Raw genomic sequence first — 133,704 nt, 5'->3', positions numbered from 1 at the left:
ACATAATGTCAAAGTTGGTCTTTTACACACTTATTCTTTGAGCTTCATTTTCTTCTATGCAGCACTGCATTTGACAGGTTATATGTACTGTATTTGAAGGGAGCCTGGGCCTCTTCTCTGCCTGTCTACTTGTGGCCCTCTGTGTTGTCAGTCCTGCTGTGTATTCCCTGCACTGCCTGCTAGTTATCTGACCACATGCAGCACAGCGCCTCCTACAGGCCAAGACCACAGGTTGTTGGTGAGGGGAAATGAGGCAGATATTGCACTCAAGGCAGGGATCACCAGAGCGACAGTGAAAAATAAACCTAGTAAAAAAATAAAACTTTCTCCACCACCCAAGCCATATAATTACTGCAATTAAAGTACACCCACTCAAAACAGGAGAGCTTCTTGGGAGCAGACAGGCAGAGAGAGAAAAAGCAATACAGGGCGCAGAAGAGAGAGGGTGATCGCAAAGAGAGAGAGAGAGAGGAAAGAGGGGGATGAAATATCCCACCCACATCCTGGAACCTGTCACGGAACTTTCAATTGGAGAGTGAGCACGGAGTAAAGCCATAGACACGCCTAGACGTGCATGTGTCTTGCATTAGAGACAACCGTTTCTGCTGTGGGTCGTCTCATATTACAACGAGAGCTCGACCAGGCCAAGTCCAAGCTTCAGGAAAAGGGACAGGTGCCCATTAGAGAAATCCGGAGCGCGAGAGTAAGAGGGAGAGTCAAGGAATGTGAGAGATAAAAAAAGATGGAGGGAGGCCATTTGGAGAGCATCACTCTGCAGTGTGCTGTAAGCGGCCCCTGAGGCTGGTTGTTTCTCCTCTCTCTCATCAGCACCATTGATGTGCTGCCACGTCCATGTTAAAGCCATCCTCCTGTGCCCTGGCAGAGCCCATGTGCCGGGGGACGGATGGGGGAGAGCACGCAGGAAGCACAGGAGCGTATGCTAGTGACACACTTCCTGGTGCTGTGCCTGGCTCTGCAGACAGTCTGTTATCACATGGAATAGTTCTGTCATCTTCCGTGTTGCGAAAAGGAGGGGGGGGTCTCTGGTCTGTTGTCAATCTAAAGTCCTCCTCCTCTGCTTCTCTTTTTCTTTCTCCTCTCTCTCTCTCTCTCTCTCTCTCTCTCTCTCTCTCTCTCTCTCTCTCTCTTTCAATGCGGGAGCTGTGCACGAGGGACCCTAGAGCATTTGACATTTTGCCTCCTCCATGTGGGAATAGCTGCCAGCCCACTCCAATGAAGTCATGTGGTTAGCTAAGGAGCGGAAGAGACGGAGGGCTGGGGAGGGGAGGGGGGTTGTTCAATGGTGTTCTGTCCTGAAAGCCTTTGGAAAGAAAAGAAGAGATGTGAGAGGAAGGGACTGAGTAAGAGGGGGTAAGATAGTCAGAGGGAGGGTGGTATGTGTGTGTGTGTGTGTGTGTGTGTGTGTGTGTGTGCTATGTCCTCCTCTGTCCCTGAGCCGTGAGCACCACCCCACAGCTGCTGCTACCACCACCACCACTGCAGTACACACAGACACAGACACACACACACACTCCCCTCTCCTCGATTGGCTGAGTGTCTGCTCACACTGCACGGAGGGGCGGGACTTTGGCATACTAGAATGAAGGGAGGACTGGAGGGAACAAAGCATCCGCGCTCCTCCATGAGATCAGCTTCTGGGATTGGCTGGCAGAGAGAGTGAATGAGGGGCAGCTGATTTGAATGGGAGCCAGCTGTTGCGGCTCATCTGGGGCTGGCACTGCCCGGAGTCCTCGCTGTGTATGTGTGTGTGTGTGTGTGTGTGTGTGTGTGTGTGTGTGTGTGAGAAACCCACGTACACAAACACACACACACACACAAAGACAGGGAGAGGGAAAGAGAGAGAGAGACCGACATAAAGACAGAGAGAGCAATGCAGTACATACACACATGCACAATGAATCAGTGCAGGCATGGGGCAGATGGAGGCAGCTCCCGCTAATCCTGTGTGTCTAATGTGCTATCAGGTCCAGCAGCATACACATACACATACACATACACATACTTGCACGCATATACATGCCGACCTGTCTCTACACTTAGCACTTCCTCAATTAAGATTCTAGTGCCTCTATACAGTAGAATGTGACAGATGAAAAGACAGAGCTATAAATAACAGGTGATAATGTGACCAAGGGCATTTAAGGGATAAATTAGGAGGAAAATGGGGGTGTCTGTCTGTCCGAGAGCACAGGCCTCTATGCTATCAATCAGCTGAGGAGTGGGAGCAGATAGGGTGTGGTGAATGAGAGAGGTGATTAAGTTATGTAAGGCATGTCTGATGACTCATTCGGCTCGTCTCGCACATAGATACATTCAGACACACGCATATACCATTCAGTCATATTTTTAACATGGCCATATTGAGTAATCTGTGTCTCAGGGACAACTTGTCATTCGTGACCGGTGGTTGATACTGCACCTTTTCCTGTCAAATGCTAAATACTAAAGCTTGTAAAGGCTTGTTTTATAACAGTTTCTTGTCTTAAAATTCATATATTTTAAAGGTACGCTACGCTACATTTTCACCTTTACGTAGCCAATTTGCTGGTAAATGAACGTAATAGGCAAATCGTTCACTTATAGCTATGCAGCATAAATGTAGCGAGTCATTACTGTGAAAACCAGCCATGCAACTTCAAGAACGGCGGCCTGACAAATCTCCCGAGAATAATAAAACATTACCTGGCCAGTAGATACAGTATACTGTAGCTCTTTGGAGATTTGTGTACTGTACCTTTAATATAGCAACTTGTAGGCAGGGGTAGGGATGGATCATTCATTACTATTATTACTATACCCTGTTGCCAAAGGGCCATATCACCGAAACCTCCTCATTTATCCCTCCCTCATTAGAGAAGGCCTCTTGCATATGATGGTGCTGAGTACTATTGTGGGAGTTCATTTCACTGCAGTGGATGTAAGTGCACATTGTGCTGTAAAGGAACATTAACTAACTAAATGAATGGCTGCGTCGCAAATGACACTGTGGGAACTGAACTGTTGTTGAAGGTGCCTGGAATGTTGCCAGTCCACCAACTCAAGAGTTTGATGAGTGAGAGTGGGAGGGTGACAGGCAGAAAAGAACACAGGAGAGATGGGAAGAGGAAGGAAGAGAGGACTGAGAGAAAGAAAGAAACAGAGAAAGGTGGTGACTAAAAACAAACAACAAATGTAGGCACTAAAACTATTCAGGAAATGCAGGTGAAGTCATACTTACCCAAACACAACTGTGTGTGTGTGTATGTGTTTATGTGTGTGTGTGTGTGTGTGTGTGTGTGTGTGTGTGTGTGTGTGTGTGTGTGTGCGCTTCCAATGCTTGATGGTCATTTGGGCCACAACTATCAACTTCAAGACAGCGCTGCCACTGTTGACTTCAAGGCACCTAACCCTAACCCTGACCCTAACCCTTGCCTAGCCCCAGGCCGCCCTGCCTTGAAGTCAACGTGGGGCCTAACAGATTATATAACACTTCCAATATGAAAGTGTAACAGCTTTCATAGCAGAGCATGAACATATTTCCCTGGTGTTCCTCTCCATAGTTACCTCGGTCAGGTTGTTGCCTGAGGCTTCTCTCTGTTGTTTTGGCAACTGTCTCCTCCCTTCATGTCAACCTCAGGGAACTATACATTTTTTGCAAAGTAGCCATTGTAGCTGTTTTCTGATGAGTGGTACATTGTGCTGTCCATAGAATAAGTTCAGGCCTGTGGTGTCTGTGTCTGGTGCCACTATACCTCACCATAACCAGACAGTATATTGTAGCGATCACACCCGGAGTCAATGATCACTATCGGCCAAGCTGGCCATTTATTGGAATAAACAGCCAAGCATAGGCAACATACACAGGGCAACACATGGATAGTCACAGCCGCTCATGTAACACACAATAAGGGTTCACCACACACATTCACACGGGGATAAACACATGAAGTGCAGCCTGAGACAAGCACGCTGTAGGCCTAATACACAACATGATAACCGTAAATACAGCTACAATAACGGGCATTACACATCATAACACTCGCTAGCATTGCATTATGGGAGACACTCATACAACATTTACAGCCACCGACGCTACAATATGGTATAAGAAGGAGACTTCACAAAATCAAGAAAGGACCTGCACACCTTGATAGGGTTTTTTTTGCAGGTGCAGCTTTTTAAGGGTTCAATATTATAAGAGGTAGGAAGAAGGAGACTTGTCATTAGTAATCTGTCATGTGCACTGCCATGGCACAGCAATCTAGAAACCTACATAAACAAATCTCAAAAGCGATAAATCCCTGCATATTGTTGCTTTAGTATATGTATTTTCCTTGAGTTCATTAATATCAAAATAAAAAATGTGAAAATCGCCGGCTATATCCACACACACACCAGCTCAAAAATCTAGAGGAAGTTTTAAGTTTCAAGCTAGCCATGGGAAAGGTGGGAATAATAATGCTTAAACAGCACTCACTTAAATCTTCTGTATAATTGGTAATGTGCAATACAACCAGTCAAGGCCCCCTCCTTCCACCAGTTTTAATAAAAGCTCATTACAAATAACCCAAATCATCAGCCACAAAAATCTTGGATTATCTCAAGGAATGCAATTACTGCGTTAATGCCTCAAAGGCTGCTTTAGTTCTTGGTGTATTGCTCAACAAATTGTTTTGGTTTATAATGGAATTGAGTCCTCTCTTCCAAGGCTTGTAAGAGAACTGAGCCGGCTTATCAGAACAGAGCACTACAGTTGAGATGAAACGTGTACAGTAAGAGCACTGTGTGTTTCCATGTCAGAGTTGATGTTGCAGTTTGGATCTCAGGAGTGGACACTGACAAAAGTGCTTTTGTGATTGAGCGTATTTGTGATGATTGTAAATGTGGATAATTACTCACGGCAGCTCCATGAAAGGAATACTGTGCTCCACCAACCCTGTGGGGTTAAGGTCATCAAGGATCACATACATTTGACCTCACTGAGCTTAGCAACAAGCTGATGGAAAATACCCCTTGTTCCACATTATAATGCTCCAATTGACAAGCAACACAAACCAGGCAACAATCAGGTCAGTATGCATTCAAGTTTACATTGAAGACCAAAGATTATTTTGCCTCCTATGGCTAAATGAGGATCCAATCTCACAGATGAATGATGCCACTTACTAAAGCCTGCTGGTATCTCTCTGAGTCACTTCTCTAAGAGCACAGGCAGAGTGGTGAGCAGGGTCTGGTGCTGGTGACGGGGCCGGGAGCTGGAGGCCCAGGCCAGGAAGAGGGGAGCAGGCTCTGGCGTCCCTCCACTCCTCAGCTCCCCATCCGTCAGCAGGAGGGATGAGTCAGAGGCAGACTGCTGACGGCCACTCCAGATTACAGAGCTCAGGCCACCACTTCCCTTCCCATGAGCCTCCTGCCTCGCCCACATGGGTGTGTGTGGGCCCTGGCAGCACTCAAATTGGCCTCTGTTTCCGGTTCAGTGAGGGAAAAAAGCGTCCCTCTCCGGAGCCCAAGTGTAGTAGTGACAGCAGCTCAAGGTAGAGATGCCACATGATTTACAGCGTTTCCTCCGCGTGTCCGCTGTTCCACAGTGGCGTGCCAGACTTGTTTGCATATGGGATGTCATTTTAAATGTGAGGTAATGTTTGCTTAGACTTTGTTCCCTGCCCAGTGGTTCAAATGGCGCATACAAATGACGTAGTCCTTTACTACTTGCTGTCTGACATGCCAGGTTGAACCAAGTTTCACCAGCTATAGGCAATATGTCATATTACTTCTCATTATGTCCATTATGTCAATGTAAACAATTTTGTTTCAATATATGCTAACAAAAATTCACAACAAATACCATATTAGACAACTGTTCACATCTCTTTTATTTCCAAAATAGAGGGTGGTATAGTCACACTAAGGTCATTTTAAGTTTCTTTACTAATAAGCCAAGTTGATCATGTTCTCTGTCCCTTGGTTTTAAGAGCAAGCGCACAGCAAGCAAGTCAGTGGCACTATGTGTGAATAGAGCAACTGACTGACTGGATCCTCACTCATCCATTCATTCAGAGTGACTAGTCCCTGGCTCATCTCCTGTAAGCCTCACCTCATTCATGGATGTGTAGGAGAGGGATTATGGAAACAACAAGCTAACAGTTTCTTTCAAAAATCCCCAGTAAAACAAGTCAAGACAGAGTCACCGTGCTTCACATGCAAGCTGCTTCAGGCATCACATGCCCTTGATTAGTTACTTAGGTGATGAAAGGTCATTGACATAATGCTTCCTTTCCCAACCCTTTCTAAGCACACATACTGTATGAGCCATAGATCTTCAGCAGGCTCCATTTCCATCCGAGTCTGCCTCCGCACCACGGCTTACGAGTGAGTCACCAGCTCTCCATTATTGACTGAGCCCCTGCTCACTCCGAGTGCTTACGGCAATAGTCAATGACTTTTAAATAACATATCTTGCCAGTCCTTGATGAGCCCAAGTTGAAATGGGGGAGTGGGCTGGAGAATGTTGGAAGTCAAACATAGAGAGTATCTTTGAAACACCCACACTGATGCATTTATAAACCGTGTTCTCGGTTTGAGAATCCAGTAAATTCACCACCTGTCAAGGATTTGCTCAAAAACTGCAGCTGAAAAGAGGAGACATCCAAGGCAAAGAACTGAGCTGAGGTTTAGACCTGACCCAGTTACTGGAAGCTTCCCTGCATTCTTTTTCACACAGGAAATGATCTTCTGTCATCCATAGCAAATGTGTGCAATTACCAAGTGAGAACGCTGGCAGAAAGGAGAATGGTGCAAGACTGTAGCTCCTACACAGGAAACGGAGAAGCGCACTCCACTAGGTTAGCACCAAAGTCATTCTCACCATATTATCAGCATAGTATGGCATGAAGATGTCTTCAGTATCAGATCAGCTGCTGTCCAGTCATCAGCCATACATGGACTACTGAGCAAAAAGAAATCAATGTTAGCTAAATTCACTGTTTGGACACCCAGCCTGCAGCTCACTTCACTCTTTTTTATCTCTCACACCTTTTCTGTATCGGTCTCTCTCTCTGAAGTCTGCCCATAACTAAATGCATCATGCACAGTGAACAGTTGCACTTGATTTACGACGTGGGAAACACTTCACCTGTATGCTGCGGGGCCTGTATCTGAGGAGTGGCAGGTAACTAAAGTATGAATTTGCACCAAGGCTTTGAAACAGGAAACAGATTTTTGATGACATGGTCTGTTGTTATTATGCCAACAGGAAGCCACTTAGCATGTGAGATGGAGATGTCCACTGGTAATGCTCAAAGAAGCACAAAGACCCCCTAATGTGCATCCAGACAGCCAGCAGCCAGACCCTGACGCTCCCCACACAGTAGCTAGTGGATCTCCATGGAGGTAACACTAAGCATTACTACATACCACAGAACATGAATCAGCGTTACCCACAGTATTTGTCTCTCAGCTAATTACTGGAGGAAATATGATGTGTTTCTCTGGTATAGCATACCTGCGCCCCCATGTGTAAACACAACAACCAAAACATAGCAGTGAATGTGTGGTGAATGAGTGTGTGAGGGAGGGTGTGTGGGGAGCTGGGCAGGAGGGGAGCTCTTCCAATGCAGCTCCTGCTGTGTGCTGCGGCACCGCCGACTTCTCCATCAGTACAGCAGAGCGCCGCGCTGCATCACAGGGGACGGCAGGGGAGGGGCTGCCTGCTCCCATTCAGATGGCCACACCGCCGCTCATCATTCAGCTGAAGAGAAAAGGTCTGGGGAGAGAGAGAGAGAGAGAAGGAGAGAGAGAGGGAGAGAGAGAGAGAGAGAGAGAGAGGGAGAGAGAGAGGAAGAATCGGAGAAAAGAAGACATGGAGAGTGAAAAGCTATGAAAGAGAGGAGGGGGGGGAAGAAAAGGTACACGCTAAATAATTAGTGCTGAGAGACAGGGAGAGAAAGAGAGAGAGACAGAGCCCGCCACAGGGAGCATGCGAGTCAGTTGTAGTCGAACACACACATTCACACACACACACACACACACACACAAATTTCCGCCCCATTGATCGAGCTGCTATGAATGGAGCTGTGCGGCGTGTCGCAGTGGCACTAGGTCACATGACTGGGCTACGCCACAGCAGCGCCAACACAGGCTTGGAGCCCAGCCCAGTGCCATTATGTAGCAATCAAGCCGCTGGATTTCTGACAGGAAGCCTGCTCGACTAGAGATAAGATGGCTTAACAGGAACTAGATCTAACCGGTTTGTGCCTGTGAGGCATTCCGCAGTGTTGGTAGTGGCGGTGTGAAGGAGGGATGTGCTCAGAGAAGCTCGCACTACTTGGGGTGAAGGGACAGAGAGGTGGTGAGAGTGTGTAAAGCACTGTGCAACTCTCCAGCAGTGAGGAAGTCAGCCACACATCGTGGTGCTGAATGATGAATGAATGCGGCCTCATCCAATGAATATGTCTGTAACATAAATATGATATTGCTTATTTCTACTCTGGTGTCTTCGTGATTTGCACATGCACTGTTGTGCATAGTAGCTTTAGTCTTTTAGCACTAATCTTTACGCGGTCGCAGAAAACAGGAAATGGACCCTCAGCATCAGCAGATTGCCTGCTGAAATGCATAAAAGGAAGAGTCGTCAGTAGACTGAAATGTGATTATCATGAGGGACTGGGCACAAGACTCCAGTCAGGGGCACAGGGAGGCCTTTTGCCATCTCACTAATGGAACCTGGACATGTGGGTGGTCCCAGGGCCTCGTTATGATTGAAGGCATTAGGAGGGAAGGAAGGAGGAAAGCACCTGTTCCTTTCAGCACTCCTCCGAGACAGCTCAGGCCCCAGCAGCCCATTCCAGTGCACAATGAGAGGCTAATTGGATGTGTGTGTGTGTGTGTGTGTGTGTGTGTGTGTGTGTGTGTGTGTGTGTGTGTGTGTGTGTGTGTGTGTGTGTGTGTGTGTGTGTGTGTGTGTGTGTGTGTGTGTGTGTGTGTGTGTGCGTGTGCGTCTGTATGCACGTGCATGCATCAAGCAGAGTTGGTACTTAATTATGTGTGTATTATATGTGTGCACAATTGTCTAGGGATGTTTGTGTGTGTGTGTGTGTGTGTGTGTGTGTGTGTGTGTGTGTGTGTGTGTGTGTGTGTGTGTGTGTGTGTGTGTGTGTGTGTGTGTGTGTGTGTAAAACATGCACAACTTGTCTTTCATTTGATTGGTGTCTTTAATCCTTTGATCTGGGCAAACACAGGATGTAGGCTGGTAAGAGGCTGCTGGTAGGACTCCTTCTGCTGCCAAGACCTCTGTTTTCTGACCTCCCAAATGCCTCCGCATTCACACCGAGGGGGGAAATGCCTCTAAAAGGGTTACACTCACTTCCATTCAAACCATTACAAGATGAATATTTCATGGGTGTATTCACTGTCAGAGAGAGAGAGAGAGAGAGAGAGAGAGTGTGAGAGAGAACCTACCATTCCACACCTGTTTTGCTAGAAGGTAGAGTAGCAATGGTAAAGAGCCTAATGTGTGTGTGTGTGTGTGTGTGTGTGTGTGTGTGTGTGTGTGTGTGTGTGTGTCTGTGTGTGTGTGTGTGTGTGTGTGTGTGTGTGTGTGTGTGTGTGTGTGTGTGTGTGTGTGTGTGTGTGTGTGTGTGTGTGTGTGTGTGTGTGCACGTGCTCCTGTAGGGGGGTATAAAATCCACCTGCTGACCATGCAACGAAGAATAATTCAAAACAGAATGTTGCTATAAGGATCACTGTGTACATTTTGTCACTCGTCAAAACAGCAAAACTGAAAAATGGAGTAGAGTAGAGTGTGGCTTTGTGGAGATATTTCCACTATAGTGTAGCTCTCTATCCACATCCTCTGCTGAAAATACTTTACAAGGGGAAAAGTTGATCAAATGGAATGAGCATTCCTTTCATCAAAAGTTCACAAAATATAACTGCCAGCCATAAGCTACTGGTCCCAAAGAGGTGTGGAACGTTGCTGTAAAAATGAACCACAGCAAGGAAATAGAATCATAGCCACAATGAAAGAAAGAAAGAAAGAAAGAAAGAAAGAATGAATGAATGAATGAATGAATGAATGAATGAATGAGTGAATGAAGGGCAAAGAAGAATCTTGCAGATTGAATGACTCTTTTCTTTGCTGGGCGGATGTGAAATCAGCTTGCAATAAACTGTAAGAGCTTTTTCTTATGAATGAGGTCCATAATCAGCCTAATCTGGAATTTGTGACCAGCTAACGAGTGTTAAATCTCAAACGCAGACTTCCTCCGTTGTGCTGTGTGCAGATAATCAGCGAATCCACCTTGAGCTTCCTGGGAACCGGGGGCAGGAGCACTGACCACAGAGCAGCTCGTGTGTGGCCCCACTCGTCTCAACCACTCCACATGCTGCAGGAGCCACACAGCCAATCTCATTAGCCTACACTTTCCCTCTTTCCCTCTCTCTCTCTCTCTCTCTCTCTCTCTCCCTCTTTCCCTCTCCCTCTCCCTCTCTCACACACACACACACAGACACACAGACACACAGACACACACACACACACACACACACACACACACATATTTGTGCCTCTCAAAAATCCCTCTCTCGTGGTATTTTCCTCTCTCTGTCCAGTGACCTTACTCCCTCTGTCTCACTCCTTTTCTTTCAGACGGAGTCTGTACTGAGCAAGTTTCTGTGCTCTGGTGGTGATTGGAAACAAGTATGGATCAATTAATACGATTCTACTCTCGAGATTGGCTGAAAGAAAGAAATCAGCTGAGTTGACTATCACTAGCAAGGTTGTACAGCAATTCCTGTAACTAGTTGGAGGAGACTGTTAAATCAAACCAATTTGTCATTTAGTTCTTTGAGGAAATGTGGAAAGCTTTTTTGTGGAAAGACTGTGGTAAGTTCATTAGTCTTTGCTTGAGAAAGAGGAAGGAAGGATGAATGGACATACCAGACATACTTTCCACTTCCTGAAATAATGTAACCTTTGACCCCAAGGCCACCTAATTCTGTCTGACAGGAAAAGTAATCAATGGGCCAGATACAAAATAGAGAGTAAGTTGTAGTGTTCAGAATGTTAGCGGTGAAGCCCCATTCAGATTGCAAGTAGCAAAAACAGACCATGGAAAGTTAATTAAGTAACAGGCTAAATAACCTCAGCTATCGGCAAAGTGAAATGTTGTGCGACAAAGTTAGAAAGGTTTTTTTGAATAAAATATTTTGTTCAGGTGGTGTGGAAATCACCATGCAATGCATTTTTCTCCCTTCAAATTCAGCCATCTTGTAGGCTTAGCTTGTATGGACTGTGGCCAACTGGCCAGTGGAAAACACAAGTTATATTTTTTTTCACCTGCTTACTGTACAGGGCCCTTGGTGGGGTGTCATGGAGCGGTTCAGAAACATTGTCTCACTCTCATGTTATTCATTGGCTTAGGGGGGCTGAGTTCCCGTCTAGAGCCTGCTGTTCTCTCCAGCACTGTGTGGGCGAAGAGGACATTCCAGAGGGAGGCTCTGGCCTCTGAATGAGACCCACCCCCCCCCCCCCCTCTCCAACCCACCACCTCCCCATCCCTATCCCCAGAAAACAATCAACAACAAACCCATTTGGCTAGAAAGAGCTATTCTGTGAGTGGTGGTTTTCTCTCTATTGTAGGGACTAGGGAGGGGACAAAGAGTATGTGAATGATGTTGAGAGAGGTTTGTTTACTTCACTCTTTCGAGGCCGTCTTTCTTTTCTAGAGTGAAAAATCTTCATAATTGGGGTATTCGGATATAGTTTTGATAGCTTGAATTGAGTAGGATTCCTGTATTTTCCCACCCACCCATTGGGGACCCATGCCCACCCAATATCCCAATATTTCAGTTAATTTTCATCTCACTTAGATTACATTATTCTATCAACACAGATATTTGCATCGATAGTCTGATGTTATTATTTATTTGCCTTGGGTGTACTGTGGAGTGGGTAAGATTGTTTTAGAGGCAGGCTAGCACATATCGTTGACTGGTGCTAGTAGCACCAGAGATCTCTGCAACCAGAAGGATAGGTGCAATTAGCTGAAAACAGTTTCCACTGATTAATATCACTAGCTTATTTCACCTTTGTAATTGTAAAGAAAAGGCATAAAATTACTATTTGTGCAGTCAGTGCATTGCAGACAATCTGTAAACATTTGAGCCATGATACCCGTGGCTTGCTTGATCCCTCCTTGCTTGACCCACTAAATGCTTCATTTAGCTGCAGTATTTGTTTTACATTATGAGTAAGTCCACCATTACCTATAACCCATTAGTAGTGCACCTAACCAAAAGTGATCCCTATCATGGGTTTCACCCTCTCAAGTTCTCTGCCTGCTGACCTGAGTTTTTTGGATGAGATGAACCAAACTCAGGGGACTCAGCCTTGATGGGATGCCAGCACCTTAAGCACCCTTTGTATTGATTTCAATATGCACTTTAGTGGCAACCACACTCCCTAGGCTTCCCTGTCAGGCCTTAATGCCTTTTAGCAACCCAGAGCACCCCAGATAGATCGATTTCTTTGGATATTATCTAGTTATGATGTAGTTTATTGCACCCACTTATTAGCAGAATTGTTTTTAAAGGCAGCTTGTCTTTCTTTGTCGCCCATGAGCTGGATAAAAATGTGATTGTGTGGCTTGCTCTCTTGTTGCAATGGGGATTACATCATCACTTTGTTGCTGTAATTCAATGTGATGCCTGGCTTTCTGACAGTAAGTGTTAGAAACCAGAGACCGCTTAAATCATTGATGTCTGCTGTACTCCGGTTACAAGAGACAACTCCCAGGCATGGACAAGCGTATGCGATTGAAATTTGCTCTCTGTTTTTATGTGATAAAGGAACATTTAAAGCTTATCGAATAAATGCAGTCATCTCAAAGTCCTTTTTGAAAGATTCTTGAAAATACAGCCATTATGACTATGAGAGCCATGCTGTCAAAGACATGTCCTGGGCTCTTAGGGGAAGCACCATCCATATCTGTATAACTTAAAATCTATTTATGATTCAATATTCAGTTTGCTCTGGCAGTGGTTAGGCTTAACATTTGATTTCTTGATTTCTGCTAAAAGAGAGGTTGTTGTAGCCTAAAACTATTGTTTAATTTATTCTTACCCTTTTTGTCTCCTGCATTTTGTTGTGGACAGTGTTCTTAGTGATAGGAGTGAAATGACATTACCTTTTGTTGCCAAGAAGCTTTTAAAAGAGACTGATACATAATACATGCTAATGTTGAACTTCTCAAGAGAGTGGTGGTACTGGAAAGCAAAACATCATCACCACTATTGGAAATCACCACTACACAAACCACACACACATACATACACACACATATATACATTGTATTCATACATACTAGCTGTCCCAAAAAAACTAATTCATGAGCAGAATTATTCAAATATATTAGCTATTTCTGATCCAGGATTGGAAGTATCCACAAAATACACATTCTTTAATGTATAACTAATGTGAGCTCTTTCCTTAGTTGTACTCCAATGACTTACAGCTATGGCAGTGATCACTTCACAGACATGCAGACATTTACACATAGACACGCACGCACGCACGCACGCACGCACTCACACACACACAATTTATTGCGGAAGAAGGTCTAGCTCTTACATCCACTCTATGGCTGGAGACAGCTGGTAAGAGGGATATTTATACCACACTGTCTACCCCGCACAAGTTCACTGAGAGTGGAGGGAGGAAGACAAGGAGATTAAGCAGAAGAACAGAGAGAGAGAGAGACACACACACACACACTGCAAATGTCCTACGGTAATTCAGAAAAAAGGCTGCACAGCATATGCCACCTGCCAATGGGAGGAAGCATTATAGTCCCAGAGAACATGTGCTTCATTTAGAGGCAGTGTATTGAAATACATACTGTAGACTTCCTCACTGTGTTGAATACTGGAAGATGTGAACGCAAAGAGTGAATCAACTCAAATGTACGTATAGGTCTATACATGCGCCCAACATCAGCCCAGTGATGTGCGCGGCAGCTGAATTATTGATCTGAAGGGTAAGTGGACTCTCATTAAGGGCAGACTCACCTGGGTCATGTGAAACAACTCTCCCCAGACATGGGAGCGCGGGCACAGAGGCATGCGGTGGATATAGCAGCAGACAGGGGAGCCGGGGGAGCTGCAGGCACGTGGCCTGGAAGTGCAGCAGTAGCACAAATGTGTCTCAGCACAGCACAGCACACAGCACACAGCACCTCACAGCACTGGGCTGCTCCCTCCAAACAGCCTCAGCTCATACATAAACAAAGGGCTCCCGGCCACATTCACAAACTGCTGCTCCCACTGATCCCACTGAACTGCTAGTTCAAAATGAATGGGCCCTGGAGCTGGAGCTGGAGCAGGAGCTGGAGCTGGAGCTGGAGCTGGAGCGGCCCTGTCCTTTATTCATGTGCCGAGGAGAGCCCAGTGAAAACCCGACACCCTGGCCTCTATTAACTTTAATGGCGTGTAGAATTCCTGCCACTGTATTTCCTGCCCAGTAACCTCACCCTGGTGTGGAGAATATGCCCTTGTGCCTCCTGTTATGCCAGACATGCCACGGCATCCCTACTGAGGTTTTGGGGCTAAACACCAACCTCGCTTCCTGTGTATTGCCTGTGTGGTTAATGGCTAAGATACAGATACGACACACAGGACATCCTGTTTGGGTTAAACTTATCTAGGTTACTGATCTGTAAAAATGAGACAGCAAAAGCTTGTTGAGAATGCTTATTCAGGAGGATAGCGTGGCCCTAAATAACTTATCATTAAGCCTCTCCTGGAGAGGTCATTTCAACCTCAGCAAAAATGTTTCCCTACTGGATGACAAAGTGTTTCCTCTCCAGGATTACAGCATGCAGATTTTAAGGTGTGAGAACCAACTGTTCTGGCCAGCAACAAATATATGCACGTTTTTTTATGTGCATAAATGTGTCAGTCTGGCTGCCACCACTCTTTACTTTTTTACTCTTTTATGTGATTTATGTGATGTGGACATTAATCTACACATTCATATTCTATACCGTCCATAAACGTTCATCTCACAATCACCAACAGCACCACCGTACTTCAGAAGAGGATATCCCAGAACGGTGTGATCGTGGTATGCGCTCTCTGTAATCGCTCTGATAGAGCATCTTTGATGTTGCATTACCACATTTTTCACACCTCTCTCACTCGTGTTCTTTTTTTTCCACACATTTGATTCTAAATGATATCATGAAAGGATGAGCATTTAGGGGAGAAAGTTGAGCAAATGGTTCTGTTTGACCTCCCGCCTGTTGCCCCTCACAGTCCAGCTAACAGACTGTGACAGAGAATGTGATACTTTGGCTCTAATTGGTTCCAGCTATCCTATGGCTTACGCCAAGGCCTCGGTGTCCTTGGTGTCAAGGAATCTGAGACATGTGACCCAGAGCTGGCTCCCTGGGCCCCGAGAGGTTGCTTCCGCTCTGTGACATCACCGCGGGTCCAAAGTTTGGGCTCCCACGGTCTTTAGTTTAGATCATCAGTGGCATCCTCAGTGTCCACTTATAGTCTCTGACCCCTGCTAGTTCCAGCCATGGGCTCGTGTTTCATCTCGCCGTAAAACAGAGCAACACTCATAACTATGCCCACAGTAAACACCATCATGGGCCATATGGTGAAACAATGCAGGGAGGTTTAATGCTAAAGAATAAAATGTTAACATGAGATTTAACCTTGTTGTTATTCATCATCTGAAAACTTCTAATAGAAATATCTTTGTATCTATTAACAAATGTAATAAAAATGTAGTAACACAAATCACACACTTAAGTCGTTTAATTTGTAATATTTTAATAGAGTACCAAGAATACTAAACCATTGCCTTGAAAAAGAGACTCTGAAGCTCTTAGCATACTATTAAAACATGAGAAGATGGAGAGCCATGGATTTTTGGGGGCAGCTCAACAGACAGATTTAGAACACAAACCTCACCCCCTACTTGTCTGGGAGAATCTGTGGCGGACAGACAATTCTCCACAGACAGCAACATGCACACTCAACTCCTGGCTATCCACCTCTGTGTAGAGCATGTGGCATTCATCAGAGTTAACAGCATAATGATGCTGTCTGGGCAGCCCATTTATGAGCAATGGCTCAACACAAATAAGCAAGGGAAAAAAGCCTGGCTTTCCTCAGAGAGGAGAAGAGCTTTGGCCTCCTCTGTGAAGGAGCTTGTTACATGCATGACAGCCAGCCAGTCCCCAACCTGCTGCAAAGTGTCACAGTCTCCCACACGTGACAGCACACTGACATGCGGTCCTCATTAGACATCTCCACTACAAAAGGAAAGGAAACACAGCGGGGAAAAAATGGAAAAACAGGATGTCAGAGAGGGTGCCAGGCAGGAGAAGGAAGATTCAGCTTACAGAGATAGATTCCGGATAGGAATCAGGAACATGCATATCAGGTGGTGTCCAATTTCCTCTACAGTGCGGGTCAATTAAATCCAGGAAGCAGAAAAGAAACAAAAACACATAGATGTTTCTGTCATTTCAAACCCCTTCCCTCTCTCTCTCTCTCTCTCTCTCTCTCTCTCTCTCTCTCTCTCTTTCTCGGATTCTCTCTTACAGAGACAGACACAAGAGGATACTGGTGTGTTTATTTCTAGGTTAGCCCATGCTGTACATGTTCAGTGAGCCCTTGTTTTGCTTCCACAGTGTAAACTGATGAGATTTGATGGCTTTGCAACAGAGGCTCCATGGCAACAGATTTTTTTTCTTGTCTTCCATCACGTGAAATTCCACCAGACAACTGACAGAGATTACCTGTAAGTGTGATGATGAATGTGCTGTGTGTGTGTGTATGTATGTGTGTGTGTGTGTGTGTGTGTGTGTGTGTGTGTGTGTGTGACAGACGGTGCCTCAGAGACATGTGATAGATGCCGTCGCTCTGATGCACAGCACAACAATAAATAAACAATCAGCAGCTCCCTTTTAATACACTGTTGAGGACGCCTCACAATATTTATCCCTCAAATAATCAAATAGTGAACTGAATCGGCTATTTTTAGTCACAGTGTGATTCAGGCTGAATGTGCTCAGCAGATGTTCAACAAATAGAACCCAGGAATACTATTTTGAAAGGGTGTAAAATCTGTAGTATTGCAACATTACAGTATGTTTGCGTAATGTTCTAAGAGGGGTTCACTAAATGAATCGTAACCTAACCACAAAACCGACAGACCACTGGATTCAGCCCTAGCCAGTCTAATCACAAACCCAAAAATGATTTAAATTCCATGGTTCTTGGCGATGAACTCTTTTTTTTGTCTCATTGTTTGAAATGGCTATAATCTAACCAGCATGTAAGACTTACTTACTGAACAAAACTAAAAGAGTAATGGAATGTGTCTGTCAAATGTTCTTTTCCTTCCTGAAAGAGACGCTGAAAAGACACTCATGTGACAAGTCGAGACGAGGAAGAGGCAGATGTGAGCAGAGGGGAAGTCAGGCCTCAAGTTTCAGCTTGTCCACAGTAGCCATCCACTCAGCACTGACTAACACTCCAGATTTAACCCAAAGGGAACAGCACACCACATTCTCACCTACAGGATCACCCTCCACACACAGACGCAGACACACACACACACACACACACACACACACACACACACACACACACACACACACACACACACAGATACACAGACACATCTCCCTGTTTCTCCTGGTGTGTGTGTGTGTGTGTGTGTGTGTGTGTGTGTGTGTGTGTGTGTGTGTGTGTGTGTGTCTGTCTGTCTGTGTCTTGCTAGCTCACCACGCACTCACTTCCACACATACACACACACATCCCAACTCATATCCTCTGTGCTCCCACGAAGCATTACTAATATGATATGCTCCACGGGAACCCATCCCACCAGCTCAGTAGGAGCTCATTTTGAAGAAGAGAAATCCTACCCACAGACCTTTCCCCCCATTTTGTAATGCCAGCCTTGAGTCATTCCTGCTTGGTTTCATGACATGTACAATGTATGAACTACTCGCCATATTATATGTGTGCTAGCTTTTGTAGAAATATAATCTATATAGCCATATATCAACACAATGACTGCATCTCAGTGTCAGTATGCTTTGAGAAGCATAATAATTTTGTGTATCACCATAAAGGCACATGAAAGAAGCTGCAGTCAGTACAAAGGAATGCATTATAAATTGATGATTCAGTGTTTCCCAAATCAATTAAACATCCTGTCTTACTACAGATGTGGTAACATCTGCTTCAGGTGGTCTGTTTTCAGTTATCACCGCTCAGAAGTACTGCCTCAGTGGACACAAAGCACGACTGCCTTAGTGGACATCAACAAGGAGGCTAAACCCCAGGGGTGCAGGCATCTGTTGCTGGCACATGTCCCAAGCCAGTACATAAATACCTTTACATTGAGCTCTAGACTCTATCTGACTCTCTAGCTGCCATTGCTGTCAAAAGTGAGTGGAGTTTTTGTTATCAAGTGCTGTTTTAATGGTTATGTGCTTGGCTCTCAATGGGGATATGCTTTTAATGCTCTGCTGCTTTCGCCATTTCTTTTCAGCAATGGAACACTTCCTCCAAGGCCAACATTGCTGCGTGGTGCCAGCATCAGCATCCCACTCCACATTTGGGTCACTTGCCCCTGAGGCTCAAGCCCGGCAAACTGGAATCCCACACAGTGAAAAATGTTAGAATGAGAAATCTGTCGCATAAGAGTATTGCATGCATGTGTGTTCACAGCATTTTTAAGAACAGCAAGTTAGGTCAATAGATAGCTATTAGTCTACTGATGATATCCATAATGTGTCAAGTGAGTTACTATACCTATGATGTTTGTTGATGTAAATTTACTAGCTCAGTGGAACATGCTATTATGTGTGTTTGCACATTTAGATTCATGTTTTCTTTGTGCAATGAATCTGTTTTGGCTATGTATTGAGTTATCATGGAACCAAATATAAATGGCTGTGTCTTTCAGCTTGCTTTACCAAAAGGGCAACATACAGGTGACTGATGTTAAAGTGTAACAATCCCTCCCAATCTTTATCAAATCTCATCACATTTAGGATCAGTCAACACAACAACCAAAAAAAGTTGTCATGGAGCATGTAAACCATTTTGAAGTGGAGGTGTGTGACCAGGATCAGATGGTTGCTTGAGACTGGTGCTGATGAGTCTGCCTAGTCTATGTAGAGCATCACTGGTTTGCAGACAGACTGCTGGTGAAGATGAGTCATCCCTCTCAGCTACTGTGAGCCCAAAGCTTCAAGGTGCTGTTCTCACACAACTCACACTCTTAGCACACACTCATCCTGAAACTGATAATTAAGTCCAGCTCCTTTCTCTCTCACACACACACACACACCACACATACACACACACACACACACACACACACACACACACACACACACACACACACACACACACACACACACACACACACACACACACACACACACACACACACACACACACACACACACACACACACACACACACACACACACACACACACACACACACACACACACACACACACACACACACACACACACACACACACACACACACACACACACACACACACACACACACACACACACACACACACACACACACACACACACACACGGTTCGGTCACGGTTTCACCAGTGAGCCCTCTCAGACTGTGGTATATCAAAACTAATAACAACTGAGGTGCCATGAGTCAGTCTGACTAAATTTGTTAACATGGTAGTACTTGTATAAAATCAGAGATAGTCATATGAATGTTTTCTAACCTTGAATTTTCCTTAACAGTATTATAGGCAGTAGTCCTATGTAAGGTTCACTGTCTAAAATAGCCTTTATGTAAACCTCAAGAATACCCGCCAAATTCCATATTTACATAGAGTATTTTACAAAAGCAAGCCAGTCATCTGAGCCTTGCTAATGCTTGTACTTGTATTTAAATATCCATTAGACTATATGCGCTATTCATCATATTGATGTGCTCTGTTAGCAGGGAGAACATTTTAGGCTGAAAATAGCTATCTGCCTTTTATGTTCAGAGCCTTGAGAAAAGGCTTGTGTGAAAGCAGAACGGGTGAATGGCGAAAACTTTACAAAACAGGATAATAGGACAAAATGTATCTTTTTTCTTGCCGTTGATCATCTTTCAAAAAGTAGCATTTTTTCCTTCTTAAGACAGCTTCACATACGGTATTCTGACAAATGTTCCCAATATTTTGTATCATTCTATTTTTATGTAGTATTTATAATCCATTGAATCACTACACCCTAACAAACCTATGCTTAAACATTGAATATCAGCAGCATTTCACTAAGAACTAATGTAATGGATTAGTCAACACATGGCAAAGAATATTAGACATTTGTGTCACAAGGTCCAAGTGTCAGTGAGATGGTCAGATTTCACTTTTACTTTTTGTTAATCAGAGCCCATATAAATGAATTCTGTATATATTTGAAGTAAGGTCTTATGGAACTCCACCCACACATCTTGCAGCTAAAAGCATTTCAGCATCTGAAGTGTTGAGACATTATTACTCCACTTCCTCTTTGGCGATGTTTTCTTGGTGATGGAACCACCCACACACACTCATCTGTTAGGTAATGGATCCATGCTAGGATTTCATAATGCAGAAATAGGATGAAAAAGGTACATTCAAAGGTTTTGGCATCTGATATGCTCACATATGCTCTGAAAGGGTTTTTTTTATGAGTGTGTGTGTGTGTGTGTGTGTGTGTGTGTGTGTGTGTGTGTGTGTGTGTGTGTGTGTGTGTGTGTGTGTGTGTGCCTGTGTCCGTACGTGTGTGCTGCGTGTGCCCTTAGTGACTGTTCCTGTTTTTTTTCAATAGGACTCAGCTGGAACATTTTTTTTAAAAATCTGGTTTTGTTAGAAAGGGTCTTTTAAACCAAAATACCAGTTGTATTCTTAATTGTAGGAGATAATTTTGATAGGGGTAAAACTGCTGCATTAGGCCAACTTTACAACAGGCACATTTTCTCAGGCTGATATACTGTAGCCTATGTGGGTACCAAGACCTCAACAAACATATTTGGAGCAGGATACCTCCAAACCAGTTGTTTGGGATTATTGGGTGGGGCGTCTCACCTCACCAGAGACAGTTAGACAACAATAGCATCCCAAATGGACAGAGACTTAATGTGGCTTGTCCTGAACTGGCATTTTGTGTCAGTAACCCTAGCCTCGGAGTTTCACAGGCAGGAAGTGGCTCATTGACATGCTGAATTGTAATGCTAGCGGAGAGCTATTTTGGGCTACGGCGCTGCAACACGACCCCTCGGCAGCTCCGCACTCAGGAAGCACGGGCGCTAATCCGATCCCTCCGATATCTGAAGAATCTGTCACCGCGGCGACTTACACGCCAGGCCTGGCCAAAGACACTTCCCGCCTGATCATGCCACCGTTGGCACCAGGGTCAGAATGTATGTGTGTGTGTGGGGGTGTGTTGGGGGTGGGGGTGTTGTAGCCAGGTTCTAAAAATACTGCTGTCCTCTTCACTAAGGAGACCTTGCTCTGTCTCTACTTAGGTGCCTGCTGTTGAGATGCAGGCCTCTGGATGAAGGGGTAGTAGCAAATAATTGGCACGGCCAAGGACACACACATCTTTTTGTTTTGAACTGTTGTCGGAAATACCACTGAAAGAAAAGAAAGTATTAGATGTAAAAAAAATATGTTTTGAGAAGTGTTCAAGGGAGCTGCTCTTAGTCAGTGGGTAGCAGCTCTACAAAAGGACTGACCCACATCTATAGTAGCTGGATTGCTCAGACATTGATTAAGCATTAATAACATGATGTCCGAGCAATGGGTTGAGCCTACCTCATCCAAAATTTCTGCTGCAAAAAACCTATTGAAAGACAAAGCCCTTCGGCCTTGTGGCAGTGGCAATCAATGCGGAAAATATAGACAGGGGTTTTTGAACATAGAACACTCAAAGAACACAAACGCACACAGAGGTGTGTACATACTGTACTAGAAAAGCACTCTGAGAGCACAGACCTCCGCCAAGCGAAAACATAACCGCTTCCTGACGGTAATACGGATCACTCTTCCTTGGGTCATTTCAGACCCCCCCTGAACATTTTGTCGAAATCCATCCATAACTTTTTCAGTTATCTTGCGAACAAACAGACAAACAAACAAACAGACAGACTAACAAACAAACCCCGATGAAAACATAACCTACTTGGGGGAGGTAATAATATAGATAAGCAAGACACATGACCACTTACTGTACACAGGAAGGTAGTGAAAAGTGTTGGGTAGTCAGTATGCTCATTACCTGCTGTAACACGCAAGAGGTTATGACCCTCAATTAGAAACAGTGGAAAGGCTGGCTGGCACAGCATCATGCCCTTCCCTTGGGTTCTCCTCTGCTGCCTCTAATCATGGGAACAAAACAACACAGCGCCAGGCCCTGAGACCACAGGGTCACCTCTGGCACTGCAGCCCAACTTGCCCATTCACTTGGTGGGGAACTGTGGCCTGGTGGAGCAGGACATCACTGCTTTCATTGAGCACATCAGAAACTAGACCAACACTGCAATCAATGAGCTCGGTCATCAAGCCTGATGAAGTCCAGAATAGTGCTGTAAGTGGACTTTGTAGCTCATTACCACAGCGGGAGCAGGACCTCTTGCACTCGTCATGTTGCCCGTTGTAACTCAAGAACGGAAGGTCGGAAATGGGCGAGGGGAAGTGATGGCAGAAAATAACCTGTTGACGTCTTGATTCTGAATGATATAGTTATGTGGCCAGTCTCATCCTGAGCAAGTAAATGATACTGTGCAAGGCACACAGAGAGAGCCATAATGATGGAGGGTGCCAGACAGTCTACTTGGGAAGCACGAAAGATACAACATTGTTCGAAGGTAAAGATGTACTTGCCATAGCTTTTGTGCTGGGCAAAACAAGGAAGTCATACTCAGGGATAACAAAAACGAGAACATTTTACAATTAAAAAGGCATTATGCTGTTCTTTACTAACTGTTTACGTGACATGATACTGCTATTATAATAAAGTTTCTGCAAAGTTGTGCTGTATAATAATTGCATGTATATTTGGTTCTAGACAGCAGTGCATCAACAAAAAGAGAAAAGTTACCTTACACTAACAAAGTCAGTGAAATATAAACAAGCTCAAACCTCAGTGCAGTCCAACTACTTACAGTGAGAGATAGGCTAGTGTAACCCGGAGAGATGCTTGTCCAAAGCAGGTGCTTCTAGCCCTCTCTTTTGGGGTCTTGCTGACTTCCTTGGCAGGGTGGCCTGTTTCAGCCCATTCTTTTCCTTAAATGGATGGTATATGACTGCATTTAGTTCTCCTTAAAATTGTGTAAAATCAGTGTATATTATCTATTGACTATTTTGATGATAGGGTTTTTGTTTTTAAGAAGTGGGCCTGATCACTAGTGTGTGTGTGTGTGTGTGTGTGTGTGTGAGAGAGAGAGAGAGAGAGAGAGTGTGTGTGTGTCATGACTTCCTCAGGCCACGAGATGAACGTAGGTATTAGCTGACTATACCCTCACCTGCTCATGAGATTCTATCAATTATTCACCTCAGCTGGCCAGTACCTGTGAATGAGCCACAGCCCGCATTCATAACTCATTCCAGACACCGTTCCTGAGAGAACAGGGGAGGGAGGCCTGGAGAGCATGGCAGAGTCTGAGACGTTGGGAAGGCTGAGGCTACAGAGAGACTTGAAGACATATAGTCAAAGACAGTGGGAAGAAACACATTAAAATGGTTCAAACAGGATTACCATATGTCAAAAGCATGTCTTTGATGCAGATACATCTTTAACTTAATTTTAGAGACAAATGTAATGATGCACCAGAATCACATTGAACTAATACCCAACAGCCACCAGCTCATGGAAGTGGAGCACACATAAAACATGATGCAACTACATCATAGTATGAAGATCCAATACTATCACTGCAAAATGAATGATATGAGTGTCCATTTGTTGCTCTCATTTCCATATGTACTGATCAGAAAGCAGGGGAGATTACTTCATCTTATTAAGATCCCTCTGTCTTTCAATAGAGCGGAGTTAGCATAAACATGCACTACCAAGGTAATAATGCAAAATACCAGTGTTCTTGGAGCAGTTTACAGTTAACTTTATTTTTGATCGCATTAAAAGTACAAAACAATTTCTCTGTATATGTTTTATGTATAAGAATGAATGAGGAGCATTTGATTTGATATGATGACATATGATATAGGACAATTCTCCTATTATATGAAAATACATTGCAATTAGGTCTAGTGTAAACACACTTTATAGTCTTCATTAATGATTCAAGACATATCTTAAGTTTTGGTGGTATCATTGCTTTTATAATATGCTAATAGAAACACACTATTCATTATTTTATTCAAAGACAGTTATGCATCTGGCAAATTCTATTCTAAACACAAGAGACACGTAGAATAATTCAATTCAATTTGATCCTATTCATATGGCAAAAAATAACAATTGAAATGGCACCGAGCCCCTTAACATGGCCCGAAGCCTCTAGATTCTAGAGTCTAGAACAATCACTAAGCTATTACCAGTGTTGGGAGTAAGAGTAACGCATTACAAAGTAACGCATTACTGTAATTCCGCTACTTTTAGCGGTAACGAGCATGTAACTAAGTATTTCTTTAAATCAAGTAACGCAAATACAATTACTAAAATTGAAATGAGTTAGTTACTTTACATTACTCTCTTTTATGAAAAATGAACGCTTGCAGACAAGAAGTCAAGATAGGCTTACTTAAGCTGCTTCTGATCTGACGTCGCAGGGTGGTGCATGATACACAGTAACTGGTCAAGTAATTCAATTACTTTTGAAAGAAGTAACTAATAACTGTAACTGATTACCAATTTTCAGTAACTTGCCCAACACTGGCTATTACGCAAAGGAACATGAGCATTCTACAAATCTATGAGCAGAACCCAGCTCATAAGTCTAAGTCCAGGATCCATCTGCTTGGGGCTGACCGGTGCAAGAGAAAGCCAGCAGGAAACAAACCAAATTCACGTTCTTAGAATTATAGTTGAACCAAACCCAATCGCTTACCTTGACTCTTATCCAATCCAACTGAAATTGTTGTTAAATTGTATCAAGAGTTTTTATGATATGAGAATGTAAGAATCCAATGACTCATGTCCTCATGCGGTTACTATTATATCGACAGGCAGAGCAATGAAATAGAAACCTATGTCAACATTGACATTCCTTTATATTCGGCCTACGGGTAAACAGACTGGCACACAAGATACAGTACACAGTATATGGTGTAATGTAAATACATTACACATCAATTATGTCAACAAAGGTAGCCTACCTACGTTCACTCCCAATTCACGAATATCCATCATAGGACAACTATAAATAATTTCAAAGTAAAAAAATATATAATTTAATATTCTCCCTTATTGAATCAGCCTGTGATGTAAGCAGCCAGATGTGACTATAAATAATTGCCTAGACACAGAAGGGCTTGTTTATTGTTGCTCTTGCTCTCTCTGAAATTGGCTTACAGTAATTAACTTCTTTCAAAAATTTAACTCTCCCTCCTCCAAGTTTTTTGTGTTGAGCTGAACCTTCCATGATTCAGATTTGACATGGCTGTGCTGTGTGAGGACAGCTATGGATCTTTCTCCCCTGCAGGAGCCTGGCAGTCGTCCTCTCCCAGCTGTGGAGGGGAATTAATGCTAATCCGGCATTATCATCCACAGCCCCTCCATTACTAAGATGGGTGGTAGCTCTAATGGCAGTAGATCTGACTTAGAGCGCCAGACCATAATCCCAACACACACACACAGAGAGAGAGAGAGAGAGAGAGAGAGAGAGAGAGAGAAAACACACACACACACACACACACACAGACACACACACACAGGAAATGAAGTAGAAGAGCAAAAATTAAAAAATGTTTTATGCTCAAGCGTGCACATGCACTGACCATAAAAGCCTCTTTATCAATGGGTTGTATTTCTACTGCCAAGGGTAGGGTCACTCATTGTTTTTCAGGCCAAATAAGATATCAAATGCTGCTTTTCACGTGTGGCATTAGCACACAATCCCATCTTTGTGTTTTCACAACTGAAGATAAATTCACTCCACAGAAAAAAAGAAAATAATTTGAGTCGTGGCACATGTAGACTTTCACAAAAAGATCAGGATTACTGTAGAGCTCAGAACACTAAATAAGCAATGCACAGAGCAACTCTCTGTGCTGCTACAAACAGTTGATATGTGATTTAATTGTCAGGAACGTGCTAGGAACTTTCATAGCAAGAGTGTACAATTGGGGGCCAACAGCGAAGCCACGTATAGGCACCAACTGTGTTTTCTGATTACAGCAGTGCATACACTGTAATGTTATCCATCTGCTTCTCAGTGTACAAAATGTTGTTCTTACACTTCTATGCACTTATAACACTTATTTGTGTTATTCTAACCAAAATGTCACTGTTTATTTCTGCTTGAACCGTTTAACATACTGTAGAAACATTCAAACTTTGTAATGTAGGTCTTCTAATCAAGATGGCTATGTATTTTTCAATTTTGTAAACTTTATGCTTTTTGAGATATTAACAGCTTAATTTCCCTCATAGACTTCATTGGCGGTTATGACAATATAATGAACACTGATTTGCAGCAGTTCGAACTGCCATCTGCTCAACTATCTCTTTCTCTTAACTCTTAACAATTATCTCTTTCTCCTTCCATTAAACAAGAATACAAGGCACCTTCCATCCAATTGTCTCTCATCCATTCACTTAATACTACATTTTATTCATAAAGCGCCTTTCAAGACATTCAAGATAGCTTCATGAAATGAAATAAAAAAAAATACAATTCCAAACACAAAATAGACAGGTGCCAGTGATGTACTAACATTCCTGTAGGCACAGACATCAAAACGTAGACAAGCACAACAAACATGTCAAGTCAAGTCCATGGATGATGGTGACTTCAAACTACTGATTAATCCATTAAACTATCTGTTTATCAACATCCATTAAACTATTTGTCTAACATTCATTAAACTATCTGTCTAGCAACATCTAATAAACCATGTCAACCTAGCAAGCACCAAAGCAACCAACATGATTACCCTATAACCAGCATAGAAACCACTTTATTTGTCATAGCAACCACCATATGTACCCTAACAACCATCCTAATTACCCTAGCAATCATATGTCCTACCCTAGCAACAACCTAGCAACCACCAATAAATTGTGACTCTAGCAACCACTATAGCAACCAGCATGATTACCCTAGCAACCAGCATAGCAAACGCTTTATTTATGCGCTTTAACTTTCGACCGAATGTTGTGTTAATGCAGATAACTTGATCCGTGTGCCTGATTCTCAAAAATGAGGTACTGTTGCAATCCTATCGGCGAACTGCATATGACCAAGTCTTGCAGTTCCTTGGTGATGCAATTCTAGTTCATTTTCTTCTTCTGAACAGTGTTTCACCAGATGTAGTTCCAAAGCTATTTCCGCTGAGGGAATTCAGTTGTAAAGTCTGATGTCACAGACCCAACAGCTTTTTTGCCAAATTGTTTTTACTAGCGCAGCCAACCAGTTTTCGCAACTTGTAAACCACCAAAATTACTTAACTTTAACAGAGTAATTACTGTAGCTGATCCGTCTTTCACGAAAAATAGGATTTAAGTGAATAGTAGGCTGACTGATGGTTTTCTTAAAGGTTTCTCTGAATTAAAAAAAAGTTTATTTCATTGTTTATGTAGGAAAACGAGAGACTCTGAAAGCCGTTGGACCCAGAAGGAGAATTATCAGCCTATTATTGCTTCATGATTTAACGACCGGAGAAGAAAGAAGTGATCTCGGCACAAGACTTCGACAACATGTGACCTGAGCAGACAAGAGGGGAAGGAGGGGTGGGGCGGTCAAGAACTGCTGCGTCCCCCTCCACCCCCTCCGTCCCTTGCCGTGACAAATGCTGTGGTCAGCGTTTCTGCTGAGGCAGGAAGAAGCTTGTCTCTACTTCCTTCCCTGTGATTACCAAGGCTACATAAACATGCAGACTCGGGCTCAGAGGTCGCAATGCGTTGTTTCTCACCCAAAAAGAGGGAGTCAAAGAAATCAAATGTGTCCTCTATATGGTCTTGAGTGCATGCTTGCTCACTTCCAGCCACATGGACGTTTGCATAACTTCTCCACTTTTGATTGCAGTATCCAGAAATTAGTATTGCACGAATATAGTTCATTGACTAGTTTCAACATTTGTCTCACAATAGAGAAAATGCATGTAATTTCAAATACACACAGGATAAGATGTGTTTTTTCATATGTTTTTCATATGTTAACTTTTCAACATCATCAACCTAACTTTATACCAAAACAAAGTAAATAACACCCCAAAGCGTAGTCTACACCCCAACCACCACCACACAATGTGTAAGTAAACAACAACAATCTAAAAGAGCTGCCTTCAGGAGCCCTTCACAGAATATGTCAAGTGGGGGCTCATCAGTATTTCACCAAATAAACCCAAAATCAGGAAGGCCTAACACTGTTGTGTGGTGTCCCAGATCCACTTCCATACCCATGACAGGTTAAGGCAGTTCTTCAAGTAACCACCATGACTCTTTTAGCAGCCTCTGACAACTCCCATAATGTTACTAATGTCTTTCCTGGAAAATCTAAATTCATGAAAATTGTTGTAAAACAAAACATAATCCCCGTAAAGTTCCCCAGACATACACATATGTTGCCAAGATGTCAGTGACAGATCGAAATGTCTGAAAAAAATTATGCTCCAATGCTCTAAGTCTTTGATATGAAGAATTGGGAGCCCTTTCAGCTCTGAACTAGAAAATGACATGGTACAGTCTATTTAGCACCTCCACTAGTCTTGCAAACTGTGTTTTCCTTTCAAAAGGCTTGATCAATCATGTTAGAAATCATTTACTTAGTGAAGAAAAACTATTAATTAGGATGTCCTTTAGGAGTTGAAGGTTAGTTGATGCATTTATAGCAGGACAGGGGTGATACACACTGACCTATACTAAACTTGCATTGATATTGGACAAGGGTAAAAAGTTTTTTTTTTTAAATACATTACCAGGGATATTAACTTGATTTCATTGTCTGTAACTTTAACATTTCAATGTCTCGTCCTTATGAAGTGGCATAATCCTGGAGAGTGAATCTTGTAATGAAGAGAGTACAATATTCTTTTCCACGCTCTGAATGTGTTACGATAACTGTGCAATTGCCTTGTGTGTTGTCTCTGCCTTATGTTTGTATCCCTGCTGTAAGTCAGCCCCCTGAACAATGAGGACAATAAGGTCACATCTGTGGTGGATGCCTCACCTTAATCATTTAGAATGCACCAAGAGGAACCTCAGCATAAATGGGTCAATGCTACAGTAGCCCTCGTATTCATTACTGTGGTGGGGCAAGGGCTTTCACAGACCCTATCACCTGTCCCCTTTCCTGCAGTAGTTCACACTGAACATCATTTTCATTTCTATAAGCACTGATAAATGTAATTAGTTTAGTTTCTTTGGGGAATACAGGATGAGTGTTTGCTGATGACGTCTGCATTGACTGCACATCTGATGACATTCATGGCTCTGTGTGTGTGTGTGTGTGTGTGTGTGTGTGGGTGTGGGTGTGTGTCCGCGCACGCTCGCGTGAGCATGCGTGCATGTGTGAGATTGCTCCCCTGTTTTGACCCATGGCGTAATCTGCCTCCTCCCTCCAGCTTAGAGCGGCAGGCCGGATGTAGTGCCATGCACACGTTATGAAAATAGCCTCATAAATGAGGATTACAGCACAGCAGCCAGGGGAAATGAATTGATTCAATGAGGGTAGAGAGGCCTCCGGAAGTAGAGCCATGACATCATCCATCTGCCATGCTGGTGCGCTATCTTCTCCCATTCAGAGCTGTGATTTTCCAGCCCTTTTGCAAATCATGGTCACTGCCCTGATGATTAGCCCATTGGATATAGATATGATGATCAGTTAAAAAGTGATTTAAGAAATGTCAGACTTATTGTGGGATTCTCACCAGCCAACGATGTGTGTGTTCTTATATACATGTACCTAGGTGGCTATTTATTATTGAATAATAATTTGAACATATTTATGTAATGACTATGCATGCAGTGGCTGATATCCATGAGCTCTCTCAGTCAGTAACGACTGGGCTTATTGTTGTACCGGTATTGGTAGGAAGATATCAACGATAGTGGCACAAACTGTGTCAACAGACTTCTCCAGCGTGATATTTACCCAGTCGTATCAGCTCTGCACGTAGGCACTGCAGCTCTGTCTGGGGTCTAAAAGTCAGCCATAAAATCTGATAGGACACAGCTATCTCTTTTTCAGCCATTACCATCACTGTGTATGTGTGTGGGACTGTTCTTTCTGTGTCTGTATCACCTATATGCAAGTAATAGATTCATATTTTTAGGAGAGCTTCAGTGTGCGTATATGGATGTTGGATGGATGATATTTTGCGTGCGCACGCGCGTGTGTGTGTGTGTGTGTGTGTGTGTGTGTGTGTGTGTGTGTACACTAGACACTGGAGCCAGACCAAAGCACAATAGCTCCTGTTTTGTCAAGGGAAAGACTGAGAGGGTTCAAACACCAGACGGTTAGCCAGTGCCGAGTGCACTTGCATCATCTTTGAGTGAGCATGTGTGAATCCAGTGACTGAGACATCTGTGTGTGTGTGTGTGTGTGTGTGTGTGTGTGTGTGTGTGTTGTTCATTCAGAGGCCTGCCTGTGGCGCACTTCTCTAATCATCTGTTACTCTTTAACTGATCACTAGGTGCACCAGGTGTCTTATCAACTTGGCAGCTACACAGCAAACTCTTTTTCCATGTAATAGACGCCAGTGTGTTCAACTTCCAAACTTGAGGTTAGAGATTAAGATAGTGCCAGACAATACAGGTTAGACTACAGTAGCTACATTTCATGTGTGAACTATTCTAAACAAAATCATTTCGGTTTTGTTGTTCACACAGGTTCTGATATCACCAAATGTGCAGCCCCAAAGCTTAATTATCACAAAAATATAGGGCTCGGGATCGTGACATGAAAACTTTGCAGGCAGCCATATTGGCAGCCTCACTCCTTAGTTTACTATGCGCCTTGTAAGGATTTACTCCCGCCTGTTAGTGTGTTCCTGTTGGTCGTATGTTGCTGTGTAGTGGGGTGTAACAGCCCAACCCACGATCGCAAGAGGAAAAGAATCGCTAATACTATACATTTTCTGCTTCTTGTCTTCTGCATCTGAATGAATGGATTATTACGTTCGGTGCACTACCAACACAGCAATATTCCTAGAATGCAACGCGTGTGCCTGAGCCCTATTGGAAACTGACCTACTTATAATATAATTATCTGTCAATCAAGTGTAGCCAAACTAGTCTGGCTATCACCATATAAGCTCAATCTTTTAAGACTGAACATTAGTCTGGGGAGTCTGGCATAGTTCAAATGACTCTGAACGCTGAATTGCTTTCTTTTATTATTATTATTATTGTTATTATTATTATTATTATTACTCTTTGCCCATCTATGCTTTTATCTGCTATTACTGTTTGGTTTTTGTTTATGTAAAGCACATTGAATGACCTCTGTGTATGAAATGCGCTATATAAATAAACTTGACTTGACTTGACTTGACTTTTGGATAGTCCTTCAACACCAAGGATCCGAGTGCGCCTTTTGGATAAGCTAGTTTGTAATTGGACCCAGAAGATATGGACAGAAAGCATGATAGATGTGCAGGTTTCTAGCCTGAGCTGCAGGGCGAAATCCAAATCGCCGGCAGATCAGGCCCAGATCAGGCCCAGCCTAGCCAAACTGCACAACTGTATAAAATACAAATGGGATTCAATGCAACTAATGTTACTAGCATTTTGTTCCACCATGAGGTCTAAAAGTCCAGCTTCAGAACGTAAAAGTCCTTCAATTTATTGGTTCTACCTGTGCACTGGGCACAGGTGATTTGACTAATTAGCTCATCTACTGTAGCAGGCTGAGGAGTTGTGCCAATCAGAATCAGTCGGTTTAGTGAACCGTTGGAGCAGGCAGGACCTTTACTTTCTGAAGTAAGACTTTTTCTCCACTGATTGTATGTACAGTACATAAAAGTATTTCATATCAAGATGCTGAACTGTTTTGAGTTCCTTCAAAATGTCTCATACACAGGCTCTGTTTGTTTACTGATGTTTACCACTAATGTCTTTAAGTTTCTGAAAAAGTACAATTATAAAACATTGTCCACAAGTTACAGTATTTGTAATATTGCAATCGTTCCTTTAAGGTTCATTATCTGACATGACAAAAAATGAATAGTGAATGACAAGTGTAGAATAGTGAATGAATAGTGTAATTTGCTGACTTTGACAAAGAAATAAAGTCTTTCTTTGTCCTACTGCATGTATAGGCTATTTTAATGTGTGTGTGTGTGTGTGTGTGTGTGTGTGTGTGTGTGTGTGTGTGTGTGTGTGTGTGTGTGTGTGTGTGTGTGTGTGTGTGTATGTGTGTGTGTGTGTGTGTGTGTGTGTATGTGTGTGTGTGTGTGTGTGTGTGTGTGTGTGTGTGTGTGTGTGTGTGTGTGTGTGTGTGTGTGTGTGTGTGTGTGTGTGATGATAACCTAACAAGCGTTACTGATTTTCTTTTCCATAGTATGTGCCAACTCACACTTCAGAAAGGGCAAAGAGTAAGTGATAAGCAAATTTAGTTGTGTATACAAGAATAGGGAGACACAAAGTCCAAAGTAATACAGTACAGTTCTACGTATGCTAGTTCCGCCATTACAAAACAGACAAATTTCATCACAAATATATTCACTAATATTACAGATTCCTGTGAATCTGCTACAATAAACACTTTCCTCACTATGAATCAGTTCTCACTGCCCTCAGGGACTTACCTATCCCTCTTATTTGATAGCTCAGTTCTGGTTCCTTCTCCAGTCTGAAGTCTAGGGAGACATCAAGGTTACAAAAAAACAACATAGTCACACTCAAAATATCAAATATGAACAAAGACATACACACAAACACCAGTCCTGTACTACAACCACTTTCAGATTCTGTTCTATTAAAATGGTTTGTTCAGGATCACATCTGCTATATGTTGCTCCTTGGCACTGAAAGCATCTGGTGATGGAGAAGAATGAAGCATGGCATTCAGATTTGATGTGAGTATGAATCACATCCTTAACTAAACTAAGATGACAAAGCTTCCCTCATTTGCAAAGGCTTATTGATTTGATTAGGTTGGCTCAGTTGGCTTAAATATGGCAGGTGTCAAACTACTCTGCGGAAGCTGAGGGAGGACGTTTGCAGATAATTAGGCTGCAAGACTCCACAACGATGTCATCGGTTACACTTCCTCAGTGGCGGTTCCTAAAACCGCCACTGCACTTCCTAACGTGATGAGGGGGCAGGGGATAACATGTTCTCTTTCCTCTATCACAGGCTGCTTGGAGGCAAACTGGAAGGAAACTATACAAAAAAACCTGCAGCAAAATCAGAGAGAAAGCTTTCTTGTAGTTATCCGATGTAAGACCTTTATTGATATCCATTCTGCAATATCCTCTGAATTCCAGCGTTTAATCTCCGGTTTGTCTATGCCGGCCTCTGCCAGGAGCACACCTGTCCTTCCTCTGCCGCTCTCACCTTTTCACCGGTCCCGAGTGCCAGTGCTGCAGCATGCCAGGCCCTCAGGGCTGTGGGGGAGGCAGGGGGACTACCAAGGCAGCTGTTGCTGCAAACCGCAGCCACTAAAAGCATAGCAGTCATGGTCTGTCTTCGAGGTATGTGCTGGCAGCAAATGTTTAAACTTGTCTTACCTTGCTCTTGGTGTTCGCAGGGTGGGTGTTGCCACTTACTGCTATGCAGTTCTTTCCATCACTCTGAGCAAAGGAATGCCTCTCCCTAGAAGAGAAGAAAGACAGAACATGGAGAAAGAAAGAATACTGACAGAAATAAATGGAAAAGAAAAAAAGGGCCTATACAGTTTGCCTACATCAGAGGCAAACACAACTCGCCATTTTTAAAATATTTTTGATGCAGTTGAGGAAGCAAAGAGAGAATAACAAATATGTTTTTACGATCAATATGGCAGAAACAGAACATATAAAGATACCACCAAATACATGCATGGGACCAGGGCTTTGTCTCAATTCTCTTTGAATGCAATGATATGTGCCTTTCTTTCCCAAAACATGATGAAATTGTGGTTGCCTTCCTTCAGGTTGTACCAGTGACATTGATGGTAGTGCTGGGCGGTATGGGCAAAAATGTATATCACGGTATTTTTCAAAATTCTGACGGTTTCACGGTATATGACGTATTTTTCCCCCCATGCATAATCAGGTGTTCACAACATTTTCTACTGGTTGAGAGAGGAATTACTGCAGTAGATTGACTTAGGATGGTCTACTTCACTGTCATAAGGGAATATTGTAGAATAATTACACACTAGTAGGCCTAGTAATACAGGTTTGCATGGCCCCAATGATGCTGTTTACAAAGAGGCACATGATTCTAATGGGCAATTGCAGTCAACAGAACTTGTATTATGCAAATTTCACAAACGTACTCTAAACCTACACAAAAAGTAGTAAAATTTGCAATAATTATACTTTTGATTCAAGTTCAAGCCCAGGTACATTATACAGTTTTCAAGTATATAAAAAGGAAATAGGCTATAAAACAAGTGTGACTTAGTGAAGAGACTACTGCGCTAATATGCTTCCTCTGGCCCGTCAGAATCATGCCGTATTGTTATTGTGTGGTTTACACATATACAACGTTAGTGGTAAATAATGTCAACAGAATTCACGTGGATGTCTGGTTATCCTACCAAGCTACGCAAAACGTTAGCAAAAAAGTTCGTTTCAGTGCACTGATGACAGTCAAGATCATGACTAACTAGCCAGCTAGTACTGTTCAGTTCATGTCTGTAACATGTTACTTGGATAATTTCAGCGAATATTATTAAGGTAAGATGAATGATAAGATTAAGCTCCCTGTGTTCGGTGGGTTCGCCTACTAGCCAGCCATAGATATTATCTATGCTAGCCAGCTCGCTAGCTACAGCTGTTGAACAATCTTTTTTAGCCTACTGGAAAATCCCTTCCAATGTAGCCTGTAGCGACTAGGCCCTAAGCAGTCGCTGAGAGGCTAAGGTATGGGTGTAGCTGCTTGTATGACGCGCCGTGCAAAACATAATCTGCTGAGTTCCAGGATGCGTTTGACCGGTTTATTGAAAAAGGTAATCCAACTTATAACGTGTTCAAAGCAAAATATGTTCTCAGCAGTCCAACGTAAAGAGCAAAACAGTGATAAAAGCAAAAACAGCGATAAGCGGCGGTCAACAAAAAATACGGCCCCCCAGTAGCTCACCCTCTCACTGTGTCTAGCTACTTCCTCCCGTGCACCTGTTGATAAGCTAATTGAATGTCACCGCCCCCAATTACCGTGTCATGAAAATAAACCACAAAAGACTAACAAAATACAAAACCCAATTAACCCAAATATAAACCATGAAATTATATTACTTACTAATTCACCAATAATCAAAATGTATATATTTATAATAATAAACATAATCCTGGCTCCTACATACCAGCCCCTAATTATTAAGCTATTACATAATAATTACTCGATAGGAGTCATGCAATAATTAAACTAAACAGAATACTGTACATCACATTTCTCTTTGTCTTCTTCTTCTTCATCCTGTAGAAAAGTCAGTCGTAGGGCCAGAGGTTGCTAGCACATAGCCCTGTGATCTGTGTTCACCACAGTCACCATTAGTCATATGTCAAAGTCAGATGTCTAGTCAGATATCTAGGTCTTGTCATCTGGAATGGTGTTGCCCCCCCTCCAGGATCAGCCTCCTGCAGCAGACATGCTTTGGTGATAACTGCCTGAGCAGGCCACTTTGTTTTGATGCGCACCTGATGCACATAGCCCCTTCGGTCCGGAAAGGTTTGAAGGACTTGTCCTACGACCCAGGAGTTACGAGGTGGTGTGCTGTCCACTTTAAGCACCAGGTCTCCAGGAGCAAGGTTTCGCTTTGCACCCACTTTAACCAGTCTCTTCCAGAACAGGTCGGACATGTAGTGGACCTGCTTCCATCGCCTGCATGCGTACATGTCGGCTTGTTGGAAGATTCCTGGTGGCAAAGATGGTAATGTCTTTAAAAGCAGTAGGTGATCAGGTATCACTCTCATCCGTCTGGGAAATGAGGATTCCCTCTGAAGCCTCTTCCTCAGATGTAAGGCACGCTGCTCAATGATCTTCCCATTGTTTGGCATCCTACAGTCCTTATTCCTCGATGGCACATTGACCCGTTTTGCAGAACTTGTAATCGGCTCCATGAACCTTAGTTCCTCTCTTGCCATGCCAGGCTGTTCCTCCATGCTGCATTCAGGGAGGTCTGTCTTTGGCTGCTGCCACAGTCCGTCCAAAGTCACAACTGACACTCTGTTGACCGTTACCTCTGGCTGCTCACCTCCACTGTCTTCATTCAGCGGCCCATTGACCGTCCAGCCCAACATTGTCCTGATTGCATAGGGTCCTTCTCCAACACTGTGAATCACTTGCAAGGATTCCAAGGCTTTGGAGACATTAGTCCCAATCAACAGCTCAATCCCTGCATCAATCTCAGGCAAGTGAACATGCTTCAGGTAATGCCATTTCTGAATATCACTCTGCTTCGGAATGTTTCTCTTGTAAACTGGCATGTGTGTTTGCGTGTAGGCCTTGGGCACCTCACAGAACTGTTCCCCAGTCAAGCCAGCCACTTCCAGTCCTGACACCACATGGCTGCTCACCACTTTTTCTTGGCCCATTGTCCGTAGGAGAATGTGGACCTTCTCTCCTGGAACGTTGAGTTTCTCCCTCAGAGCCTCTGTGCAGAACACTACCGTACTTCCTGGGTCCAAGAAATCGTAGGTGGCGACAATCGTATTGCCCTCCTTGGACTTAACTTGCACCGGAACTATTGGTAGCTTACAGTCATGATCACCAGCCCCTGTAAGCCCACTTGACATCAGGGCACTGTCGACAGACACCTCTGATTTTCTCTCAGCTTGGTCTGGATCTTCGTCCTTCTCTTTTTGTGGAATGTGAAGAACAGTTAAATGTTTGTGGCTTTCATGTGACCTCTGTGGCACAAATGTCTTTGCTTCAGCACGGAGGGTTTGTCCTTTCATTCCATCTGCGCGCTTTGATGCAGAAGTTCTCTCTCTCAAGATGCTCCGAGATTTGAGCACATCCAGTTTTGCCATGTTTGCTGCAATTTCCTCGTCCAATTGAAGTTGTTCTTTCCTTTTGCGCAGCCGTTCCTCCTCCTCTTCCAGTTCATGCTTATCCTTTAATAATTGTTGTCTCGTTCTTAAAGCTGCCAAGTCAGCCTCTGCTTTGAGACATGCTTTCATTTTATTCACACTCATTTTTCTTTCATTTTGAAGCCTTTCAATATTGTTTGCCAGAGCCTTTGCTGTAGGCTTAGATTGCCTTTCCTCACTCTCCATTTCAGAGCTTGAAACTTGACCGTTTTGACTCATTTTCTTCTTTCCAGTTACTTCTCAAATAAATGTGCATCCAAACAATTTCAAGAAGTACAAAACTTCATACACATTAGCGAAGCAGTGGCAATTTCAAAGAGCCAACGCTGAGATTCAACATAGCATAGAGGTAGCTAGGCTTCAATGCATCCAAACATTTCCACGGATCCACAATCGCCACACACATTAGCAGAGCAGCGGCAATTTCAAAGAAACAAAGCGGAGAATCAACGTAGCATGGAGGCAGGCTATAGTGCATCCAAACACTTCCACAGATCCACAAACGTCACGCACATTAGCAGAGCAGCGGTAATTTCAAAGAGTCAAAGCGGAGAATCAACGTAGCATGGAGATATAACAGCACCAGATCCACAGAGTCAATGCCAGCGTTCGGTATGACCAACTCAAACGGTGTTCAATCCAATAATGTCCCCAATGGACAGACAGTTCATGCGTGCTACATTCAATATGTACAGCACCCTACGCATTTAAACACCAGCAAGCCTACCTTGCTTTTGAGTGCGTCTTCCGAAGCTGTGGCCTAATGAGCGAGAGTCCGTGCAGTCTTCCTTCCTTTATCTCCGGTGATCCTTTCTCCCATTGATCCTTGAGACGTCCGCATTTGCTTTCCTAATGCCGTTTTTTGTTGACAAAATGTAGCGACTAGGCCCTAAGCAGTCGCTGAGAGGCTAAGGTATGGGTGTAGCTGCTTGTATGACGCGCCGTGCAAAACATAATCTGCTGAGTTCCAGGATGCGTTTGACCGGTTTATTGAAAAAGGTAATCCAACTTATAACGTGTTCAAAGCAAAATATGTTCTCAGCAGTCCAACGTAAAGAGCAAAACAGTGATAAAAGCAAAAACAGCGATAAGCGGCGGTCAACAAAAAATACGGCCCCCCAGTAGCTCACCCTCTCACTGTGTCTAGCTACTTCCTCCCGTGCACCTGTTGATAAGCTAATTGAATGTCACCGCCCCCAATTACCGTGTCATGAAAATAAACCACAAAAGACTAACAAAATACAAAACCCAATTAACCCAAATATAAACCATGAAATTATATTACTTACTAATTCACCAATAATCAAAATGTATATATTTATAATAATAAACATAATCCTGGCTCCTACATAGCCTATTAAGTCCTAACGCTTTTCTTTAACTAGGGAAACAATTTAAGGTATTCTGTGTAACACCCGTAAATAAATCTCTTATAAAAGGAAAAAATGAAGCCTTAAGCGTCGTATTTAAAGGGAAAAACGTGAGGTGTCTTGTGCCACAGCCTCCACTGTTTACTTTTTCCATGCGTGTTCAGAGGCGCAACATTGAAAAGGATCCCGTCTGAAACAATGTCTCGCGACGCAGCATTCCACCGACAGTGCAATCAAATACACCGGTATGGCGGTATATTAAAAATTCATATCATAACGAAAATATACACCGGTATTCGGTGTGAACCGGTATACCGCCCAGCACTAATTGATGGCCAATTCCAAATGGCATTATTAGGGGTGTAGTGTGCGATTCAGAAGTCCCACAGATTAAATTTGCTATTGGTTGCCTGGGACTGTTTTCACACATTCACCAAAACAAAATGTGCTATTCTCCAGTGCATTTTGGAGAGGGGACATTGTGCACAGACTACACACACAACGCAAAACTGAACCAACCATGGACACAATGTTTATAGCTGGGCTCCACGTCTACATTAAGGTGGCTAAACATAAATCTGCATATTTGAAGTTAAACCAAAGATCATAGAGCACTACTCCCTAGAATCTTTGGTAAAACCAATATCTCTCCACAATGTCATTTTTGAATCGTCTTTTGCTTCCACACTTGAAGACTGAAACATCACAGAAGTCCTTGTTGGTGATGGTGTTTGGAACTTTCATCAGTGCACGGCAGCCACACATCATCGTATAAAACCAAAGATTTGAATGCTTTAGTGCTTTAGAGTGAGTGAAAGTCTCTCGCCTGTACACTCTACAATGTGAAATCAGTGTTGTCAAAGTATCCACCTAAAGTTGATTGAAAAACAGCATTTTAATGTGCATACAGTCCAAACAGAGATAATTGTGCATATTTAGATGTACCTAGCTTAATGTGGACAGGACCTTTATGTGTTACTGGTATTTACAGTTACAGTTCATTTAGCATTAGAGAAGACTAGGGATGTTTGCAGATAGTGATTCATTTCCATAAATTGGGTGTGGTTAAACATTTTGTTGAAGAAAGTTTTGGGACCACTATAACCTACACTTCAGTTAGGAGATGTAGCACTTCAGTGCCCCTCTGGTAATTTGCTTTCACATGTTCTGACAGGCCTATGTTATGAAACTCATCATGTCATAGTAACCTAACCAGTATAGTTGTCAATGTATCTGTGGAAAAAAGCCTAGTTTGAAAAGGCATACAACCCTATTTCCCAAAACGTTGAGACGCTGTGTAAAATGTGAAAAGCCATAAGTGGCTGTGGCCCCAAAGATCATGGCTAGCCAATATTACTTTTCATCCCTGTAAGGTGTGTGTGAGTCCAAAAAAGTGCATAACTATGCGCATTTCACTCTGCGCGAATTCTGCCGGCCACTTAAATCTGTAATTTACGCATGATAGAGTTACGAGTTTTGGGCAACCACCAAATCTGGGCGTTTTTTATAAATACAACTCTTGCGCGTATTCTGCCATGGCGCGAAGGGGAGAATTCCCCCCTATGTGTATAGATGATTAAATCCCCAAATTCTTTACAATATAACATTGATGAGCATTATTCTGAAATTATTGGATTAATTGTCTAAACAGGTTTTCACAGAGTGATGAATACCTCTGCATCTTTACTTATGCTGTCTCTCTGAGATGCTCTATTTATACCCAATCACTGAGCCAGTTACTTCAGCAGCAATGTGAAGTGGGATGCCACGTCAGGGCAGGGACTCTGGAAACCTCTCAGCTGAAGTGAAATTGAATAAATCATCTGACCAGAATTAACTATCTACCTTTTATTCATTGATTTTGACTGCTCCCCCAACTTTGTGCGTCTGACTTTGCTCTGAACAAAATGAACGCTGTCAAACTCACACCCCTTGTGTTTTTTTAGTTATGTTGCTGGCATCAAATTCAAGATGAGAAGATAAACTGATGATGTCCTTTCAAATAAATATGCCTTTACATGATTTGATCATGTACACAGCGATAGCGTATTGACATTTTTGAAAACAGGGTGCCTTTGCCTTGCGAAGATTATCTCACAATATCTAAGCTCAGACGATGGCTCCCCTTTCGTCAGTTCTCTACCCAATGGATCATTATTCTAAGAAAGAGAGATTGCACATCACTGCAGAACCTCACTTCCAGTATAAACAGTTTTACTTCTGAACAAACACAAAAGGATCTCATCATTGCTACTGGTATTGCCTTTTCAGTTCTTCTTCAAGACCAACTGACTGATTGTGAACTCTTTGTTTGCATTTCTTGAAATACAAAGCTTTCACATCCTCACACTGTAGATAAGTGCTGGGAGAAATTCATTCAGGCTCGTCCACAGAGATGAGTCACTGGAGAACATTTGTCACAATGCCAGTACACAACATACAGTACAACAAAGGCAGCAGCAGAAGAAATGGCTGCTTCGACAGAAGACATTTTATAACTAATAACTATGGCTTGTGACTTGCAATATTGGTATCTTTCCAGAATGTTTTATTTGTTTTGTATTAGACACACATAGGCGAGTTAGAATTGTTCTCTTGGGTGAGTAATAATAAATAATTGCTTATAATAAACAAATCATTATTTCCATTCTAATAAATCATGTATGCATGTTATAGTAAAGCGGAAATGGCCTCTGAAAACATGAACACTTTGCTAGAATAGTTTTAATGTATAGGTGCTAGGCCTATGTAGCTAAAAACAAATGGTTATTTTTAACATACATACCTTCTTATTCTAGATTACAGTCCCAGTGAAAGGTGTAAAAAAACATGGGTCTGCATCTATCAGCAAGGTTATGTCAGTGCCTGAAAAGCCCATCTCGTATCACTATTACTATCCTGCATCTGGATTTTACTGTTGGCAGAATTAAAATATTGAACTACCTTTTAAAAATATTCGAACTACACACACAATGAAAAACAGATGGAAGAGCAGAAGAGGGGTTTGTTAGCACAGCAACAGGAGACCATGGAGCCTGAGAAGGCAGATATGTTTACATTTGGGGTTATGTGTTCCATTGCTATATTTATCTTCTTGCCCCATGGCAAACCTGCCAGCCACAGCTATATTTGATTAATATTTCACTTGAGACTTCAGGACAGCAGAGAAAAGATGGTTTCCTATCAACTCCCAGAAATGTCTCACTCTGGCTCAAGCCCACAACCACCCACTTATATGACATAAATATTTCTAGGCAAGACCAAGGCAGCGATATTTCATATTAAGAACACAGAGAAAAGGGATAACCTGTTTACATTTGTTTAGGATTTCAGACAGGAGGGCATGGTGGCAAACACTTTATGATATGCTGCCTGTCTGTAAAGCATGCACAATCAAAAATGCAAAAATGAGTGCTGACACACTGGAGCGGATGGCCAAACAGCAATGGCCATGTGCTTGGAGAGGGCTAAGCACACTTTGGATATTTGAGAACGTAGTACTTTCACATGCCAGTCTTGCCTTTGACCATTACATTAAGATTAAGAATCACAGATTAGGGCAGTTGTTAGCAGCAAAGATATCTCTGCTTCTCGACTGACGACTGACAGAATTAACATGCATCTTGGCTTATTCAACAGATCCACAGTAGAGCATGAAAACATCTTATGCTTTCTGGTTTTCTGGTGCTAAGTGGTCCAGGTGTAAATGTGACTAAGAGATGCTACAATATCAATTTCAGTCATAACATGTTCTCATTGCTCCCATAGCTGCTGTTAGTTGCATCTTGGGTGCACACAGCTTAGGTACTGGATCCTGGCAGAGTCACGAGTCTGTGTGGTGGTCTGGAATGGCCTCTGCTCCTCCTAAAGTGAATCATTCAGGAGCTGACACACTGCCATACAGGCCCTGGACAAAAATCCTTCATATTGGCCAATTAATGTACGGGTGCCCAGGGCAACTATGCCAAAGCTGACTGAAGGCCTGATGCCAGAGCCAAGTTGTGAGCCATGCTGGGCAGAGGGAACAAGGGAGAGAGAGCAGAAAAGGATTGATACAAGTCAAGAAAAAGAAAGGCTGTGGGATACAGTATGTGTAGATAATGTCAAAATACAAACATGGTTAGAACAGATGAAATAAAAAGAACATTTGCGACAAAAGGAGAGAGGTTTGTCACAGTATTCAGGGAAGACAGTAGTGCTATTTATAGGCCTCCTGCCAACAGTGCAGAGCAGAATCTCAGTCTTTCAGATGGTCTGCTCTCCATCTCCCATCCCATCCCTGTTGGTCTAAATTACCTCTTCTTTTCTCTTCCTCCACTTTTCACCTTGGTCTTTTTGACACTTGACGCTACCCCAAAAACACATGCAAGATTATTTCACAAGAAGGCTGTCTTGTTATTTAGACAACACAGGTAGGAAAGGACTCACAAGGATCAACGGAGGGCCAGGATTTTGTTTAAGTGTCACCTGTCTTGCCATGTGCATGTGCTGAATGAGTGTGGCAGAAGAGCTGAAATAATTTATTTCCCATGCCATTCCAATAAATGTAAAACTGCCAGAATGTTGTTTAGCTGTAATGATAATAATAATTACATGCCACAACAACCTCACAATATTTAGCATGGCTATGGAGATATTTTCAGATAAGGTCAGCTCATTGGTGTGTGAACCAAAAGGAACATACAGTACACTGCATTCCTCTTTAGCTTCTGAGGGCACCAGAGAACCCCCCCCCCCCCCCCCCCCTCATCAAAGTTCTCTCTGTCTGTAACGTCACTGCTGAAGCGCTTTCCAGCTTTACCTATTATGACTCACATGCTGTGCAGCATCTATGCTCCCATTCCATCTACCATCCTCTGGCGCACCTCCAGTGTGAGCAGATTTGCTTGTGGGTGGGAGCTGTTGAGCAAGTACAGTGCAAAAGACATCCAATCATTTCCTCTGCAGGAAGCACTTTTGTGGGCTCTCCCCTCTTGCCTGAGTTAACGTACAGTATATGGAGAAAGGCATACACAGGCACCAGCTTTATCAATAACAAGACAGAGACAGGAAGGTCAGGAAATGTCTAGTGCTACATCACTGTGTATCTCATATTGTTCATCACTGTGTGTAATGTCTGGTTCTTTCTCATTTTCTTATGGGAACCTTCCCTACACTCACACAGTGGTACTGTATGTCATTCAGTTCTGGGATATGTTTATATTTGTCAAATCCCACTGATGGCATTAAAACATCAAAGACATAAAGTCCAAATAACACTGGATACCTATGCAGCAAAAACATGTAATTCATCATAATGGGTTACAATTTTTTGAAGTATTTACTACTTTAATTGAAAACAAGTGATACTTCTTGTTTGCTCATTCCTAAACTTCTGTCAACAAAAGGGTAGATAGGCAAGACCCTTATAGAACTCGCATACTGATACCAGCCTCTATCTGGCCCACACAATCTCATCTCTTTCCTTCTCAACCTGGCTAACTCAAGAGTAGGTGTGCATGTGTGCATGTCACCTTGAGTCCCTGCGGTGGCATCTACAAAACATGCTTCCATTAGCTGTCCTAAAGGCAAACACATAGTCCCTGACCCTGGCTTTGTCTTGGGCCTCCCCTGCCCCCCATCTTAAATGTATCTTTTCCACCCAGAAGCCATCAGGTGATCATTCACAATGAACATCAGATTCAGCAAGGTGTAAAGAACCAATACATTGCATTGCTCACAAAACAACAAGAGGTAGCAAATTCAAACTTTTCTAAATTCACAGAAAAAATGAACAGGATCCAGATGTTAAACAAAAAATATTTCATTATTTATTTGCAGTATAAACATGTCTTGTTGTGTTGGTTTCCATATACTATACAATACATAGGGTCAATTTATATCCTTCATAAATCAGAAAAATGAACTGCCCGGTTACCAAGCCGTTTTATACACATATATAGATTGCATCTTTAAAAAATGTATACAGCACATATAAAACAGCTATTTGACATGTATTTGAAGCTGTAACACGATGTAGATGCATTGTCAAAAAATCCCTGAAAAATTCCTCAGTGAGGTAAGATAAACATTTTTTGTCATTCACGTATCGTTCTCTTTCCTTGCTCTCTTTCTCTCTCTCTCGCACTACTCTCACGCTCAACATCACTCTCTAACCATGATGTAGCTACAAGAAATTTCACAGAAAACCTCATTCCTGTGTTCTGGCAATATACAAATAAAGAAAAACATTAATAGTTTCTCTTTCTCATTGTTACAGACACTCAAACATTCCTCCACGAGAAGCAGCGTGAAATCAAAGATTTACTTTTTTAAATTAAAAAAGCTCTGTACTGAAATACACTTCAATCCAAGGGTGCGAGTAAGTATTTCTTGTCAACATTTCCTTATTGTGACGGGGTGCAGTCTTAACACCTACCATTTCCCACGTGGGCTACAGTCACTATTTTTGATGCTATATTTAGGAGATGACTCTTTGCATATCTGCTCAAAATACATATTCATGTATGTATGCATGTATGTGTGTGTATATATGTGTGTGTATGTGTGTGTATGTGTGTATATATACTGTATATATAGACTATATATATACATATATAGAAAGGCCACAGGAATAGCATAGAGCACATACTGGAGTTGTATTAAAACTCAATTAAACGATGGCATTGTCTTATATGACAGAACAAAAATTTCTGTAAAGCGTACAGCTAAGTCTACATGTTGTGTAGCTACCCAGTTCTTGGGCACATGAATGTGATGCCAAGCCCTGTACTTTGAACAACCCAGGTGAAAAGACACCTTAGTGTCAAAGCAATTTACGATGTATTTCTTGGAATTCTAGTACAAAAGGAGAGGAATTTAAAAACCCGAGGCCATTATTATTTTAAAAAAAAGAAAGAAAAAAAAACACTGCAAAAGTTTCTTGATATATTGCAGAGTAACAAATACAACCTCGACTGACCCGTTAAAGACCATTAGTCACTCATTATTACTACAAGTTGATTTTTTTCTCTTATGAACAAACCTTTTCAACAATGTGTTTTTTCTGAAGTGAGATACAAAGAGTATTGAACAGTCAGCATTAGAGAGAATTAAAAAGGTTATGTAAGGCCTGCTTAAAGCAACCCTGCCAACTCCCAAACTGACCATTTGCATGTTTCTGTCTTCAGAAACCCCTCTTGCTACACACTCTATGCTGCCCTGTCCAGTAGACGTAATTGGTCAGCAGAACAGCAGCAGCTAAAGCAGTTAAAAAAACAGTTCCTAGCATTCAGTTTCCATCTGCCATGAGTCAAATCTCCCAACCTGTTTATGCCCCAATACTAGAGAGCATAGCATGCTCATATACAACAAATAATAATTTTGTTTTTTGATTCTTATAATTAATTGTTGTATACTGTAATTGTAATAATCATAGTTATAAAGGCCTGAGGGTGATCCAACCCTGCACAAAACAAACACTCTCTCTTAAGGAAGTGGGGCTTGTTGTTGCTGTGACAGAAAAGGTCCCATCTTTTGTATGCGGCAAAGGAACAATAAGCTTTAAGTAAGTGCATCCCCCCTCCACCAGTTCAGACCCATGCACCAGGCCAGCTGCATGGGCACGTCACAGCCTAGGACTGGCTGCCCCTCTGAATGTCTCTTTATCTCTGTGTGGAGTACCAGTTTTAAGTGCCAAGAAGTGAAAGGCTTCACCACTGTGCAAAATGCATTAGGTCATTACCAACATAGAAAAAAAAGAATCCTAAAAAAAGAGGAAAAAAGAAACAACTGAAAATTACAAATTTCAATTCTGTCTGTTGGTCTGTTGTCTTCTTCAAAATACAATCTAGAATTCGCCCAGGCCATACTGTCTTTGAATTATTTATATTTGGGACAAAAGAGCTTTTTTATTTCATATATGTGTATAGGTTTGTGAAGTGAAAATGTATACAAATATACAAATGTGTATGACACATACTAAGTATATGTACCAACACATTATATACGCATGTGCACGTTTGTGTTTGCTTTGTTGAAAAAACAAATCAGACCCTACATTCAGTAGAGTGAGATCACCTCATCTGAAGAAAGAAAAGCATAAATCCCAGACACTACATTGGCACCATTCATGTCAGGAGGTTGAGGGCACCCTCCCAACAATAGACGACAATAAGTTTAGCACTGCAGTTCCGTTCCCCTTTCTTTGTATGAAGCTCTCTGTGGTACTCAGTCTCTCACTTCTTTTTTTCTTTTCTGATTTAAGAACAAAAAGAACAGTCTATTCCAAAAGGCAAAAACGCTGCATCTCAAATCACAGAGGTGGCAGCAAGACAGGGCTTCAAGAGGGGTCGGTGATCCCCTCCAACAAGAGCTACTCAGAGCAACAGTCCCAAGGCCCCTTTGCCACCGTCCCTCTCCTTTTCCTCTTCCTCCTCATACTCCTATCAGCTTTGCACCTTTCATTTGAACTCTTTAGCATTTTAACATTTTAGCTGTTAGCTCAAAACGCTTCCCATGCGGGTAATGGGAAAGAATAAACATTCATATGAGTGGCTGCTGATGCCACCTCGCCACGTCATCGTCTTCTCTCTTCTGGTGACCCTTGACAGGGCATCTCATGTGGACTCCAGAGTGTCAAGCTGGAACACGTTGTGATTAGTGGGTGTGGTGAAGAAGAGCTGGTCATTGGGGGAGCGGTTGTCACAAGGGCTGTTGAGACCCAGTGTCCTCTCAAAGTCAAGGAGCTGCCCCATGAAGTTGAAGTTTGGTGAGATATTGGACTTTTTGCGCTTGACAAAGTCATAGGCGTCATTGAGTGACAAGTTGAGCTTCTGCATCAGGTAGGCCACAGTGACCGTCACTGATCGGCTAATACCTGCCAGGCAGTGCACCAGGATGCCACACTTTTTGGAACGAGCTTCATCTATAAGAGCAGAAAGAGAGGAAGAGGCAAATTAACACACTGAGAGAGAATTAAGTAAATGCAGCACTGTGAATAGTGGAAGTCTGACAAAGAACAAAGCTAAAAGCACACACACACACAATACACTGAGGGTGATAAATATGGTTCAAAGCAATAATGACAAAAGGGAAACTGCTGTAATTGAAGCAGTAAACGCAGACCTAGATTCAAATCGAAAAATGAAATCTCGAATCTGAAAAGGAATGAATTCTGAGCAGGGGAGCACTGTGTGCTAAAGGATAGAGGCAGACATATTTTGAAGAGGAGGGTTAATCTTTTTGTGCTGTCCCTGGGCTCAATTCTGAATGAAGTCTGAATGTCAGATATGAATGAAAGGATTTCTGAGAGGTGAAAAGGTAGTGAAGCCACAACCACATTGAGAAATGTCCCCCTCTGGTAAACTATGTTCTTAACACTCTGTGCTGGAACACTAGACATTATGTATTACTGTCTAGTTAAAATGATGCTTCATTCAGCAGCATTGCAACATGGCATACTAGTAAGACATTAGCAATAAGCATAACAAACACTCCTTCTAGTACATAGATGGACACACTCACAGCACATTTCAGCTAAATTGAAACCGACCACCTCAAAATCAATGGCTGGGGACAGTAACAAAATTCATTACACAACTACAAATAACTCAGTTTCTCACAATCTATTATTTACTCCAAAATTACTGTGTTTTAATAGTGGGCGTGGGGATGCAGAGGACATCTAGATTCTAGACACTTTCAGCACATCACTATGCAAAAACCAAAAGGGAAGCTAGTGGCATAACATCTACATTTCCTACTATCTGCAATGGTATACTAATATTTACCTTCATTAGACACTATGTTCTTGTCATAAAGCTGATCAGAAACACTGGCAAAAAGTAAAAGTGAAATTAAGGAGGAAAACATACAACTCCAAGCCACAGAACAGGATGTTATGACACATTCTGGCACACACTGCATTTCCTCCCCTTGTTCAAGAATTTGTTTTGGAAGCAGGTCAGACTTAACTGTGACCAAAGGAAATAATGTGTGGTGTTGGTAGCTGAAACAGGTCTCCATTTCCTGTTGTTTGCTCTTTACAAGTCAATGCACCATGTCCTCTACATCAACATTTTTAATAGTGAAAACAACAACAAATGGCACTTGGGGTGCATGACACATTTACTATTCAACTGATGGATCTGAATACCGGTATGTGCATAAGCTTTTAAAATATCCACAACTTTGCTTCATATGGTGAGAAATAAACTATAAAACCATTTTCTTCATATGATCACCTCCTGACATTATAGCCATTCACATTCCACTGCCACACAAGCTGAAAGCCCAAAGCCTGATACTGATTCGATCTTTTAAAAAGTCATTATTTCTCAACAGTACCACTTAGTCTAAAACATGCTGTGCTCCGGACTTTCTGGATGCCCTCCCAAGTATGTGAATTAAACACAACTATTCTAGAAGCAAAATGTAAGGTTTAATAGTAAAACACATTCTTTTTGCAAAAATGTTTTGTTAAACAACTAAAAATAAAGCAGTGAGCAGTTTTTGAAACCTGAAACAAGGCAGAGAGCACAGATGCTAACATGTGCTGAGCACTTCCCCAAAACCTTAGTTTTCTCAAAATGGCTTCCCCATTCAACAGCTATGTGAACAAGAAGGAACAGGCCATTGAATGTAAACTACTTCCAGATGCACTAAAGTGGTTGTAGACCTGCTCTAGAGAGTGAAAAAACAGATTAATTGGCCTTTTGTTTGATGAGCGAGCTTGCACAGATAAAAAGGCCTGTCATTTACTTGTTGTTGATCTAGATCTCTCTGTTGTTGATCTCTCTAATCCCATAATAGTAGATGATTAATTGACTTTGTAATTAAAATGTGACCATCAGTATCATAGGTTGAGGAAACTGCAATAGCACATTTTAACCCACAGATGCCATAGGCTACAAGGCTGACTCTTCCTGAAAATCACCACACTGTAATGTGTCACACTTAAACACCCCTCAAAATCTGGGAGACAAGGGAACTCTGGAACGATTCCTGTGTCTTATTTTCTTTTGCCCCTTTAGTGAGGCATTGTAAGCTGAAATATTTCTCATTCCAACAATTACTGGAAGAGAAGAAATCAATCACCACTTCTTCAAAAAAGTGGCAGTCCTTAAACATGTGGGAAGCTATGTGAGTAATCCTACAGTAAAACATGTTGGAGGTTCTTTTCACACTCTGAACAAATGTGTGAACAATAGAGTTCTCTAGTGTTGTGCTTAAGGACATTAACTGATCCATGCAGCATATTCTTTTATAAAAGATGATAATATCCCTCTCACCTTGTATTAACACTTAATTGTTTCTCTAAGGCTAATAGAACATCGCTTCATTACCTCACTTTATCTTTCCCTGTTTCTTCAAACTGTCTGAACCCCTGAGCAGTTGACACATGACCGTCTCTTCCTGAGATAATTCAGTTGGGTAATCTGGTGCTGAGCACTAGTCAATCAATAACTCAGCTTCCTGTGTGCTATTCATTCAGCTTGCAGATGGCTATCTGTGCTCACAGTTCAGTGAGTGCCGCATTTTCAGATAAGGTCTATTACACAACCTGTTATATGGTTATCATAAACTGTGCTAACACAATTTCCTTTGGTGGCCTTAATTCCTGAAAATACTTGTAAATTGCAATAGCATGTGCAAATTGATACAAGTAACACAGTTGCATCAAGTCAACAAGCATTTCTCTGTTCTATTACTATAGATGGCAAATAACTCTTTCCTTAATGGGAAAAATAATGAATGAGCCACAAAAAAACAGAGATAATCAGCCTGCATTACAGACACTCAGGCTACAAGTGGATTCACCATGAGGTAATCTCTCAATGCCAGACACCAACACACATATGCATCTCTCAAAAATTCCACTCAAACCAAAGGGCTGAAACACCAACCACTGACTGTTCAGGTAATGATAAGTACTAGAGAGAATGGAAGTAAAGAAATGCATGAGGCTGACTACTTACCAATAAAAGAAATAGCTTCAGGGAAAAACTGTGACAGGTTTTGGCTCCAATGATCCGAAATGGGGATTTGTTTGTACTTGAATTCTCCATCGTGTTCAAACATGTTGGGCAGGTTGGGCGTTACGTTCAGGATGTACTTAATGTTGTACTTGCCCAGCACGTCCAAATTTGTGGAGTCCTTGGCACAGCCTAGGTAAAGGTATGGGAGGATCTGGACTGGAAAGGCTGGTTGGTTGTTGGGTAAAGGGCTACCTTCAGATTCTGTGGCACTGCCAGGTTCACGGTCAGACTCCCCATCAGAGCAATCAGAGCTGATTCTCAAGCCCCCCAGGCCAAGCACAGAGGCAGGGGGTGAACTACTGGGGCAGGAGCAGTCTAGGTTAGTCTCGCAGTGTTCAGGGTATTCGGTCTGAAACTTATTGAATCCCCCTGTGAAAAATATCCAAAAGAAATGACAATAAGATGCTGGCTTGTGAACCAAGAGAAATTCATGCAACTTGGTATGTGATTTATCAAAACAAATATAAAATGATCACGAAATTCTTTGCATTCCAAAGCAAGAAGCCAGTAAATAAACAAATAGCCTAGACATAGGCCTAACAAACAAACTAACCAAATAAACAAACGCGTCAAATGTTGGGCTAGGCTATGTTAAGTAGCCTAGGCCTAGAATCAAAATTCAGTGGCAGCCTATTCAAGTTCAGATTGTCATGAAATAAAATGCCTAACCTTTTGTGAATGGCAGCTAAGTTAACCAACACAACTTGGGGAAGACGTTAAGCCTATAGACCTTGACATAGGCTACTTTGACAGAATAATTGTTGTCTCGAGCTGGTATGTCTACAGAAATAAAATTTTAAAAAAGAGAAACAAATATCTATTTAAGTTTATCTTGCACCCACGGCGCGTAGGCTACAGGCTACTAAGCGGTTCTTCCTGTTCATTCATGAAATACTTGCCTTGTCCTGAAGGAAGACAACATGGCGGAGCCATTTTAGCTATTAATTGAAAACATGTTTCTTTTCTTATTGTTACTCCACAGTGTTGTTCCTGATAACCACCTTTTAGGTCTTTCTATATCCCAAATTGCAAATATATTCCAAAGTAAGCTAATTTAGGACTAGAGCCTATTTCATTAAATCTAGAAAATTACACCGTGCCAATTTGATTTCACGCGTGTTTGAGTAAACATTACAATCAAACAATATTTAGCCAACACAAACCATGTAGGTCTGCCTAAAGCCTATGTCGACTAAACCTTTAAAACCATTCCAGTTTCTTACATTTTAAAAGCTTTCTCGTCATGGGGGGGCATTGCTTAGGCTTCAACAACCATAGACAAGTAGCCTAAACGTGTCCCTGAAGTTAGTTTCACTGCGAAGACACACAATGTTGCAGCGATGGGCTAATCGGCTACATTGTAGCCTCACAGAAATGACAACTTTCAGAATCTATGGCAGATGACCAATAACACTTAAACAATGCCCAACACAAATCCATGCCAGAACTACAGTAAGGCATGAATTGTTAAGGAGGGGTATGATCACAAAAAACTGTGTCTCGCCAAGCTAAGTTACATAAACACCCGTATAAAACATCTCCTGAAGTTTCACAGTAGCCTGGGTTACGAGTTCATAATGCTAGTTACATGTGCATGTATACACTGTCTACCTTAACACGGACATGGTGCGCGTCAGTACGGGGCATCTTACCCTCAAGATAGTAAGCCTTGCACCCGTCATCTCGCAGTTTCTGCAGGAGAAGTCCCAAAACCGAGGTCGCTGCTCCGTTCTCTTGCCAATCCGAAGTGGCCTCATCATATAACACCACCGTATCCGTCTTGCAGCGTTTGACAAACTTCTCTTTATCCTCGTTGTTGGGGATGATGGATCGGATGGGTAAATTTCCCTTTTTCAGCCTCCGGAGCATAAGACCCGGAATCGCTAAATTTATTGCAGATTCGATGTGTGATGATTCGAAGAGCTCGTGCGATCGGCAATCCAACAGGAGCAACGAGCTCACTCCGGATTCCAGTTCATCTTGCAGCCATTCCACACTTTTGCTCGACATCATAATAGGCACGTCCCGGGAGCTGCTCCAAAGATTATTTTTCATTAGGGAAATATAAAGAGGCTGATATACTTAGGTGAAATGAGGGGATTTTTTCGCCACGAAGAAATAGTACTTCCCCTTATGAACAGAGCCACATGCGCGGCAAGCCTAGTCCTCTTTCAACCAAAAAAGTAGGCTATGGTTGCGAAGAGGTCAAGCGATTTGCAGTACACATTAGGACTATTTGTCGTCAGTCCTCCTCAATTAGGAAATAAACCGTAGTATTACGTAGACGTCCATGAGATAGCTGATGTAGCCTACTGTATGGAGGCCAGCGATTCTAGTTTAAGAAAATCGCAAATTCAGACGGATAGTGTAGGCTAGTTCATTATTTAACATGTTCAATGGTCCTACTGCCTCAATCTCGTTTGTCATTTCCAGCGAGCCGTCTGACAGTCAGTAATAAAGGGCTTTTGCTGAAGAGTGGTGTCACTGAGAGAGGAGGAGTCGACGGTGTAAGCTTTTAAAGACGCAGACGACTATTATGTTTGGTAGCCTCCTCTTTAAAGGGTTTGTAAGAAATGCAGAACATCTCATTCATATAACCAACTTTGAAGACTTTTGAGCATTACTACGGAACTAAAATTTAAGAGGCATTGATTAACATGCATGCAAAATATTATGACCACTAAGGTTGCTTTCAGGTAGCCTATTCACGGTCTCCCATCATTTCCTTTTCTCTAAACGCATGTTGTTGTGATAGTCTATAGCGATAAAGTTTCTTTTCAACCATTTTCAATCTTCCCATTTTTGTTCTTGGCCTTTTCATTAAGAGATTGCACTTGGTCCATTATGCACAAAGCCACACAAAAAATGTGTGTAGGCCTAGCCTACATAAAGCCACATGAAGATCAGTGTTGTGATTTAAGTCTAGGCTACTTGAAAATTCAAGATGATTAACTAAAAGAAGAAGAAGAACTGAGATTAATGAGCAAATAATGCAAAAAGTAAAGGATAAAATGGTAGAAACCAGAATATCTCAAATGTGTAAGTTCACTTTAAATGCAACTCTGCTCATCTGCGCAACTGCATTGGCGACATAACAGCAATGATTGTGAATGGAACGTCCTCGGGAAGAAGTATGCAGCAAAAAATAAGTCCTGGTCTGGTCTGCCAAACAGGCCTATATCATAGAGAAAACGAAATTGAAAGACTTGAACATAAATCAGTTCAAACAGTTTAGATGCATAGGCTTTCAGGTTAAGCCCAGATGGATATAAATGAAGAAGGATTTAATTTGGAAGTAGTCTACAGAGATAGAGAATAATAACCTGGCTGATCAGGCTAAGAGAATAAGCCTAATTATCACAAAACAGAGGTATAGGCTAAACTCGTGCGAAATTCAGTTTCCTTTCCAATCAGGGTCTGGTTGTAGCCTACTGGTCTACCTATGAAAAAGGATAGGCCTATCACTCATTTCTTAACTTCCCCTAGAGGTATCTTACATTCAGTAGGCCCTACAATGATAGGCTACCAAATCTCCATTTTATTAGTGCTACCTGGACAAATAAAAGAGGAGGGGGAATAGCCACAGTATTCCAAAAATATTTTCAGTATAAGCAGTCATCATTTGGTGACGTTGTGTCATTTGAATACTGATGTAGGCTACTCATTAAGTCTTATCAGTCTTATCAACTGGCTGGGGCTGGGGCACCTGCACCGTACGCCGGTGACCGGGGTTCGATTCCCGCCCCGTGGTCCTTTCCGGATCCCACCCCTGCTCTTTTTCCCATTCACTTCCTGTCATTCTCCACAAAAAAAAGTATTTCACTACTGACTATTTATAGGCCTCTAGGCTACAGCATTATTTACTGATGAGTTAGGTGACTTATTATGTCAGGATATCTAAACATACATCAGAAAACAATTATGCCAAGGAGCCAATTGCACCATACACCTAATGTAGTGGTCAACACACTCTCTTGGCCATACCTCGACCTTATCATCACCCAAAGGGTCTCAGTGTCTTTACAACGATTAAATATCCAATTATCCAATAATTTCTACACGTTCTTTGATTGGTCTATGTCCCCACACATCGTGCACAGATCTATGACGGTAAGAAGGTGAATAATAATTGATCACACAAGCACTTTCTCAGACCTCAAGTCAACTGTCAGACTCAGAAGATGATTAGGCCTACTGAATCATTTAAATAACACTAACAAAGGCAAACATAATGCATGAGCCATCAAATTCCAAGACAGTCACTGACAACCAGATCAAATTCCAGTAGTGAAAATCACAAAAAGAGACTGAAGGAAGACTGAAGAAAAATGGGGCTAATTCTAAATTCAAATTCACTATGAAATCCATAAAGAGAAGCTACTCTTACTCATATAACTCTGAGGACACTGTGATATATGTGTTTCCATTGGTTAATGTCAAGTGTTTCATACCTCATTGCACTCTGGACTTGGATTTCTTCAGAATGATTACTGAGGACGATTTTCTCGCTTTCTGTTGGCCTGTGAAAAAAAAATCCCTTAAAAGGGTGGTGGAGGATTGGTTCAGATCAATGACGTCATCCGAGAACGACTTTGATTGACATCTTGTAATGTGTTGGATTCAAGTATAGTTATCACTGGCTTATATTATGAGAAAGGAGCTTCTCTGTGGCTATCAGCAACTCCAGGCCTACCTTAAAATCAATGTCCTTGACATGTTTTGTTCCCCAGGGGTTGATCTTTTTCTTGAATTGATCTTCTCATGAAAACAAGGAGATCTGACCAATTCAAGTCCCGACGCTGGCTTTCAGTATGTCACAGAATTTACTTCAAACTCAAAGCACTAATTGTTTATAAATCACTGCATGGGACAGAACCATATTTATCAGATATGCTTCAGTAATTCATACCTTCTAGACCTCTCAGGTCACAGGAGAAATGTTCGGTCAGAACTACAGTAAATAGTGAAGCAGCCTCAAATCTAGAATTAAGACCGAACTTCTCAGCGTTCTGCTAACTGATCAAATACATTACTCTTAAATAGATGCACTATGTATTGTATATTCATGTATTTTAATTATTTGAAATACTGTATTTGTTATATTATGGCCCCTCTATATTTGTATGTACTATCATGTACTATTCTTTGCTTTTGTTTTTGTTAATTGAAAGAAATTACCCCTGTGAATGAAATGTGTTACAAAAAATAGATTTGCCTTGCCTTGTCAAGCATGTCTACCACCAATGATTTCAAATGGTGCAATATCAAAACTGTCTCATGATAAACCAAATAAAAGCATTCAGGCCAACTTCCACCATGATACATAACAAGTGTCAGATGTGTACTTGGGCTCAGATGAGCCGACTGTGAAAGAAACTGGAGAATAAAAGAGGGAACTTTTCACTTCAACCCAGCTGTGTGGTGTGGGTGCACTGGGGCCGTGCACAATGGCCCTTTATACACGCGGATGACTTACAGTCTCTCCAAACTGTCAGCTCTTGTGTTTTCATCCTCTCATCTCCAATCCATCCTCAAAGTGTCTCCAGCTCCTTTTAACTGACTGAGCCTAAGTTAAGCTTGTTCAGTATTCTGTATTGAATAGCATAAATCCATATAGTCTTTAACAGTACAACGGTGTTGAGTCATAGCCTACTGTTAATATTGTTCGGTCAAAATTATTTGTTGAATTGATAGACTTCTTAGTTTATTTTCAAACTATGATTTAACTTGAATTAATTTATTGCCTAAAATTGTTAACTGTCTATATATTTTTAGGGCATTGTCTGGATGTTTATATTCAGACACACAACCACACACACACTGACAGTGCATTCTGTTTTCTGTTTGTGTGTCTCTGTTCATAGCTCCTCTCTCCGGATTTAGAGGTGATCCCCGGAAGCAACACTTTAAGTTTAATTTCCTGCTGGCCTCAAGTCACTGCCAAGTGCCAGGGATAGTGAGGACTGTCTCCACAAACACACAGCCGTTAAGTCACCCTCATGCACAATCATCTGACCACAGGCAATTTGATACGACCCAGGGCATGCGCCCTCCTGCGTTTTACAGGACAAACTGTCCTCCAAGGTGTATCAGCCAACATTTTACCAAGCAACTTCCGATGACGCTCACTCCATGAGAATATGATATGATTCTTCCCTGACAAAATAGCATGACATGGACTGAATGTAGAATCCTTCAGATACAAACATTAGTACCTCATCTGCCATTTTCTGTGGAAAGCAATTTTAGTACAGATTATTTTGTATAGTGTTATAGATTTTGTACAGACATAGCATTAGATAAATGTTCGATTATAGATTCCATGGCTCTAGAAAGGCATTTCTGACCCCCCCCCCCCCCCCCCCATGATAACATTTAAGCATTTTAACAATTAAGCTACAGTGCTGCAGCAACAACAATATAATAACATTTAAGCTATTATCAATGAAGTATTTAATCTTTTAAGCTACAGAGCACTGCTACAGCTATAGAATAATATTTAAGCTACAGTGCAGAACAGACTAAAGCTAAAGGAATTACCATTGTATCTGTCAATGCTAGTACTAGAGGATAGGAGTACTTACATATTAAGTACCAGTCAAGGTAGGAGAAGTGGTAGAGGAGGGAAGCGTGTGGAAGAGAGAGGAAGAGTGTGTAAGTGCATATCAGGTGTGTGAGGTGTGACTCTGCTTCACTTTTATTCCATTTAGAAGATAACGTGTATCCATCAGGCCAAGACTGACTATCTCAACATTACACATAACTAAAATGAATGTAGGCCTATCTGTCCTTTGACCCAATAAAACGTAACACATGAGTAAGCCATGCTTGGTCGTAACTTCATTTGATTACATCTGTTTGGCACTACATGGGTGCTGTCCAGGATACCACATACTGTACATAATGAGGAAGGTGTGTTCAAATTCTTCATGAACTTTGAGCTTCATTTTATCAGGCATGTGCTCTAAAGAGAGGGTTTAACTCTGAAAAAATTAGGTCACTTTTCAAGGGCGTTGCAAGGTGATCATTTATTTGCTTTCAAACAAGCCTCACCCTTACAAATGCATACGGTCCTGGAGTCTTGCTTGTGTAGAAAAAGTGTGCTTAATGAGTCAGTTTAGAATGTCACTGATGTGCTTGTGAATGTTCTATTTAGGTCACAGATATTGGAATGCTTTTCAATACATGAGTGAACAATCAATGGTTACGAATTAGGTGTCGATTAAATTAAATGACTTAAATGACTAATGTTCAACGTATTGACTACAAATGGATTCAGCAACAACCATAATAACCATATAATACAGTGAGACCTGGATCTGTAGTACACGTCAATACAATTGACAACTGACGATATTTCCAGTCAAGAGAAATCCACAAACTCCTTAATCCTGACCTACAAATAGAAGACTTATTTGGAGTTTGCAGAAACTGAAGGAGAGTGGAAAGCTGGTTGTGCAGCACAAGCGTGGGCTGTTTTGTGTGGAAGGGCCCACATGGGGCAGGCATGGCCCCATTTCCCAGACAAACATAAACCCAATACTCACTGTGGGAGGGGAAACAGGAAATGAAGCAATGTGCTCCTGTGCCAGAAAAGCCCCAGATATACAAGTGGTCAAAGTAGGGGCAGCATGTTGCAGGAGCTCTCTCTCTCGAACAATTCAGCCTTTCATCTCCTAGCCCTGAATCTTAACCAACCAGGGGACTTCATGGTCTGTCATGAAGTAATGACCACTTCATTTTTATAAAGCGTATGGATGAATGTACTGTTATACATTTAGCTAACACCAGAGATAAAATAAACTGGCCATCCTTCTCTTTGGCAAATGCAGAACATCAACACCTGCTAGCTCAAGACAGGGTGCCACTCTACTGAGTGGAGTCCCCCGGAACAAGCTGGATGAGAGGATCTGGTTTCAATTTCAAGCCCCTTAAATCTTTTGAAAATAAATAATGAGTGGGCAAATTAGAGACTAAGAAAAACAGAGAGAACAAAGCTGAGGGATCATTACAGCACTGGGTGAACTCTGGCACACTGCTCTTCTGAAACAAAGCCAGTAGCGTGGAGAGATGAAAAATGTATCCAGATGTTATCTCTGTAAGAGGCCAACAAAAGAAAGAGGGGAAGCACAGGAGAGGGAAAAGACTGACAGATGAGGGAAAGGGAGAGAGAAAATCCCAACGTGTCGAGTAAGTGCTACCTCAACCCTCATAGCCCACACATGTGCTTCATGAAGTAGAGAATTACTCTGATTTTCCCCCTCAATTTTCTTTCTTCAGGAAGCACACAAACTCAGTAAAGGGGGATGGGAGGGTTCTATAACATGCCTCTAATTAAACCCAGACCCTCATCTCCTTTCGAGCCCCAACCTTCGCAATCGAATTAGCCTGATGCTTTTGACTGTAATTACACTCTATAAATGTTATCCAGGAAAAAAAGAAAACCAAACAAAACAACAAATGGTGGATAATCAATTGTGATTGGATCCTGGATTTTTGGTGATTCAGAAATGGGCATCAGTGGGACCCTCTCCAGGTAGACCAGCAGAACAAACAACAGGTACAGGCTAACTGGTACTGTACATCTGGGTTCACCCAGGCTGGAAATCTTCCCTTTGAGAAGAAAAAACTATTTACATCTAGCAAAGTCAAGGACACTCTTGAGGAGGTAGGTGTATCATTATCAAAGTCAACAATCAGGATGGGTTTATAACAAGGTGCAAACCACTTGTATCACTCAAGAACAGAGCACACTCCAAGGTCAGATTAGACCTTGCTAGAAAAAAAGAACAATATTCTTTAGACAGATGAAACCAAGCTTGATCTACACCAGAACAGTGGGAATAGAAATAGTATGGAAAAGTATGGACAACAAAAGGAATCACTTGTGAGCAAAGCATGCCACATCATCTCTCAAACACAGTGGAGGTACTATATGGCATGGGCCTGTAACTGGTTCACTGGTGTTTATTGATGATGTGAGTAGCAGGATTAATTCTGAGGTGTAAAGGGTTATACTCTGCTCAGCCAAATATTGTACACTTCACAGTACAGATGGTTAATGATCAAAAACTGGACAACACAGGCAAACTGACACTTGCACTGGCCGTAGCGAGTGTTTGGTTATAGCGCCACCAGGCCAGGGGAGCCACGTGTAAGTGACCTCTCACTGGGCTTTGCCAAGCTAGACACACATGCATCCACACAGTATGTGGGTCATTCTATGAAACGGGTGCCATTTACGTCCACATTTGATGAGATGCATAAAGCACAAAGTACAAACTACAGTACAGTGCCTGTTCATCCCCCTTGGATATTTCCCCTTTGTCAAGTTAATTGGTTTAATTTTTGGTTTAATTATTTAGAAAATGTACAAAAATCTTCTCTTTAATATCAAAGTGAGAGCAAATGTCTACAAAGTAATGTTAATTAATCAAAAATATATATTGCAAAACAAGTGATTGCATAAATCTTCAGTGGCCCAGTCAATTGGTGCCAAGTCTCACAGTCAGTGAAATAGCGATCATCTGAGTGCAGTGAATGTGGTTAGTATAGTAATATAGAAACACCTGTGTCTGGAGGGGCCAGTCACTGGTCAGTCAGTATTCCATTCCACCATCAACTACAATAACAACTAAAAATGGATACAAATAACATTTCAAGTCACTGAACATCCCCTGGAGTTCCATGCATAGCAACTTTCTCTCAAGTTCTTCACCAGTCAAAGCTCTATGGGTGAGTGACAAAGTTCTCAAATCTCAACTTCAGTTTGCAAGCCTAACTGAGACCTATCTCCATGCTCCATATTTCAATTGCCACCAAAGGTGCATGCTCTGCTTGTGTGCCGGGGCCATTTCTCCATTATATTTCAATGTGAAAAACCAAAAAGTATGCCTGAAGTGGGCACATTTTTGGAGGGTATCATGTCTTTAATACTGTGGATAATTGAAAAGAAGTTTCCTTTTGATGAAAAATAGCAAATTTTGAAATTGAAAATTGTATAGTGGAAAAGGCACCCGTTTTGTAGAATGACCCAGGGCCTACTTTCATGCATTACCATCATCTAGGGCTAGTGGATAGGATAAGTGGTTTTAGCAGTAACATCCTAGACACAAAGAGCCAGCCTCCCTGCTTCTTAACACCTGACAATGTATAAATATGGTTGTAATTCCAAATGGCTACTGCAATATATTTGTTCAACCCCTTGAAATAAAGTTGAAACTACACTTGGCACAAATTGACTGTTTCATTTCAAATGAATTGCGTTGTGTACAGAGAAACATAACAAAGAATGTGTCACTGTCCACATACTTAATGGACCTGATTGTAAGTCTGTCCTTGGGAATAACACACAGGCTAAAGGACACAAAATGGAATCGATTTTTTTGGTTTTATTAAACATTGAACATATTAAAATAGATTTTGTCTAACAACTTTTAACAGTATAACACTTTGATACATAAAGTATGTCCACATTTAAAGTCTTAAATAATTTCAGTTAAGTTCAGAGAAGAACTTCAAGTCAAGTGACACACCTCAAACACAAAAAATCGCACACTACAGTAGACAGTTGCAAAGCTTCAAAGGAGACTTACATTTTGTGTCAATATTATCAATATCAATACTAAGGCACCCAAAGAGTCTGCTTCCTTCATGGTTATCTATCGTGATATTCACTTTTATTAAATTGCTTGAAAATGAGTGTTTTGTTACATTTTGTGTGATACTGCATTGCAGGGGTGTAGACCGTTCACTTTCAGCAAATGTCCCTTACCTGACAAGACTGAAAGCTATGTCCTCAAGGGCATTAATGCTACAACTCGGACTTTTATCAGGAGAAAAACAAATACACCTGATCACCAAGCACAACACCACACCTACAACCCAGTAACAACTGTCTTCTCTGAAGTGGTTTTCCAAATGAATATCCCACATGTCCATAGCGTGTGGGTCAGCTTTGATTGGCACACTTTTGTGCTGCTGACTGAGTTGAACGTTTTTCGGGAAGGGGTCAGAGGTGGGGGTGGACCGGAGCAAAACTGTGAAAAAAGAGGGAGTAAGTAGACCAGGAGCACTCTCTTCCTTTATGGAAGAATAAAGCGTTCACTCCCCAGGCTGTTGTTGCAGTACGATCTTCTGCTGGTTGTCAATACACTCCTTCAGCTTGTCCTCGGTTAGAGTGAGCCTCTGTTCCAGGATTGCCACCGTCTGTGAGAGAGAAGGGGGTAGGACAAGAGGAGGGGAGTGAGGAGAGGAGAAGGGGTGGGTAATAATACAGCGTCACAAAAATGCATGAATGCACCCATTTCAGCTCGCCAACAGATGTGCTGTTATTCCAGACCCGGGACAATCCCACCGATTATGAAGGGCGGAATGCACTTTGCTCACGCTCGCTTGTCAGGACAAAGTCAGTGAACACAGCGTCCTCTCTCTGCCATGGGAGACTTGTCAAAGTCACTGATTTCTTGTAGTCTTGTGAGGATGGACATTGGTAGCATACACTATAATTCAAAAGACAACTCATTTTCACCGAAAATTTAATTCTTGAAATAACATTTTGTGCTTGAATTCATGATTAAATTAGATAATTTGTATCAGATATCAATAATCAATATCAATCCATAAAACCAATAGCTTTTGAGACTCTTGGTGTTGAAGCTTTTGATTTGTTAAAAATGACATTGAATAGATGAACATAGTATTTTATCTTGTTCTCTGATGTTAATATAGAAGGTAAGCAACTTTGGTTTGTCAACATGCTCAGATGCTATTTTGCAAGACAATATACAACCATATAATTAGGCTGGGAACAAAAGGGCACATTTTAGCAGTAAGCTAGAGCTAATGCTTTATCTGGCACCCACATGAATCATGAATTAAGTAATCTTTATGTCGCAGCCTTAAAGCAGCTGCAAAACCTCCATGGTGACTTCAGAATACATTGGATATCAGTTGCCTTTTGAAATACATCAGACATCTGTTGCCTAGCTTATGTTTATGACTCGCAAACACACCATCATCATAGTTTAATCTGAAAAAAGCGAACTTGCACCTATGTGCAAGGTACCTTATGTGCTTCTCACTAACATTTTCAGTAGTCCAGGTGACACTGCGAACACTGAGTTGAGAAGAGTGCACCCGACTTTCTTATTAAGCATAGCAACACTCTATTACACCATCTTAATTACTCAAGCAACAACCTAGCAACCTCTACTATAATGCCAACTTAGCAACCACCATAGGAACCAACATGATTACCCTAGCAACCAACATAGCAACCACTTTATTTAGCATAGCAACCACCATATTTACCCTAGCAAAACCCTAGCAACCAATTCAATTAGCCTAGTAACAATGTAACAACTACTAAAGTATTGTCAACCCACATGATGACCCCAGCAACCAGCACAGCAACCACCATATCTATCCAAGCAACCATCTCAATTACCCTACCAACAATATAGCAACCACCACGATGTCAACTTAGCAACCAACCAACACGATTATTCTAGCAGCCAACTTAAAAAAACGCTTTAAATTTGCATAGTAGCCACCATATGTACCCTAGCAACAACCTGTTTTAATTATGATATTTTACATACATATTTGTATCTTTGTTATAATGAATCTCACTTTAATCAAAATAGAATATTTCCAGCAATTTGAGCATAAGCGGGATAATGAGCTTTGAATTGTCCCAGTAAAGAAAATATTGGCCTTGGTTGAGGGCTTGAAAGTTGTTTACGTCTAATTTGTCCAATATTTTTTAATATCAGGATACCTTGGCAGCTGTTATACCAGCAATAGGTAATAACAATAGGCAATCCCATGCTGGTCTTGTTGACAGCAATACCACAGCAAAATTACTGAGCCCCTACAACTATCTCTTTTAGGAGGAGCAGCACAAAATCAATTTACAGCAACAAGAAATAAGAATACTATTTATGGCAAAATGCTGTCTGACCTTGCTGTAATATCTTGTCTCACAAGACCGGTGTTCTTCCAAAATAGACCCATTCCTACTCATCTTATTGAGTTGAGAGAGAGGGAGTGACAGAAGGCAAAAGGGAAATGGAGAGCAAGAAAGAGGAAAGGAGAAAGAGCGGGGGGGAAGCAGGAGATTGAAGTTGAGGGGGGGTAGGGGGGGGGGGAAACAACCATTCAAAGAGTGCCTGGATGAACCCCCACTCTGAGGCTCTGGGTTACTTTGACCCTGAGGTGACCCTTGCACACATGTGGACACGTGGATTCAGTGTGTAGGCGAGACGGAGACATGGCAAGGCCAGCATGCAGTAAACAGGCTTCCGGAGAGTCTCCCCTCCCCCTCCCCAACTGGGGCCCAGGCCTGGACTCGATAACATCTGCTGGTATTTCACGCTGCAGGGAAAAGGGTTTTACATTTCCTTCCTCTGTGAGTGTGCTTTTCCAATCAATACGCTGTGCCTGTCACGCTCATCTTTGAAAGCTGAAAACAGCCCCATTCTTGATTAACTTACTAAACGATAACACTGTTAACATTGTTAGTAGGGAGAGTTTAAAGTTCAATATAAAGGAAATATAAAGGACTTTAAAGAAGGCATGAAGAAATTAAAAACAACAAATTCAATTTGGTCAATCACCAGGATTCTGGATTGATTAGGTGGCAACACCTTTCACCTCATAAGGTTGAAACACCTCATGTATCGAAATAACTATACTTGCCCATGTAGTCCTTTGCAATACTCTCCAGTTATTGCTTGATTTATACAATTATTCTTCTTTCTGTTAAATCAAGTATCAATTGCATGATGAACAATGCTGGATGAAGGAATCAACTATGATAGTGTACTGTAGTTAATGTTGTCCTGTAGTTCTATTACTTTTTAGTCACAGGGACCACAAACTCTGTGCAGGTCCAGTTTTTTTAAAATACTGGCCTCACTTGCCCTTCAGAGTAGAGCACTTTAAGTTTTCCTAGTTGCCAGACTGTGTTGATGGCTTTGTCAACCTCATGTGCATTCAGCACTAGGTTTAATATTTGATATTGTTTTCATACATCATATTTCTAAAGTTTCCACTACTTGGCATATCCAGAGGGGAACATTACTTCTATGGGTGATTATCAATGTGGAGTGGAGAACAGAAAAGAAGACGAGCAGCAGAATCTTGTGTTTCAGGTTCAAATTATTCATCTCTGCCTTCAAGCAACTTCATACAATCCTCAACCCAAAGGAAGGGGAGGAAGGGAGAACTGAATTTCTGGAGATTGGAATATTCATTAAAACAGACATATTACTGTAGGTTTAACATGTGCTTCTGTATCAGAGGAAAAGTAAGGAAGTAAGGGTGTCACCACAGTAAATAAAAGAGTGTTTTATCCTATAATAATGCCACTTCAAACTCATAAAAAAAAAACACAGTTGAGAGAAACTAGAAATGTGTCAATTGCAATGCCTAGACGGAATTTCGACGAATTTCAAACATTCGGTGGGCATCCCAGGAGTGGTGTAGTAATACATCACATTACATTTGACTAAACTTTAATCTTTAACATCACAAGTTATTGGCACAAGTATGTATTCAGATAATGAAATATGCCAGTTACAGTGCCTCCTATGGATGTTATATCATAAAATGTGCAGTGCACCTAAAGAATGCGGTAACTATGCAACATGTCAAATTCCAACTTCACCTTCACATCATAAAATATAGACGCAAAAGTATTTTGCTGACTGGACTTTGGCTCTTGTACACTTGACCGAGTGAGCCAAATAAAACTTTAGGAGATGTGATCAAATGTGGGCAAGTGTACGCATAGCAAATTCCAAATCATAAATTGAACAGTTCTTAAGATAAAGAAATGCTTAAGTTGTGGTGCCCCCTATGGACTGAATTTCATTAAACTAAGTTTGCCATCTAGTTATAATTGTGGTTACCACCTCCAAAACGGTTGCATCTATCACCAAATTTGCTCAAACAGGAAGGGGTCATCCCTGAGCTGGGCTTGGTCCCTTAGTTCCAGTGAAAGGAACTCTGAATGCTTCAGCATTTACCAAGAGATTTTGTACAATTCCATTCTCCCAACTTAGTGGGAAATTTGGGAATGGCCACCCCCTGTTCCAACATGACTGTGCACCAGTGCACAAAGCAAGGTTCATAAAGGCAAGGATGACAGAGTTTGGTGTGCATGAACTTGATGGGCCAGCACAGAGTCCTGACCTCAACCCAATAGAACACCTTTGGGATGCATTAGTGTGGATCCAGAGAGCCAGTGTCCTCGTCCAATATCAGTGTGTGACATTACAAATTCGCTTCTGAAAGAATGGTAAAAAAAATCCCATAAACACACTCCTAAAACTTGTGGAAAGTCTTCTCAGAGGAGTTGAAGTTGCTATAGCTGCAAAGAGTGGACCGACGTCATAATAAACCCAATGGATTAAGGATGGGATGAGACTGAAGTTCATATGTGAGTCAAGACAGGTGAGCGAATACTTTTTGTAATATAGTGTATATTGAGTTACACCATCACAAATCTTTCATTACAGGTAAACAAGTCCTTTTCTGCACATCACTCAAGTCAAAACAGTCATACACTTACAGTTTTGCTAGCATCGATGCAGTATATTTGGTGAAAAACACATTTGCACACCTGTACTTAGGTGTTAATGCAATTAATGCAACACCATTTGTACATCAGTAGAATATTTTCTTCCAAATACATTTATTTAAGTATCTAACGCAGCGTTTCCCAAACAATTTCCCCATGTACCACCTTCTACGTTCTGACCTGGCTCACGTAGCCCCACCAACCAACACATTAAAAAGTAACATTCTATTGACGCATTCCAGGCATCATGTTAGCCGCCTTTTTTAATGAAAACGTAGCCTTATAGAGTTTACAAATTATTTCCTTCAATATCATATTTCCATTAGCCTAGAAATCTAGACGCACCCTAGCGGCCGAAAATATTTTTGCCTAGCGGGATGGTCTAGGGTCGCACCACTGAGGCCAAGCCTGCGCTAGGCTCCAGGCCTGCCTAGCCAATCAGAACGCTCTATCTGTGTACGGAGTCCTTGAGCCCGCCTTAGCTCACCTTCGGCTTCCGATATTGACGCCAGGGGGCTGGACCATGCGTCCTCGTTCGATGAGTTGGGTGTGAGACCTTGTTGCACAACCATAGAGAAAAACAAAAGATGGATGAGGCTAACGAAGCGCGCTCGTTTGAATCGGCTTTGGGAGAGTTAGACTTGGGCTTTTCTTTGAAGGTTGAGCAGAAAGAAGCACTCAAGTCATTCGTTTTAAAGAAGGATGTATTTGCCGTTTTGCCGACCGGCTACGATTGGTCACAAATGCTGGCCTATTACGTGCAGAGGCAGTTTGAAAGACAACTGTTCATCCCACCCACAGGCATCAGCTCTGTGAATGGTCCGACCCCAGACTATACATTTCTGTATAGTTTGGCTTGCCAGGCTATATTTCCATATCATTATAACCCGATTAAAACAATTTTTTTTATTCATGAATTAATTACAGAACATTTTAAAAGTTAATTTTTAACACCTTTCATCTCGGTTACCCCCATAAGCAGCTTGCAAACCATCAGTGGTATGCGTACAGATGGTACGGGTTGAGAATGCTCCTTTCTTTGCCGCACATCGGGAATGCCGCAGGTGCGGGATTTGTAATTAAAACTGCAACCGCAAGGGGGCAACATAAGACTGCCCTAATAACATGCTGGTTCGGCTCATGCCGGAAAAACACGAAAAAACCCGGAGACACCGCGCTGGTGACAAGCGCTAATAAAAAGCTAACAGCCAATCAGAACCCATAATATTCTAGCCATCACATTCATCAACATGAGGAGAGACTTTTCTTATCGTTGGCCAGTGTGGACGCTTTTATCGTTATGGTTATAGTTATCTTTATCGTTCTTGGTGTGAACGGCCCTTTACGCTAAAATTGTGATACGAAAGTTTGATGAATCACACGTGAGCCCCGTCGTGAAATTATTTCTGCGCTCAGATATACGCTGGTTTCTACGCACTGTTGATAAATGAGGGCCAGTGTCTAGAAAAATATGTATTTAGAGGCTACTTTTAAGTTGAGATGTGACCTCTTATCATACAACATTTCATTTCAAGCTAAAAAACTAACAGAAAAAAGAGACTCTAATAATGGCAAGGCTTAATAGCAGACAAGATTAGGCTAAAACAAGGTCTTGGGTGTAAACGTCAAGCAATCTAAACTTTATTTCAAGACTGGCCATATCCTTTGCATTCTGTGTGATCTCGATACATCTCCAACACAAGCTACTGTTCATGTTTACTGTACTGTACATCTATCATGAGTAGACTATGCTACATGCCACACACGTCAGCATCCAATTTAAGTATAGTGCCTCCCTAGTATTCATTATTGGCCTCTCATAAGCTACAGCTAATTTAGCAGGGGCTAGATAGTTGCATCACTGGAATTCCCATATATATACAGTGTCCTCCAAAAGTATTGATTTTATTTCAGTTTTCAGCTGTTAGCCAATTAGCTAGTTTGAACTGCATTGAGCTCAATGAGAATGAAACCAGCTAATTAGCTAACAGCTAAGAAGAACATTTATTTCATTTAAAGCATTAAGATCAATTTCCAAAAGGTGATTTTATATTGTCAACTTTAGCATGTGCTCCAATACTTTTGGAGGGCACTGTATACGCACACACACACACACACAGTGGAGCACATGTATTTGATACCATGCTAAAGTTGCCTAAAAAGAGGAACATAAAATCATCATTTGACAATTGATCTTAATGCCTTAATTAAAAAAATGAGTAAAAATCAAACCGTTAAGGACACCAATTTCCCAATTCCTTTGGAATGGTGTTTTTTCCAGTTTGCCTATTAGCACTGAGCTCAATGAGCATCAAACAGGCTAATAGGCAAACTGGAAAAAACACCATGCCACTCTCTAGCTATGGTGAAGGATATGTGATGATGTGGGGCTATTTTAATTCCAAAGGCCAAGGGAACTTTATCAGGATGCATACTATCCTGGATCCATGAAATAGCTGGCCTTTAAAAATAAAAACATATTAAACATCCTCCTGCTCCTATGGGAATTTAATATAGGGGTCAAATACTTCCTTCTTCCTAGCATTTAAAGGTATACTATGCAGGATTGGCGATTTCATCGCCGGTTTTGCTTTTCATTTTCGCTCGTTTTATGCTTGCATATTTCTCTGCAGAGCTTCCCCTACAGCTTTAGCGTGTATATTTGACAAAACTCCTCAATCGGTCAGTCTGCCGTGCCTTTTCATGACACTTCCTGGAGTAGAGCATGGGTGCGTGCTCGGTGTCTCCTGAAGTTGCAAGCGTGGTTTTACCGCTACAGACCACTAGAGCGGCCAAAAAAACCCACAGTGCAACCGGTAATGACCCATTTAATCATATATAACAGTATGGAACGAATTGATTAACTGAAAAACGTTTCATAGTATACCTTTAAGGAAGAACATTTATTCATTTACGATACATTCTTCAATTACAAAGGAAATTTGTGTCCTTAGCGGATTGATTTTTACTCATTTTTTTAATTAAGGCATTAAGATCAATTGTCAAATAATGATTTCATATTCTTCTTTTTAGGCAACTTTAGCATGGTATCAAATACATGTTCTCCCCACTGTAAGCTTTGCTAACAAAGGCCTGCATAGTAATTCAGCACTGTTGATTGGCAAAAAGGGTTGTCTGTCAAGCCCCTCCCACGTCCTGTGAGGACGGGGGGCTAAACCTACAAAATGAACAAATCTATTGTGTCCACAGTGTCCCTCAGAGATCAAAAACTTCTATTTATCATGTCATCTAGTACAACAAAATAACCACACTGGCACTGTGGCAGTCATATTGACATAAAATAACAAATGAAGATCATTAAAAAACACAAGCAGTACTGACTAATGAGAAAGAAACAAGTTGAGACTGCTCTATAAAAGACTGTAAAATTGCAAGAGAGCCAATGGGTAGTTGCATTGGAGTGCTACAGTAAGAACCACCCATGGACAGTTGAAGACACTCACTTGAGTCCTAAAAGACTGTGTAGACTGACAGTGGAAAACAGTCTGGACTTACTGGCAGCAAACTGTACAACACAGTATATTTGTTGGAGCAGTTTACAGTGGAAGACTTTTTATTTCCACTACTCTGTCCAGAAGTGGAAATGCTGGAGCCTAGTGGTAAATGGCTGCACAGAATACTCTATAAACGTGGTTCACTCTGACAGCTAATAGGATGAGCCTGGTACTGGGTGAAGGCAATACTTTTTGGATGTGGGTTCCCTTAAGGCCTAAGCACTATACAGTCAAATGGCAAGCACATGTGAGATGCAAGTGGTGTTATACTAAGGAGGACACCCATTCACAATTTGAAAAACAGGAGAGAATGAGGTGTGGTAAGGTAGCATGAGTAACAATTTCCAATCTGAGAAATAGCCGGAATATGATAATGCTGCTAGGTATTACTTATCACTGAGTAAGAGTCTCCACGAAAGACTGTAGACCTGGAATGTCAATAAACAGTCTCATGTGGTCTGAAAGAAACCATACTAAAGCCAAGCACCATCAAGGTTGAGCTGTTTACTGCATGCCAAAGAGGTAGCACAAGCACCTGAGGACTTCCTTTACAATGAAAACCATCTGCTGCACAACTCTAACCCCTGGGATGAGCGTGAACCCCACCATCTCAGTGACCCGAGAGAATGTTTTTTTCATTTTCTTAGATACTTTGAATAATATATTCATGAGAAAATGTGTCCCTTGTTACAGTTAGTTTGACTTTTCTCACATTCATGTTCACACAAATAGCAAGCCAACAAATGGAAATAGATGAAATAACCTTTTCATCATGTTCTCGATCCCTCTTATTTGATTTCGTCAAAGACAAAATGGAAAAAGGTGCAAGATGCACGTGACGTCATGTTTTTTATGCACCACAGTAAAATAGCCTAGTGGACAGCAAGAGGAGGAGAGGGACACAACTCGCAGCTGGATTATTGTAGTGATATTTAACCTTAGTAAAGCCCTTCCAAGACCTCTTGACTTATCGCTTGGAATAAAATAACAAACATTTGTGTTTTGTTTTCTTTGTGTTTCAGTATTTCTACCATTGGTTGTTATCTCATCAATTTATCAAGCATAGCAATTGTTGCTATAGACTACCGGGCACATAAGTTAATGATGTTTTTATCTATGCAGAACGTCTATCTTTTTGTCGTCCACTTAAGGTGCCGTCACGTGACCAGTCACAGGTCCACAAAAGGTTTTGCAGATTGATCAGATCAGTCAAAAATTGGTTCAAACTTGGCTTGACTAGGGCATACAACCCTGTTTCCAAAAAAGTTGGGTTGATGCAATAATAAAAACACAAAGTGATGAACAGCAAATCACATAAACTCATACATAGTTGCAAAAAGAACATAGACAAAATGTCAGATGTTGAAACTGACAAGTTGTGCTACAAATGAGCTAATTCTTAATTAATTGCCAGCAACACGTCTAAAAAAGGTTGGGACGGGAGCAACAAATGTCTGGAAAAGTTGCGCTATGTACAACACACAGAGAAACATGTCACAACCAATTAGGGTAACTGGCAACATGACTGGGTGTCAAAACTGAGCATTACAGAGAGGCCAAGATGTGGAGGTATTCATCACTCTGTGTGGGAAAATAATGCAACTATATAAGAATAATGCTCCTGAATGTAAAATTGTGTAGATTGTTGGGATTTCATTATCTATGGTAATACCATTAAAATGTTGAGATAATTCAAAGAGATCTCAAGAGACAGGGCTGACACCTCTGGGTCTCAGATGGCACTGCATGAGACCTAATGCTATAATGAAAATCACATCCTAAAGTGGAGAGGGACCATCCAACCTGTAATCAGCACGTACAGTACACAGTTCAAAAGCCAACATCTATGATAGCATAGGGGTGCATTAGTATTTTTCAGGGAAGGACTTGAATATTTCAGGAAAACAAAGCCAAACATATGACAGTAGAATGGCTCCAAAGTAGAAGAACCCAAGTGCTAAAAAAGCCTGCCTGGGGTTGTATAACAGAAGCTGCCCATATCCACTCAGAGTATGCCTGTGCAGAGGTGCATTGCCCTCTGCAGCAGGATCCAAAGCATTACCTCCTCTCTATCAGACACAGGAGCCTCCTGAACATGAGCCTGCACTAAGGGGAAAAAATAGACTGACATTTCAGACAGGAGGGCCAACAGACTGGCAAGTCCTATACTTAGAGGACACTAGTACAATGAGGGTGTTAGCCTTAGCAACAAAAAAAGGAGTCTAAAGGATCACTACTTGGGCAATTCTCTCAGGTTTGCATTTAGGATTTAGGATGTCTCACCATACTTGGTCGTGTGACTACTCATGTAACTGTATTTTAATAGGGAAAACATGGAGGTGTTTGGTTGCTTCTAACTTCATCTCTGTTTGGATCCTAATGAATGCATTGGGCTAGCTAAATGCTATCAAAGTTGCGCTGCGCGCCAGAGCCAGTGAGTGCACGCATTGAAACGTGAGAGGTGTGTATCAACTCGTCTTAATTAAGGGAATAACATAGTTTAATATGAAAAAACGGTGAAGTGTTCCTTTAATCTGAAAGATTTTCCAGACTAATTTTGATTTTATATATAAAAAAACTAAATGTGTTAACCGCACATGTGCATTAACAGCAATTGTGCTTCAATCATAAAGAAGAGTGAATAAAATAAATGCACTCCCATGTATAGCCTGCCTCCATGTATTACAGGGGTTTTTTTTATCGCTAACAAGCGCTTACCCATACTTTTTCAAAACTCTTAACAACACAGACTCTCACCTACAAAACACAAGTGGCCAAATGGATCATTTCCCACTCAAAAACACATTCTATTCCACATTTTGTTACATATACACTAACTCGTCATTTCTCTGAACACACTAACTTTACCAAAACACTGGAAACCTGACTCAAAATGAAGTTATTTTGTCAAAGAACGAAGCTTGTTTTCACTTCACAAGATACATGCAGTCAATCAGAGTACACTAGGTTTCAAAATACTGGCTACTGTTGACATTACAAAAACTGCATAGACTTTTATGTTTCAGTTTTACAGGTATTTTGCATGCAAAACATGCAATCCAGCATTTTTACACTAAATTTCTTGGTTGGGAACTGTATGTCCAGATGTAAGGTTCACATTCAAATGCATACCAGTAAAAAGCAAATCTTTTTTTTTTACAGTTCACTAGGCCTACAGGAGGTGCAGTATAAATACTGTTTACAGTAGACTATGATAGAACAGAAAAAGTTTTACAGCATTGCATTGAACAAAATATAGATAATTAGCTCACTTTGAAATCAGCCTAAGCACAAGCAGTGTAAATAAGGCACAGGTAAGATATCCATGTGGAGTACAATGGAGGGAGCAGGAAGAGTGAGAATTAGAGGAGGCCTAGGGAGAGGACGTGGAGGTGAAGAAGTAGGAGGAAGAGGACAAGGAGGTGAAGGAGCGAGAGGGAGAGGACGACAAGGACAAGGAGCCCGGTGCCTTGGACAGGAGGACATTGCATGCGATGTAGATGAAATTTTGTGGCCGTACCAAGAGAGACGTCATGATGTAGATGATGTGATGACAGATTTTATTTTTAACTTTTTGTCTCAGTGAAATTACTATTTTGTGTTTTGACTTTGTATTTGTTTTGATGAGTGTGAATAAACACCAATACTTGTATGTTTACAGAACTATGACAAATGTATGACCTCAAACTGACATACTGTAATACCTTGTGCACAGAGAAAGCAAAAGCCAGATGTGTCTTGTATTAATACCATCAGTGTGTAGTTGACACAATGTGTGCTTAGTAGATGATGGCTTGTGTTTACTGTTTGATGCAAAAACACAATTTTTACGAAGGTGTGAAGAGTTAATCAAGCTGTGTTCGCTTTTGCAAGAGAACTACAATGTTTTGATAATTTGGTGAAAGGTTTTGTTATTTGTGTGCAGTGATTTGCAAAAATAGCCAATTGTTACAAAAATGTGCTTAAGCAATCAGAAAAAAACTGTAACATTCAAAAATAATACAAAAACGATCCATTATTTTGTTGGGAGGTATCGTTTGTCTGTTAAGAAAATGTAAGCATTAGGAAAATGTATTCACTGACTGCATACTGTGTGAAAACAACATGAAATGTGTGAATGGTACTGTATGGCCACAAAAGACTGATGCTGTGCTAACTGTGTTTAGAGTTTTGAAAATGTGTCAACTGAATGGACAAACGCTTGTTAGCGATTGAAGAAAACTGTAACCTCATAGCTCAATAAATGTTGCAAAATCAATGTAGAAGGCTTTAAGCCAGGAGAATGTTTGTGCCTGAACTTATCAGAGACTTTTGAATCTGTTACATATAATAATTTATCTTTACATTTAAAGGGATAATCCGGAGTGAAATGCATTTTAGATCAATTTTTCGGACTATTGGGAGTGCATACGTTGAGTTGACACCAAAATCATGTCATTCGGATGTATTTTGAGAAAGTTCGAGTTCACCGTTTTTAGCCAAAACTCGTTAGCCTGTAAGTGACCGGGGCAGGTCCTTTCGCCACTACAAAACGCTATTTTTATACCTCTTCTACTGTTCCAAACAACACTACACTTACGTGGTAGTGAGTAGAGGGTCCCTAAAGCCAAACCGAAGTATCCTCACGTCTTTATGTGGTCGGATAGAGAGTCCAGAATGAATTTAATCGAGTCAGTACCTTTCAACGTATGTACTCCCAATAGTCCGAAAAATTGATCTAAAGTGCATTTCACTCCGGATTATCCCTTTAACATTTGCCCCCTGCCTGAATTCAGGCACAGAGTCCGAGAACTTTAGGCTCTTAATGTATAAACCATGGTTAATAGTCAGAACATTATGGAAATGATGTCTCCCCGCTTTTTAAAAACTTGCCCTGAAAGTGGCTGTGATGATTTTACCTGAATAATATCAAAATCACCTTAATATCTACTATTCCAAATGTATTTGATTAAATACAATACACACATCTGCCCAAATATTACATTTCTTCTTTTTATGGAAAACCATATAAGGCTCGTAGCATGACCTAGTGCTATCAGCTAGTTACTGTATGTAGCAGCTTAGCTCAGCTACATCCATGGTAATGGCATATCAAAATAGTTGTGCCTTCAGGTGTAATACTAATTTGAAAGAAAATCCCAGTGTTCGATCTTCATTTGTGTAAAAAATATCACCAAAACAGGTCGGTGACTGTCAGGAACTTACCTGCTGTCTAAGTTAAATGCGATTTTGAAGGGGAAACATTTAGTCATGTTGCTGGAAATATATATATATGCAAAGGTACAGTTGTGCTCAAGTTTATAAACCTGTGCTGAAATTGACGAAAAGAGGGATTAAAAAAAATCATATTTTGGAAATTGATCTTAATGCCTTAATTTAAAGAATGAAGAAAAACCCTATCTTTAAGGACATATATTTTAATTCCAAAGGCCAAGGGAACTTTATCAGGATGCGTTGTATCCTGGATCCATGAAAAAAAAAAAAAATCTGCCTGCCTCTGTGGGAATTTTAACATAGGGCTGTGTATACTTATGCCCCCAGTAGGGGTGGCACGGTTTTTGAAAAATGCTCCGAACCGTGCGGTTCGCATGTCACGGTTCGGAGTGTGTGTTCGTCGTACGGTCCTACGGTTCAGGCTAGTTATGGCATGCGCAATTGATTCCCATATGTGACGACGTGTTTCCCTTACGTGCGAGAGTAGGAGTATGGAGTTTTGAGTGCTGCGCGCAAGGTTTTAGAAATGGCAAGTGCGAGAGATCATCCATTGCGTGGTCAAACTGATGCACCTGACCCTGCTCGGGTGGAAGCATGTTCTTCCGCAACTGTAGACTATGCGTGCAACTTTACCAAACAGTAGAAGTAAACTAATTTTCCTTGGCCCGCTCTCGTGCGCGCTCAATGGACACCCGCCCTCGACATGCACATTAATCCAAATAGAACATTCACAATCGCGAACGCAATGACGCACAGAAGACGATTAGCTAAATTACTGTCAAAAACGGTTAGCATCAGACATTTGATAAAATCTCTTGCATTCAAGTTGACTGACCATCTCAATACCAATGTTTTCAACTCCAAGGCTTAAAAGGGCCTGTCCCAAGGAGAAAAAGTATTAGCTTACCTTGAAGCTAAAACAGAAACTGAACAGTCCAACCAGTAGGCTAGAGTATGATGAGCTTAGCCTGCTACTTTGTTTACAATATTTTGAGGCTTCAGCCAGACAGCTGAATTTAAGAGGTGGAGTTATAATGAATATTATTATACGGCTCTTCACAATGCAAGTAGAACGCCCCATTGACTTGAATGGGATTTCCCAACGTTCTACCGGTCATTATTTCTTGATAGAGGACCTCTGAAAAAAATAATGACCGCTGTCAATGGCAACAGTCACGTTCTATCTGTGTGGCGAACTATTTCTTCTCGTTTTGGCAAGTAGCCGTATAATAAGCGGGATAATGTATAGAACGCCGGTCATTATCGGAAAATAATTCCCTTCAGGACGAAGCAAAACCCCTCCGCTGCGCGTCGGGGTTCAGTTCATCCTGTCGGGAATTATTTTCCGATAATGACCGGCGTTCTATACATTATCCCTTACGTAGGCTATAATCTGCATAAAGTTTGCTGTTATGAATATCAGACATGTCAGTATATAGAATGAATAAATAATTACATAATGTGTGTGTGTTTCAAATAAAGACAAGCTTTACATCTTGTTAAAAAATCATTCACACTATATGAAAGGAGAGCGATAAAAAGGCGATGCAATGAAAAATATGGGTGGACGACCTACAGTACATTTTGTGCTGGTGCACCATCCCTGCCAAATAATTGAAAAGATTGTTGAAATCATCAATGTCTTCCCTCTTGCTTTATCAAAATCTCAACTGAAGCTTAAAGTTTCCTCAGACAATAATGTGCTTTATGTGAAGTCAAATTCAGTTTGTGCATTATTACATGATAACTATTCTCTAAATACTCTAGCCTAATTGTGGATGATTAAGCTATGTGCTGAAATATGTTTCTGGAGTGTTAAAGAGTAAAAGAAAAAATAACAACAAGAACCGCACCGAACCGAAAACCGTGACCTTAAATCGTGATACGAACCGAACCATAGATTTTGTGAACCGTGCCACCCCTAGCCCCCAGTATTTTAAGGAAGAACCTGTATTTATTCATGATACATTATTTATTCACATTTTGTTTAGGCATTAAGATCAATTTAAAAGAAGATTTTTTAATTCCTCTTTTTAATCAACTTTACGCACTGCATGTTGGTGAAAATCCTGACATTTCTGTGTATTTCTGTTTTCTGCATCAAGACACTTACAAGGCAATCAAGACTACAATGGGATCAGGTTATATTTAGAGATATTGATGTATTGTTATTGTTTTACCTGTGTAAGGACATCCAGTTGGGCCACTATGTGCTCCAGAGTGTTAGCAAGGGCAGCAGGTATCCCTTTTTCCTGTGCAGCTGAAGGATGTTGTTCCTGCTGCTGTTCCATGGGCAGCGGCTGGGTACATGGATCTCTAGAGGTTCTGGTAAGTCCACTCTGGCTTCTTTTCCGACTCCTCTCACAAGAAGAGCCCCTGCTACTGGACTGCTCAGTGACTTCACGTGACTATGAAATAGAATGAGAGATGATCCATATTAGGTACAACCGCAATATACTGCACCTCAAGGGGAAGCATGACTGAGCACTTCAGGTGCGGCTCACATCATTAGGATACATGTCCAGTGCTCAGAATTTGTAGCCTGTCATCACATCTGGACACTATCAGTTCATTTTTGCCATTTAAGCCAAGGGGCATAACCACCAGTGAAATTAAATTTAAGCTGGCACTTGGTGCATTAAACCTTTTCAGTTTCAATGGGTGTGTCCAGATTTACATTTTGCACACAGCTCTACATCCATCTCTACATCCTTACAATATCTCACAAACTCTTTGCTCAACAAGTGGGAAACCATATACAGCATAGCTCACCACATACGAGGATATAGAGCACTCCTCTGTACAATAAGCCAGAGTAATCCTGTTTAGGTAACTTTCTACACGGTCTTGCTATATATTTACCTATCAGTCTGGAGACAACCAAAGAGAAAGCTTGCACACTACACATGTAATCATTTTGGGAAAGTAAAAATAACACACTGTTGCTCTTAATGTTTCATAAAATTATTTTATGGGGTAACATCCTGTCTACACCTTTTAATGTCAGCAACGGGGTAAGGCAGGGGGGGATTTTATCTCCAGCCTTATTTAATGCCTATATGGACGACCTGTCAAGACAGCTGGGGGCATGCCAAACAGGTTGTATGGTTGGTGATATGATGATTAATCACTTCTTATATGCTGATGACCTTACCATTCTATCCCCAAGTAGTAGTGGGTTCCAGGAGCTCCTAAATATCTGTTCAGACTATGGGGTGGCTTTTGATATTAAATATAATGCTAAAAAGAGTGTGATAATGGTCTGTAGAACAAAGGATGACCTGAAAATTAAGTTCCCTCCCTTTTATCTATCTGGAGAAGAGCTGGGGGTAGCTAATGCCACAAAATACCTGGGGCACATCCTAACTGATACTCTAGAGGATGATGCTGACATGAGCAGACAGAGGAGAGTGCTATATGTCCAAGCCAATATGCTGGTTAGAAAATTCCATCATTGCACTACTGATGTCAAAGTCAACCTGTTTAGAACTTACTGCTCCCCTCTTTATACAGCTCCTCTCTGGATCAGATACAAGAAGGAGAGTCTACTGAAACTGAAGGTAGCTTACAATGATTGTCTTAGGATCCTCCTAAAGAAACCAAGGAGTACTAGAGCAAGTGGGTTATTCTGCAAATTTGGTCTAACTACTTTTATGGCACTGTTAAGAAACCTTACCTTCAAGTTCATGAGCAGGCTTGATTGTGCAAAAAATGAGCTCATCACTCAATTGGTTGATCCAAGTCGTAGCTCTGTAAGATATATGTCTACTATCTGGGAACACTGGCATGAATGCCTTCACTAGCTTCCTTTTATTGTATGTGTATTTTTTTTATTATTTTTTTTATTTTATTATTGTGTTGATGAGTGTATTGTAATGTGTCCAATGTGGGCCCTGAGCCTGTAATAAAGTTTATATATATATATATATATTTTATTCATCAAACTTACCAATGCATCTTCCTCTAAATAACCTTTAGGATGCGGCACTTATTTGAATTATTTTGGTTCTTTGTTATTGTGGTGCAGCTTATTCAAGGATATTTCCTTGTTCTACATGTATTGTCACAGCTACTGTGGCGTGTTATTGCATATAGAGTCACATTTGTGTGAAACATCCTGAAAAAGATGGTAAAAGCTTCCTTAGTCATTGCGAGAAACAAAATGGAAACAGCACAGTTAACAAAACTATTCACTTAATAGTTTAATGGATTTAATGTTCAGTTTCCTTTCACACAAAGTGTCAGCTACATTTCCACCTTTAGTACCGTAAGTGATCTACATAAAACCTGTCCTTTGACATTTACATCCAAAGAACCTTAAGCACTCATTTGTTTCCAGTGGAGCCCGGTGTTTGAACCTTCCGCTGTTGTTAATGCAATTATTGTCTACACACACCTGGTTGGTCGTTGCACCTTGTGAATCAGCATGTTACGATGTTAAAGCAACACTAAAACACTTTTCCTCTGTCGCACGCACGCTATTTGTTTATCCAGCAAATAACGGTGTCCACAGACAAGGTAGAGTAAGTGTGATCATCTCAATACCAATGTTTTCCAACTCCTAGACTCAAGGAGAAAAAGTATTAGCCTACCTTTCAACTTAAAAACACGTGGGGAAACTGAGCAGTCCAACCAGTAGACTAGCCAACTATTGTATGCTACTTTGCTCACATTTTTTCAACGGGACAGCTGAATTAAAGAGGTGGAGTTGAAATGTGAATAGTAGGCTATAATCTGCATAAATTGTGCTGTGATGAATACCGGTATCAGAAATTTCAGTATATCGAATATATAAAGAATTATGTGTTCTTTGCGTTTCAAATAAAGACGAGCTTTTTCACACCTTATTGTTGTTAAAAAAAAATCATTCACATTAAAAAGGTGACCTTTTGCCGTTAAAGGCGGCGCAATGAAAGATGTGGGTTCACATACATTTTGTACTGGTGCACCTTAAAAAAAAAATCTAAACGCAATAAAGATATAACCCAGGCAGTGACATGTTACACACAAGGACATGCCTACAATGAGAGGGAGTTTTGTTTAAGATAGAAATGTTTAAATGTAGTATATTTCCCCTCCTGGTCCTTATTTTAAATAGGTCATATAATGTTTCAATAATGATAAATATCGACTGATATGAAACACTTATATCGTGATACAGATTTCCGCCATATCGCCCAGCCCTAATCCTCACCATCACCTCACTTCCACCAAAAAGGTGTGAGGTTGATCAGTTCTGAACAAACTCTGGATTGAGTGTCTATTGGTCCAATTGGTCCAATACCAATGATGCAAGGTGAGAGTCCAACAAGGTGCATTTTTACACTGCCTGGTAAATGGCTTAGCCTTGCCAGTTCAAATATTTACTTTCTGTGAGGTATACCCTTATATAAACCACCAGCAGCCCACACAGCTCACTCGTTAGGCCTATATATAACCAAGCAGCGCAGCCTGTAAAATGCTCCTGCGCAGAATACAGTTAATATTCCTTCTGATTATCATTTAAAAGAGATGAATTAAAAGATATACAATGTAAAAGGCATACAGTGTAAAGTATCTGAAGTATCCTACATCCTCCACCCACATCATATATTCTGTGCGTAATATTAATTTGAAATGAGAAAAAAATTGATAGCATCTCAATCTGGTGCCGCTGTTGGATTTAGTTAGGTATGGGTGGAAGATCCGATGCGAGTGCAAGAGATGGAGAGACTCAAATAGAACACAAAAACGTGTGAGTCTGGGGAGGCTTGTGCTGAGCCAACAAGCTTCAACAAGGCTGGATTAACTCTTGTTGAGTGGAGAACTTATTTGCAGCGCAGCAGTAAAACAGCTGCTCAAACATTCACCCACATACACCATGGAGCACACTAGTCTCCCTCCCTCTCTCTCTCTCTCTCTCTCTCTCTCAAACACACACACACACACACTTTTAACACCCTCCTGATGAATCACCTGGACTGGAAAAACCAACAGTGGAAAATTTCCTGGGGCCCCAGTGAAACACTGAATTGCATTGGCCTGACAGAGACATCAATAGCCCCTTCCTACATACACACCCATTCATCAAGCTGAGCTGCACACACTGAGGCACCACAGGAAGTGGGATGGCACACATAGAGCAGATTGGTGAGGTGGGGATGGGGGATGAAGAAGAGAGTGAGTGCAAATGGGATGTCTAAAAAACGCAAAAGGCTTTGCACAAGGCATTCTTCATTCGCATGTTTCAAATAGTACCACAAAGGTATTTGCACATTATCAGAATGTCAGTGTCATATCCAGAGTAACCAAAAGTTTTTTTTTGTATGAGGCAGAGGTAACCAGATCATTTCTGTGTGTGTAGTGTATGCAGTCAGCATGTTCCTTGTGGTCTCCAGCACCATAGGAGTAGAACCGGCAGAGGTTTACTAAAAATCTACAATGATCACATTCAAGACATTTGATCCCTTTTCTAACAAAGAAAAAGGGCCACCTGATAAAAGTAAACCTGCTCTGAAAAGGAGCGGCAAATCAAATATCTAAAAAAGGCTATTTGTTCCGCTTGTTTTATAGATGATGTGTATCAAATTTTGGATTGAACAGTCTTGGAGGAATAGTTTAGCTTCACTAGAGCCTAGAACCTAAGATATGGTCCAAAACGGAAATGTGCTTATTGTAGCGCCTGTGGAGAGGCCATCATACATTTGTGAGGTTACTGCCAGGATTTCTACTTGCATCACTTTTGAAGTGGCAGACGACCAACATAATAGAATAGAATCTATTGAAGTGAATGGGGTAACGTCCCTGGTAAGAGTGGAGTTACACTTGCTGCAGACAACGCGTACGTGTTCGTATCATGGCTGCCTCGCGTATTTTGCGGTCATTTGGTGCATCGGTCGTGCACGTCGTCGCAAGCGAACATGACGTGTCCGCGGGATGCAATACTGACAAGAAAGTAGGGGGCGATCATTGCCAAAAAAGTGACCGCAAGATGCATTATCGACATCAACGACGGGGGCAATCATGAGAGTAAACAATGGCACATGGCCGACTTCCACAGCTGAATTACTATAGTCTCCCCCTAGTGAAGACCTCCAGTTGGGTGCGTAATGCTGCAGCGAGTCTGTACACAGGACACAGCAGGTCGCACACGGGCGCATACGCTTACGCTTGGTCTAGCGGCAAGTATAATCCCAGCCTAAGTGGAACAACAGAGCAGCCATTGCCTAGCTCTAAGCGCCCCCTTTCTGTTATTCATAGCGATACAATATAATGGAAAATAACTATCTGGACATATGATTATATATGGATTATATATAACTATCTGGACATTTGATGTCTACCTGACAAAATGCAAATAGGCGTGCACATATTTGAGAATCAATTTAGGCTACATTCTAAACAGCACATCAGAACAGGAAATCAAACCAAGCAGTGGAATAAATCCTAACAATTTGTGCTAAGCCATGTTTTAAAGGGACACTTTACCGATTAGCATTAAGCTTTGTATCTTTAGAAAACCAGTCTGGTTTTTGAATGGTCGGGCATCATTCCCTAAGTGCAGGGGTCAAAATTAACTTTTTGGCTTACCAGCCAATGTGGCTGGTAATTGGAAAGTTACCGGCCAAGCAGATTTTTTACCAGCCAAAATTAAAAAACAAATTTTAAAGCTATTGTTAAGTACTAATGATATAGTACCTTTAACTATTCTTGTTTTCATGTCATTATACACTATATTTGGAAAATATTTAACAAAGACCATTTTTTTCCCTTTCCAGTCATTATTACACTAACCATTTTTATACCTGCAGTATTTTTTAATACTTTAAATTTCATTTACATGTATCTCATTCATACTTGTTCAATCATAAGGATGAAAGAACTGAACATATGACAAACATATGAAGTCTGGCCTTTTTATTCGAACACCCTTTCACGTGACTCTCAGCAGGATATAGTTTTCCGCCTCACTTATGGATACAATGTTTAATTCTGGCTCTATCACTCAGCCTATCACTGACACAGAAGTCAGTTTTATTTACTTTCATTTTGCGTCATATATCACGCCAGTCAAGGCATCAATAATTTAATAGGCTACAGAACGGAAAATGGCAGGGGTGGACAGGATTAGCTGACAAATCTGTGATGCTCGCTTGTAGTTCTTGAAGCTACAAGCTCAACTAACTCTGCAGTTTCCGAGCGGCCAGATCAGACCACTGTCTAGCATTCACTGCCACTGGACAGAGCAGCCACTCTTTTAAAGCATGCGGCTGCCTGCGAGCTAGCAGCCGCTGCCGCGGGAGAGAGACGGTGAGCCAAGGAGGGGCTAGCGGCAATCACACACACACACACACCATACAGCAGAGTTTTGTCGTTAATATAATATAACCATATAACTAAGTAGGCTAGGCTATTTCGTTGATGACTAGTGGCCGTTTTACACACGCCAAAGTGGCGGATTACTTGTCATAATTCACTCACCGAAATCTACACGCCATTGGCGCTTGGCGGGTACTAATTTTGAGCCCTGCCTAAGTGTGCCCTGAGACGGGAGAAATATGAATTTCAATGGAGGATGTAAAAATTTCAATTTCAATGATGTAAAAATCGTAATTTTACGTAATTTTAAGCAGGAAGTCCTATATCTTTGACAAGGAGGTGAGACGACAAAATTTGTGCTTTCCTCATTTTTCCAAGGCGGGGCTAGGGGTGGGACCCACTCACACTACATCCCTATTACAGATCAGTGGGCGGGACTTCACTTGCAGAAACTGAAATATATAGCCGCCATCTTTGTTGGAAGCTAGGCTAACAGGCTAGGCTCGTGGTCTGTGGAGAAAGCTGATAAGTAACTGCGATGGCGGAAAGTGATATGGCAAATGGGGATTCTGAAGATCAGGGCCCGTATTCACAAAGATTTTTATCTTAGCACTAAGAGTACTCCTAAATTGCGCTAAAAGATATTAGCTAGGAGTTTTCTCTTAAAAGTTATTCACAAAGCCTTTCAGACCTACTTTTAGTAAGGAGAAACGACAACTAATAGTGAGTCTTCGTTGCTATGGTGGACGTCATTACTCATGCACGAGCTTGATTAAAGTGACCACCTTGATTGGCTGATGTTTATAACACGGGAATGATGGCAAACCTCCCCTACGATGACGAATTGAGTGACAGGTGTTAGGTCTTAGCTGGTTAGAATGCGTGCGCTATGTCGGGCTGTGAAGGATGGAAAGATGATGACTAAATAGGATGATTTATTGATGATGAATTAAGAGGCATAACCTAAATGAATAAAGAGTAAAGCAAATAGCCTAGGCTAAATGAAACACTACGGACTGGAGCAGTATCTTTGCAACATGTTTTAAATTAATCTGTATGAAAACACGTAGGCCTAGCCTACATTTGCAAAGAGGAGAAACGATTTAATTTAATTAGGCACAATGAGACGTTACATTTAGTTCACATGCAATGGTGGTTTTGGTTGTCAGTGGCATTATTGCATTTGCATCCTTAGTTGCAAATGCACATTTATTTCCTTGCATGACAGCTCCTGCCTGCACTGCACGTTCATTTCAAAACATCGCGACGAATGCCACTAAAAGCGGGTTGTGAATAGGTCTTAGTGAGTTAGAAGTCCTCTCGAGTTCTTTTACGCTGTCCTAGACTTAGGAGCTACTTTTAGGTTTAAAATGCTTTGTGAATAACTTTTAGTGAAAGAAATTAGGAGTCCTAAAGTTAGGAGTGACACGCCCATTATTTTTAGGAGATTCTCCTAAATTCGCCAGTTAGGAGCTACTTTTAGCCCTAAAACTCTGTGAATACGGGCCCTGGTGTGTAAATCCGGCGCTCGTGATTACCCACGTCGTGCACTACTTGTAGGATCTTGCAATCCTCAGTGTCCTGAAATGGCACCACTAGGGATGTAACGATGCATCGTGACACGAATAAAAATCGGTACAAATGTGTGACGATTCGCACCGGTTGATAGAAAAAATCGATCGCGAATGCGAGTCACGTGACTTACGTCACTACGTAGGTACGGGGCACAGAACGAGGGAAGACATGGGCGACGGTAGGCAACAACTTTGAACTAGAGTGTGTGTGTCAGGGTTCGTATGGGTGCTTGAAATCCTTGAAAATGCTTGGATTTTAATGGTGTTTTCAAGGTTTGAAAAAGACATCATTTATGAAGTTGTTTTGTTTTTGCCACGCGTTCGCGTCCAGTTTGACGTGTCTAGATTTTCCGATAATGACATCAATCTTGTGATGCTGATATTGACTTTTAATTTCTGCGCGTGTAAACTAGTCTAAGCTACTGTGCTTGAACAAAGTTAGCTGTGACAGACTAGCCTACTGGTTTTCATCGTTTTAACCACAAAGCATGTCAACCTTAGGTCTACTCAATTGTTTAGTTAACACCTTGTCATTTCGCGTTTGTCCCGCCGTTCACCTCCGTGCGCCCCATGTCATTTAGAACATATTTCGGGATAGCCATCTCACTATGAGAAAACGTATGACGATAGTGCTAAAAGATTAACACGTTGGCTTGCTTGGTAAACATCAGTCTTGCACATAATATTGAGCTGATTTTTTTTAGTGGAAATGGCTTACTGTAGCATTGTGCTGATAGATGGAAAAAGTCACCTATTTAAAGGCACAGTCTGAATTTTAATCCTAGCTCTCCATTTAGTGTGTGCACTTGAACAACTATAATGATGTAGCATATAACAGTAGGGCCTGCCATTTATTTTAAGGAGAGGTGTAGGACATAATACTTTGGAAGGAGAGGGAGTAGTGCAATTTGATTTTCTTTGGAGCAACCTCTTCCAACAGCATCAATATCAAAAAAAAAATCGTGAGAAAATCGTATCGTGAACAAAAAATTGTGAACCATATCGAGTCGTGAGTTGAGTGTATCGTTACATCCCTAGGCACCACACAAGGGTAAGTAGACAACATTCTTTTCAGCGCTTGCTTGTCGAAAAAGTCAATGGCATTGATGGCATAGGGTATGCCAAAAGTGCGATCCAAACTGACAACGTATTCCATCCTCAGGCCTGTCCGCCCCTTCATCTTGAGGCATACGTCCTGCAGTCGGTCGATGAAATCTTCACCGGCACGCGTCATCGATGCCTTTGCGACGTAATGCTGGAGGCCATAGGATGTAGATACAACCCTTCAAGGCTTGAATGCGGTACGTCGGCATACAATTGCAGGAACCTCACCGGATATCTGCCTATAACGTCCAACAGAGGCCTGTGCAGGTCAATGGGCCGCTTCAACCTGGTCTGCATGTTTACTGTCTCGTACATGCCCAAGACACTGAAGTAGTTAGAAGACAGCCCCACCAAGTTATCCATTCCTAGCCTGGACCAAAACAGACTAAGTTGGGGATCTTTGGCTTCCATCTGACAGGCCACGTGGATGGTAACAGACTATCTTCGACCTGTCCAGAGCGTCTAAGTAGACTGTATACTCCCTCTTCTGGCCAAAAAGAGTGATGGTTGGCATCAGTACAACGTAATCATCGGTCCTGTTGGCATGCTCAATGGCTCGCTGCAACAAAGCAAGCACAAGTTCAAGGTCCCTTTCTAAGACATTAAACTTTTCTGGCTTGCTAAGACATTGCTTTGTCATTGTTGGTGTACGTAAATCAGCATCTGGCAAAGCAGCCAGCTGCTCCTTAAAATGTGTCACGACCTCCCCACTGGCCGTTTTGGCAATATGGCCGTAGTGCTCCTTGTGGTCGAGAAGGCCACTGGGGTTCCTCTTGCTCTTTGGCAGGGCTGTGATATTCACAAAGTACCCCCCATCAAGATAGCCGACTACCATGCCTACTCAGTGGTTCAAGACAGACTTACCTTTCTCGCTGTACTTGGCGAAACCAAAGTGTTTTTTAAGAAAGGCATAGTGAGGCTTGATATGCTTGGATATCTCTTCAGGGAGGTAGAGGTAGTGAAGACCTCGTCTAATACCTGTGATGGAGGTCTCGATCACAATGCCATCAACATCGTAGTGAAAATTCAGGAAGTTACGTGGGTCCTGATCCTGAATGTGTGTTGCATGCAGGGGAATCCACACTCCATCAGAGCTAAGAAACTTCTCAATGCCGTCTTCAGTCGAAAGACCAGCACTGAGATTTTCCGTGTTGACCACTGCAGTGGGAATCGGCTCCATGTTAAAAAAAAAGCACCAAAAATGTCGTCCCTTACCAAGACAGCACCAAAAGTTTCAAAAACGCACCAAAAATGTGGTCCCTAACCAAGAAATCACCAAAAGTTTAAAAAAAAGCACCAAAAATGTGGTCCCTAACCAAGAACTTCCGAGACAGTATGCTCACTGTGGGTCTGTGTGGCTCTGAATGGCAGAATAAGCAGGCATTTTATAGCCTCTGTTTCTCAGAAAATATTTAATGAAACCCTTTTTTATTTCATGTTCTCATATTTTATATCTCTTGATAGGAAAGTCATAGAGACCTGAAACCAAGTCCTACCCCCACTAAATCGACCATGGCCTTTCCAATGGTACCACTCTCGACATTGTACAATGTTTAGAAATATGCGTACGACCCATAAATGCATAACTCCCGAACCGTACATTGTACAAACTCGTGGCTGGTACCATTGGGAAGCCAGTGGCTGAATTAGGTGCTGTGTCCACCAAACGCGTTTTTTGCGCCGACGGCGACAATTTTCAATGTAAAGTCTATGTAGCTCAGTGTTCACAGCGCTGAGCGCCCTCGGCGGAAAAAAACTCTCGGCGCCGACTGTTTTTTGTCGCAGCGCTCAGAGCGCTCAAAATTTAATTCTGTTCAACTTTTAGAACAGCGCCGGGCTCGTCAATGGCACTTCTCGTTATAAACCGTCTCTGGTTTTGGTAACTTAGCAACAATAAACACTTATTGAAGCGCCGAGAGGAGGTGGTTGAGGGCGCTCTGGCTGTTAAAAACGCGTTTGGTGGACACAGCACCTTATGGGGGACCTTGATTTCAAGTCTCTACGACCTTTGGTTCTCGAGATATAAACGAAAAACGATAAAACTTCAAGATAGCTTTGAGAAAAGCTAAGTATACTTCGTTGTTTTAATATATCTCTTGAACGGAAGGTCGTAGACTCAATCTGATGCGATCCGCCCGCATAATTCGACCACGAGGAACAAGTGTGAAGTGAAAGTTTGTTTCTACGACCTTCCATTCTCGAGATATAGCCATCTTAATGTTTATTTATTTTTTTAAACCAACTTCCGGTAATCACAGGAAGTCGCCGATGGACTCAAAAGAAGCGTCTCGACGAGAGAACAACTGGTAGGAGTTTCAAGACTCTACGGAAGGTGGTACACTCAATCTGATGTGCTCCATCAGACATAATTCGACCACGAGGAACACGCCAGAGGTGGAATTTTGTTTCTACGACCTTCCGTTCTCAAGATACAGGCCATTTAAGGTTTATTTCCGTTTTTTGACCAACTTCCGGTCATTGCAGGAAGTCGAGGGTGGTCTCTAATGAAAGGTCTCGACGAGATCTATAACATCTTGTGTTATTCAGATTCTAAGTCTTCTCCAAGTGGGAGAAAGTTTGCTTTTTGCCCTATACTCTAACCCGTAATACAGCAAGGAGCATGAGGCCTCCAGCCAGACCTGCTTGTCGATTAGGAGCCCATAATATTCATGTTTTGTGCGAACAAGTAGACTGGGACGCTTTATTTAGCCCAAGCATGTTCAAGTGGCATGTACACAACAATCCATTTTATGTTTTTATGTTGACAAGAGTTCATGTCAACGTGCTAGCTAGCTAGTTGTAGGTGTTTTCAATTGGTTATAAAGGCCTATGAGCAATACTAATGTTTGTTAAATGTTGGGTATTCTAGTCTATGCCGTCAACTTGTGGACATCTGACATGGACATAGAATGATGGTTCGCAAACTAGCGATTTTTCAAACATTCATTATGAAAAACAGGACCATCAATATATGGTCACGAGATTGAGTGCAACATAAAACAATGAACTTTTTAATTTTAGAATCCTTATCAATGGCAAAACAATCTAAATCTAAAATGGAAATGGTTAAAATACTCCAATTTAGCATGTTATATGAACTCATCTATGTCAGGCACTGAAAAAACAGTCAATGTTGGTGTGGCATGTGGCGGAGATTGTTCAAAGCATTGCTCTGATTTAAGAAACATTCACTGCATAGACTTACACCATCCTCAATATATCCTGTTAGAAGTAGTGGAAGAAAATATAAGGGGAAGGTATATGAGAATGGGAAAGAAGAGTACAAAAAAGTACATTATCCTTGTTTTCTGAGAGAAGTGTGATGAGGCTGAACAGATGTCTGCTAATGGCTCACAGGAGCCCACGTGCTCCACTGAGGCATTCGTTTCTCCTCTCCATGCCTCCTGTGCCCTCCTCAGCTCCCCTTACATGACCGACCACATCACACCACCTCACCTCACCTCACCATAGCAAGACAGCACAACACCACACCTGGGGAGCTGGGAATTTGTACAAGATCTAGTACATCAAAAGAAACCAGAAAATATTTATCTTCGAACAACCAGAAATTATTCATCATCGAACTACATTTAACCCCTCTACACATACATTTTGTCAAACAGCTCAGACAAAGAAACATTTCAAAAGAGAAGCTTTGCATGGTAGCCATTTCCAGAGAACAGATTTGTTGGCTGGTTAGTTTCAGAGTCTTCCTCATTTTGATAAGAGTGGAGGGGTAGATTCGGAAGCTGATTGCTGGAGTAAAACCCCTCCCCCACTCCGACTGCGGTGGTGCACCAAGCCTGGGAAGAGCTTCCTGTGCTACTCGCCTGCCCGGGCACGTGAGTGTGTGAGGGAGAGAGGGAGAGAGAGAGCGAGAGAGAACTAGAGAGAAACAGATGTGGTGCAGGGGAGATTAAGGGGCAGATGCGATCAGAGGATGGGGGATGATCTACCCGTCAGCTCTTGGCACTACACCATCACTACAAACCCATCACTCATGCCTCTCTTTTCCTCTCTCACACTCTGCCCTCAGCTGACTACCTCCATTCAGTCTCTCAGCATCGCGTGAGCTGCCACCCTGCCCCTCTCTGAGTGGCACGAACGAGTCCAGCTTAGAGAGGCGTGGTTCAAGGCAAAACCAACCCTCAGTGCTTGATCCTGTTTTTATCTTGTGAGTGTGCAGAGCACTTGGGGATGGTAGTGTGTAGAACTGCCTCAGATTAAATCACCACATAATCTTGTGAAATCAGATGTTGTAGTATTACTTTCAAAGGTGAAAATCCTAATACTGACCTCTTGGCTTCATATTCATGATCTTTACATTTAACACGTTGGAATAAATTGGACCCTATCTCTAGCAATGTGGCAAAGTAATAACAAGCGACTAGGATGAATAATCAGATTGAGGCAAATCCAGCTGTGGGCAAAATGAACTCAGATCTCAGAGATAAATAATAAAAGACTGAGGTGTTAATGTGCAGTGTTAGGGAGTAAGATTTGCATGGAACGCTGTCAAGTAATATTTGTATTTCTTTATGGTGATGCCAGTTCTACATAATTAGATTTTGTGAGAATGCAATCAGATAAACATATAATTTCCTGGCAACACATAGGCAAAGAAGAAAGATGCGACCCTCAACACTCATAGAAAAGGGTTGGACTACAAAAACATTTCTTTTACATGATATATTTTTCACCTTAAAGGAACACTTCACCGGTTTTTCATATTAAACTATGTTATTCCCTTAACTAAGATGAGTCAATGGCGGCGCATAGACATGCAGCGGCTTCTCATGCTCCCGTAACTAAGCCTTATTTTCTACAACTTCGCGGCCGTTCTTGGCACTAGACCTTCGATAAATCTGCGTGTGAAGTACAGCTCAGTCAAAATCATGGATATTAGGAAGAGTTTGACCACCACAATATCTCAGAATTTAAAATCAATACTTGGAAGACTGCAGCTTCTGAGAACCGCAGAGTGGCGTAGCAGAGTACGCAGAGCAGCGGTCAAGAGGAAACGATGTGCCCGACAACAAAAGAGAGGAAAGCGGGCGGGTGCGCGGGCCCAGTTAAAAGCAAACAGGCCACCGATTCCTACTCTGTTCCTGGCAAATGTCCGTTCTCTGGACAACAAGATGGACCTGTTACGTCTGAGACTGAGTGTTTCCACGGAGATGAAGCACTGCGCTGTTCTTTGTCTCACGGAAACCTGGCTAAACAACAACATGCCGGACTCAGCTTTCCAGATCGACGGCCTCCAGCTGTTCAGAGCGGACCGTGACCACAGGTCGGGGAAAACACGGGGAGGAGGACTGTGTGTTTACGTGAATGGAGGTTGGTGTACAAACTGTGTGCTGGTGAAAAGCTACTGTTCCGAGGCAATAGAACTGATGACGGTAAAATGCCGACCGCATTATCTGCCACGAGAGTTCACAGCAGTGTTCGTCACCATTGTTTACATCCCGCCGGGAGCTAACGCAAATGCTAACGTAGCGCTACAGGAGCTTCACGACACCATTAGCTCGCTGCAGACAAAGCACCCAGAGGCGTTTTACGTGGTTGCGGGGGATTTTAATCACGTAAAACTGACGGACACTCTGCCTAGTTTTTACCAGCATGTCACCATTCCTACTCGAGGAGATAACACGCTGGACTGTGTGTACACTAACATCCATGGTGCATACAGAGCTTTTCCTCGCCCACAACTCGGCCTCTCTGACCACGTCTCCCTCCTGCTGGCACCAACGTATCGCCCTCTGCTGAGAAGGACCAGGCCAACAAAGAAGACTGTCACTGTGTGGCCCACTGACGCAGCCTCTGTGCTCCAGGACTGTTTCCAATGCACAGACTGGCAGGTCTTCAGAGAAGCAGCTACAAATGAGGGAGAGGTGGATTTAGAAGAATACACCTCCTCTGTCCTCGGATACATCTCCAAGTGTACTGATGTCACCACCACCAAGACAATAACCTGCTACCCCAACCAGAAACCCTGGCTGAATGCTGAGGTGAGAGGACTGCTGAAAGCCAGGGATGCTTCATTCAGAGCAGGTGAGACATCCGCACTGAGTGTGGCAAGGAAAGAACTGGCGGCAGGCATAGCAAGAGCTAAGGCCACATACGCTCAGAAAATCCAGGGGCACTTCTCCACCAATGACCCCCGGAGCATGTGGAAGGGCATTAAGTGCATCACAGACTATAACACCAGAAAGGCACAATGCCCAGATGACCCTTCCCTGCCGGATACACTCAACAGGTTCTACGCCCGCTTCGAGGATCCTGACACCCCCGGCCCCATCAGACTCACTCCACCACCTGGTGACACGCCCCTCAGTGTGTCCGCAGCTGACGTGGGTAAGACCCTTAAAGGAATTAACCCTCGAAAAGCTGCTGGCCCTGATAATATCCCTGGGCGAGTACTGAGGGACTGTGCACACCAGCTGTCTGAGGTGCTGGCAGACATTTTTAATATGTCACTGTCACTGGCATCTGTCCCCTCCTGCCTAAAGACTGCCACTATTGTCCCTGTCCCAAAGTGTTCCACAGTGACAGGCCTCAATGACTACAGACCCATTGCTCTTACCCCAGTAGTCATGAAGTGCTTCGAGAGGCTGGTTATGGCCCAAATCAAAGACTCTATCGATGTCACTGTGGACGCCCACCAGTACGCTTACAGGAAAAACCGCTCCACTGATGACGCCATCTCATCAGTGGTCCACACAGCCCTCACCCACCTAGAGAGCAGGAACTCCTACGTCCGCCTGCTTTTCCTGGATTTCTCCTCTGCCTTCAACACCATCATCCCACAGACCCTGGTACAGAAACTCTCCACCCTTGGACTGAGCCCCACATTGGGGAACTGGGTGCTGGACTTCCTGACTGACAGACCTCAGACTGTCAAGATCCACAACACCATCTCCTCTTCCATCACCCTCAGCACAGGCGCGCCCCAAGGCTGTGTGCTGAGCCCCCTCCTATACACTCTGCTGACATATGACTGCTCGGCAAGACACCCCAGCTGCCATATAGTAAAGTTTGCGGATGACACAGCAGTAGTAGGACGCATCACTGACAATGATGAGTCTGAGTATAGAGAAGAGGTGGAACATCTGGTGCAGTGGTGCGGAGAGAACAATCTCTGCATCAATGCCAAGAAAACAAAGGAGATGGTGGTGGACTTCAGGAGGAACCAGCGCCCCCCTCCTCCCCTGTACATCGGAGGAGTAGCTGTGGAAATAGTCCCCTGCTTCAGATATCTGGGTGTGCACATCACTGAGGACCTCACATGGAGCACCAACACTTCCCAGCTTGTCAAGAAGGCCCACCAGCGTCTCTACTTCCTCAGGAAGTTGCGGCGGGCTGGACTTGGGAGCTCAGTCCTGAAGAGCTTCTACCATGGCGCAGTGGAGAGTGTCATCTGCACCTGCATCACTGTGTGGCACGGTAGCTGCACTGCTGCTGAGAGGAAAGCTCTGCAGAGAGTGGTGAAGGCTGCCCAGAGGACTGTGGGAAGCAGTTTCCCAACTACCACAGACCTCTACACAACACGTTGCAGGAGCAGAGCCCACAGCATCATGAAGGACTCCACACACCCCGCATATGGTCTCTTTCAACCCCTCCCCTCAGGCAGGAGGCTGAGGAGCATCCAGAGCAGGACCACCAGGCTCAGAAACAGCTTCTTCCCTGAAGCTGTCAGACTGTTAAATTCCAGCCATGCTCTGCAGTAAACCCGCCCCTGCACATGTCACTAGTGAAATTACAGTTCCACTTCCATATGAACTGGCTCTACTTGCACATGCACTTTGTATCTACTTTTTTTATTTTATCTATTTATTGATTGATATTGCACATGCCACTTTGGCACTTAATGTTTTTACTATTATTCTATGGCTTCATACTGGGTCCCTGAGTACTAATTTCGAACCACAAAACATGTAAATGTGAACTGGTACGACAATAAAATTCCTTGAATCCTTGAATCCTTGACATACATACCTCTCACGTTTCAATGCGTGCCCTCACTGGCTCATGTACATGATGCATCATCTAAGAATTTTCAGTTAAATGTCTGGATCTATTATTACAATTTAGACTTTCACTGTTCCAGTGTTTCCTTTGCAACCCTCTTCAGGTCATTGGTCAATTGGTCATCCTAATTCTGTGTTTATGGCAATTCAGCCCAGACCCGGGTCACACCCAGAAGAGATGCTTAATAATGGTCAAGACTGACTGCACTGTTTGCCGTCAATAAGATGAATTAACCCGGCCCAGTCGACCCGGGTTTCCAAGCCAAGTGGCAACTGGGTAAAGCCATACAAATCAAGCATCAACTCAGACTGAACAGTGGTTTGAAAGGAGAATGATCAGGAATCAATAGGCAGGCAGGTAAAAAAAGGCTGAATCTTTGAGGACATCAGGTGCCCCTGGTTTAGACAGTTACCACCTTTTGAGGTTGGTAGTGTGGTAGTCTACTATTTGGAGGGGTACTATATTTAGCTTTGATCCTTAAGGAAATGGCACTTAGCATCGCTGCATCAGACAGCTCCCTGCCAAGCTGAGAGGAGAAACAGCATGATGATCGCAGGGGGCACATAGCTCTGCTAAAGGGCAGGCACAAACACAAATGCATACGGTTGCACACTTGCACTCTAACACACTCCCTCACTCACTCACACACACGCACAAACACACAAACCTCTCATCAGAAAGACCACAAAAGAACAATACCAGAGAAAAACCCAAACAAATGTTGTTCAGACTCCCACCTGTGTCACCCTCAACTGTGATATGAGTGACAGCCAGATAAATGGCAGGCTGATTTGTGTTCTAGTCATAATGACTGATGGAGAAAGGGCATAAAACACCCAAATACTGAAGTGTCAAATGTATATGCATGGCTACATTGTCTGGTTAAGTGTTTTCCTTCTCATTATTGTTTAATATAAGGAAAAATATTGCAAAAAAGAACATAAGATATTAGATCAAATTACATCCATGCATGAATGCAACAGGCATTATGTAGATTTGGATGATGTCAGTCAATCCGCACATCACTACCACTAGCATCAATGGACACTGGCTCATATTGAATCTGCTTGTGAATCACAGTTCTGTATAAATGGTGTCCTTTATCTGTTCCATATGGTCAGTGAGTTCTGCATCACAAAATACTGTAAACAAAGAAAATAAACTCCTATATATTGTATTTTGTGCATGGCATATCACACACAAAGGCAGAACTGGAACACCTCTTTAAAAAGGGCAGTTGGCGGAGGTGGACTGTGTAGGCAGCAAAGAAAGGCATAAAGTAAACGAGGGAGGAGGTAGAGGTAGAGGAGGAGGAGAAAAATGAAGAGAAAGAGCCCAGCTTTGAGTCAAACCTCAATGGCAGCAAACAGAACATGATAGACGCAAACAAAGGAAAGTTCTCCGCGTTTCTGCAGTGTGCAACAATCTGGTGCAACCAGGCCAGGACAGAAGTGAATAGAATAGAATAGAATATATACTTTTTTGATCCCGTGAGGGAAATTCAGTTCTCTGCATTTAACCCAATTTAACCGAATTAGTGAACACACAGCACACAGTGAACACACAGTGAGGTGAATCACACAACCCAGAGCAGTGAGCTGCCTGCCCAACCAGCGGCGCTCGGGGAGCAGTGAGGGGTTAGGTGCCTTGCTCAAGGGCACTTCAGCCGTGGTGGACTCCGGTTACATGCCCGAAGCCCTAACCAGTACACCACGGCTGAATCTGGTGCAATGGTGTCAGGAAAACAACTTGTCACTAAATGTGGCAAAGACAAAAGAGCTGGTGGTGGAGTTTAGGAAGAGGAAGAGAGCTGAATTGGCTCCCTTGATGATCCAGGGGAATGCTGTGGAAATGGTGAGCAGTTTCCCTCACCTGGGACCTACTGTACACACTACACGCATCTGAGGAAGTTTGGTGGGCCCAAAAGTTCTCTCTGCCTTCTACTGGGCCACATTTGAAAGTGTCCTCACAGGGGCCATCACCTCCTGGTATGGCAACTGCACTGCAAACAGCCACAGAGCAATACAAAGTAGTACAGTAGTTAACTTACAGGGACAGTTACATTCATATCAGTTTGCCTATATAGACAGCCGTGGCACTGATGATGCAATTCTTACTATAACACTCAATCCTACAACACCTTGAAAATCCCAAGGCCTACGCCAGATTATTGTTTGTTGACTTTAGCTCTGCATTTAACACCGTGCAGCCACACATCCTTCTCAGTAAAATCAGAAAATCTGCGTCTGTGATCTTAGACCTAATTGCAGACCTGTATCAGGAGAGGTTCAAGAAGGCGGTTTGTCAAGGACCACAGCCACCCTAACTGCAACCTTCTCCAGCTGCTTCCATCTGGCAAGCGCTACTGCAGTCTGAGAGCAAAGACCAGCAGACTTAGAGACTCTTTTTTTCACCAAGCTATTAGCTGCTAGGCTTCTTAACAGTAGATAGACCCTTATTTATTAAGAACATTTAATGCACTATACTTTTATTACTATGTTTTTAAATGGATTGTTGCTGCTGCTGGACTCTCTCTCTCTCTGTGTGTGTGTGTGTGTGTGTGTGTGTGTGTGTGTGTTTTAACATATGGACATACTGTATGCACTTTAGGCTGCTGCTGGTCAGAAGAGGGGAGACCTAAGATTTTTGCTATTGCATTGTATGTGAATATGATATGAGATGCAACTTCAATAAACTGAACTGAACTGAACACATGAAGACAAACGTTCTGGCAAGTTGATGAAGTGGTGTGATACGATGTGTAGTGGGAAGAAGTAGATCTACAAATGAGTCACTTTAAGAGCTCAAAATGAGTAGCCTAAATTGTGCCAGAAAATGAACATAACGCAGAAATGGCAACACTGGTATAAGTCAGAATAATGGACTCCATCGTGCATTACTCCTCAAACGTGCATTAACTTCTGATATCCGAACACTATGCCAGTTATCCATTATCCCTTATTTGTCATATCCTGAACAACTCTCATCCTGTCCAGCCAACCTAATTTCAATGAATAGACTGCATTAGGCTGAAGTCTGTTTTCAACAGACCAAAAAAGTCTATTATGCTCACTTAGAAACAAACCTACTAACTATGAAGCATCCTTAAGGATAGTGATTACACTTGACAAATTAAGTAAAGTCTATTAAAGTCCATTAAAGTCCATTACAGACTTGGTGGCGGTAATTCTGTGAGTGCTGAAGAGACTGTGACATTTGCAGAACACACCGTGACTAAGAGAGCACCTCCTCTGCAATCTCCAAAAAGCCTGTTTTATGTAACTGTGCTGGTACTGCAGCATTAGAGAGAGAAAGGGGAAATATATGCCCTCAATAACAGTGGTGAAAACCCTCTGAGGGCTCCTCAGTTTGAGTGGGTAGCATGACCTGGGGCAAATCTGCACTGAGCTATCTATTAAAAACAAAATACCTGTCAGACGCCTGGCTTCAATCATCATGACAAAATATACAGAATTGATTCAGTCTTGCAAGTAGCTCCGTGCTTCCATGATATACTGACCGACTGCACTAAACAGGCAGACAAAGTACATAGTTACTTTGCACATATTCATATAATAGCAGCAACACACTGCCCAGACCACAAAAAGAAGAACCAAAACCTCACAGCCACTAAATAAATCTATTTATTTGTTCTTCAATGGCAAAGGAGCCTGACTGCTTTCTTTCCATAGAAAAACATCCTGATTACTTATTTATTGTCACCATATTAAAAGGGACGCTTCACCGATTAGCATTAAGCTTTGTATCTTTAGAAAACGAGTCATGTTTTTGAATGGCCGTGCATCATTCCCCCAGTTTGCCATGAGACGGGAGACATACGGTTTTCAATATTGGACTTCCTGCTTTCAATGATGCAAAAATCATCATTTTACATCATTGAAAGCAGGAAGTCCTATATCTTTGTCGAGTAGGTGAAACTACAAACGCTTTCCTCCTTTTTCCAAGAGGGGGCGCTAGCGGTGCGACTTCACTTGCAGAAACTAAAATATATAGTCGCCATCTTTGTTGGAAGCTATAGGCTCCCGGTCTGTGGAGAAAGCTGATAAGTAACTACGATTTAATATTAAATACTAATTCATTGAATGCTGATATTGAAACTAATATGGCAAATGAGGATTCTGAAGATCTGGTATGTGAATTTGATGCATGAGATTACCTGTACGAGCTGTAATACAGCACAGAACATCAAGGCAGCAAGCCTGGACCTCGATTAGGATCACTGGCTGACTGACTGATTAGGAGGCTTTGCCCGGGCTGGCTCAAACTAGAGTGGACTAGCTCTCACAAGGTCAGTTATCCTTATGTTATTCACAAGTTATTGCACAAATAGTATTAGCGATACTAATACTTGTGAAAGGTTGGGTAATGTAGCATATGCTGTCAATTTGCGGGACATTTGACATGGAAATATTCAAAATTAACTTTTTGTTTTTTTCGCGATTTTTTCACCAATTCCTTTTGAAGACCAGCAACATTGATATATGGCCACAAGATTGAGTGCAACTTAAAACAATGATCGTTTTAATTTTAATTATTAATTAATCGTATTAATCGTTATTAATGCCAAAATGTTACATTAATGAGTCCTTCTGTGTACTTGTCTACTTCCTGGTGGGTGTTTGGTAAGGCAGTGAAAGGCAGGGAATTCTGGGAGTTGTTGGCTTTTATCCAGATGACCCAAAAGTACATTTTCAACTTTTTTCTCCCATCTCAGGGGAAAATGAGGGAATGATGCACGACCATTCAAAAATATGACTGGGTTTCTAGCAATAAAAAGCTTAATGCAAATGGGTGAAATGCTCCTTTAAATATAATGGTTCTCCTCAATCTGGTGATTTTCCTTCAGGAAAAGGCTGTATCTGGATTAATTTGCACAGCTCACTACTTTTTAGGTTTTTCTTCTACCATGGACCACATTTTCATGAATCCATTGCGGAAAAGAAATATCCTGCTTTCCGTGTTTATGTACAACACTCTCCACATTTATTGCCATGGCACCTCAAGCAAAGATGAGTAAAGAGGCATTTTATCTTAGTTTTACAATGAAAATTATTCAGATTTTTTTCCAGAATAAAAAAAAATCCTTGAAAATGCGAATTTTTAACATTGTTTGGGTGATTGCTTTTAAAGCAACACCATCACACTTTTTGTACCTTAAAATAATGTTTCCAAAATCATTTCAGTGGTTCATTAACTCGTAACAGGGTGAACAGCACTTCTGCATTCACTTCGCGGCCGTCATATCGGCTATCCACACTATGTACAGTAAGTTCACAAGATCGGGTAGCGAATATGTAGTTAGGTCGAATGAGACATTAGAAACTACAAAAATAACTTGCTTCAATGTCGCAATACATCATACTTTCATAAAATCATGGAAAATACTAGCCTTATCTGTGGAAATCATCATTTGCTGGATAAACAAATAGCGTGCGTGTGACAGAGGAAAAGTGCTTTAGTGTTGCTTAGTGATCGACCGATATATCAGCTGGCCAATATTCAGCCAATATGCAGCTGCTGCATTCGCCGATAGTTTTTTTCCCAGCATTAACGGACAGGCGTTCACAGGCAGTTCTGTGTTGCTGGGGATGCTGCAGTTCGCGTGCAGACCATGCACTCCTCCTACCCACCTAGCACAGTGCTGGAAGCCTGCTCTTCAAGTTTTAAACATTCAAACCATCTTTTCACTGTTTGACTTAGCTGAAATATTGCCATGCGCTTTGAAAGTGGAAACACGTTGCTCTATAATGTGCTTGCAACTATAGCTAAGCGAATTTGTGAGTCCAAATGGAAAGCGTGAATGCTGAACGCCTCGCCTATGAAACTGCTTGCCATTGTAGAATGTTGAAGAACATTCTTATGCCATTGCATGGAAATAATATGAATGACTGTTAGTCATGACTGTTAGTCATGTGTTAACTGAAATGTGGTGAATATCAATACATTAATTTGTTGCTGTGTGTGGTTCAGGCCAGCATTTTAAATGGTGTCTGCATAGGTCAGACAGGAGTTCAGATTCCTCCTTGAGTATGAAAGGTCCTACTGAAAGACCTCTGAGGTAGGCTTAGAGCAGGTCTCCAACGCGGTCATCCATACATTTGCTAGATGTCTGCATGATTACTGAGCAGCACAGTTTATTTCTCTGGTTTCTTGATTTGAGGCTGAAAGTCAGTCTACTAAATCGTTAGCATAGATAAATTGATGTTATTAGAAGCAGCTGCCATTAAAGCATTCCTTCTCAGTACTGAATAAAAAATCAGTTTGAATGGCCAAAAAAGAACAAATCATGGGGGGTATACCACTCATTATCTTGGTGTTAGGATAGCCTACTGCACATGCCATTGACAGTGTAGTGAGTGGAAACTTCAGCAACATTTGTTATCATCATTGTGTCATTTACATGATGCAAATTGAGGGAGCAAAAGTAGTATCAGGTCCAAATCTCGGCTCAAGAAAATCAGCAGCCTGTATCGGTCTTTGGCTAAGGCTACAAACCGTATCGCCACTACAAAATCCATATTGGTCGATCCTTACTTAACTCTGTCAATGTTGTGCTCATTTGTGCTATCCGGGTAGATAGCCATGCTACTGTCACCCCACTGCTTTGTTAACAATGTTTCGATGTTAGCAAACTAGCACACATTTTTAAAAAAAATACTTGTCAGTGTTCGCTGACTGCATAGGTACCCAAAACTAAACTCAATATCAAAAAAGCCCACTGTTTACATTTTTCCTACTGGTCAGGGATCAAATCGGTAACCCTACGGTAACAAGTTTTAAGCCCTAACCAGTAGGCCATGGCTGCATGGCAGCATTTAAAATAAAAAATCTTGGCCTCTGCCAAGACAGTAAAAGTGAGTCATGATTAAATAATCTAGCAGGTTAGAGAGATATTCCGCCATTTTTGGAAATAAGCTAATTTTCCACCTCCCCTCGAGCAAAACAATTGATATTTACCCTTTTCCCGTTCATCCAGCTATTCTGTGAGTCTGGTGATACAACTTTTAGCTTCAGCCTAGTATAGATCATTGAATCGGATTAGACCATTAGCATCTCGCCTGCTAGCATCATGCTTAAAAGTGACTAAGATTTCCGTTCATTTTCCCTTTTAAAACGCGTCTCTTCTCAAGTTAGAAAGTGCAATAAGACCAACTGAAAATTAAACCTGGCGTTTTTCTAGGCTGATTTGAACTACACTCTCATCTGGCGTAATAATCAAGGGAAGTTGCAAACGTACCATGGGCGCAGTGATATCATGCACTATTACTGCTTGTTGCCTATGGGGACTATTTTCAGATATCACTGCGCCCATGTCTGGACGGAGAGATTGCTCATGGAAATGGGCCTGGTCTGCCTGAGATCTGCGTCTGCCGTAACCACCGAGCTGCGGCTGACCTGTGAGCTGCCATGCAAGGTGCCTGGAGTCTGGATTGAGTGCTAACTGATGGCAACGCCAAGACTGAAACAACAAACTGTCACTGTCTATAACCACCAAGCTGCTGATCAGCAAGATCGCCCATCACGACTGTTCTGTTCTTCTAGTGCTCTCCAGAATTCCTGTGAATTCTCCGGGTTGGTCAGTTAGAAAGAACAATAGACAGTCTGACGATAATCTGTTTCCATTGTGACATACAGTACATTCAACATATAAAGCTGAAAGATTATTTTTATACCTCTTATTATTTTTTACTCATCTTTATCAGGGGTGCTAATAAAAGTGGATGGCACTGTATAATGTTTTTCCACATTTAGCAGCTTGGTTTCCAAAACTGGATGTTTGCACAATGGAGGCAGGGATGGTTGGGTTGAGGTGTCCCCTGAGGTGTCCCAGTTGTGAGTTGTGGGTTTGATTTCATGATCTGTGTAATATAGTCGGGTGGTGTCAGGGTCAGACATGGAAACAGGAGTCGCCTGAGCTGCTCAATGTAGAAGAGAAAATCTCTTTTAATATTTCACTGGCACTAATGGTCCATTCCTATCCTTTGATTTTCCTCGTCGCAAGAGGCAAAAATCTTAAATAATTGAAATATTTTTAACTCATCAAAATCTTTTTTTTTTTTGGTTCAGAACCAAGTAAACTATCAAGTGTATAAAAGTATTTGACTAGTAAGAACATGTTGAAGTACTTATTTGCATAATATTTTGTAAACATTCATAAAAGTTTACAGAGTGAGCCTTCATGGAAAACATCCCATCATTCTCCTGTTTTAATGGACTGGTCCTGATTAATACAACTAAGCCTTTTCTGTACAGCGCAGCAAGAAGGAAATCCAGAAGGGAGTGCCAATGCAGGGTGACTGTCAGCAAGGGTGGTTCATTTAGAGGTTGCATGAGAAAGAGATAATGTTCAGTTCTACGGTCTATGCACTATAGCAATAATGAATTAATTGTACCCTAGTTCTACCGCACTCACAAACCTTTTTAGGAGAAACTAGTAATGCCCACAGCTGCAACCACTGACAATTATAACACCAATGATAAAAACACCTAGTGAAACTTAAGTGAAATGTGCTGTATTGTTATTTTGAGAGCAAACTGTCAAGAGTAGCTGATGGTGAGATCACAGCATGGAGTCCCTGCCGATGCAATGTCTTTAGGGTCCTCATTCACTCATTGTGTGTTGCCTTTTTTCCCCTATCCATGTCATCATATAATTTAAAAACGGTCTATCATCATTATAATTCAATCATTTTCTATCATGGCTTCTGCAATGATGTGTATGATCCCATCCAACATAAAGGCATTCTGAACTCTGACATTTTTAATCTGATCATTTAAATAAAGGCTGGACAAGCAGATGTTCAAAGATCTTATGACAAAATTCTTTAAGCTTGACAAATGTCCATCATAACTACATGTATATGTCCATGTCCAAATGTTCATATAGTTCTGAAATCTATTTATCTGCCTGGTAACATTGTTCACCTATCTACCAGGTAGACAGGTGAAAAAAGTTACCAGGCAGAAAATAGGATTTCATAGCTGTAATAGTTGAGGTGGCTTAGCATTTTGTGTGGTAATTAACCAATAATTGACCCATTACAATTTACTGGGTAAATAACAATTGGGGGACTGTAAAAAGAAGGGTTACCAATTATTTTGAATGTACAGAAAAAGTGTTACATCATGCTATTGGAACATGACTTGATGTTTATCATGATATTAGATTTTGGTGATGTTGGACAGTCCTTGGTCCTCATGTACTGTACAAAGTTTGCTTATGTTCAAAACAATTGCGTACACCATCTTTGATGCTCACGGAGCACTTTGATTCTGCTAGGCTATGCAATACAGCATCTACAACTATGTAGCCTTACTAGAGGATATTAAGAAATATAGCTGCAAGCAACAATGAGGGGGCCTAGCAGTTAGGCCGGAGTAACCACAGCAACTCAATGCTGTTAGCTGCACAGTCATGTTGGAACAGGAAGGGACCATCCCCAAACTGTTCCCACAAAGTTGGGAGCATGGAATTGTCCAAAATCTCTTGGTTAATGCTTAAGTATTCAGAGTTCCTTTCACTGGAACTAAGGGGCCAAGCCCAGCTGAGGGATGGTCCCTTCCTGTTCCAACATGACTGTGCACCAGTGCACAAAGCTAAGTCCATAAAGACATGGATGACAGAGTTTGGTGTGGATGAACTTGACTGGCCTGCACAATGTCCTTACCTCAACCCAATAGAACACCTTTGGGGTGAATTAGAGCGGAAACTGAGAGCCAATCTCCTCGCCCAACATCAGTGTGTGACCTCACAAATGCGCTTCTGGAAGAATGGTCAACAATTCCCTTAAACACACTCCTAAACCTTGTAGAAGCCTTCCCAGAAGAATTGAAGCTGTTATAGCTGCAAAGGGTGGACCGACGTCATAATGAACCCTACGGATTAGGAACGGGATGTCACTTAAGTTAATATAGCAGATTTGGAATTCTACCAGGCATAACTAGGTGAATCTAGCTTTAAAGGAATAGTTCGGTATTTTACACTTTAAGCCCGTTTTCTGTATTGCCTAGCATGAAAACGAGTGTTAGACACCGAAATTTCGACGATTGAGCCTGTTTGTGGAATTTGGCAGGTTTTGAATGGACCTCTGTATGGCTTTAACATTGCTCGCTTTGTGCATGGTCTATTCTGTCCTTAAAACACCCCTAAACGTTTTTTAAAATGTGCAGCTCACCGAGTGGTTACTAGTCTTCAACGATCCTCTATAGCAAGTTTCGCAGTGAAATTCAAATTCTGTTGTGTTATATTAGGCACATACGGTTGTGAGGTATCTGAAAAAGTACTTCCAGGATTTCGAAAATCCCTGATAACAGATGACAGAAGCTGTATTTCGCTGCTAAACTTGCCATAGAAGATCGTTGAAGACCAGTAACCACTCGGTGAGCTGCACATTTTTTAAAACAAACGTTTAGGGGTGTTTGAAGGACAGAATAGACCATGCACAAAGCGAGCAATGTTAAAGCCATACGAGCTCCATTCTACAGCTGTCAAATTCCACAAACAGGCTCAATCGCCGAGATTTCGGTGTCAAACACTCGTTTTCATGCTAGGCAATACAGAAAACGGGCTTTAAGCGTAAAAAACCCCAAAATATTCCTTTAAGACAAAACCTGATACGAATAAGGTGATGGAAAACATCTGCTAATGACTGCAAACAACCAGCCTCTGCATCACATGGAGGAATTCCAAGCATGTCTGTACTTGGAGGATATAAACAATTGAAGTCTAGCAGCTGTGATGTCCCCTCTGGGAGAGGCACAAAGGGCACACAAGAAACAAAATAGGACCAAAGGTGAGGAATGTCCGGAATGAGTCACCACTCATGTCATGGCACATCCCTACAACTTCTCACATTCTCTGCACAGAGAACTTTTGCAGTCGTCCTTTGAGTCTTATTATCTCCTCCTCTATCTCTCTATTTTTGGAGAGAGATAAGTAGCAATTGGGAGAGAGTGACTGGGTGGGATCAGGAAATGACCCGGGTCCCCACAGGTACATGGACCAAAATGTGGGCGCTGTAGCCAGTTGCGCAAGAGCACTCCCAAGCATTGATTCTTATAAATAAAAGCTACAGCATGGTAGTTAGAAGCTTATCCTCTGTTGTTATAAATATCAGCTAACTCTTAAAGGAATAGTTTGGAATTTTGGACATAGGACCTCATTTCCAACTTCACCGAGGTGATATAGGTCGGTGGAGACCGTTTTTATCGTGTTTAACCCCTTCCTTCAGTTGCAGCATTCCCCTTTGCTAACGCTGGTTCTGAGCTAACACATTTCAACGGTAACATCAGTCTGACATCAACAACAGTCTTATCACTCCACAGCACACCCGAGACAAGTCAATTAAAAGGTCAGACTATCCATATCGAGTTTCTCAATATCAATCCGCCACTGCCATACAGGGAACAAAGTAGGCTAATGCAATGCGATGCAAGGTTAGTTTTATTTCTAACATTGTTCCATCAACACAGGCATGTGCATCGATAGTCTGACGTTATAATTTATTTGTTTCGGGTGTTCTGTGGAGTGTTTTCAGTGGCAGGCTGGATGTTACCGTTGACTTGCGTTATCTCGGCACCAGGTTAGCACGAGATGAACGCTGCAACTCAAGGAAGGGCAGAAATTCACTGAAAATGGTCTTCACCGACCTAGATCACCCCGACTAAGTTGGAAATGAGGTCCTATGTCCAAAATTCCGAACTATTCCTTTAATGTATAATACTTCCTAATGCATAAACTTTTTTGTTTATGCATTTTATGTTCAATTACTACCTGTGGAATTATGTAAATTACAGATTGCAGACTATACTATGCAGAATTTATTATGCGGAGATTAAGGCTGTGTCCGAAATCGAAAAAAAAAGCTGCCTCTAACAGGACAGTAGCTACGTTTACATGCACCATTTCAAATCCGATTCAGGCCCAATCGGGTTGAAAATACGCTGATCGGATCATTCTCGGCTACTCTTCCCTGTTGCGTAATCTTTCTCCTATCAAATAAGCCACCACGGTGTAGGCAGAGAGGGTTAAAAGCGGATAGTAATGAAAGATCTTTGGTGAAGGTGTAAACATAAGCACTGGGCGTGAGGTTGAACCATATGTTTCTTTTAGGTCTATGGTTTAAACAGTGACGGATAACATGGCATCGGAAGAATATTAGTTTCGTGACACTTTCAAAACAACAACAAAATCTGACAGCATCTTTGAAGTTTAGGAATTATAGGCTGCAGGCAGCAGTTGGATACGCTAACTGGCAGCTGCGTAGGAAAGCAATGACCGAAATGCAGTGATAAAGTCTCGTTTTCTGAAAGCAAGGTAGGCTATGTTTCGGAGGCTAAACGGCTATTGAAGCTACAACTACAGTGGAGATAGAGATATTTTGCGATGTCTGAAAGAACAGTGTGGAGCTGGTATATGAACCAGTGTATTGATTGAATGCATTTCCGTACACGTTTGAATTTGTGTTGCTGGGACTTGTTAAACAACATCTGAGGCGCAAAACAACTAGCGATAGTTGCAACAGTCAGACGTTTTGGTGGTTTGCTACCCCGTCAGATTACAGGATAATCAGCTATATTTTTGCCATTGGAATTAGCCTAGGCTACTTCTGTATGACCGTGCATGAAGTTAGCGCTTGGTTGCCGACTTGCTGTGCAGTGTGAAAGCGGCCAGTGAGTGTGTTAGGAGGACGCAATTTTAGTTTATATTTTCGTCGTTTTAGTCATTCTAATTATAAGGAAAAGAAACGAAACTATTCTGATGTTGCTTTTGAACAGAAGAAAGCAGAGGCAGAGGGTTGTAAGTAGGGAATATCTCACGCCTCAAACGCCAGGCTGCTCTCACGTCCATCTCGGCGAGCAAAACTGCAAGCAGGCTACTATGCGCGTGAAGCTACTGTTATGTGAACTCGCGCATCCAAAATACTCCTCGCCATGGAAACTTTGCGATCGGATCCGCCGATCCGATTGACTGATCCGATTGGTCATTCCGATGGTTGCATGTAAACGTAGCTAGTGAGGCATCGAGGCATGTCCGAATCAAATATTTCTATGAAATGCTGCCTTCTAAGATACATTTGTTTGACAGAATTTTGAAGGCAGTGTATATACAGTGGGCAGCACATGTATACATAGATTTCTCGAAAACATGCGCGCGCGCACACAAGGGGCAGAAAGCACCATGAACAACATTAAAGAGTCACTTCACCCCATAACTCCACCCACTTCACATTTCTGAAAACGGCTTTGAAAATGGGCGAGACGTTCTGAAATTTGGAGAGACAGTGCAGCACTGCTGCAACCAATCAACCATGGTGATTTCGTGTCAATCTGGGAATGAATGCTGCAGACATGGTTTATCACAGGTAGGCTAATCAGGGCAGCAGGTGTTGGGGCGTTTCAGTCCTAATTTGTAACGACCCGGTGACGTAGTGTCGGACTAGAAGTGCAGGACAACGTCAGCATTCCAATAGTATTTTGGACCAACATGCCATGGCATGTTTTCAAACGGTAGTATGCGCGAGAGAGCAATATCTCCAATGCAAAGTCAGACGAAATGTTACTTTTGTCGAGAAACACGATTTTTGTCAATATTAACCCTGGTAATAGTACAGTTCACCACTTATGAGTATTTTCAATCAATCAACAGCTCAAAAAACCTATTTTAGGGTGCAGTGACCCTTTAAGCAGCTGCTCTCCGTGAAAAGATTCAAATGAATTTTAGTGCCGAAAACAGCACTATTCGAAATGACGATGGTTAGAGAATGTTCAGGAATGTAAAGTAATGCATATATTTGCCAGAAACCACCAAAACCGCCAAAAAGACGATGTTTTATAAATAATGAAAACGAACGACAAACTCTGAAATAAGCTCATAAATGAGATGTTATCATCATTTAGACAACAGTGGCATACAAAAAAATGCCGATTATAGCTTACAGCAGCTGGTTATTAGGTTAACTTTATAACGTTAAGACAGGCCCATTCGGCGTCTTCTGCCCCATGGGTGCGCGCGCATCTAGTTTTGTTAGTAAACAGGAAATCTGTCTATTTGATACCATGCTAAAACAGGAATATAAGATCATCTTGTCAATTGATCTTAATGCCTTAATTACAAAAAATAGTAAAATCGAACTGCCAAGGACACCAATTTTCTTTGTGATTGAAGAATGTATCGTAAATAAATAATAAATAAATATTAAGAATAAATATCTTAAATGCCACATCATCACATACCCTTCACCATAGCTAGAGATTGGCATGGTGCTTTTTCCAGTAGGCCTATTAGCCTGTTTTATTTGCATTGAGCTCAAATTCAGTATTGCTATCTTGCTAGCCTGTCCAAAACAAAGTTCGTAGCTGGTACATTGATGCCTTCTATGGCAAGTGACTCAATAGAGAGCTAAGGCATTTAAGGTTGTGTACTTTTTCAATAGCAAATCACACAGCATATTCCGATGTGAAAATGTGTACCTGGTATAGGTTTGGGAGATGTCCCCATAACTATCGGACGATGATATATTCTGTACAGAAATACCTTTAGAATTTCCTACATACAATTAGGCTACATAGCCTATATTACACAGCATATTATGGCCTGATGAAAGTGGACAGCTAAGAGACCTAAGCCTACCAAAAGGTGTGCAAAATCTGCTCCAGATGGACAGACAACCAGCATTTTACCTTGTTTTGTGATGTTAACACAGAAGGTATGCAACTTAGGTCAGTCCAAAAAAAAACGGTGAAGTGTTCCTTTAATTCAGCTGTCTGCTTGAAGCCTCAAAATATTGCACACAAAATAGCATAGTTTGCTAGTTTATCACAGTCTACTAGTTGGACTGTTCAGTTTCCCCATATGTGTTTAAGTTTCAAGGTAGGCTAATACTTTTTCTCATTGGGACAGGCCCTGGAGTTGGAAACTTGGAAACAAAATTGGTATTGAGATGATCAGTGAATGCAAGAGTTTTAATAAAATGTGCATGTCGAGGGGCGGGTGTCCATAGAGCGCACATGAGAGAAAGAGAGAAAGAGAGAGAGAGAGAGAAAGCGGGCCAGAGAGGTGTTTACTACTATAATGTTTGGTAAAGTTGCACCCATAGTCTACAATAGCCCCTTTCAGACCGTCGGGCCAAAGCCGAGCTAGCCAGGCCGTGCCAAGGCTAATTGCTTTCACACCTCTTGGCGGGTGCTAACTGCGGGCCAAATCGGGGCTACTAGCCCCTGATTTCTGGCCCAACAAAATCGTTGGGCCAGTCGGGACTACAGTCGGGCCAGAGGCGGCGTCAAGGTGAAGGCGGAGTCAACCTGTTGCTGTGTGTGGAGTCCACAAACATTGCACATGGAATTTAGACATAACGTTACATCCACATAGATATTTGCCTGTCAGTAGGCTTACTCCGTCCAGAGATCACCATGTAGCACAGTAAAAAGTGAACTAATATAACTAACTAACATAGCGTCCCACTAATTTAGGCTATTCCTGCCAGTGTGTTTTCTGCTATTGATACGACCAAAGATCCTTAAATAGTAGCCTAGATTAGCCCAGCTTGACGTTACATTATAAACTTTGTTTTTCATGCTAGCGCGAACTTCTCCTTTTAGTACACCAGAAGAATACATAAACGCCTGGACATGGTAGTGATTTTCACCGCTTAAAATTCATTTATTTTCATTTTGAAAGAAACATGGTGAGGCAATAGAAAATGCCAGAGCCTCTGGAAAATGCCATTGCAGGTTGTTTGTTTAGAATAGGAAATCGCGTTGCCGGGACAACCTGACATTTTCACTCACGCACTCCAGCCCCTTTCGTTCGGAAATTCTAAAATAACTCTGTTTGTTAATGCTTCAAAATAACATTTAATAAATGAACCTTACATTTTCCAGTAGCCATAGAGTTGTGGATTTTAACAAAGTCCCTTTCTTGGCAGGAGCGTCTACTACTGGCTTCAAAATATTTTCTTTAGCCTACTCTGCTTGGTGCTAGGCTGTGAACTCGTGGCATCGTCGTGAAACTAAAATTCCACTGGAGCTCCATGCGGATTTTACTGTCTATGGATTGTACACACAGCCTTACAAATGTTTACTGCTCTTCGAGTCAGGTAAAATGTAATTTATGTTACATAACTCATTTAGATACACGTCTGTGCCATGCGTTTCTTTAGGAATCCACCGTCTTGCTTTGTATAGAAATGAATATTAGCCTTAGTGACATACAAACGGACAATAAATGGTGACTGACTTCTAACACAGCATAGGAAAGCCTACGCGACTTTCTGCTTATCCTGCTTGAAAAGGTGTGGTAATGGTGACGTTTTCACAAGCGAGGGCGTGTCGAGGTGTAATGCGGAGAGGCTAATGGCCTGACAGTCTGAACGCAAAGGTGAGGCTTGTGGACCCGGGCTATTAGCCCGAAGTTAGCCTGGCCCAAGCTGGCCCGATGGTCTGAAGCCGGCTAATGAAAACTTGTGAAAGAAAGGTATGCTTTCACCCGAGCAGTGTCAGATGCACCAGTGCGATCTAGAATTTATTTCAGGCGCACTCTTAAAAATTGGTTGCACTCTGGAGCCCTGGGTGTCAACACTTTCAACCATATGTTCCAAAGCCACTTTTACCCCTTTGTAGCTCAGCAGCTCAATACAAGTGGAGTCGTTCATGATTGATCCAGAATTGCGCAGAGTACGCAGAATGCATACAGGTTGGCAGATCTGCAATAGACTTGCCAAGAGGTAATAACATAGACATTGCTTAATTTGCAACTTCGCTTATCCCTAACAGTGCAACTGCCAAGGAGATTATCAGGTGCATCAGTGTTTTCATGGCAAAACATACGAGGCTAAAGGCTTCTAGCTGTTGGCCATTTGCTACCAATCACTCCCGTACTTCAGACAGGTGGTGAATCCAGAGCTTTGCCGGAAAATCAAATGGTGGTTCAGGCTCTCAGAGAGACGGGTAGCACATCTATCTCAACTGGTCTTACAAGACTACTAAAAAATATATAATTCTTTTTTTTTTTTTTTTTTTTTTTTTAAGACAACACACAATTTTAGTTGTTCATGAAAAGGACTTGTTGCTCTGCACAGTTTATAGAAATACCTGTATTCTATGCTGCATGGAAGAGTTGGGTCCTTGAGATCTGCTTGAGGCTCCATTTTGTGCCACTCCCTCCTCACTGCTGAAGCACTTATGTTGCTGATTGCGCAATACCTCCCCATAATCCACTGCATCAAAGTTGGTCCTCCATAGCATCACCTGTGAAACAAAAATCCATTGTAATTCCATCCTTCACACAACAATCTATAATACATACACACTGCAGGTACTCCTTCAGGCCGTTAAGATGGAACACAGATTATGGAAGGGCATTTGGCGGACGCAGACCAAGGACAGAGATGCTTTTTATCTCGCAAAAGTGAAACAAAATTCAGCAGCTGTTTTTCTTTGACCCATACCACACCTTTACCACAATGAAAATCAGACCAGTATCGTTTGCATTTTGGAAACCAACAAACCACACAAAAGGGTGGACCTTCAGGGCCTGCTAGGCATTCTCTGCAGGTCTAACTATTTTCAAACTGATGAAAATTATGTTTCTCATTTAAAAATGATGTTTCTCATTTATTAGAATAGAATAGAATAGAATATATACTTTTTTGATCCCGTGAGGGAAATTCAGTTCTCTGCATTTAACCCAATTTAACCGAATTAGTGAACACACAGCACACAGTGAACACACAGTGAGGTGAATCACACAACCCAGAGCAGTGAGCTGCCTGCCCAACCAGCGGCGCTCGGGGAGCAGTGAGGGGTTAGGTGCTTTGCTCAAGGGCACTTCAGCCGTGGTGGACTGGTCGGGGATCGAACCGGCAACCCTCCGGTCACAAGCCCGATGCGCTAACCAGTACACCACGGCTGCCCCAATTATTTATTATTTGTACGAAAAAAGGATTCATCCACCCCTGTGTTATACGCATCCTGCTTATGAACTCTATGCTGCAATGAAGCATGAACTTTATTTGTTTTAGAGCTCTGAAACTGATAGGTACTTTGAATTAGAGAAACCGGCAGTTATATTTGTTCTTACCGCTTTCACACCTTTAATGGCACGGGAAAAAAAAAAAAAAAGTGGTGTACTTCTAACTTAGCCACAAAAGGTTGATACCACATGCACAGAAATCATGACCTAGAATAGAACAACTTTTTAATATAACAAACAAATGGTTTGGTTTGTTCTGACAAGCCGAGTGTTGGGTGAAGTACAGTGGCTGGGATGAGTGGTGGGGCTCTTGTCATCGAAAATACTGGCTTTGCTGTCCATACAAAAAAAGATCGGTTAAGGCCTCCTAAAACGCTGGGGTCATGTGGATTCAAGGCCTAACCAATAAAAAAACTTTACCGGTTTCAAAAAAGTGTCGTGTGGACGGGGCTTGAGTGATTTTAGTTTGAAAACACCATAGTTCATTAACGTTTCCATCCGTCGGCAGATTACCTGCCCAATCAACGACGAGAGCAGATGATGCTATAGTTTCAAAATCAATAGTGGTAAAGTGGTAATCAATTGTAGCAACACTTACAAACATCAAAAATAGCAGTTGGAAATGTGTACATTTATTTACAGCAGAGGTAGGCCCACATACATTGTTTCCTGACTGCTAATGCTGTTTATTGTCAGTTTGTAAAGTCTAGGCAAAGTAGGAAGTAACGTTAGGAATCTCCAACCGATCACAATCACACTGATTAAAGTTAAGGTTATGTCTACACCTGTCACCATGCTATTGTTGGAAAGGTTTCACAATTGTCCAGATGTCTAGACTCTATTCACTTTGGGCGGAATTCTCCCCTTCGCACGCAAATAGCGCGTAAGGTTTTTTTTACGCGTTTTAGTTGTGCACATCTGTTTTACGCGTAATGTACCTGTTTAAAATGTCCGCTTGAATGTGGGGAATAGACCAATCAGATCGCGGCACTACTTCACGTAGCTAGGACACAGGAGTTAGTCAGAGTCACTAGTCAGAGTTTACCGTGAGTAAAGTTGGGAATATAGAATAGCATCTTATCATTATTTATCGTTCTGAGGTTGTATGTGTACGTGCAATAACTGAAGTAAGTACCAATTTATAGCAAGCTTACATTTATGATCGGTATGAACACTGTGATGTTAATATTCAATGCTAAATGTTAGTTTCTCTGAAACAATGTTTCCGTGGTTGTGATGCATATAACGCTGATAGCTTATATGATGCTATTTGTATAATATATAACATGCATTTAAGAATATGTGGGTCCATAGCGTAACCGGGTGACGTGTGGGCATGTGGTGTGTGCGTGTGGGCATGTGGTTTGTGCGTGTGCAGCTTATTCCTGTGTGTAAGTACTGCATACCGTGTGTTTAGTTTATTCATGGTTATTTCTGTATTGTGTAGCAGAACGACACAAATAAGTAACTTGCACAACTTCAATAAAGAAGTTATTATATAAGATAATATTACAGTTGGTGGTGCTCATCCCTATCTGACATCATACTCCAGTTCTGACCGACTGGATGTAGGGTTTCTCTACATCCGGACCTTATACATAACTACAGTCCTTAATTACAAACCCTCCCAAACAGTAGCCTCATGTGACACTGTAATGCGGAAAACATGAAGCCGTATCTGCTTATTAAGCATCACATTTGATACTGTAATGTCAATTTGTAACGTTCTGTGTTGCCTATGTATTTAGAACTAGGCCTACTGCCGACAAGAGCAATATGCTGCTTCACCTTGTAGTGGCGCTTGACCTTAATACAGCCCTCCGGAGTGCGTAGCTGGAAGAGCACTTAAGCAATGGCAGAATGCGCGCAAGCGTTGAATATATAAGAAACGCCCAGATTTTGGGGTTGTAGTTGCTTGTAGTTACGCGTTTTGTTGGACTTACACACCCTTACGCGCATGGGAGAATTCCGGCATAGTGAATGAGTTTGGTTTATTTTACAATACAAAAATTGCAAAAATTGCTACAGAAACTAAAAAACATCAAGTGAGTCACCTGTTCATCAGAGCCTCCAGAAGCAAAGTAGTCACCAGTCTTAGAGAATGCCACACATGTTGCAGGACCCTGCAGAGTAAGACCCACACACAGAGCATTAACAGAACAGACAGCAAAAGGATGGTTCATGAAATCAGGAAAACAAATAGAAATAGATTTTTGTCTTGATTTTGTTGCTGCATTACACAGCAGCGTTGTTGCACCATTGGACATTGATTAGGCCACAAATTCTCAACCTTTTCTGGGCTAAAGGTTGGTTAATGCTTCTGAATGGACTCAACTGATGTTTTGCGTGGCTTTGGCCAATCACTTGAGTATCATAGCATATCTAATCCAAGAACAGGCAGTCTTTCCACCACCATATTCCTTTTCCACCCTCTCTCTCCAACTCTCCCACTCATAGCCACATCAAGCACATTCCTATCTTTGCACACCCCCATCCTCCAAGAATGACACATAGAAAGATTAAGCTAGCCCCCTTTACCTCACCTCATAACAGAGTGGTGCATGCTTTCAGAGGCAGCCCACTCACTAACCCACTCCCACAGACCGTACTGTGTGAATGCCACAGAGCTGCCAGGATGCCGCCTGCACCACTACAGACACGCATCCACATACAGAGAGAGAATGCAGAGACAGCAGAGACTCAAGAGTGTGAGTCAGCATCGGTGGGCGGTTTCCTTGACATCTTTTCCCAAACCCTCTATGGCCGGATAATTTAAACAAAGCAGCAGCAAAGGGACCACTAGACAAAACTATGAAATGCTCAGGGTGTGATGGAGATTTATGAGCCAGCACAGGTATGAACTGTCCCATATGTATTAAAATATGAATGCATATGGGGGGAGTTTCAGAGCTTGGCAAAATGTAAAGGGAGTTGGACTCAAGATTACTTCCATCATTACCAGATATGATGGTGATCATTTACACAGTAAATAACACTTGTGGGAGACACAATACAAAAGTAAAGAACAATGATGAAAAAAAGACATCACCATCTAAGATTGTACAAATAGTACCGATCTCATTCTCATAAGCATGACAAATTCTTTTTTCTTGTTATATTTCTTGCCTGAGTGTGGATGACTATTTGTTGTGTAAAATGTGTTGACACAACAATAATTTAGAAATTGTCTCTCTACATATGCAGTTTATTTGCTAAAAAAAAAAAAAACAGAACCTGAAAGCAAGAATTGCTGAACCTGAAGCAGCAATAATAAATGGCAATAAAGATTATACCACCGCTAGAGACTCCAAAGACAAAAATCATGGAACGGCTACTACCCACGGTAATTTTCCCATTTAAAAACGGTCCCTTCTCAAGTTAGAAAGTGCAATAAGACAACACTCTCATTCTGACGTAATAATCAAGGAACATTGCGAACGTAACATGAGCGCAGTGATATCACGCACTACTACTGCTTGTTGCCTAAGGGGAGTATTTTCAAGTGCTGCGTGATATTCCCCAAATGGTGGAATATCCCTTTAACCTTTTGATCTTAATGAATTACAGGATTGGCGTGTATTCTGGTGAAAATATATCTTTAAGTGCTTAAATGTTAACTCATTATATCAAATGTTGCAAATGGTGTATGTTGAACTGATAACCAAGGAAGTTGTGATGGTATGCTCTTTGTATAGTAGGGATACATGTCCTGGGTGCATTAATGCTACGCATTGACTTTTCATTATTGGTAGTTTTTCCATAGATTGTATTATTGGTGCAAAACTTTGATGTATAAAATCAAATTGTATATGGTGGAGGTTATGTGATACCACAACTGTCTATTTCACCTGTGGGTGACATCTAAAATCAGAGAGTGAACCCGAGGAAGCCAGAAGGCAGACCAGTGTGCGGTAATAATCTCAACTTTTTAAAACATTTAACAGCTTTTTTGGGTTTGAAAACATTACCTGATGGCCATGTAGCGTGTAAAGTAGCCTTCCTTCCACCAAGTCCAGGATCTTCAGCGTAGAATCATTAGAGGCCGTGATAAGGTAGTTCCCAGTAGGATGAAAGGACAAACCATTTACCGCTGCACTGTGCACTGTGGAGGTAAAGCATGAGAACTCTCAGACCATCAAAACAACTAAAATGTTACAGACTTCAAAAACTGAATATGAGTTCTGTTTACTGAAACAAAAGACTGTTAGAAGACCATTCAGTAAGACTCTTACTAGTTGATGTGAAAGTTCAATGGAATCTTGATCAATTTAATTTGGCCTTTTTTGCAACCTTTTCCAAAAGTCCCCTCTTTAATTTCAAAATGAAAGCAGATTTCTACAAAGTAATGTTAATTTAGCCTGACTCTTGCCAGACCCTTGTAGTTCCGCCATGCGTTTCGCTGAGCTCCACACAAGGGTCTGGGCTCGAGGGCAATGCTAACTCCTTCAAGGGAGCAAAAAATAATGAACCAATCAGGGTCGCCGGAGGGGATTTCATAGATATGACGTAGCGCCAAAGTGACTGTCTGATTCAAACAACAATGGCGGCACGCAGCGAGGAGTCTTGTGCTGACATTGATTCTGCTATTTCAACAGTTTTGTCGAATCTATCGAGTATTCATTCTTTAAAAGATGAACAGAGAATGGTTTTGGCATTTATTGGTGGCAAGGATGTTTTCACTCTTCTTCCGACTGACTAAAATGGCCAGACGTCTTGACAGAATTGCACAAGCAAAAACTGCACAAGCAAGTCAAATATTTGTTTGTGTGCACATTAATAACTGTTATGCAGCTTACAATATTAAAAAATAACCCTAATACAACGTTATGGTTAGGCTACGACACTGAAGTACTTGTATAACATGTAGTGCTTAGTGTTGCAAATTCAAGTAAAAGCTAAACGACAAAACGTACAATTCTCAAGTAGTCATTTCTAATCTATGGGCGACTGGTTGCTCCTCTACATCAGATTCTTCCTCTGATTCTGACTCAAACATATATACGGTTCAACACCTAATGTCTCCATATCAACACTCTTCGATGTTTCAGTGAGTGAGTGCTGTTCACCATGTTGTGTCTTAGCTCCACGGCTTTGCTCACTGTAAACCAACCAATCAGCGCACAGCTCTTCTAAATATTCATGAGCATACCACAAAAGGGAGAAACCCTCTTGTTTCATTCTAGGGTTATTTCCCAGGGTTGCATTAGGGCGCATTGAACAGCACATGGGCTATTCTCAGCCCAACCAAAGGACCAGCATGAAATACCCTATATCACCATTCTATCACCCCTTTAAGGATAGACAAACAGACATGTCATTCCCATCAGTCATACAGGATATGCATCATGCAGTTCAGTGTTCTGGGCCAGAACATTCCACAAAAATATAAGAAAAGCTTTCACAGCACAGCATTGGCAGGTATCACCAAGAGACACATTAGCAAACTTTTATCAATGACAAGTGAGTTAGTTAGCTTGCCAGTTCTTGACCAAAACACATACAGCATAAAGGCAACTGACACTTGAACCCGTGAACTCATGCAGACACTAAATCCTGCTGAACGTATTTTAGCTAAATAGGCATCAAAAACTGCATCAGAATGATTTCATTACATGCACTACAGTTTTTTAAACAATATCATTCTGTGTTCTTTCCTGACCAGGGTCACCTTTGGAATCTAGCCGAAGTGCTGTGGTGGATTAGCAGGGGTAATATATTTCTACCATTCAAACACTCCCTCCAACATCATTTGAATGGGTCTCTAAGTGCTCAGAGAAAAATATCCAGAATAACTAATCCCAGCAAGCTAGCAAGATTTCAACTAGGGCAAGCTTTCTCAAACCATCTCCCCAAAGTAAACTATATGAGAGGTACTAGGCAGCCCCCTTGAGGACAAAACTTGCTACTACGGCCAGAAAATCAACAAAAGTACACATTGAAGTGTGTGATCTCTCCATACATTCACTTGTTTTAGATCACACACCTCCTTTTTAGTCTTATCTATGCCACCCAATGCCTTTTGAGGATAAAAGGTTTTCTGTTGATGGGGCCATTGAAACTCTTAACAGACACTCTGAAACTTGTTTTCAGTCCAAAACTTTTGCATTTTCACCAAAGTAGGCCTACACTGCAAATAAATACAATCCCAATCAGAAAATCTTTCTATAAGAAGATCTTTTTTTAACAGGGCAAACTGGCAATCAGAAAATCTATTGGGGGTTGTTTTTAGTATGATGAGTGTTACCTAGCGCTCTCCCAAAAGAATTCTGACTTTCTGTAAGAAGACCTTTTATAACAGGGCAAACTGGCAGCCAGTGCTTGCTTTAGGACTACTTTGCTTGTTTTCAGGATGAGACGTCTTGAAAAAAAGTCAAACTCTTCTTAAATTAAGCCAAATGATTTTACAAGAAAGCGCTAAACAAGTTTCTTTATACTTAAAAACAACACAAACTTTTGATCTTGATACGGTTCATAACAATTGGCTAGATTTTATTAGATAAGTTTTTGCCGTGTGCTGTTTTCATTGTTTCCGTGGGGACGGGGCCCGAGGCCAATTCCATCAGTAACCCCTAACTTAAAAATGTACCTTTATGGGTGGGAAAGCATCATGGAACAATGGAACAATTAAATTGATTCTCTAGGTCATACAGGTGACAACTCTGTAGGTTTTCTATAATAGATACAACTGCACCACCTGTTGGTCCACCACCTGGTGGAACATCTCTCTCGTCACAAATGGGCTACGGCTTAATTAAAACAACTAAAAGTATACAACATCATTGTGCAATGAATAAAGTGCCTTTCAGAATTACCGCCACAATTATCTAATATGAAAAATGTGAAAGACACTGATGAAAATTTCCCCTTATTATATAATGATGAAAGACATTATGATTATATACCCCTTCATTTAGTATTTTGTGTTATTTTGTTTCACTTGTATCACTGTTTTTGGAGGATGCAGTCCCACAGCATCACAGACCATCCCATATTATTCTTCCTCCCAATTTAAGATTTAATATTAACTGGTCAATTATCTAAAGCAATGATGCCAATTATTAAATCAAGTGCATTATTTGTAGGTTTACACTAACAGAATTACAGCTCAATAATCATTATTCTTGAATAAACAAACTGCTAGGCCTACTTGATTAGACATTATTGTCATTAGGCATAAATAAACATATTACCTAAACTCACAAGTAATGAGAGTATAGACAAATGACTCTTACCTTGATAGTGCTGCAGAAGTTTATTGGTTCGAATGTCCCACACTTTCACTGTGTTGTCATTGCTTGCTGCTGCAACGCAGGTGCCACTTGGATGAAAGTCAGCGTAGTTCACAAAGCTGGTTGCAAGGAGAACCAAACAATTAAATCAGTCTTGGCACATTGCAAAACACTGGGATCATTAAAGCTCTGGAGAACAGGGGGGTGAGGGGGTAAAAGACTTACCCTCCATGTTCATAAAAGGAATGTATGCATTCACGACTGTTTTTGTCCCATATCTTTATAGTTTTATCATCACTGGCTGACACAATCAATCGTCCATCTGGTGAAAACCTGAAAAATAAGATGGCATTTGTACTAATAACAAAAGCACATTATGCAGGTTTTTACTATTTCTTGAGGTAATTACTTGTGCATAACTGCTTTTGATAAGATCCTCTAAACCATTTTGGTGGACTCTGGGTCATGTGAAGGACAGGTGACAGGATATTGATCAGTCATTAAAGGCCAACTTTTTGGGAAATTAGCTCATTTCCTCTAGCCCTCTATCTTAGAAAGGAAGTCAGAGGAAACATACCCTTCTCTTCTCTGTGCAGCCTGACACCCGTCAGGTTTATCCTAGCATGATTCAACCATTTAGCCTAGAGCTCACAAAAGTGACAAAATAGACTTTCTTACAACTGCGAAATGTTGTGACTTGTGCATACTTATGTGTAGAAACAACAATGCAAAACTAGAAAAGCACTCCGAGAGCGCAGACCTCCTCCACCCGAAAACATAACCGCTTCCTGGATCCAGACGACAGTAATACGGATCACTCCCGAAAATGTAATCGTTTCTTCCTTGGGTCATTTCAGACCTTCCCTGAAAATTCCATCGAAATCCATCCATAACTTTTTGAGCCATCTTGCGAACAAACAAACAAACAAACAAACAAACAGACAGACAAGCAGACAAACAAACCTCAGTGAAACCATAACCTCCTTGGCGGAGGTAATGACACCACAATTTTTGGAACTATATTCTCTTCTCATACTGGCGAGGTACTGCTACCTAGACACTGTGATTGCAAGTTGCAATTCAACATGTGAAAAGCTTGTAGTAACTTCTGTCAGTGTGACTTGCGAGCAAGCAAATAAAGTGACTATTAATTATGTCTGACTTTATGAGAGTAGAATCCTCAGAGGATGATGTTTTTTTCAGGACAAACCAAAATCCAGAACCAAATCTTTTAGTATACAGAGTATACTACAACAGGTTACAACAGTACACAACGATGCACTTGTGTTCCAACTATGCATCTGCTTAGAAAATGTCTGATTTAAAATTGTTGTTTCTACATGTCATAAATACACAAGTCACATGTAAATAAGAACATTTTGTAGTTGTTAGGATGTCTATTTTGTTGGCTAACAAGTGTGAGGCTGGGTTATCGAACCTTGAGAGACAGCAAATTAGCTAATTTACAAAAAAGTTGTGTTCCTTTAAGCACCCATATTAGTCATGTGGATGAGTAACACATTCACATTATAGCACAAAAATATATCATGAAATAACATAATGAATTTATCTACATATACTCAAAAGGCTCCTCTATGAGTGAGGAAGTTGATAAGCAGACTGAAATGACCACATACTTAGCACAGCGCACCCAGTTTATGTGCTGGCTGAGGGAAAAGAGGAACTTTTGCCGATGGACAGTCCAGACTTTGATTGTTTTGTCATCAGAGGCAGTGACCAAGGACTGGCCATCATTGGAGAAGCTGACACTGCGGACAGTGGCAGTGTGTGCTCTGAACACAGTTGATTCACCTTTTCTGAAAGGTATAGAGTAGCATGCCAAGATTAGTGACAAAAATGGCATTTTATGTACAAAACATGGCTATTCAGGCTGTCATAGTGTGAAACAACTTTTGCCTACAAATTAATATCTCCTTTGCCTTGAGGTGAAAGAAAACATTAGAGTCAGGGTGTGAATGCACAAGCCTAACACTGATCATCATAAATCACAACGCAAATCTGTGTTTTGGAAATACAAACACCCTTCATGTTTTCTACCAGGTTCATTCAATACAAAGCTACTCCTTGATATTTACTTATGATAATTACTATGTTATGAAAACTTGCTATTATTACGGTCACCATCAGTGTTATTGTTATCCATAATCCATTATTCTGAATTAAATGTTCTAGGCCTATGTTGCTTTGCTGAACTGAGTAAACATACACAAACATGAACTACCTGCAGTTTGTCATTAAATCCATGACTTAAACGTAACATAAACATCCTACTCCTAAATGTAACGTTTTACTTAAAATTAGTGATATTGTTTGGTGACAAAGGTCAAATAAATGAACTCACACACTAGGTACCCAGAGACGGACGGTCTTGTCCCTGGATGCAGAGGCCACCAGGTGGCCCGAAGGTGAGAATTGTACTGAGAGCACTGCGTCTTTGTGACCAACGAATCTGTATGCTCTCATCTGAGGCTTCATGTTCCATATCATCAGACACGAATCCAAGGATCCCGTGGCTAAAATGAACATTGAATCACATTATTATTAACGTCTAAATGAAAGTAACGCACATGAACGGTTCAATAACGTAGGCCTACCTATTTGTTTCATGTTGCAGTTGAAATCAACAGATGTAACTGCATCTCGGTGGCCTTTGAAGTGCCTCTCTAGTGAGGGGTCGTCCTGAAATAAACATAAATGTATGGCACTATAACGTTATTAATGCATGTGATATCTAACAAATCCAGCTTGAATAGTGTTAAGTAGCCAATGGCAGTAAATTAGCTAGCAGATATATGTTAGGCTACCTAATGGAACGTTATTCGCTGCTATAACGTTAGCTAATAGCAACTTACCATAGTAGTAATATCAATAGCTAGTATTGCAATCACAATAACTTCATGGTAACGATACAAAGTATGCTTGTTGACTTTAGCACTCTCGCAATGAAGCAGCTCAATATTGCTAATGTTATTCTTTCTGTCAGTGATGACAGGTTAGTCTTACTCGTTTACTTACCATTGCAGACATCACTCAACAACAACAGTGGGGTTGAGAACAGAGAAATACCGAAGTCCGTAAGTTAGACTTTAATTTTCCTGATAAAGCCACTAACAGTTACGGAACCATCTCGTAAAACTGTAGATCTAGACTAATGTTAGAAGTAGAGTGTTCGGTAGTAAAAGCTTTGCAGCCAGTGAGCAAACGTAGAACTAGCTAATGTTGCTGTAGCTTGACAGTTAACGCAAGTAGACTACGTTACTTGCCAAATCTTAAAAGACGTACGATAACGTTATGCATGATATATTCGCTTTAACAACATGTCAGTCTTTCCTTATATCCTCTGTCACAAATCAAATTGGTTCTTCTGTTATACCTGAAATTACTCCTAACTTGGAATCAATATCTGTCTGAAACGTGCTATGCTATATCAGTGCTACATGCTATGCTGTAACCAGGAGGAAGCAGATTCAACAAACAATCCAAGTTCTTTGAGTTTACGCGCCCCATCTGGCGCCCGCGGCCGACACCACGCTCTTAAAGCAAACGTAGCCTAAAATTTAGACGATGGATATGCCAGAGAACCCAGCAATTCTTTTGCTGCTGTCAGTGAGGGGCATGAGACTAGCGTTTCCCATCGATTTAGTTACTGTAGATGGCCGGACACAGTTTTCTGAAAATATCTCAAGAACCCTACAGGATGACTAAATATTTTTGTTTTCATGCCAAGTTTCACAGAATTCTGTTCATTGGGGGCCTGATCAGTTACACACTCACACACACACGCACGCACGCATACATAAACACATCAACACACATATGCATGCACACACACACACACACACACACACACACACACACACACACACACACACACACACACACACACACACACACACACACACATTAGTAATAATAATAATAATAATACATTTTATTTGTATTGCACACACCTTTGTCTCCTTCAAGCTGGACTAATACACTCCTCATCGGCATCCAGAACAGTGCTGCCAGGCTCCTGATGAGGGTGGTGCGCAAGCACCATATCACCCCCATTCTGATAAGTCTTCACTGGCTCCCGGTTCATTTCAGAATCGAATATAAGACCTGTCTCCTCACCCACCAGTGCATATACAGGAACTCCTCACCCCCTCGACCTCCTCACGCACCCTCCTCCAAACCCCCAGAACCAAGCTCTGCTCCCAGGCTGTGGAGCACCCTCCCTGAGCACCTGAGGGCCCCACAGACTACTGACACTTTTTTTTTAGAAAACCTTTCTGCTAAATATATTTTACAGATATTTTTTTCTTTTTTCTTGTGATATTTGAAGTTGCTGTGTTAAGTGCAATTGGCTGTGATCGCAGCACAAAGTTCATTCTCCATAATTTGCCATCAGAAATGTTCACACATGACATGTGATTGAAGTCCAGGAGTACAAAAGCAAACTTTCTACTAGGCCTATCTATCTTTCTACTAAACTATCTTTCTGACGCTTGTATCTCATTTCATTTCATTTTTATTTTTTGCTGAATATCTCTGGCCATATTTATTGCAGACCATTAAGATTGTAGATAGTTATGATACACTGTAAAAAATTATTAGTTGACTCAACTTAAAAACACGTGTAACCTGGTTGCCTTGAATTTTTGAGTTAATTGAAAATAATACATTAAGTTAACTAAACGAGGCAATTAAGTTGTGTCAACTTGAGATGACTAGTTGATCTGACAAATAAGACCGGTTCCATCAACTAAGGAGTTCTTGTTAACACAACATTCTATTTAGTGGATCCAACTCAAATTATGCGTCATATCAACTAACCTATTTGAGATGAGTCAACTCAAGTTGTCATTGACTTAACGACATTATGAAGTGGTGTTGACTTGTATTTTGAATTTGTATTGACCAAACTTTTTAGTTATATCAACTTTATAAAGCTTGTTGTATTAACTTTTCCACAAAAGTAACCTGGTTGCCTTGAAAATTTAAGTTGTCCTAACTTTTCCTGAAGTTAACATGACAAATTCCCTTTGCTATACATCATTTTAACTAAACTGCTTGTAATAACAGACACAAATATGCAAACATGATGTTTAAGTAAAGAAGACAACATTTAGATTGATATGTGCGACTTTTATTATATATAATTTTTTTTTTTTTAAAGATTAAGAGGGAAAAATATACATTCCCTCCAACAATAAACAATACAAAAACATTTATGAAAAAACAAATCTCAGGACTCCAACCCCGACTTCCAACACACAGAGACATCATTTTAACAAAACAGAGTGAGTGAGTGTGTGTGTGCAAGTGCATGCTTGAGCGTGAGTGTGCATTAGTACATTAGTACAGCATTAGTTTTAGTGTACAGAACATAGAAAAGACTTCAATCTCAGGGCTCAAACCCACTCCAGTGTGAGTGCACACTTCCCTCACATCACATCAGCTGTTTGTATGTGAGTGTGTGGATGTGTGAGTGCAAATGAGTGTGTGTGCATATGTGTGAGTGAGTGTGCGAGAGTGAGTGTGTGCATAGGTGAGATCAAGTGAGTGCGTGTGTGCAAGTGAGTGGATGAGTGAGTGTGAGCGATTGCGAGTGTGTGTGTGAGTTCAAGAGAGTGCATGAGTGAATGTGTATGAGTGCCTGAGTGAATGAGTGTGTGTGAGTGCATGAGAGCAAGTGAGTGACTGTGTGCGTGTGAGTGAGTGAGTGAATGAGCGTGAGTGAGTGTGAGTGCGTGTGAGTGAACCTGAAAACACTTTCCCTCGAACACACACACAAACATCAGTTTCACAAAACGTTTCCAACAATGCAGTTGACTGGTGAGCACATCAGATTCCATTATGATTGCATAGCACAAGAACGATAAGTAACAATACTAATGTGAGTGAGTGAGTGTGTGTGTATGTGTGAATGAGTTCAATGCAAATCAAACAGGCTAATAGGCTAACTGGAAAAAGCACCATGCCAATCTCTCGCTATGGTGAAGGGTATGTGATGATATGGGGCTATTTTAATTTCAAAGGCCAAGGGAATTTTATCAGGATGCATAATATCCTGGATCCATGAAATAGCTGGCCTTTAAAAATAAAAACATATGAAAAATCCTCCTGCTCCTATGGGAATTTAACATAGGGTTCAATTACTTATGCAACCTGTATTTAAGGAAGAAAATTTATCTATTTACGATACATTCTTCAATCACAAAGAAAATTAGTGTCCTTAGCGGTTTGATTTTTACTCATTTTTTTAATTAAGGCATTACAATCAATTCTCAAAAGATGATTTTATATTCCTCTTTTTAGTCAACTTTAGCATGGGTGTGAATACTTACTATACCCACTGTATAGTTGATGGAGAATGGGAGTGATATGTTGCCATATGCGGCCTGGTGCAGGTGAGAACTCTTGCAGCGGCATTTTGTATGTATTGTAGTCTGTTTCATCTCTTTGCTGAGACACCAAAGACCAGGGCCAGGGCATTACAGAAGTCAAGTCTGGAGGTTATGAAACTGTACCAATTGTACCAGTTCTCCCTAAATGAATTACACATGGATCTTGTAGACAGTCTAATGGGCTCAATTGCAGATAGTTAATAGACGAATGACTGGTTTGTACAGTAGATGAAAAGAAAGTTGGATGGAACTACAAGGCTAGTTGAATGGAGAGAGCCACAGAGAGAAAGGGGGCCTTGTAGTTGAGCAGGAAGCAGTTGGAACCAGAGATCTTAAAGTGATCACCTTAAGATCTTTGGACACGGACCAACTTTTTGGGCAATGTTGCTGGCAACAGGCAACAAGGTGAGACGCAGGACAACGGACAAATCTCACTCATTCATGGAGCTCATGGAGCCATGGTTTGCTAACAACCATTTACACTTTACTGGGAAAACAAAGTCTTATTTATAACATCACTTAATAAAAAAAATGTCATTGGTTTTTTTTTGAGCATTCGATGAAGTAAAATGGCCAGTATGGGTTTCAACATAACAACTTACCTGAGTAGGCTAAAAATATATTAAAGGTTTCTCTTTTTCCTCACTCCAGCCTTGCGACGCCGAAAAAAAAAAACCCAAAAAAACATAGCAGCCATGTCCAAGACCTGCATTACAAAGTGAATGAAGTTTGTACGTTAAATGGTTGAGCTTAATTAATTACAGAAAAAGTGATGGCAGAATAATAATAAGAAGAAGCCTAGTGATAACAGTTCAGTGCATCTTCATGCATTGTACTTAAGCAATATCTCATGCCACAGAAATTATTAAATGTAAAGCTGTAGCTATTATTTCCATGCAATACTATACCATGATTTGAATATGCAATTTTGCCATTTTCTATTGAGTTATTGCTGTAAAAAAACACTAGGTGTCACTAGAGGTCTACTCACTGAAGAGCTATATGCTGATTTGAGCTACAGAGAGCAAAGAGAAGCCTCTCTTGCTGTAAAAAAAATAGTTTTGTTTGCTGTATTCGGCTACTAATGAGCAGTGGTGGCTGGGATGATATCTGGGGTGATCTGTCTTTGTTATAGCGTATATGATTATGATTCACTGTGCATGCTCATATAATTTCAATTAGGCCTAGAATTATTGTGTATTGCATATAATACTATTTATTACTATTGAGTTTTCCAGTGGCTCATAGGTATGGACAGAGCAAGAAGATCAGGACATATGCTTACTTGACCTGATCTTCGACCCAGCTCTACAGTCAAAGGCCTACTTAACCACCAAAGCCACCTAAGGCAACAAATCTCAACGTCCTCCTCAGCACTCTGTTCTGGTTCAGTAATTTGACAGTCACAATGTTAGTAAGGCTGGCTGATAGAGAGTGCTTAAGATCAACAACATTGTCCTTGAATGACGACAGAACAGGTTTGTTGTAAACAATAGGGACCATGGTAATCGCTGTGTGCGGCTACATTTGAATTAGCTTTTGTCAGGCTAAAGACACCCACCATTCAATTCAGGGCTCTTGAAACGTTTTCTCAGAGTCTTGTCATTCTGAATCACATTCTGAATTTTGTATTATTATACCTAAGGCACTTTTTAATCATCACTTCATCATTGTGAATGCCTTGCAGTCATGAGGAACTGTATGAAGGTTTAAATGGTCAGTTACAGGAATAAGGAAACCTTTTTTTTTTTAACCCAGAGCTATATCGGGAACTTGCAGTGCAAGTCCGATCATGTCATACACAAGGAACTACATGAAGAAAAGAAACCTCTTTCAGACATGGTTGACTTCCTCCAGTCAATGTTGACTGACTGATACACAATTGTACACAGCATATTGTGTTTTATGATAGTGATTGTGTTCAGCCTCACCAGAGTAAAGGTAGCTTAGATGATGTCACAAATCTGTTCAAATGTCATGAAGAGCTTTGTCATGGTGATGAAAAGAAATTCAGATTGAAAGGTGGGCAGTTTTTATAGGGATTCAGGCACTTCTGTGTATTAAATATTTAATGACAGTCAAATACAGGTTCTAGCCAGACATAGAGTTGAAGTCAGATCTTTACACACATTGATTAAATACACTCAAACTCAGTTTTTCATGTCACAACATTAATGTATACAGTATCCCCTCTGTTTGTGTGGTAAGTCCACTTAATTTTGATTACAATTTCAGAATAATTGTAGAGTGGGTTTTTATTTAGGCTACTTGATCACATTCTGAAAGGGTCAAAAGTTACCAAACACTCTCTTAATATTTAGCACCGCCTTTAAACTGTGTAACTTGAATCACACAATCAAAGCTTTGGATAGTCAGCGTGTATCCTTAAATGTTCGTATAGCTTAGGTGAAATCCACTTCGCTGAAATCCTCACTTAAACAGCTTAGTATGAGCTTGGCGACGTGTTACCCCCCTTCCTTTAATTATTTTCTCATGCCTACTCACAAAGTCCAACCAAATGTTTGAGAAGATCTGACGTGATTTATTACCTTCCTCTTAGCCCTGCTCTTGACCTTATTTTGTATCTTATCATAATGGGAGACGGCGCCCTTATATGGGCTTCACTGGAAGTTTGATGTTTACTTCTGTCAATATATTTTTCCTGTCACGCGACTTTTAAGATTACCAGAACAATGAGAATAAAACAGTTTGATGGCAAATGTTATAACAGTTTGAATTTACAAATCAAATTTTTTAGATCTAATCTATATATTTTTTAAAGCATTACCATAATATAATAATGCTAATTTTGTGAAGAGTTACACACACACACACACACACACACACACACACACACTCCATTTTGAACTGTATCACTTCATTATACCATCGTCAGTATCATCCTTCAAGTGTATTATATGGTAGGGACAGATGTTGGAGAGTGCAGTTAATTAATTCATTTTCCAATCATTTCACATAGTTCATTTTCCTTTGCATATTTCATGAAGTAGCTGTGGACTTAATGGCAGGCTTGCGTGAGCTTATCAACCAACATTCCAAGAAAACAATAAGCTTCCTTTTTACTCTCCACTTCCTTCTACGAACACACACCCAAATACTTCTGGATTGTGCTATTGTTGCATAACATGTATTGTCATGACATATTGTTTTTTACTGTTGAAGGGCATGTCATGCAGCATCATCTTCTTAGACACCAAAATAGGCAGTCAGCAACAGGTTTGTCTTTCATCCCCCTAAGATGTTGGATTTTCTTAGGGAATTATTAAGTTGTGAACCTTGCATCACACGTATTGCTGAAATCCAGACAAAGCATGCAATCCTAACAGTGATTTAATTTAATAACAAAAGAACATCTTTTCAGAGTCCTCAGAGTAAACTTAAGTGCTTGATTATATTTTGCAGTCACATCATAAATATGGTTGTTAGAAATATGGACAAGAGGTTTCTATTTTAGGTTTTATTTTAAAACAAAAGTTATAGCTTAGATGATGTCACAACTCTGCCTGGGTCAGTGCATTCTTATAATCAAACTTCGTCAGCTGTTTTACAACATTTTAAAGGCTATTGTGAGAAAACATTCCACACCCTGTCGGACAGGAATGTTTGTGATGGTAAAGTCTGCTATGTATTACCTTTATACATCCTTGTTCCTGGATGTGTCTCAACCTGAACAAAGTTCAGCTTCACCAGAGCCTATCTTAGATGATGTCACAAATCTGTTGAAATGTCAGGAAGAGCTTGAGAGGTGGGCAGCTTTTCAGGAAACTCCACTCTGACTAAATACATCCACAATTTCAGACATTATAGGCTACAGTAATCCTCTGTTTTGTGCAGTCCACCTACTTAATTTGGATTAACATTCCAGAATGAGTGAATTTTTACTTTGAGTTACTTTTATTTATTTTGAAAGGGTCAAAGGTTACCATATACCCAGTGGGCAAAACCCCCTTTTTTAGGGAAATCAGACATGGGCTGCTGTAAAAGGTTGTATAGGTTAGGCTCAGCCTAGGCTGTTTCTTACTGTATTTACCCATAAGGTACAGGCCAAACTTTTGATAAGGCTATTGAGTACATTTAAGTGTATGATGCCTCATTTACATATTTGTACATGATATTTAAAAAAAAAAAAAAGTGTTGCCTTAATGTGAATAATCATCTGAGGAATTTTTGTGGGGATATCTATTTGTTAAAATCTTTACCCTATTCACCCCATAATCGTCCATAGACTTATGGGGCATAAAAAGGGTGGTAACACACAAACAGCAGCTTATTGACCGGGTTGTCCACCAAGGTTGTGATCCTGGGACATCCTAGATTTTATTTTTGCATGACAACCTTTTACAGCAGCCCATGTCTGTAAAAAAACCTTTGCCCCGGGTAATACTCTCTTAATAAGCACTGCCTTTAACATGCACTTGAATCACACAATCTTTGCACAACATTCTGCAGGAAATTATCGGTGCAGGCCTTGTCGGCGCAGACCATGTATTTTCTTTTGAATTAAAGACAATATATAGTCTCTCTAAAACCTTTACTTTGTCTATACCAGTTTTTATAGTTTTTAGGTTGTGAGTATTGTCCAATAATGCAACAATGTTAGCCAATCAGAAACATCAAAACCTGTTTGGCTGTTTCAAAAGAACTTGAATGTAAACTTTTGACCCGCTGAAAATTTGGATTAAAAGCTGGATTTTGTGCTGGACAAATTAACTGACTTGCTTACAGACATGATCGATAATAAGAAGTCTCTGATGTACTGAAGTCAGAAGTCTAAGATGTGAACTACAACAAATATATCTTATTTTACAAATATGTCATTTTCAACATCCCGCAGATGTTCTATAGGTTTTACAGTCAGTGCAGCTGTCCTCTTGACCTGTTACATTTTAGAATTTTAGCACTTTATGTTGTTGGTTGTATCTATTCTATTCCATCTAAGGGCTCAGCAAGACCTGCAGAATTGTGAGGTGTATGCTAATAGTGGAGTCACCAGATGGCTTGGCTATACTCCAGTCAAATAGTGCTGTGGCCACTCATGATCAAGAGCCTCTCTAGCCGCCTGCCCAAGATTGGTCAGTCACCCGAAATAACCTCTGTGCTTGGCACACCACTATTCTCTTTAAACAATGTAATATATACAAGGCAATTGCGCCTGTTCCTGAATTGAATGCATCATCAGGGAAAATGCCACTTCATTATAACTGATTACTGTATGTCAAAATTTCAACATTCAGTTTCTGGATTCTGACAAGAAATTCATCAAAATTTCTACTATAAATCACCAAAGGCATTATAACTTTGTATAGTACAGAACACAATATCTGGTCAGCATGAAAGTTGAAATACTTTAAAGACTCAGGGGAATGTGAAGACTATGGGCAAATGTGCATGACGGGTTTGGACAAATGGCATTGCAGCTAAAACTTCTCATTTGGTGGTTGAAACTTGAGAAATCTGGCAAGTTACATCATATGGGTAATTCCAGGAACTGCAAAGTCTTACACATAAATACTTTACTCAAGCCATTAAACCTACCCCTAAGTCTATAAGTTCAGTTTCATTTCCAGAAAAAAATATTAATGTCCTCAAATGACTAAATCACAAAACATTTCAAATTTGTGATGTGAAATCAGCAGACTATTGAGTTGCAACCATACTTCACATGACCAATATCACTAATAACCAGACACATCACCAATAACTGTATAAATATTGTCAGTCAAATAAAATACTAAGGTTAATAATGAATATTTGGGTGGATATGACTCACTTACTAAAATGTGTATAGCAGGAAGTAGCCTAAGCAGACAAATCTACAAGTTTTCCACACTGTGGCTCAGAGCTATGACGTGGGCTTAGTGTTTAGAAAGCAGTTTCCGTGCAAGCCATTATATATGACCCTGTCCTGGAATGAGAGCGCCGCCGTGTTTGCTTTGGGAGGATGCTTGAGTGAGGAGCATGGTCACATGACTGAATACCATTCGTGGGCCCCAGGGAAAGACCGATAAGGACGCTGCACGAAAGCAGCTATGAGGATCACCTCAATAGCTTGAACAATAGCTTCAGCAAAGACAGATTATTTCAGAGATGCCCATATGATTGCCTATATTGGAGGAAATGCCTGAGTAATAACACTAGGATGGTGTTCAGTACAAGAAGAGGCCCATTGTTGTCCATTCTCAGGTTGACCCAGGAACATTTTTAAGGATTTTTGAGCACTCTTTGATGTAACATCCAAAGGTGTCATGTTTCTTAAAATGAGTTTATCCACACTGTAAGGCCTAACTTACACACATTCAGAGCAGGTCTGTCTTGTTTTTACTCATAAAAGATAAAGGCAGGAAATGACCTTTCACTGAGATAAGTAAAACCATGAACCCGTCCAACAAGCCAAGGTTCATTAAAGGTTGCTGAAAGCCAAGAACATATTTCATTCTGGCCACGAGGTAAGGTTCCAAGAAAGATTTGAAATACGCTGAAAGTAAACTTCTCAATTTAGGAAGATTTTAAACACACTAAGAGTTAATTCCTGAATTCAGAAAAACAATTAACAATTTTAAACAGGAAGTTAAACATATTTACCATACATAGCCTACTGACTTTTAGTGGGTGAATATGCCAATATAACCAAAGTGGTTACCATAATAATAATAATCATATTAATAACAATAATATTAACAAATATAGCTGCAAGCAGCAATGGGGGGGGGGGGGCAAGCAGTTAGGCCGGAGTAACCATGGCAATTCAATGCTGTTACATCAGACATATAAGCTGTCAGAGTAAGTTTCCTGTCTGACAACCAATGATTGCCTGAAATATAAGATCACAGTGTTAAAGGGATATTCCGCCATTTGTGGAAATACGCTCATTTTCCACCTTCCCTCGAGCAAAACAATCGATATTTACCTTGTTCCCGTTCATCCAGCCATTCTGTGAGTCTGGCGATACAACTTTTAGCTTCAGCCTAGCATAGATCATTGAATCGGATTAGACCATTAGCTTCTCGCCAGCTAGCTTCATGTTTAAAAGCGACTAATATTTCTGGTAATTTTCCCATTTAAAACGTGTGTCCTCTCAAGTTAGAAAGTGCAATAAGACCAACTGAAAATTAACCCTGCCGTTTTTCTAGGCTGATTTGACATGGAACTACATTCTCATCTGGCGTAATAATCAAGGCAACTTGCAGCTACTGGCACTACTACTGCTTGATGTCTATGGGGACTATTTTCAGATGCTGCGTACGATATCACTGCGCCTATGGTACGTTTGCAAGTTGCCTTGATTATTACGCCAGATGAGAGTGTAGTTCCATGTCAAATCAGCCTAGAAAAACGCCAGGTTTCATTTTCAGTTGGTCTTATTGCACTTTCTAACTTGAGAGGAGACACGTTTTAAATGGGAAAATTATCAGAAATCTTAGTCACTTTAAAACATGAAGCTAGCAGGCGAGAAGCTAATGGTCTAATCCGATTCAGTGATCTATGCTAGGCTGAAGCTAAAAGTTGTATCGCCAGACTCACAGAATGGCTGGATGAACGGGAACAAGGTAAATATCGATTGTTTTGCTCGAGGGGAGGTGGAAAATGAGCGTATTTCCAAAAATGGCGGAATATCCCTTTAATATGGTTTTGTTTCTTTTAACTGGCATAAAACACTGTCCTGCGGCTTATACACAATGCAGCTTACATGCGGGAAATTACTGTATGCACTTCCATGTTCAGTTCTCATAATTCAGGTTTCAGAATGTGAAATTCAATTTCAATATAGGGAGATGCAACAGCAGCTGTTGACTGAGGAAGGGCAACGCAGTGCAGCTCACAGCTTTGCACCTATGCATAAATCCAGACAGTAGCCTTACAGAAATAATAGCCTAATTGATAAGTCAGATTAAAGCTATGGGTCCAGTGCACTCAGGTCTATTTATGGATG

At 41.5% G+C, this 133,704-nt stretch overlaps 2 protein-coding genes across 3 annotated transcripts; both read right to left on the bottom strand.

The window, feature by feature from the left end:
* Positions 1–44,570: 44,570 nt before the first annotated feature.
* Positions 44,571–53,236, bottom strand: dusp7 (dual specificity phosphatase 7). The gene is made up of 3 exons (XM_062544728.1): positions 52,453–53,236; positions 50,741–51,169; positions 44,571–47,688 (listed from the first exon to the last, which is right to left on the bottom strand). The coding sequence occupies exons 1-3, from the start codon at positions 52,853–52,855 to the stop codon at positions 47,381–47,383; spliced, it is 1,140 nt and encodes a 379-aa protein (XP_062400712.1). The 5' UTR covers positions 52,856–53,236; the 3' UTR covers positions 44,571–47,380.
* A 7,947-nt stretch (positions 53,237–61,183) lies between these two features.
* Positions 61,184–122,800, bottom strand: poc1a (POC1 centriolar protein A). 2 transcript variants are annotated; one of them, XM_062544727.1, is made up of 11 exons: positions 122,377–122,800; positions 121,956–122,065; positions 121,703–121,874; positions 120,978–121,157; positions 119,566–119,673; positions 119,344–119,459; positions 116,080–116,213; positions 114,166–114,234; positions 111,232–111,387; positions 77,296–77,523; positions 61,184–62,008 (listed from the first exon to the last, which is right to left on the bottom strand). In XM_062544727.1, exons 2-11 carry the CDS (start codon positions 121,966–121,968, stop codon positions 61,904–61,906), a joined length of 1,281 nt encoding a protein of 426 aa, XP_062400711.1. In that variant the 5' UTR covers positions 121,969–122,065; positions 122,377–122,800; the 3' UTR covers positions 61,184–61,903. The 2 variants fall into 2 exon arrangements, with proteins under 2 accessions (XP_062400711.1, XP_062400710.1); XM_062544726.1 differs by having other exon boundaries at positions 121,956–122,040.
* Positions 122,801–133,704: the final 10,904 nt, after the last annotated feature.

This window comes from Sardina pilchardus, chromosome 9 (assembly GCF_963854185.1).
Source record: "Sardina pilchardus chromosome 9, fSarPil1.1, whole genome shotgun sequence".
NCBI classification, from domain to species: domain Eukaryota; kingdom Metazoa; phylum Chordata; class Actinopteri; order Clupeiformes; family Clupeidae; genus Sardina; species Sardina pilchardus.
This window is presented reverse-complemented; position numbering and strand designations above follow the sequence as displayed.

Coding starts and splice junctions, on each gene's coding strand:
- poc1a (XM_062544726.1), bottom strand. Junction 121,158..121,702: donor CGTCTCTGGGTACCTAGTGT/GTGAGTTCATTT, acceptor TATACCTTTCAG/AAAAGGTGAATCAACTGTGT. Junction 111,388..114,165: donor CTGGAGGCTCTGATGAACAG/GTGACTCACTTG, acceptor TTTGTTTCACAG/GTGATGCTATGGAGGACCAA.
- dusp7 (XM_062544728.1), bottom strand. CDS start 52,855: ATGAAAAATAATCTTTGGAGCAGCTCCCGGGACGTGCCTATTATGATG. Junction 51,170..52,452: donor CAAGGCTTACTATCTTGAGG/GTAAGATGCCCC, acceptor TATTTTTCACAG/GGGGATTCAATAAGTTTCAG. Junction 47,689..50,740: donor TGAAGCTATTTCTTTTATTG/GTAAGTAGTCAG, acceptor CTGCTCTTATAG/ATGAAGCTCGTTCCAAAAAG.